The sequence below is a fragment of the Dendrobates tinctorius genome, unplaced genomic scaffold, assembly GCF_039654945.1.
Source record: "Dendrobates tinctorius isolate UK_male_01 unplaced genomic scaffold, ASM3965494v1 ptg000147l, whole genome shotgun sequence".
Taxonomy (NCBI): Eukaryota; Metazoa; Chordata; class Amphibia; order Anura; family Dendrobatidae; genus Dendrobates; species Dendrobates tinctorius.
Window position 1 is genome coordinate 13,422,622 of NW_027361814.1, and position 139,454 is coordinate 13,562,075.

The 139,454-nt window shown below is 43.9% G+C and overlaps 2 protein-coding genes across 9 annotated transcripts; one reads left to right on the top strand and one right to left on the bottom strand.

Annotated features, from left to right (window-relative positions):
- Positions 1–21,792: 21,792 nt before the first annotated feature.
- LOC141049737 (disintegrin and metalloproteinase domain-containing protein 9-like) lies at positions 21,793–112,346 on the bottom strand. Of its 8 annotated transcripts, none has more exons than XM_073546453.1 (22): positions 112,299–112,346; positions 82,352–82,440; positions 69,467–69,534; positions 67,426–67,504; positions 64,789–64,868; positions 61,279–61,453; positions 56,533–56,595; positions 55,865–55,936; positions 47,860–48,029; positions 46,227–46,311; positions 46,032–46,156; positions 44,779–44,950; positions 44,058–44,147; positions 42,413–42,602; positions 41,225–41,330; positions 39,854–40,028; positions 37,850–37,930; positions 35,865–35,970; positions 33,787–33,913; positions 31,965–32,067; positions 28,784–28,833; positions 21,793–22,731 (listed from the first exon to the last, which is right to left on the bottom strand). In XM_073546453.1, exons 2-22 carry the CDS (start codon positions 82,388–82,390, stop codon positions 22,641–22,643), a joined length of 2,247 nt encoding a protein of 748 aa, XP_073402554.1. In that variant the 5' UTR covers positions 82,391–82,440; positions 112,299–112,346; the 3' UTR covers positions 21,793–22,640. The 8 variants fall into 8 exon arrangements, with proteins under 8 accessions (XP_073402554.1, XP_073402552.1, XP_073402553.1 ...); XM_073546451.1 differs by lacking the exon at positions 112,299–112,346 and adding an exon at positions 102,330–102,540; XM_073546452.1 differs by lacking the exon at positions 112,299–112,346 and adding an exon at positions 90,250–90,349.
- Positions 112,347–112,475: 129 nt separating this feature from the next.
- Positions 112,476–117,098, top strand: MARCHF6 (membrane associated ring-CH-type finger 6). Its single transcript, XM_073546450.1, has one exon. It carries the CDS (start codon positions 112,623–112,625, stop codon positions 115,344–115,346), a length of 2,724 nt encoding a protein of 907 aa, XP_073402551.1. The 5' UTR covers positions 112,476–112,622; the 3' UTR covers positions 115,347–117,098.
- Positions 117,099–139,454: the final 22,356 nt, after the last annotated feature.

Genomic DNA, 139,454 nt, shown 5'->3' on the forward strand with positions numbered 1-139,454 from the left:
AGTATCACTGTATTATCTGTGGAGTTACATGGTGCTGCTGGTCAAATCTAATACATTATCATCTCAGTGGGAGGCCACCAAGAGCAGGGTGCTGCTGGCAGATATAGTCATTCCTGGAAGCCCAGAAGGCACAGCAGAAAGGTGAGATTCGGTCACTTTTACCACCTTGTGTTCTTGCTGGGAATGTATATGTTTTTGCAGTGGTGCAACTGGAGTCTGATGGGCCCCAGTGCAAAATTTGGACCTGCCCCCCCACGTTGGTCAGATGTATGGACCCCTGTTGCATTCTAAATTCCATAAAGACTTATGAATTGCCCCCTCCCCCTTCATTATGTAGTAATGTCCCCCATCCTGACATATATGCCCATCATCCTGGTGAATATGTCTGCATCCTGGTATATATGTTCCAATGCTGGCATAGATGGTCCCCATCCTAGTATGTATGGTCCACATGGTCTCCATCCTAGTATATAAGCCCCCTTCCTGGTATACATGTCCCCATCCTGGTTTACATGGTCCCCAATCCTAGTGCATGTGTCCCCGTTCTGCCCTTAATGCATAATTAAAAACAAAAACATTCTACTCACGTTTCCTCAGCTCCCACCTTGCCCTGTGTCTTTTGTAGCCACCGCACAGCCCGGCAGCTAACATCGGAGTGTGCGCCATTGTCATGCGCAGTTCCCTGTGGCTGCACCTCTGACGTCAGCTCACAGCCACTGTGACGGCAGCATGTATTGCAGTGCAGGGACCCGACGGGTCTCTGCAACAGGATGCATGTCATCTGGATCTGTATCTTCAGTGAGGACGCAGATCCAGCAGAAGCAGGCATCTGTACCCCTGTGCCTTGTCGTGGTCTTGATCCCTGTGGCCACAGTCATTACACCTCTGTATTTTTTTCTGCTAGCTAACCAATAGTCTTACCAATGTGTGTTCCCCTCACCGTGTAGTCTGAGTGGTGTTCTACCCACGGGTATCGAGTGCGGGCGTTCAGTGGGATGAGAACTGGTTCTTGTGAGCTCTCGAAAGACAGCCAGGCCAGCAGACAAGAGCACCTACTGACCGGTGTGTCTCCATAGTGATGTCACTGACCAACAGAGGACCCGGAAGTGCCATAGCAGTGCCGCTTTCCCATTGATTTCAGTGGCAGAGAATCGGGCACCTGCACTTATTTCCCTGTCCACTTATGACTACCAAGAGAATAAGAGTGAACAGATCCTACGTAGTTATGTATCATACACATATGCTGCAGGTGTCTGCAGGCATATGTGGCGCCCCTGAGGGTTCAGTCGCCACAGGGGTACTGCACCTCCTCCTGAGGTGTGGTGTCCCACTATCCAGGTAAGGTGGAGACACCTGGCCACACTCCAACACCTGCATACCTCCCAACTTTTGAAGAAGGCAAAGAGGGCCAATGGCTGCAGCAAATTTTAGGCCATGCCCCTAGCCACACCCATTCAGTAGTCACGCCCATATCCACGCCCCAACCGCACCCATTTAGCACTGCTGATCACACTGTTTCATAAACAATAATTATAAACAGAAAAAAAAATTCATTTAAAAGTAATGAATTAAAGTATTAATGCAAACTTGGTAAAAGCGGAGGGGTTTTCTGTGAAGGCTTTAAGGGGCAGGACGCAGAAGGAGGCAGAGGAGCTCACCAAGGAGATGACTGTGCCCTTTTACACCAGCCGCATCAACGACGTATTACTGCACCAGGACGTGGACCTGGTGGTGCTCATCAACCTGCCCCCTCCTCTCACCAAGCAGATCGCAGTGACAGTCAAGACCCTAGGTGAGTGGCCATATACTAGTCTCTCAGTCCTGAGGCATGACAGCCAAGTGAGACACTGTTTACAGCCAGAGAGTGACGCAGACAGGGCTTAGGCGCTGCACTGTGCCAGCCATTTGTTTCCACATCATCCAAAGCACTGAGGATGATATGAAAAGAAATGGCTGGCACAGTGCAGCGCCTAAGCCCTGTCTGCGTCACTCTCTGGCCAGGCTGTAAACAATCCCTCCCCTCCGGCCCGGTTGACAAGTGAGTGCTCCATACAGTACCCGGCACAGGCTCTCTAACATATGAGATCCCATCTTGCCTGTCTCGCTCTCACATGCTGCCGCTCCATGCGCCGCAGCAGCATGTGACAGAGAGACAGGCAGGATCTGGGATGATCATCTCTGTTAGAGTGAGAGCCGGGTACGGAGCGCTGATGCGCCGCCGCCGCTTCTCTGTCCTCCCGCGGAGTCCCGAAAGATTACCTCCTCCTGAGGTGACATGCTATAAGCTGACCGCCGGAAATGAGGCCAGCAGTCATTTCCGGCGGTCAGCTTACAGCACGTCACTTCCGGTGGAACGTGATGTGCGGCTCAGAGTGCTGTATTTTGCGGTCATACACTGCGATCTAGGGATAGAAAGCTTCCCAGCCGGGACGGCGGGATACGGACCCGAAATCGAGACTGTCCCGTGGGAATCGGGACGTTTGGGATCTATGCACACGCAGCTCCGCTCCGTACACACATGGCTCCGCTCCATACACCTTGTACACGCAGCTCCGCTCTATAAGCATCTCTGCTCCGTACACCTCGTACACACGCGGCTCCGCTCCGTACACACGGCTCCGCTCTGTACACCTCGTACATACACGGCTCCGCTCCGTACGCACATTGCTCTGCTCCATACGGCTCTGCTACATCCTTCCTGTAAACCCCCTCCTGACCCCACACATAAACTTCACTCATCCAGCACCATGACAACCAGCACAGCAGAGTCCTGCACACACTGAGGCACCTGATCTTGTCACTCCTGACTCCTCCCCTCCTGTGACCTCATCACAGGTCCTGGGCGCACAGAGAAGAGAACTAACTACACCCTAGCGTTTATTGCAAGCTGTGACTGGCTTCGGTGCGTCTCTGGGAGGGCGGGTATGGGGAGGGGCGTGCGGCTTGTCTCCCTGCAGTGCGGGACAAATAGTATCGCGGACGGGACAGCGGGTGGGAGGGGCAAAAACGGGACTGTCCCGTGGAATCCGGGACACTTGGGAGCTATGCACCTGCATCCCACACAATATAGTAGTGTAGCAAAGCACCTTTGGTGGCTTCCTGCTTGGAACAGAAGAGTGCTGGGAGGTGGGTGGAGCTTAGACTGCACAAGAGAGCAGGAGAATATTAGGAAAAGGTCAGTCTGTGAGAGAAGATCCCCAAAGAGGGATGGAGTGAAGGAGGTGCTGCAGGAGACTCCTGTGACCTGGAGCTGCTGGTACGGGAAAGAGCCATAGAAAGACTGATTCTCCAGAAGGAAGATAGTTTAGTACGGAACTTAAGGAGAAGAGAACTAAGGACTAGGGTCAGAGCAGAGCCCTTCCTGAAGTTTGAAGCGCATGGCCGGGGTCCGGTCCCAGAGGCTGTTTGTGAAACTAATGTTCCAGCAGCAGACACCGGAGGAATAGGAGCTGTGACCACTCTATTCCCACAAAAACCTCGAAGACACGGTGGCAACCTATGTGTGAGCCGGGACATGACTGATGGAGTCCCCGAAGCAGGCTACAGTCACTTGTCATGCGAGTAGAGTTCCAAGGAACATCTGAGAGGAGGAACTAGGGTTTAACACATAACTACAAGTACTTCAGTATAAGTGCTAGAAAGGAGACGTTCAGAACAGGCACACGAAAGGGAGAGCTGGAAAGGTTAATTCCGTCTGCCTGGGAGTTGGCTGAGCCCCTGATCTGGAGACCGCGGCACTGAAGCGGGCACCTGTCTGTGCCAAGAATGTGAGTAAAAGAACTGGAACTGCATTCTTCTCTCATTGCCTTCTTCCTGCGACAACCCACTCAGCACTGCTACATCTCTGTGCCTAACACTGCACCATCTACTTCTCACTATCTCCTCATTTGCCAACCTCATCTACTCTGCCCTAGGACTACAGCCCTACCTGTGGAGGGCTGCAACATCATTGCTGCACCACACCATCTGTCCCAGAGAAGCAACCCTGCAGTGCTGGTCAAACTGACCAGAAACCACAGGTGGCATCACGAATCATCTCAACGACTTTATCCCCATCACTCTACCCCTTTTACATTGACCGCCTGAGGCCACGGACCGGGTCTTTGTCACTATGACATCTCCCATTGTAATCAACGGGCTCGGCACCGAGTACCCCACAGCCTCTGGGGGCGAGTCAATTTTGGCATCACGAACAGGATGACGAAGCCCGGTACCACCGGGTCCTGTGTGCTGAAGATTTATTGAACCTAAAATTGCTGAAAATGTGCAAAACAACCAAAATTATAGACTGTAAAATGGACTCTCAAAATGGCCACCAGCGCGGTGAAGAAGGGTGTGACAACATGGGTGGCCCTAAGAAAAGAGCGCGAACTGTCCTGGGCCTCCCCTGCCTGAACTTCTATGCAACAGCAACATGGCCCACCCCCAGAGGGGTTCGTATACTGGCTTGGTATGCAGGCAGAGGAAGAAGACGCCGCCCCAGGAAGGAGGAGCAAAGCCCTGTGGCGGGAAAGGAGCCCAGAGAGAAGCTAGAACGCCAGGACGCCATGATGGAAGGACGGAGGCCTGAAGAGCGCGAGGAAGAGGAGCTTGCCTTTCCCGGCGCAGTAGTTGAAGGCTCCGGCCCTGCTTCTGCGATGGGCCGCCAGCAGCTGGAGGAAGAAATCGCCATGATGAACCGCAGTCTGCGGCTGAAGCAGGAAGCGCTGCGGACCTTGAACCGGCAGCACACCCAGGAGGGGCCTGCAGAAATGGTACCTCCACCACCGGTACCTGCTGCCGCTGCACCAGTTCTTCCCCAGGCAGCACCTGTGGAACTCGCGGCCGCTGCGATGCCATCGGCAGCGCCTGTCACCACCTCCACGCTGCAACCGCCACTGAGCGCTGCCTGTCAGGAGGAGTTACCCGAGGGCCTGGGCGCTGAAGAGGAGATGGCGACTGTGTTCCTGTCAGGACCTGGCACGGCTGCGCAGGTCCCACCGAAGGCCTCAGCAGACCCTGGACCAGCACCAGCTCCAACAACCACCGCTGCCACCAGCCGCCATCCAGTGCCTGCACCGGAGCCGGAACACCGTCAGGAAGCATCAGGTATGACCACCGCTTCTGTAATCGGATTGACCCCTGAGTTTCCGTCCACCGCGTGCAACAGGCCGGTACTCCGCATAGAGCAAATGGAAGAGCTGTGTTCTCAATTCCAAGACGCTAAGCTGATCGCAATGGAGAACTGGAAGAAGTCCCTGCTCAAAAGAGCAAAGCTGGAGCAGACGCATCCCATCCGGCGTCTTCTGATCTCGGCGGAGGAGACTGAGCAGCTGATGGGTGTTACAATGCATCACGGATTTCCCCTACCAGAGATTCGTTATCCTCGCACTTCATCATGCAAGAGACAAAACCCCTAAGTACATTTCTAACTGAACCGTTACCCAGGAGGGTATGGGTACCGTTGTGCCCTCACTTTCTGTGTTTTCCCAGTTCGCCCAGTTGGCACCCATTTTATTGAACTGAGCGATCATGAACTTGGAGTGATCCAAAAACTTTGTTGTATATAGTTTGTGCCTCTTAAGGTGCTCTCTCTTGGTTTTACATGATCAGTCTTCAACAAGGACTACCTCAGATCCAAGTTCTACTTCAGCTACAGAGACACTGCAAGAAATCCTGGCTGGGAGCGGTGTCCAGCCCTTGCAAAAATTACTGTTGTCTTACTGTGAAGTATTTTATAATGTGCCTTTTGAAAATGTTGGTAGAAATGTTTAGCTGCAGTATTAGGAGTGAATATTTTGCAGAATTTAGCCTCGTAGTAATGCTTAATAAAAAAAAAAGTGAAGTTTTGAATAAAAATTTTGAATCAAGGTGACGAACCAGGAGTCAGCGGTTGTCACCTATGAGTCTAGAAGAAACAGCAGAATGTGAAAATTTGAATGATAACGGAAAATATGTTGCTGCAGGGATAGTAGGCAGTGAACTTCTTAGCAATGGTTACTGCCAATAGCACTTTAAAGTAGGTAAAATGTTAAATTATAGGTATATAATAACTACTTGCGCTAGCTAGGTCAATCAGGGAAAAAGCTACACATAAATTTAAGTGTATATAATGAATGCACCCTCCCCTTCTTCCAAAAAGAATAATAGCATCCAGCAATAATTAAAAAAACCAGCACTAAAATCAATCACAACTCAGACAGAGCAGTACCTTTGTTCAAATGGAGTGTGGGGTGATTGAAAAAATCCTGGCTCCAAAGTGTCCCGATGCAGAGGCAACAATTCCAGCAGCGATAGTTCAAACGGTGAAGCCCACAGTCCAAGTCCCCGAAGCACAGTTCCCCATGTGTAGGCAACAGTTCAGACGGACAAAACCGGATGCAAATTCCGGCTTTCAAGTCCTTAGAGTACAGGTCACAACCGTGAGTATCGGACGCTGTCCCGGCCGGTGACAGACGTCCACCTACCCGCGTGGCAGCCGCTAAAAGCGGCAGAGTGCACAGCGCGTATAGGTTCAGAGCCAGCAAGGTACAGCGATCCCCGCAGGACCTTGCGTGACGTCACGGTCACGTGGAGAACCACGTGACTGGCTAGTGAGCGCGGATTAGACCACAAGACTGTCTTACGCGTTTCGGAATCATCGGATTCCTTCCTCAGAGATGGTCCATAGAAGTTAGATGAGCGCTTATATACCCACGGATTCCTGCCTCTATATTCATGCATTGAAAGCAAACAATTCAATTTCACTATTTAAGCCATTAGGGACCAATGTATTCATTTCAAATATCAATCTGCTTTCTTCCCTCGACATTTGTTGGATAAAGTTACCTTTCCTCCAACTTTTTTTAACCACTCTTATGCCGGTAACTTTGATATTCTTAATGGAGCCTCCATGATAATTAATAAAGTGATGCGAAAGGGGATGACCAGCAAATTTATTCCCAATGTTACGCAGGTGTTCGGCTATCCGAACATGCATCCGGCGTATAGTGCGCCCAATGTACAATTTCCCACAGGGACAGGTAATCCCATATATGACCCCTGTGGTGTCGCATGTAATAAAATCTTTAATTTGTACCTCCGCAAATTTATTGGTAATCACTAGTTGCTTCTTAATAGCCAATTTTTTGCAGGGACCACATTTTTTACATGGAAAAAAACCAACTGGAAATTTTTCTAGATTTGATACAGTATTACTCGGAGGATTAGAGATAGGGGGGGCTATCATATTGCCCAGATTTTGCGCCTTCCTAAAAATAAACCTAGGGTATAGTGGTAGAGATTCCCCTATAACTTTATCATTCCTCAAAATATTCCAATGCTTCTTCACGATTTTTTTTAAGGATTATACTATTAGCATTATATTGTGTGATTATTGGGATCTCTTCCATAATGGAGTTATCACTTCTTCTCTTCCGTTGTCCCAATAATTGGTCCCTTGGTATCTTCTCTACTAGTTCTTTTGTTCTTTGCAAGGCAATTGGATCATACCCTTTGTTTGAAAACATTTTAATCATTGTCTCTGCCTCTTTATTAAAATCCTCCCTTCTGGAGCAGTTACGATGAGCTCTAATAAATTGGCTTTTTGGAACATGCAGCAACCAGCTTGGTAAATGACAGCTATCAAGTGAAATAAAATTATTAGAATCAGTAGGCTTGTGATACAATTGCGTGCCAATGACATGATTTTCTACAAAAAATTTTAAATCTAAAAAATTAATTTCTTTTGAACTAGTGGTCATAGAAAACTTTAAAAAATAGGTTTGGTGGTCCTTTCTTGTTGGAACAATTTTTTAATTCATTAAATAAAAATTCCTATTTTTTAAAGTTTTCTATGACCACTAGTTCAAAAGAAACTAACCGGTGGTTCCAGAACTGGTGTGAGAACGGTACTCCTGATCTTGTCCTTCCTCTTACAGCACAGTGGAATGACAACTCATAAGAACAAAATCTGTCCTCAGGGACTAGGTATGAGTGAAACAAACCTGTAGAACCTGGAGAAGTAAACTGGGCCCACATACCTTTGTTGAAATCCATTCTGCATTTTCTTTGCTGCCTGTGTTGTGCTGTATTGTATTTCAATTGAGCCCATGGAAGTCAATTGGCTTTTCTTGTTGACATTATTTCAAATGGGCCTTCCAGCTCTCCCCCACCCCCATTGTTTCCAATTGGCATCATGTCATTCCTTATTTCTTTTCAATAAAAGTGTATTTTGAGTTCATGTAAAGTATTCTATTTCTTCATGTAGTCCAAACAATGGAGTTTTCAAGAAGCCAGAGGAACAACAAAGTTAGAATTTACTTTGGGTTTGAATATCTTGCATTTCGTACTATCAATGCAGTGGTGACGTGGAGATGCCGACTGCATCGCTCTTCAAAGTGTCATTCAATTCTGAAATCAAAAGATGGCAACGTAGTTCAAGAACCAAGAGAACATTGCCTTGACTCCTGCCCTCAAAAAGCAGAAGCAAACATTGCCAGAAGCAAAATGAGAGAAGACATGAGAGCAGTAAGTTCTACTCCTCGCAATGTGATGGGAAAGGTGTTGTCTGTGTTGAGTAATGATGTATTGGCCCATATGCCAAGACAATCATCTCTTGCGAGAAGCCTGGTCTATCTTAGAACAGATAGTAATTTGCCTAACCCAAAAACAATACATTTTATCATTTCGGAAAAGTATAGTCAACTGATACTTCATGATTCAGGAAAGGATGATAGAAACAGAATTCTAGTTTTAGGAGATAGAGATCTTATGCTTGAACTGAACAAAGATACTATCTATAGAGATGGCACCATTGATAAAGTGCCCAATATGTTTTACCAACTGTACACTTGGCATGCCAAGGTGGGTGACTCATATCCGCCATGTTTGTACATTTTAGAACAAAGAAAGGACATGAGCACGTATAAGAGAATGTTTGAAATAATGAAGCTATTGATTCCAAATCTGGCACCTTAAAAGGTTTTAGTGGATTTTGAGAAGGCTTGTATGACTGCAGTAAGGAATGTCTTTCCACTTGCTGATGTTAAAGGGTGTTATTTTCATCTTTGTCAGAGTTTCATTCGAAAAATAAAAAATGTTGTGCCAATTGAAGATGTGAGATGTGTTTTTGATAAGCTTGCTGCCACATTCCCAGATGAAGAATGCTATAATGAGGTGGTCCCATACTTTTTCTACATATATTGAGGGTGCAGCTGGTAGAGATCCTCAATTTCCTATAAGAATATGGAATCATCATGATGCAGCCCTGGAACAGTCACCAAAAACCATAAACTGTTGTGAGGAATTTCACAATGTACTTAATTCCCTGTTCCACTGCAGTCATCCCAGATCGTGGTTTCTCTTTGATGGATTGCAGAAGGACCTGGCTTGCCACAAATTAACACTGGCTAATGCACAGGCAGGTCACCTTGAAATAAAAAAGAGAAAGTATGAGGCGCTGTATCACATAGTTGCAACTTCTTTACAGGACTATTTGCAAGTGTGCAATGATTGTTTAAAAAAACGAAGTTATTGCTATTAGACCTCCTTAATAAACTATTCTTAATAAACTTGTGGGTTATTCTCTGTGTGAACAATTTTCGTCGATATTCTTCTGTGCTGCAGAGCATCTCACCTATAACTCTCTACTGTTTTCCTGTGGGTATTCATGTCTGTGGGCAATATTCTGTGGGCATTTTTCACATATCATGTGAATATCCTCACCTTGCACCTCAAATATCATAGATCTGAAACTTTGTGATGCTGCAATTGACAATTTTCCGTGTGGGCAACTTTCCGTGTGGGCAATTTTCTGTGTGGGCAATTTTCCGTGTGGGCAATTTTCCTGTGGGCATTTTTCTGGTCACCGGATCCATTATACGTCTATTTTGCAAGCCGGCGAGCGAGAAAGTCATGTCATACGGATGTCATACGGATGCGTACACGCGAGAAAATCATATCTTCGCATTGCACACGGATGACATACGGATCACTGTTCAAGGAACATTTCTGCGATTCTCGTCCGTGTTAAACGGACCGTATATTTATACATTGTATGTGACTCCAGCCTAAAAGGGATTTTCTGGTTTTGGAAAACCCCTGTTCCCGGGCTGTTGCAGATTGTTTTAAAGCAAGCCACGGCTAGGGAACAAACAGGAAAACCCCTTGGCACGGGATTAACATAGACAGGCACGGTTTTCCTCACATAAAGTCTCTGAGGTTTATTTTATACAGCATAAACTACACGGTAGCCCCTGTTGCACGTCGCAGGCCTACCACCGTCCATAATATTTCAACATATGGCTTCACTTACAGTCCCTAAACACGCCAGACCTCTCTGTCCAGTGATCGTGGGTGACCGCACGCCAAACAGTTAATTAACGTTCATAAAACATACCAAGCACCAACAGTCTCTGGAGGTACCTTACAGGAGCTCCTGCTCCAGACGCCAACTCCTTGTCCATTCTCTATCTCTCGGGGAAGCTACCTTGCTGGGATCACCGTTCTTGTGACCAGGGCACTCCTGACAGTCCAGACCCTCAGAAGATCGGTAGCTCCCCCCAACCCAGGGCCGTCACAGGTTCTGCTCACACATGGCCTCATTGGTTGCTATTCAGGACGTCTGTCCCCCCCGGGACTGTCCCAACACACAGGCCTCACTGGGTGCTATTCAGGGATCCGATCCTACGGCCATGACCTCCCAACACACCGGCCTCACCGGTATCAGGTTCCTGGCAGCGCCGGCGTACGGCCCTCGCTGAGCAGGGACTCACCAGTGCTGTAGGGGTCCCGGGAACAGTAACAGCTGGAAAGTACAGATGCACAGGACCGGAACGCTGAAGTATTAGCAAGCAGGCACGGGACCTACGGTCATGTGACCACAAGGGGGCGGGGCTTAGCGTCCTGCTTACTGAAATGGAAGAACACTCAGAGTCGGGCAAACGAGAGATCATACACAATACGGGCGAACAAGGTAAAGGAGGGACAAGCAGATGGGAGGTCAGACAAAGCCAAAGGTCATATACACAAGAGGGCGGTGCGGTACCAAAGGGATGAGCAGAGAGCAGTCGAGTCACAAGCAGAGGGTCATACACGAGAGGACGGTGTGGTGCAAGAGGGTCAGGCAGAACTCGTAACAGGGACAGAACCGGATCACAACCAAACAAGCAACAAGTTATCAGTCACAAGGCACACGTATACAAGAGGTCACTTAACTCAGCCGAGGGCAGGAGTATAACTGACACCGGACCTAGGTCCAGTGAGCATTAAATAGCCACCCTCTGCCAGAGAGAGGCAGAAACAATTAACCCCCTGTCTGACCAGGACGGGCCAAAGCGAAATCCTGACCTGGATCATGACAACCGGGTTCTATTCAGGGATCCGATCCTATGGCCAGGACCTCCCAAAACACCGGCCTCACCAACTGCTATTCAGGGATCCGATCCTACGGCCAGGACCTCACAAAACCGGCCTCCAGGTCCAAGGCCTCACCATGTGCTCTTCAGGAAGTTAAAAACTCCCAACACACAGGCCTTCCAGGACCTTGCCCTCTGACCACTCAGGTTCAAAACACACGACCATGTGACCAGACCTGTCACATTATATATCCCAAACCACCCCCATATGTGGGCTGTGTATGTGTGGCTAGCCAATCCCACCCAGCTCTCTGACTAGCCCTATAAGCCCCCCATATAGGTAAATAAACTCATGGACTACAAGTCCCAGCACAGCAACATCATTTTTGGGCTTACAGCGCAGAGGACATCTGCGACACATACCGGCCATTTACAGTCATGCCGGTAACTGTTTCACCATCACAATCAAGGAAACGCCCACATACATATCATGAGGAGCACATACAGCGCCCCCTAGCTGTAACAGGGGTCACTGCATCACAATATATATATATATTTTTTTTTTTTACGAGGTAGCAACTTATCTACAAATAATAATAATAATATTGGGAAAAAAATCTTACGGTTGTGATGCTATTATTTGGGTTGAGCAGAATATTGCCAGGCCTGTGAGTCCTAGGAGCAGCCACATGGTGGATAGCACAACATCAGTTGTACAAAGCAGATTAATTCATCTCTCTTAGGGTGGTTTCACATTAGCGATTCAGGGTGCAGCGACGGCCTGCGCATGGCCGCCGCTAAGTCCCGCCCCCTGCCGCGCCTCCTCCGGTAGCTCCGCCTACAGGCGCATGATGCTGCATGCATCCTGCGTCCCCTATCTTTATCACTGGGGACACAGGTTGTGCACAGTATGCATTTGGCGGCGCATGCGTCCTTTTGACGGTGCGCCGAGCGCAACCAAATTGCAACAGGTTGCGTTTGGCGCTGGTTGGCGCACAGTCAAAAGGATGCATGAGCCGCCAAACGCATACTGCGCACGGCCTGCGTCCCCAGTGAAAAAGATAGGGGACGCAGGACACATGCAGCGTCATGCGCCTGTAGGCGGAGCTACCGGAGGAGGCGCGGCAGGGGGCGGGGCTTAGCAGCAGCCGTGCACAGGACGTCGCTGCACCCTGAAACGCTAATGTGAAACCACCCTTATAACGATGAAAATGAAAGGCAGAACTGAAAAGTCCTGTATTCATTACCCTTGTGTGGCTGTACGTAGGCTGCACATGGTCAGCGCAGGTCAAGACCTCTTATCTGCTTTAGAACTTGTGTAGACGGACAAAAGCCATTATAAACAGATACTACTAATGTTAAAGTATAACTTGGAAATGTTGGCCCATCTGATTAAAGAAGTATTCCCGTCAAAGTTTTTATTCTCTTAATATATTGCAGTTTTCACACATGTGGATTGTGGACCCTCTGTGCCACGCTCTGGGTTTCCCAGAAGGGGCATGGCTAAGCAGCTGCCTGGTGTTCCCTAGAGCAGTGGTCCCCAACCTTTTTTGCACCAGGGACCGGCTTGAACCAAGACCATTCTTCCATGGCCCGGCAGGGCGGGGATGGAGGTGTGACAGGGGCGGGGCTTTGGTCATAAGGGGGCGGGGCTATGGACGCGGTTGTAGTTTAGCAGTGCATATTTATCATTTAATTATAACATTTTTAATGTGACTCAACTCACCATAGGTTTTGAATGAGTGGGAGCACCTGGCTTGTTTCTCTGTTTCAGTGGGAGCACTGGGCTACTTCTACTGATGACGGTCACTGCTAATGATGATTGGAACCTACAAGGAAATGGAGCATTGAGCACTTAAGAACAATTGTACTGGAGTACTGTACATGCTGATTATTTTCTAATCATCAGAAAATGTATGTGTGGTCCCCCCCATCCAGCTCTGTGTGGCTCCCCCTGTTGTATGCATGGCTCCCCTGTCCCATCCTGTATACATGGCTCTGCGCCCACTCTCCCATCCTGTATACATGGCTCCGCTCCCATCCTCCCATCCTGTATGCATGGCTCTGCTCCCACTCTTCTATCCTGTATACATGGCTCCCCTGTCCCATCCTGTATGCATGGATCCGCTCCCACTCTCCCAGCCTCCCTTGTATATATGGCTCCACTCCCACTCTCCCTCCCTTGTATATATGGCTCTGCTCCCACTCTCCCTCCCTTGTATATATGGCTCCGCTCCCACTCTCTCTCCCTTGTATATATGGCTCGGCTTCCACTCTCCCTCCCTTGTATATATGGCTCCGCTCCCACTCTCCCTCCCTTATATATATGGCTCTGCTCCCACTCTCCCTCCCCTGTGTATATGGCTCCGCTCCCACTCTCCCTCCCTTGTATATATGGCTCCGTTCCCACTCTCCCTCCCCTGTATATATGGCTCCGCTCCCACTCTCCCTCCCTTGTATATATGGCTCCGCTCCCACTCTCCCTCCCTTGTATATATGGCTCCGCTCCCAGTCTCCCGGCCTCCCCTGTATATATGGCTCCGCTCCCATTCTCCCTCCTTTGTATATATGGCTCTGCTTCCACTCTCCCTCCTTTGTATATATGGCTCCGCTCCCACTCTCCCTCCCTTGTATACATGGCTCCGCTCCCACTCTCCCTCCCTTGTATACATGGCTCCGCTCCCACTCTCCCTCCCTTGTATATATGGCTCCGCTCCCACTCTCCCTCCCTTGTATATATGGCTCCCCTCCCACTCTCCCTCCCTTGTATATATGGCTCCGCTCCCACTCTCCCTCCCTTGTATATATGGCTCCGCTCCCACTCTCCCTCCCCTGTATATATGGCTCCGCTCCCACTCTCCCTCCCCTGTATATATGGCTCCGCTCCCACTCTCCCTCCCCTGTATATATGGCTCCGCTCCCATTCTCCCTCCCCTGTATATATGGCTCCGCTCCCACTCTCCCTCCCCTGTATATATGGCTCCGCTCCCACTCTCCCTCCCCTGTATATATGGCTCCGCTCCCATTCTCCCTCCCCTGTATATATGGCTCTGCTCCCACTCTCCCTCCCCTGTATATATGGCTCCGCTCCCATTCTCCCTCCCCTGTGTATATGGCTCCGCTCCCATTCTCCCTCCCTTATGGCTCCGCTCGGCTCCCCCATCCTCCCCATCATACTTACCCTCACGTCGCTGAACTTCCTTCCCGTCGCTGCACGTCCCTGCATCTCGCGGCGCTTCAGCTTCTTCCTGTGCGGAGCGGTCACGTGATACCGCTCATTAAGGTCCATGAATATGGACGCCACGCCTATGGGAGATGAGTGGCGTCCATATTCATGACCTTAAATGAGCGGTAGCACGTGACCGCTCAGCGCTGGATGAAGCCGCCGCTGGATGAAGCCGCCGCGGGATGCAGGGTGAGTATCAGCTGCTGCACCGCCCCCCGGCTCCCCTTGTGTCCGCGGACCGGCAAGGGCACTGCAACGGCCCGGTGCTGGGCCGCGGACCGGCGGTTGGGGACCCCTGCCCTAGAGCACCTGATGGTGGAGTTAGGGTGTGTGCACACGCTGCGGATTCTGCTGCAGTTCCGCAGCGGATTTGGCCGCTGCGGACCCGCAGCAGTTTTTGCTGCGGTGTACAGAACCATGATTCCCTATGGGAATAAAAAACCACAGTGCAGACGGTGCGGATTTTTCCACGCGGTTTTCCTGCGGTTTTGAAACCACAGAAAGAATTGACATGTCAATTCTTTCTGTGGATTCCGCAGTGGTTTCCTATCTCCACCATTGTGGAGATGGTGAAACAGCAGGGCCAAACCGCAGGATAATCCGCAGATAAACCGCAGGTCTTTTGACCTGCGGATTTTACAAAATCCACGCAGCCAAATCCGCACCCCATTCCGCAGCTTTGCACGTAGCCTTAGGCTTGCGTTGCAGGTAACCGCCAGGTACCACTCCTGATCAGTCCCTGGTACAGCAGCAGCTGACGCCAAGGATCAGGATAGCAGTCACGGGCAGGACTCCTAATCACTGGCAGGAAAGTATTCGGATACTGGTTCTGTTTCGAACAGTGCAGATAACACAAGACAGGACGGACACTGGTACTGGTTCAGGTGCCACCGGAGCGGCTTCAGGTTCAGGTACCACCGGAGCGGCATCAGGTTCAGGTACCACCGGAGCGGCTTCAAGTTCAGGTACCACCGGAGTGGCTTCAGGTTCAGGTAGCACGAGAGTGGCTTCAGGTTCAGGTACCACTGGAGCGGCTTCATGTTCAGGTAGCACCAGAGCAGCTTCAGGTTCAGGTACCACCAGAGCAGCTTCAGGTTCAGGTACCACCATTTTTCGTCTGTGCTATTATCTAGCATTTTCAGCAGCTGTGATGCTCTGTGCCATCAGATGGTCTGCTGAAGGTTTATGGACCACAATAAAAGTATACATTTATGTGATTGGCCTAAAGAGCCTCTAAAATAAAGTAAAAAGTTGAATTAACATGCGGAGTCTGAAATATTGTTTTTCTTTATTACAGAAACACACAGTTTTGTACAGGGTTATAATTATATTTATTTTTCACATTGCTGAAATATAGTACCATCATCTTCTTCATCTTTGCACACAGATTGTAAACAGTCACATGACTACTTTCTGCATCCAATAAATCCCATAGATCACTGATTCACAGGACAGATGACAAATTTTTCGTTACTGGGCATCTGGCACCTGAGAACCTCATTGATCCCCAAAACAAGGGGCCCAAAGTCCCCTGGATAAATGAAGAATTACTGAGCATGTGCGACCCCTGCTCCTGTTACTCCAACAGAGCAGTGGTCGCACATGCTCACTAACTCTTCATTCACACAGGGGACTTTGGGCCCCTAGTTCTTGGGATCAGTGGAGTTCTCAGCTGCTGGATCCTCAATAATGATACATTTATCATCTGTTCATGTTATTTACAGGAGAACCTCTTTGGATGCCAGCTTTTGGAGTGTCCTGTTAGATGTCTCTTTCATGTTTATTAAGGTCCCAGACAAGTCATTGAATAGACACATCTCGGAGAGTTTAGGCCAATATACTCTCAGAGTCCTTCACATAACTTTACAAAGTTTTTCTCATTGCCTCAAGGAGCTCAATAGTACATCGGCTGTGTAAGTATTTGGCTGATATTTTATGTTGATGGCCAGCATCAGAGTAGTGACTATGTCCAAAAAATAGGGTCCGACAGAAACAGTTGCCAATATAGTGCCAACAATAGATTACAACCTACTGATGCAAACGTATTAATCCTACTAAATCCTACAACAAAAATCCATACAAGAATCATACTAATGTGCCAGGCACTACGAAACTCTCATAGCGCCAACCCTGAGAATGATTGGTGCCCATCCTGTTGTGATGAGATTGCCAGCCACATAATAGCAATGTCATTTCAAGGAGTCATAAAATGTTAGAGCTGGAGGGGACCTCCAGGGTCATCATGTCCAACACCCTGATCAATGCAGGATTCACTAAACCATCTCAGACAGATGTCCGTCCAGCCTGTGTTTGAAGACTTCTATTGAAGGAGAACTCTCGGGGAAGCCTGTCCCACTCCTTGATCACCCTCTCTCAAAAAGTTTTTTCTAATATCTAATCTGTATCTTCTCCCTTTCAGTTTTATGCCATTGCTTCTCGTGTTTCCATGTGCAAATGAGAATAATGATGATCCCTCTACAATGTGACAGCCTTTCAGATATTTGGGAGTCAGACAAGGCTGCAGCCTAAGCCCAACGCTCTTCAACATTTACATCAACGAGATGGCTACCGCTCTGGAATCTTCGACAGCAAGTGCAAGAAAAAAAAAAAAAAGAGTGTACTTTGTACTTCCATGTTGCTTTCAAGCACAGGCCACAGCTCTGTCAGGCAGTAGACAAAATATGGAAAAGACGGTCCAGCTCAAAAGGGTAAAATCCAAAACAGTATACTGAGTTTAAGAACTTTTCGTTCGAAACGCGTACAGTGTCTCCTCAAACTTCCCTCCGGTTTTCCGGTCGGGTATATGCATTTTTTGCATTTTGTATACCTATTTTATGGTATATCTAAATAAAATCTTCGACAGCACCAGGTCTCACCCTCCACGATGCGCAGGTGAAATTCCTGCTGTATGCAGATGACCTGCTGCTTCTGTCACCAACCGAGAAAGGGCTCCAAGACAACCTGAAAATCTTAGAGAAATTCAGCTCCACCTGGGCACTACCGGTCAACCTAAAGAAAACCAACATCATGGTGTTCCAGAAGAGAAAGAAAATCAGACCAGCACCCTTCATTTGTCCTCAACAACTGCGCCCTTACAGGAACGGACAAATATACCTACCTGGGCCTAGAGATTCACCAGTCAGGGAGCTTCAAACAAGCCATAGAGACCCAGAAAGACAAGACCTGCAAAACCTTCTATGCCATCCAAAGGAAACTCTGCCATCTGAAGCCACCAATGAGGGTCTGGTTAAAAATCTTCGACTCTATCATCGCCCCAATCCTCCTGTATGGCAGGCAAAACTAACAGGTCAAGGAAATTCTTATCCTCTCTTGCTGACAACTTTATCTTCCAAAAGGTAAGGGAGAAAACAAGGGGAACTGCTACCTTGGATCTAATCCTTATAAACAGGGAGGAAATGATTGAGGAGGTAAAAGTGGCTGGGACCCTAGGAGGTAGCGACCATGCTATTTTAGAATTTTGGATAACTAGAGGCGGAAGACCTGTGAAGACTCAGACGTCAAGGTTAGATTTCAGAAAGGCAGATTTTAAGGGATTCAGAAAGAGAATTGGAGGGATCCAATGGCTGGATATCCTTAAAGACAAAAATGTCCAGGAAGGATGGGAAATCTTGAAAAATGAAATTCTCAAAGCACAGTTGTTAACAATTCCGAAAAGAGGGAAGAATAGGAAGCATTTAAGGAAACCAGGATGGATGAACACATAACTTAAGCACATGCTAAAAAGGAAGAAAAAAATGTTTATAAAATGGAAAGAGGGAGGCATATCTAAAGAAGAATATAACGCTGTCTGCAGAACCTGCAGGGCACAAATCAGATTAGCTAAAGCTGAAAATGAACTGAGGCTTGCAAGAGATGTCAAAAGCAATAATAAAGGATTTTGGGGATATGTCAAAAGTAAAAGAAAAGTCAAAGATGCTATAGGACTTTTACAGGATGAAAATGATGAAATGGTAAGACAGGATGTTGAGAAGGCTGAACTTTTAAATTCCTATTTTGCATCTGTTTTCTCTCAGAAAGGAAATGCAACATCAACTGTTATTCACTGTCCTATTAAGGGAATAGAAGAATCCAGGATATCTATAAACAGAAAGATAGTGAGGAAACACTTAGCTAACCTAAATGAATTCAAGTCTCCAGGTCCAGATGAATTACACCCCAGAGTACTGAAGGAGATAGCAGAAGAAATTTTTGAACCCCTCTCCATAATCTTTGAAAATTCTTGGAGAACAGGAGAAGTGCCAGAAGACTGGAGAAGAGCAAATGTTGTTCCTATCTTCAAAAAGGGGAAGAAGGTGGACCCAGGCAACTATAGGCCGGTGAGTCTGACTTCTATACCAGGAAAGATCTTTGAACAAATTATTAAACAACATGTATGTCAATACCTGGATAAGAACGAAGTGATTAAACAGAGTCAGCATGGGTTTGTAACTAATAAGTCATGTCAGACTAACTTAATTTCCTTCTATGATGGTATCACTGATTGGGTGGATCAAGGAAATGCTGTAGATATAGTATATCTTGACTTCAGCAAAGCATTTGACAAAGTCTCTCATACAATCCTTATTGAAAAAATGACTAAGTATGGAATGGACAAGGCAACTGTTAGGTGGATTCATAACTGGCTTAGTGATCGGACCCAAAGAGTGGTCGTAAATGGCTGCACATCCAGTTGGAAGAATGTCTCAAGTGGGGTACCACAGGGCTCTGTCCTGGGCCCTGTATTGTTCAACATCTTTATCAACGATTTAGATGAAGGAATTGAGGGTAAACTGATTAAATTTGCTGATGACACAAAGCTAGGAGGGATAGCTAATACTAGAGAAGAGAGAGAGAGGATTCAAAAAGATTTAAATAAACTGGAGAAGTGGGCAGCAACTAACAGAATGGTTTTTAACAGGGAGAAATGCAAAGTACTACATCTGGGCAATAAAAATGAAAAAAGCATATATAGAATGGGAGGAATAGGGCTAAGTGACAGCACATGTGAAAAAGACTTGGGTATACTAATAGATCACAGACTGAATATGAGTCAACAGTGTGATGCAGCAGCAAAAAAGGCAAATGCAATTCTAGGATGTATTAACAGAAGCATACAGTCTAGATCACGTGAAGTCATTATTTCCCTCTACTCCTCTTTGGTCAGACCTCATCTGGAATATTGTGTCCAGTTTTGGGCACCACATTTTAAAAAAGACATCAACAAACTGGAGCAAGTTCAGAAAAGAGCGATCAGAATGGTGACCGGTCTGCAAACCCTGTCTTATGAGGAAAGGTTGCAGGATTTGGGAATGTTTAGTTTGCAAAAGAGAAGACTGAGAGGAGACTTAATAGCTGTCTACAAATATCTAAAGGGCTGTCACATTGTAGAAGGATCAACTTTATTCTCATTTGCACAAGGAAAGACTAGAAGCAATGGGATGAAACTGAATGGGAGGAGACACAGATTAGATATTAGAAAAAACTTTTTGACAGTTAGAGTGATCAATGAGTGGAACAGGCTGCCACGAGAAGTGGTGAGTTCTCCTTCAATGGAAGTCTTCAAACAGAGGCTGGACAGACATCTGACTGGGATGATTTAGCGAATCCTGCTTTGAGCAGGGGGTTGGACCAGATGGCCCAGGAGGTCCCTTCCAACTCTACGATTCTATGATTCTATGAGTCATCTTAACTATGATTCTATGAAGTCTGGGGTCCTCACACCTACCCAGACTGGTCAAGGTGGGATTCCAGCCCAACAGAAATATTCCACCTAGAATTCTGCAAGCACCTTCTCCAAGTCCATCGGAGCACCTCCAACAGTGCTTGCCGGGCCGAGCTGGGCAGATTCCCTCTACACCTAACGGTTCTAAAGAGGGCACTGTCATTCCGGGCTCACCTACATAGGAGCAATCCAAGCTCCCATCACCATAAAGCCCTGACACATGTAGGTGAAACAGAAAAACCAGGACCCTTGGAACAGTCCACCCAAACCCAACCTGACCAGAACACCAATCACAACAACCTGACAAACGCCAGAATCAGGAAGATGGTAGACAAAGGTCAGGAGAGGTATGTAAGTGACTGGAAGAATGACATCATCAGCTCCCAGAAACTGACGATGTACCGGAGTCTACAGAGAGACTACAGTCTGGCCCTATAGCTGGAAAACTCCCGGACCCCAGAGACCACAAGATCCTGAGCCGGTATAGACTCAGTGCCCACAGTCTGGCCATCGAATCCGGCCGACACAGGCAGAGCTACAAGCCCAGGGAGGAAAGACTGCTTACACTGTGACCAGGAGGCCCTGGAGGATGAGACCCACTTCCTGCTACACTGCCCCAGATACTCAGCAGCGAGGGACACTCACTTCAGGAGACTCTCACATCTCTTCCCGGATTTCATCACCATGAAGGAGGAAGAGAAAACATATATCCTGCTGGGGGAAGAAGAGAGAGCAGTGGCGATAGCAGCGCAATATGTGAGCGAATGTCATAGACTGCGAGAAAGAGAACTATGATATGCCATGGACTTCTATGGCCCCCACCCTGGATCTGCCCCATCCCCCCATCCACCTTCCCTATGCCATGGACTTCTATAGCCCCCCCTGGATCTGCCCCATCCACCTTCCCTATGCCATGGACTTCTATAGCCCCATCCTGGATCTGCCCCTATCCACCTTTCCTACAGCCCCTACCCAACATCCCTACAGTCCCTATCCCTATTCCCTTTTGTACACTTGCTTTGGCAAAACTAATGTGTATTTAGTCCTGCCAATAAAGCTTCTTTGAATTTGATTTATTTGTAGGCAGCTATTATGTCTCCTCTTAGCCTTTCTTTTTGCAAGCTAAACATTCCCAGATCCTTTAATCGTTCCTCATATGAAGACTTTAGCACCACAACAGAGGCAGATACAGTATTAATAATTACCAGCAAACCAAACACAGAAGATGTTACCTCATTGGCTTATCAGAAACAGGTGACATCACAAAGACACAAGCCTATCATGTGCAAGCAACAAATGACATCACAGAGACACAAGCCTATCATGTGCATTCAAGTGACATCACAAAGACACAAGCCTATCATGTGCAAGCAACAAATGACATCACAGAGACACAAGCCTATCATGTTGCAAGCAACCAGTGACATCACAGAGACACAAGCCTATCATGTGCAAGCAACACGTGACATCACAGAGACACAAGCCTATCATGTGCAAGCAATAAATGACATTACAGAGACACAAGCCTATCATGTGCAAGCAACATGTGACATCACACAACCACTATATTTTTAAAGAAGCAGTCACATCACAAATAATGAGCAAAATAATTAACAGGAACCTGTTCCAAAGGCCATGTTGGTAGTCTGTGAGCTCTGCAAACCTCCTCCTTCCTGCCATACTCTACTGATTGGTAGACCTGGTACAATGTCATATGTGCGTCATACCGCAACGGTGACCTCGCGACCGGTCTACTAGTCAGAAGAAATGCCGGCAAATAGGAGGAGGTTTACAGGGCTCTGGTCTGGGGGCCTTGGACTACTAACATGGCCACTAGACCATGATCCTGCAAATCATTTTGCTCACCTCTAATCACAGAATCTTGAGCTAATCAGAAGCTAGAGATATCACAAAGGCTTGTGTTTCAGAAGTATAATACAATAAAAGTCGTATGGCACAGAAATAATGAAGATTTCACATTATATATCGTATAAAATCTATATATACAGGTTTGTAAAACAGATGTTATAAAAGTGCATTTTAAGATTTTCTTATGTAGCAGCTTTCATCATGATTCCTTCATCCCGGTTAGGTCTTCATAATGTGGTTATCAGCTCTTAACGATTACTTTGTGACACTATATGGGTATGTACATTCGATGGGGTGATGCCAAAGGTTTCACCACGTGGCAAAAAACTGCCATTGTTTGCCCCAAAACTGAGGCAATGCAAGACAAGTCAGCCCGCATGGAAGAACTGCTACGTGTGAACATACATCATTATTGTCTCCAGCGGGATCTTTGGCAAAAATCTGGAAATCAGGTTCTGTCCTGAGACTTTTCAGTGATGACGTTGAGGTGCTTCAGTGTGAACTGTTGTCAGACGTTATGTGGCCAGTTATACTGTGGGACTGTGGACGGCGGAGGAGGACGGGAAGGTGGCGGAGGTCTGCTAGGCGCCACTGGTTGTCTGTAATCGACATAAAAAAAGTATCAGAATTAACCTAAATCTAGCATCTAGGCTATGATCACATGATGAACTTTTGGTGAATTTTTGATGTTGCAGTTGTCCTGTACCATTTATGTCCCCATTAATTGGAATAGGTTACTTGCATTTTTTCGAAAATGTAAAAAACTCACCAAAAACTCATGGTGGGAACATAGCCTATTTTTTTTTTTCCTTTCAAACAGATCTGTCACTAGATTTCATGAAAAAACTGCATACATTATTAAATAAATCTCTTAGGCCCCTTTCACACATCAGTTTTTTGCCATCAGTCACAATCCGTTGTTTTTTGAAAAAAAGGGATCCGGAGACAGATGTTTTTTCTCATAGACTTGTATTAGCGACGGATGGCCTCACTTTTCATCCATCGCCGGATCCGTCGAAAATTGTTGGTCCGGTGGCCAGAGACGACGCACAAAGCAATGTTTTTTGTGTCCGTCGAAAAATCTTGAATTAACCCGGCTTAATGTCACCTTTCAATAGCAAGGTGACATTAACCCATTATTATTAACCCATGAACCACTGCCAAAGGCCACGGGAATAGAGAGGTTAAGTGCCAGAAAAAGCACATCTTATAGATGCGCCTTTTCTGGGGTGGCTGGGGGCAGATTTTCTTTTAGCCGGTGGGGGGGGAACAATGGTCCCTCTCTAGGATATTAATATCTGCCCTCACTCACTGGCTTTCCCTCTCTGGCGGAGAAAATTGCACGGGAGCCCACACAATTTTTTTAACGATGATAGCCTTAAATTTAACCCCTAGAGCTCCAAATGTTTCCTAACACAAACTACTATATTGATTAAACACTGACATATATATAAATCATTTTGATATGACATGGTTTACTAAATATAAACCATGTGTCATATCCTGTCGGGTTCGGGAATTATTTTACTGAAGCCGGCAATTGATTTAGCGGCTATTATGCTATGTAGAACTCTATGAACTATAAATATATATATATATATATATATATATATATGTCTCAATGACATGTATATATTATATATATATATATATATATATATATACAGTCATATGTAAAAGTTTGGGCACCCCTATTAATGTTAACCTTTTTTCTTTATAACAATTTTGTTTTTTGCAACAGCTATTTCAGTTTCATATATCTAATAACTGATGGACTCAGTTAGATTTCTGGTTTCAAATGAGATTTATTGTACTAACAGAAAATGTGCACTCTGCACTTAAACAAAATTTGTCCGGTGCAAAAGTATGGGCACCTCAACATAAAAGTGACATTAATATTTTGTAGATCCTCCTTTTGCAAAAATAACAGCCTCTAGTCGCTTCCTGTAGCTATTAATGAGTTCCTGGATCCTGGATGAAGGTATTTGTGACCATTCCTGTTTACAAAACAATTCCAGTTCAGTTAAGTTTGATGGTCGCTGAGCATGGACAGCCCGCTTCAAATCATCCCACAGATGTTCAATGATATTCAGGTCTGGGGACTGGGATGGCCATTCCAGAACATTGTAATTGTTCCTCTGCATGAATGCCTGAGTAGATTTGGAGCCATGTTTTGGATCATTGTCTTGCTGAAATATCCATCCCCTGCGTAACTTCAACTTCGTCACTGATTCTTGCACATTATTGTCAAGAATCTGCTGATACTGAGTTGAATCCATGCGACCCTCAACTTTAACAAGATTCCCGGTGCCGGCATTGGCCACACAGCCCCAAAGCATGATGAAACCACCACCAAATTTTACTGTGGGTAGCAAGTGATTTTCTTGGAATGCTGTGTTTTTTAGCCTCCATGCATAACGCCTTTTTGCATGACCAAACAACTCAATCTTTGTTTCATCAGTCCACAGGACCTTCTTCCAAAATGTAACTGGCTTGTCCAAATGTGCTTTTGCATACCTCAGGCGACTCTGTTTGTCGCGTGCTTGCAGAAACGGCTTCCTTCGCATCACTCTCCCATACAGCTTCTCCTTGTGCAAAGTGGGCTGTATTGTTGACCGATGCACAGTGACACCATCTGCAGCAAGATGATGCTGCAGGTCTTTGGAGGTGGTCTGTGGATTGTCCTTGACTGTTCTCACCATTCTTCTTCTCTGCCTTTCTGATATTTTTCTTGGCCTGCCACTTCTGGGCTTAACAAGAACTGTACCTGTGTTCTTCCATTTCCTTACTATGTTCCTCACAGTGGAAACTGACAGGTTAAATCTCTGAGACAACTTTTTGTATCCTTCCCCTGAAAAGCTATGTTGAATAATCTTGGTTTTCAGATCATTTGAGAGTTGTTTTGAGGAGCCCATGATGCCACTCTTCATAGGAGAATCAAATAGGAGAACTACTTGCAAGTGGCCACCTTAAATACCTTTTCTCATGATTTGATACACCTGGCTATGAAGTTCAAAGCTCAATGAGGTTACAAAACCAATTTAGTGCTTCAGGAAGTCAGTAAAAAGTAGTTAGGAGTGTTCAAATCAAGAAAATGATAAGGGTGCCCATACTTTTGCACCGGTCAAATTTTGTTTAAATGCAGATTGCACATTTTTTGTTAGTACAATAAACCTCATTTGAATCCAGATATATAACGGAGTCCATCAGTTATTAGATATATGAAACGGAAATAGCTGTTGCAAAAACCAAAATTGTTATAAAGAAAAAAGGTTAACATTAATAGGGGTGCCCAAACTTTTACATATGACTGTATATGTATTCTATGTGTATATATCTATTCTTTCTCTTCTAGCAGGTCAGTGTGATTTTACTGTACAGCGCACTGAATTGCCGGCTTTTAAAAAACGGATCCGTCGAAAAACTGAAGAAATGAATGGAAAAAATGATGCGACGGATCTGTTTTTTCGCCAGATCCGCTAGCCAACGGATTGTGACTGATGGCAAAAAACTGAAGTGTGAAAGTAGCCTGATGAGACTGGTGTGTTTATTTTAAGTCAGATAAGCTACTGTATATTATCATCATATTAAACAAAAACTTTCTGATAGCTTTATACAACTATTCTGAAATAGATGTTTTCAGCCTCACCTGGTCTAATTATGCAGCTTTTATAGTGAAATCAATTGATTGATTGATAGATCCCTTATAATAGGATTTAAGATATCATCAGTTGATACATTTAAAGCCTTTTGTACTTAACCCAATACTGCTCATTTATTGACTTGTTTGGCAGAATTAGCCATTAAATTGGGTATCTCATATTTGTGATTATTGAGGGTCTTCAATATATACTACTAGAAAACGCCTTCAAACCTTTTCAATATACAGTACAGACCAAGTTTGGACACACCTTCTCATTCAAAGTGTTTTCTTTATTTTCATGACTATGAAAATTGTAGATTCACTCTGAAGGCATCAAAACTATGAAATAACACATGTGGAATTATATAATTAACAAAAAAGTGTGAACCAACTGAAAATATGTCTTATATTCTAGGTTCTTCAAAGTAGCCACCTTTTGCTTTGATTTCTGCTTTGCACACTCTTGGCATTCTGTTGATGAGCTTCAAGAGGTAGTCACCGGAAATGGTTGTCACCTCACAGGTTTGCCCTGTCAGCTTTAATAAGTGGGATCTCTTGCCTTATAAATGGGGTTGGGACCATCAGTTGTGTTGTGCAGAAGTCTGGTGGATACACAGCTGATAGTCCTACTGAATAGACTGTTAGAATTTGTATTATGGCAAGAAAAAAGCAGCTAAGTAAAGAAAAACGAGTAGCCATCATTACTTTAAGAAATGAAGGTCAGTCAGTCCGAAAAATTGGGAAAACTTTGAAAGTGTCCCCAAGTGCAGTGGTAAAAACCATCAAGCGCTACAAAGTGAACACTGGCTCACATGAGGACCGCCCCAGGAAAGGAAGACCAAGAGTCACCTCTGCTGCGGAGGATAAGTTCATCTGAGTCACCAGCCTCAGAAATCGCAGGTTAACAGCAGCTCAGATTAGAGACCAGGTCAATGTCACACAGAGTTCTAGCAGCAGACACATCTCTACAACAACTGTTAAGAGGAGACTTTGTGCAGCAGGCCTTCATGGTAAAATAGCTGCTAGGAAACCACTGCTAAGGACAGGCAACAAGCAGAAGAGACTTGTTTGGGCTAAAGAACACAAGGAATGGACATTAGACCAGTGGAAATCTGTGCTTTGGTCTGATGAGTCCAAATTTGAGATCTTTGGTTCCAACCACCGTGTCTTTGTGCGACGCAGAAAAGGTGAACGGATGGACTCTACATGCCTTGTTCCCACAGTGAAGCATGGAGGAGGAGGTGTGATGGTGTGGGGGTGCTTTGCTGGTGACACTGTTGGGGATTTATTCAAAATTGGAGGCATACTTAACCAGCATGGCTACCACAGCATCTTGCAGTGGCATGCTTTTCCATCCGGTTTGCGTTTAGTTGGACCATCATTTATTTTTCAACAGGATAATGACCCCAAACACTCCTCCAGGCTGTGTAAAGGCTATTTGACCAAGAAGGAGAGTGATGGGGTGCTACGTCAGATGACCTGACTTCCGCAGTCACCAGACCTGAACCCAATCGAGATGTTTTGGGGTGAGCTGGACCGCAGAGTGAAGGCAAAAGGGCCAACAAGTGCTAAGCATCAATGGGAACTCCTTCAAGACTGTTGGAAGACCATTTCCGGTGACTACCTCTTGAAGCTCATCAAGAGAATGCCAAGAGTTTGCAAAGCAGTAATCAAAGCAAAAGGTGGCTACTTTGAAGAACCTAGAATATAAGACATATTTTCAGTTGTTTCACACTTTTTTGTTAATTATATAATTCCACATGTGTAAATTCATAGTTTTGATGCCTTCAGAGTGAATCTACAATTTTCATAGTCATGAAAATAAAGAAAACTCTTTGAATGAGAAGGTGTGTCCAAACTTTTGGTCTGTACTGTATGTCCAGACACAATGGCTTATCTGTATATGTGCCAAAATGATTGAATGGGGGGATGCAAAGGCTCCTATTCATTAGATTAATGTCGGATGAAGCTGCCAATACAAACAGGTTCAGACAACTGTCTAATGTACATGGGGGCACCGGTCGAATTATGGTCAGGGGAGATGTCCATTGGACATGTCCGATTTCGGAATGCCGATTGCACTGTTCTCCCAGAGATAAGCCACCAGCTGACGTGTCAGTCCACAGTTTTCTCATAGAGAACACAGGAGCGCTTAGCAGAACAAGTCTAGAGTCAGCTGAGATGGCTGTCGGCCAAAAGATCATTTGGCCAACAGCCATCTAATATGTATGGCCAGCCTTAGACCTAAGGGCAGACATATAGTCTTTGCAGGATGTGCAGCTGAAAAAAAGACCATGGGGTAAAGTTAAACTATTTGACGCACAGGATCCTGGTCCAATGGCCATGTTGGTAGTTTGTGGCTATCAGACCTGAGCACTTTGAATCTCCTCCTACTGTGTCAGCATCCCCGTTGCCTCTTTTGATTATTAGGCCCTTAAATGCATCATGCCGCAACAATGATGTCGTACTAATCAGAAGAGGAGCCAACGATGCCGGCAGAAAGCTGGAGGTTTACAGAGGTTCTGGTCTGGAAGTCAACAACTACCACTGTGGCCTCTGAACAAGTCTTGGGAACCATTTTTCTCAACTCTACAATGGAGATTTAGCCTGACCCTCTTTTTCTCTCCTTATTTACATTGTGTATTGTGACAAGAGACTCTAAACCCTCTCACTGCTCACCCCAGCTCTTCATTTTAAGGTCCACAGCTGCCCACACATAACACGTGGACATTATCACTGAAGTACATGTGCAGATACAGGCACAAAAGTTGACATAGGCGGGGAGAACAGCCGGGCTAGTTATCATGTGACTGCCGCCAATTCATTCCTATGGATGCAGAGACCGCCGTCGTATCCTCAACAGTATTTTCATTTTACTAAATATTTTCTACTGTATATTTCACTTTTACTTTTTTTAAGTTTCGATGCAGAGCTGGTAAACTACTCCAAATCTGTTCATTTCCTAGCAAAAATAGTAGTAAAAAGTAATAAACTTAAATGTGACAAACCTTTGAGGAAAGTTATGTGATATAGTAAAAACGTCAGAGAAAGGCTTGTCCTGTAAAAAATAAACGAAAACACTTTACAGTTTATAATGATAAAACCAGAATTCATTTTCAAATACCTTTAATTAGTAAATCGCACTCATTTAGTCTAGTGAGGTAATCACTATAGTATGAAACAATGGCCACTGTCTTTTTAAACTGATAGAAACCTGTACTACTTTGTTAAGAGGAAAATGTGCTCCCAGTGGATATTCTGATCTATTACTGGAGATACCAGAAGTGCTGAGGTAAGAAGAGGCTGCTCACACTGCTGTCCACCATGTCTACCTGATCTAACACTGGAGATACCAGGGACACTGAGGTAAGAAGAGGCTGTTCACACTGCTGTCCACCATGTCTATCTGATCTAACACTGGAGATACCAGGGACACTGAGGTAAGAAGAGGCTGTTCACACTGCTGTCCACCCTGTCTATCTAATCTAACACAGGATATACCAGGGGTGCTGAGGTAAGAAAAAGCTGCTCACACTGCTCTCCTCCATGTCTATCTAATCTAATACAGGAGATACCAGTGGTGCTGAGACAAGAAGAAGGTGCTCACACTGTTGTCCCCCCGTCTATCTAATCTAATACAGGAGATACCAGGAGGACTGAGATAAGAAGAAGCTGCTCACACTACTGTCCACCCTTTCTATCTGATCTAATACTGGAGATGCAAGGGTTGAGGAGGTAAGAAGGGACTGCTCACACTGCTGTCTAGCATGTTTTTCGTATTTAATTGTGGAGACACCAAACGTGCTGATGTAAGAAGAGGCTGCCCACACTGCTGTCTACTTTGTCTATCTGTTCTACTACTGGAGATATCAAATGTGCTGAGGTAATAAGGGGTGCTGAGGTAAAGTTCGAGGTCTAGCTAGACCCCTCAGTGTGAAAGGTGAGTGGCTATAACGATGGAATTTAAGACGTGTTAGCTAGGTTGATGCAGGTGGATTGATGCGTCCTCTCCAACATAGGACTTTGTAGCAGGTGAAAAGCAGAGTCTACAGTATCTATATTATTGTGAGAGGCCTGGCACAAAGCGGGTGGATTGAAGAATCCATGGTGGGTGAAGGTTAAAGTTTACCTGCCTTGTTGTAAAAGGTTTCTGATGAGTAAAGTTACTATTCATGCCAATTGTGTGATCTTCTGGTGGATGGGAGAAATTACTGTTCCTATTTGGTAGTAAGAGTGGGGAGATTGAGAGAGAAATCCGAGTATTTATCCTGGAGAACTGGATATGTGCCACATCCAAACGAAAAGGTTGTTAAAGGGGGCTTGCCTGCCTAGTATCGTTGAAACCAAACTATTCAAATGTTATTCCTCTTCATGAGAACCAATATGGCCATGTTCCTCATACTGAATATTAATAATAAACTTTATGTGACCGATCTGTTGAGGACTGTATCCATCTCCTTACGCTGCTCATTTATTTAAACTCTCCACGTTCAAATCTATGGCTAGTGTTGCTGCACCATCCCTCTGCAGAATGGTTGCCACCAATCTCCTCGCCTACCCATTGTCATGCCAGGTTACACAATGTTGACTGACTCTAATACACATTTACTAACCCTAACAAAATACTGAGATGATGCAATGCTAGGTTTCCTATAACAGTTCAAACAATATGTTAAAAAAAAATGTCATTGGTTTCACAAGTTTCAGTTTGTCAGTAAATATTACCACCGTCGTCTAATATAAAATCCTAGATCATGCTTTTCATTATTTCATACTTTTACTGGAACATATAGCATGCCTGAATCTCACGTATAGCACGTATAGCTAATATATATTTACCTTAAAAAAAAGAAAACCTTAAAAAAACACAGTGAAACTGTCCATATAAATATATTGCATCATTTTATTAATACATAAATAGCAAAACAAGGACACTAACAACAATGGGGTAGACTAAGAAGTGACAGGCACAAAAAACCACATATGTTAAGGCAGGAAAGACAAAGCAGGGATCCTGACTGGTATGTAATGTGACCAGTCAGGATCCCTGCTTTGTCTTTCCTGCCTTAAGTATTAATAAAATCACCAAGTGATGGTGTCTCAATATAGAAACTGCTGGTGGTACCAGCCTCTTGCGCGATACCACCGGCGGAACACCGTCGCACCACACAAACACACACACACACACACACACTGTAAATGCTGTATGCACCACACACACACACTGTATATGCCATACGCACCACACACACCCTGTGTATGCCATACACTACCACACACACTGTATATGCCATACACAGCCTCTTGCGCGGTACCAACAGCAGAACACTCTAGCAAACACACCGCAGCCGGGATCAGCCGAATGATTCACTGACCGCGGCCATTTTTGTACATGAGAAGTGCATGCGCAGTTTTTCATGTGACCACCGCTATCTGTCTGCACAAAGATGGCGGCGATCTGATTTACTGCACCTGTGGGAATTCTGCGCAGGTGCAGTGAATCATTCGGCTGATCCCGGCGGTAGATGCGTGACGTGTCTGCAGGCAGAGGAAGCCGGTCACATTAAAGAGGTTTTCCCATGAACAAAAGTTCATTTTAAAAATTTTCTGTGTCTGACCGTGTATGGAGCATAACACATCTCCTGGGCAGGGCAGGAAGCAAAAGAAAATACTGACACTACAGCAGAGGATCACAGAGGATTCATTTTCTGAGGTAAAATATTTCACTGACTGTTTTTAATCAATATTTTACCTCACAAAATGTATCCTCTGCAATCTCCTGCTGTAATGTCAGTATTGTCTTTTGCTTCCTCCCCCGCCCAGGAGCTGTGGTATGTTCTGTACATGGTCAGACACAGACAATTTTTAAAATGACATGATAGGAGAAGACAGCAGATGGGGGAGAGAGAAAGCACACAGGGGTGAATGAGACATAGCATAGGGGTGAGACAGCTCAAATGGGACAGCACATGAGGGGAGATCACAGCACAGGAAGGAAAGAGACAGCAGACAAGCGGGACAGCACATGGGGTAGACAGGTCAAAGAAGAGAGCAGAGCACAGATGGGAGAAGACAGCACTTGGGGAAAGGGAGAGTGGATAGGTGGGTGAGCACATGGGAGGGAGAGATTCTCAACGCTGCACAGCCTGTCTCCATCTAATATATATATAAGTACCAGTGAGTAGTTACCTGGTTCCTTGGCACGTTGCTGGCAGCGTTACGATTGTCGTAGGCGTTCTGGTTGCGATTGGCATAAGTGTTTTGTGCTTGTCTTGTCTCTTTATTTCCACCTCTGAGTAGAAAAGAAGGTTTCAATAAGAAAAAGTTTGAATTAATGTAACACTGATATATGTTTATAAAAGAGGTACAGAGTAGGTAAAGGGGCACATCCCCTGCAAGGAATGTAGAAAAGGGTTTGACTGACAGTAAGGTATTACTATCCGAATATCAGATCAGAAGGGCCTAACACTTGGCATCTCAACCAATTAGCAAAAAAATGGGGCTGTGGTGATATTTTTTTAAACAACATTCAGATCATTCTTGAGTTATGGCAACTTGATGGATGAACGATCTATATGCAGAAAGATCTCGTGCAAGCCTAGATAGGTCCACCAGGGTCTTCTCTGCTGTTATTTTGATAGTATCAAGCCATCGGGTGGCTGGGCTTCCTCTTTGCCTTGTTCCTTCTTTTCTTCCAACCATGATGTCTTTCTCCAGTGACTGCACTCTTGATATTATGTGTCTAAAGTGGACAAGTCGTAGCTTGGTGATCCTCCGCACGAATTACATGTCTGGCTTGATTTGCTCCAAAATTGATTTGTTTGTTCTTCTTGCCATTCACGGTATTGGGTATTGATAACATCTTTCTCTAGCACAAAATTTCGAAGGTGTTGATTATTCTTCTGTCTTATTTCTTTGTCATCCAGGTTTTGCATCCATATGTTACTACAGAAATGACCAACCTATGTACGAGCCGTGTCTTCTTCACTGGTTATGCAAATTGTCTCTTCAGAGAGGAAGAGAACTAGAACTCTAGTGCCACCTATTGTAAGCAGCAATCCTAAAAGTCAGTGTCGACCCTTTAATGAGCCTTGTTACATGACTTAGGATAAGAACCAAGCCAGAATCTCAATTTGCAGACACTGTGTTTCGGGGTACTGCCCCTCGTCAGTGCAAAGTGTGAGATCTGGTTTGGCTATTCTCCTATTGACTTCTGCTGTCATCACTGCAACTTGAGTGATCATTGATCTGAGTAGGTTCAAGTCTTTTACAACTTCCAGTTCATCGTTATCCATCTCCAATGTGTGCCGGTCATACCTGGCAGTAGTCAATATCTTTCTCTTCTTTGTGTTAGTATTAACAGCCCTATGTTCAAGCTTTCTACAAATTATAGAGCTCAAAAACCACAACTCTATGCACTGTGTAGTGACAATTTTTGGGTACCACAGCTCAGATCCCATTGAATTGAATGTGATCTGGGGTATTTTGTCTCCATACACTACATTTTGAGCGACGTTGGCACCAGATATCAGATGTCTGGTGGAGCTGCTGGGTGTTGGACTCCTTATGATCTGATCTTGATGACTTATCCTATGGCTAGGGTCACACAACAATATTTTCTCTCATCCGAGAAAATCGGTCTGATCATACTAATCACACTCTTATCAGTGCGTGATCAGAGTCTGATCTGATTTTCTCCGCTGTAGAGAAGATTAAAATAAAAAATGTCTGTCTTCTCCATTCTGTCAGTCCATGAAAATCTGACCAAACTCAAATGTCATTCAAGTGTGGTCTAATTTTTTTGACGGACCCATTGACCTAAATGGCCAAGTGCGATCCAATTACTATCAACGATTTATGATAATTTATCATGGCAAACAAGCATCCATCTTCATCCAGTTTGTACATCTGTGAAAGCATCGAAGAAGATAGGCCCATTGTAGGATGTGCTGTGGGGCACTAGGAATGTCAAGTTCACGCCTGGCTATAGCGGTTAGGTTACAACAAGTACCTGTTTCTTCTCTTTCGGCAAAACCTCCTTCTAATTGCATCTCTCTTTATAAACATGACGATTAAGAGGATGAGGATTGGCACAACCAGCAAGAAGAAGATAAGCAGTCCATCGCGTAAGGAGGTGTCTGGGAATACAAAAGAAATGGAATCATCAGGTGACTGCGAGTAAGGTTCTGTTCACATTTAATTTTATCATTTCTTTTGTTCTGTTGTGTCAAAGGAGCTGAAAAATAAAATTAAAGTACCAGATTTATCACATGATAGACACCAACAGTGCCTGATATACTCTTTCAATGTCATCCATAGTAACAGAAAAAAGCACGTTGCGCTATTTCTTTTGATAAATATGATGGAATCTATTCTACAACAAAGATATGAACACAGCCTACAACACAGAGGTGAACACAGTCTATACCACAGATGTGAACACAGCCTACAACACAGAGGTGAACACAGTCTATACCACAGATGTGAACACAGCCTACACAACAAAGGTGAACACAGCTCACTCACAACATAGATGTGAACAAGCCAAAACCACACATGTGAACACAGCCAACACCACACATGTGAACACAGCCTACACCACACATGTGAACACAGCCTACACCACATATGTGAACACAGCTTACACCACATATGTGAACACAGCCTACTCCCCAGATGTAAACACAGCCTACACAACAGACATGAGCACAGGATACTCCGCAGATGTAAACACAGCCTACACCACAGATGTGAACACAGCCTACACCACAGATCTGAACTACACAGATGTGAATGCTGCCTAAGTGGGGAACGCAAAAGGCAGTTTTAATTATGTCTCTTCTGTTGCCAAGATAAATAATAATTCCTCCTATCTTACTATTTTACTATCCCTACAGTAGTCATGGCGCGCCTTGTAAAATTGCAACAATTGTTAACAATAGTGTATACTATAGAAACTGCTGAGACCTGTGATGGCAGATCAGTGAGGTGTTAACATGTTGCCTGCACTTGGTGTGCAGAATTACTATTTACAGGGTTACTGTTATTAAGGCCTCATTCAGATGTCAGTGATTTTTCTTAGAAGCAAAAAACTCAATGAGTTTCATCAGTGTTTTGGACCAGATTTTCATCAGTGTTTGGTCACCATGTCAGTTTTTCCATAAGTCATTCAGCATCTTTTCTCGTGTGCAAAATAAAATCTGATGGAGATTCTCGAGCGTCAGTAAGTGAAAAAGCTAACAGTACTAGGATGACATCTGAGTGCTGTCTGATTCTTTTCATGTACCCAGTTGCATTGGCAAGTTTGATCGATGACTCGGATCAAAATCAGGTATCTCTATATGTTTTTGTGAGGATCAGTCCACAAGAATCCATGGACACGTGAACAGTCCCGTAAACTGTCATAGATAAGAACAGAACTTGTAAGTGAAAAGCTGATGTTTAAGTGAGCCCTCAGTCTGTGGACAATAAGGCCAAGTTCACACAAATGTGTAAATTCTCTGTGGCAGCGTTTACGTACAGCTCCGTAGGCTTGCCTGGATCATGGCTAAGACTAGTGCATGCTGAATGCATGTTGGTTGGTCTACTGTCAGTGTGTGGTCTATTGAGCCAATCCATTGTTTACTAAGAAGGGTATAGCCTATTGTAAAGCACCATGCAGCTAAATTTTGGTATAAATTTCTGGTACAAAGATAGCCAACGAATGGTTGTTGTAAACCTAGGCTAGTCAGTCTTAAAACACGCCAGTTTTATCAAACATCATAAACTTTTTACATTGAGGGAGATCAATGAGTGAAACAGGCTGGTGAGTTCTCCTTCAATGGAAGTCTTCAAACAGAGACTGGACAGACATCTGTCTGAGATGGTTTAGTGACTCCTGCATTGAGCAGGGGGATGGAGATGATGACCCTGGAGGTCCCTTCCAACTCTAACATTCTATGGTCTAACGATTTAAACACTATGATAAATGTGGCGTATTCTAAGATTGTCTAGTCTAAGTTTATACAAATTAGACAATGGTGATAAATCTGCCCCCAATGAATCCACTACATGTCAATTAGCAGGTCCATATGGCACATTCTCACTTACCAATGTGTGTGGGGCCACTGTCAATGCTACCGCCATAACCTGCTCTGTCACAGCTCGGGGGGGCCCAGCCATCGTTGCAGTGACAGTTCCCATTGTTGTTACACACCTGAAATTAAAGAAGAAGGCGATTTGATCAAACCAGTCAGGATGTTCAGAAAACCCGCACCATCGAAAGACAGGTCTGGATGTCTGAGTTCGGCCAGGACTACACATGCCAATGTAGGTACGTATGCCGACTGGGGGGTGGTCCCTTTTTCCGCCGCGAACAGACTTGAAACAGACACTGAAGTGCGTTCAACAGGTCCTGTTTATTGGCCGTCCTCTCGACGACCGCAGCACCACACAGCAGCTGCTTGACAACTTCGACACACAGGCCCGGGTACCCTTCACTTTTCCTTTTCTTCTACAGTGACGTCCCTCGTAGTTCTTTCACTGTGGCTGCCATTAGGCCCACGGCCACAGCACTTCCCCTGTCCGAGTCCGTCCGTCTGGTACCCCGGGCTTTCTCTGTCAGGACCACCCCCTGACCGTCTCCCTCCTCAGTCCCTACTGGGGCTTCTTCTCTGTCCGTCTTTTCCTTCTGTCTTCTCTTCTCCTGAGCTCCTCTCCCTGGACTGGCCTCTTCTGGAACTCTCTGCAACTATTTATTCCCTTCCCCAGAATTCCCCTCTAGAGCTCCTGTAACTCCGCCCCCATGACTCTGCGATTTTGTAGCCTTAAGCTGTTGGTAAGCCCTTTCCTCACTGCTCCCTGCTTCCATCTTGTGGCCAAACTACAGTACTACACCGTCTTCTTTTCCTGCTGTCCTTGGTCTCCACCTAGTGGCCGAACCCAGTATCTTACCATCCTCTACTGTTTCCAGCTGTCTCCCCACACACATATATAGCAGTCCACGTCAAGCACTTTTACGGCACAGTTTACATTTACCTTCCTGCTGATAGGTCCATAGGTCAGTCCACTTCCCTACACCTACATAGTCTTACATCGTTCATGCCAACTCCTCCAAAATGTCTGGGAGCCACCTGGTTAAAGGGGAGATCTCTGACAATCCTGGAAGCTAAAGCAAAATCTTTAGGGTGCCACCAAAACCTCCAGGAAAAACAATTCTTCTGTGAAAGGGGCATGAAAGAGGCAGAAGCTGAAAAAGGGGATGGATGTGGGAAGAAGTTTCCATGCTGCGTCCTCTCGGAATGGCTTGCTTGGACGTTGGAATTGAGTCCTTGTAGCCTTACAGACATGATGCAGCCAAGGTCTAGTTTGGGCTCTGAATTTTCTTTTGTGTTTTGCTCTGGGTTTTGAATTCTGGAAGCTTGGTCTGGGTTATCCAGCACTTGCTGATTACTGCCATATTTTTTACTGCAGAGTATTTTTGCAGATTTGTCATTTTGTGTTTTCTTGTTGTATTTCAAGCTTGGTCTGGGGTATGAAATTATTTTGTGGTCTTGGTCAGTTGTCTGAATGCTTTGAAGGGTTTTGGTCTATTTTTTGGATTTTTTTGGTGGTTTGATCTTTGGTCCTTGATTAATTATGGTTTGAATCTAAAATCTGAATTAATTTTGGGGTGTGATAAAAAGGCCACATGCACAACAAACTTACTCTAAGACGTTAGGTTTGGGGCATGACCTGTACATCCTTGTTTTACAATCTAGGTAAGGGCCGTGATGTGTGGACCGGCAGTCGGACCCCTTACCCAAACTCAACAGGCTCACAGTTGCCTTTGAGGCTGCCAAGCTCAAGTTAGGAGACCTATGGCTGGTCTGTGCATCTTGGTCCGTTCTTGGACCGCAAAACACGGATGTGTAAAACAGACCTCAAAGAGCTTGAAAGGGGTTGGATACGAGAATTCTAGGGAACCTCAGGGTGTCATAAACAGCTTTTCATGGCAATTGGAGGTCTTGCAGTACTATCAATTGGGGTTTAATCAATTTGCAAACCAAATTTCATGGAAATGGTCATCGAATTTCTAAATGAAACAAATAACTCACCCCATGGTCGTTACATTTTCCTTTGACATCGCAGGTGAATCCTAAAGCAGAGGCGTTCTGACATGCATAGTTCACGCAGGCCTGAGAAGAATCACAAGGAGTCACTGTAGAATAATACTGTTGTACAAGTTATGCAGCTTTTTCACTAGTCATGGCTTTACAAGCCTTAAATGTGCAAGCAGTGTTTTTTGTTGTTTTTATTGTGTATTTCAATTATGTTGGAACCCCAAAAGTAGTCCTAAGTTCCTGATGTGCTCCTCTATGGAGCGGTGTCCGAGCATCTTCATTCACACAAGGGACGGACATTCTCAGGATGGTAAAAATCCCCAGCCGCCATACTTTTATCATCCTGGGAACAGTAAAATGAATCTTTAATAAAAAATTCAGATCGTAACATTGAAGGTTGAATACTAAAAGAATTAAAGGGGTTGTCCTGTGAAAAGAAGTTATCACCTATCCACAGCATAGTTGACAACTTGCTGATCAGTCGAGGTCTGATCGCTATGACCTGCACCAATCGTCAGATTAGCAATTTTTTATCCCCATTAAAATGGAGCAGCAGTGTCCATGCTAGACCACTGCTCTATTCATTTCCTATGGGGCTGCCGAGCGCTGCATAAAGAGAATGAATGGAGCACCATTCAGCGTCTCACCTACTGCTGCATTTCGTAAAGGGGATCAAAATTCCCCATTCTGCAGATTGGTGCGAGTCCCAGAAGTCGGACCCTCCAACTATCAATTAGGGTGCTCTCACATTTCACTCAGGCACCCATTCTTTGGTCCTGTTGGGGATTACGTCCGAACCTTTCCGCAAAACGAGACAATAATGGTGCTGGAAGAGCGAACAATCACTCTGAAATGCATCATTTTCGGATAAGTCTATTGCAGCCAGATACTCAGATGTAGTAGACTCCGTATTCGCTGGAAAATAATGCACGTCAGAGTACATGTTCACTCTTCAGCACCATTATAGTCTATGGCCCTGTTGGCGCATACGTCTAAATCCCGTTTTGCGGGAGGGTCGGACATAAGCCCCTATAGAGCCAATGAACAGGTGCCTAAACACAATGAGAAAGCACCCTTAGGTATCACCTGTCTTATAATAGGTGATAATAACTTGTTTTCACCAGACAACCCCTTTTAAAGAACGCCAAAAAGAGAATTCCTCTGAAGCACCAGTCCCTCAGGCCCTACATTAGGGATAACACAGTGTATCAGGTTTTAATAGGAGTATTCCTTTACAAAGAATCTGTCAGTAACATCAAACCCCTACTAAACCATTGACTATTATTTCTTCAATCTGCTGCTGCATTCCAGGGAAATCAGAGTTTTAAGTAAAATGGAAATGAGCTGCTAAGTGATCTGGGTGTGACAGAGCACTTCACAAGCCACTGCCTCCTGAAGTTGTTTCTCTGCCCAGCCCCTGACTCTTTAGTTTGTGTGAGGTCAAGTGACAGGCAAGGAAAACGCTGATTTCTCAGGAATGCAGCAGCAGCTGGAAGATATAAAAGGTGTCTATGACTTCATCTTCCATAGACCTGTATTTCCCATATTTGTGTTTTGGGCTGACTGATCTTACTGACCGATTCTCTTTAAGAACTGTATATACTGTATTAAAAATTAAAGAGGTATAACATATTACATTTTTCACTTATCTACATGATAGGTTACAAGGGTATTCCAGTAGGTAGAAGTTATCAGCTACCCACAGCATACGTGACAAATTCTAGATCGGTGGTCTGGGACCAGCCCCGTCACCATAATGGGGCACTTATCTTTGTTACAATGGAGTATCAATGTCAGTGGGACTGAGGAAGACGGGCATGATCAGCACCAGAACCATTGGCACTGAACTGACGTGCGGCCATTGCTCTTTTCAATCTCTGAACACAATGAGGACTAACGTAGCTTAGGACTCCAATATCAGACATATTTCACCAATCCTATGTCATTCTGGTGGACCCCAATAGCATTATGCATTAATATCGTCTCATTAGGACTGACCTTTCCTTCTGCACATGGTGCTCCCTGGTGAACAAGTCCAGGATCCGGCACATCGGGGCCCAGGTTATAGTCTACACTGATACAATCCTCCCCATTGATGTTGGTAATAATTATACTACTGTTCAGTATTTGCTGAGGCTTCCCTGTGCACTGCAATTTACCGCACAGACTGTTACTGCATGAAAAGAAAAAGGACAAATATAGCATAAATCTTGTATTAAAAAAAAATATAAACAAAGGGTCCATTAGTTTGCATCGGCAGGTTTGATACGCAAAGTAGAACATGTCTACAGTTTATTTTTTTACTTTTGTGGACAATCAGTTCCGGAAAAAAAATAAATGGAGATGTGAAAAGACAATCATTGTAATGGGTCAGTGATTTATAAAAAAAAAAGAATAGAAAAAAAGCCTTCCTGGAAAACTGGTGTGTGAATAATGTGAAATGATTGGACCAGTCCTACAAGGTGCAGATGTGACTGGCTCTGTGTGTAGCTTTGTGTGCGGATGGACGGGTGCAGGAGCCGCCTGCTATTTTCATGCACTACTCAGGTCTGTATTGGGACAGAGAAGATGATGATGTTCTCCATATGGGTAGAATGGATCCTAAGAGGGGAGAGGGAGCAGCAGAGGGGCCACAAAACCTATAAGTTATATGTAGAGATGAGCCAATTTGTTCGGATTTTGGCCTCGAATCTGATTTTGACATATTCCAGCCATATTCGAACACTATTCGTGCCGAATTTATGTCTTAAAATCGGTTCCAAACATATTTGGCAATTTTTACTCCCATTGACTCTAATTATTATTATTATTATTTTTATTTATTTATATAGCACCATTGATTCCATAGTGCTGTACATAAGAAGCGGTTACATACAAATTACAGATATCACTTACAGCAAACAAACTAACAATCACCGACTGATGCAGAGGGGAGAGAGGACCCTGCCCTTGCAGGCTTACATTCTACAGGACTCTAATGACGTTCGGATGTGTTCGACGAATATTGCAAAACCATAATTCGGGTCCAAAAGTATTCGGAACAAAATCCGAACAAATTTGCTCATCTCTAGTTACATGCAGTATTTCTGTCTGTATATCTGAGGTCTAAGGGGCAACATTTCTCCTTGTGGAAAGTGACAAGCCAAGCCTGGCATGTCAGAGTGAGGAGACTTATAGGCCATGCATCCTCCTCTGGGAAATTAAATATGCAAATTGTCTCTTCAGAGAGGAAGAGGACTAGAGTTCTAGAGCCACCTAATTGAAGCGGCAATCTGAAAAGTCAATATCGACTCTTTAACGAGCATTGCCCCTCCAGCTATGAATGGTGGGATTATGACTTTTCGGTAACGATTAGTACAAGTTACTTACGCTGTTGAACATTTTTGGGGTTTTCCTGACACGACTCCACAATTCCCATATTGATCTCCAATAATGTTTTTCGTTTCATAGCAGACATTGGCAGCTTGTTTTACATCTTTGTGAAGTAACAAGAAAACACAGTTATCGCCATGAAGGCACTGCTCTAAAGGCGTTTTACCACCAAAGACTAAACCCCCCAAATTCATTAGATTGATGTTGTTTGAATCCACCAACATCAACAGGATCGACAAACAGTATAATGTGTATGGGGGCCTCTCAACTGTCCCCCTGATAGATGTTGAGGAGATAAGGATTCGGTATGTCCGATTTTAGACTGATCCTTTTGTTCTCTAGAGATAAGCCGCCCCCCGGCAATGGCTCTCTCGTACAGAACACAGGAGCGAGTGGTTCTGTGTATGCGATAGACCTGGGAGGTAGCTACATGGTTAGCTTTCTAAGGTGTGTGTGGGGCATTAGGCTAGCCATACTCTTTAGCTCCTTGTAGGCCAATTCCTGACGTCTCCATACACATGTACTCTCAGGTCGGTTGAGCATTCATATGCTCTGATGAGGCGAGGAGAGTAAGACATGGCCAGACACTTCTTGTGGTGGATTATCCCCCTAAGAATGAAAGTATGAGTTGCGTTTATCCCTTTCATGACATGGTGATTTCTCGCTTTTGAGATTTTGTTTTTTCCTCCCCGTTTTCCAAGAGCCACAACTTTTTGGCTATGACAACCCATTAGCACCCCGTGATGGCATCACGGAGAGCGATGGGAGTCGGTGCACTTGCACACAGGTGGTTGTCATTTACATGTTGCACTTGGTGATTGACAGCGGTATTTATATGGTAAACAGCAGTGATTGGAGCTCGTTTCAGTAGCTGATGTTACAGGAAGATTTGGGTTGTCCTCTATACACATTCGATCATTGTCCAATACCAATGAAATCAATAAGCTTGGCTAACTGTAATATGTTCCGACTTGAAGAATAGGGTACCCTGCTCCTCGCCCATCAGACTACGGGCTGCGTGACTATTTTCTTTCTTTGGGACAGACCACACAAAGGTGGTAACATCTCTACTTGGAAAAGTGATTGAACATACCCTAATAAACATTTGAGGGTTCCAATAATGATTGCTCCTCCAAGAGAAGATAAACCCAATTAACCCAAGCACTATGAGAAATCATTGATTACCTGGACCCAGCAGTGCCCGGCACTGATCATCATAGTTCTGACACACCCCGCTATAGCAGTATGACTTGTTGCAGGGGTAACCATCCATTATATACACGTCAACAGGACACAGGGCATAGGATCCATTGCAGTACTCGGGCAGGTCACATATGTTAGACTGAGCTCGGCAAAGTATTCCCCCAACTTTAAACTGAAGTACAAAGAAAAATCAGTAGATATTTGTTAAAGGGACAAAACACTACAGGAGAGAGGGTTGTATCATGACCAGCATGTCTCTACAGGAAACCAAGTTGTATCAAGACCGGCATGTCATTACAGTAAAGCAGGTTGTATCAAGACTGGCATGAGCCTACAGAAGAGCGGGTTGTATCAAAATCGGAATGTCTCTACAGGAAAGCGGGTTGCATCAAGTTTGGCATTACTCTACAGGAAAGCGGGTTGTATAAAGACCGGCATGAGTCTACAGGAAGGAGGGTTGTATAAAGACCGGCATGACTCTACAGGAAACTGGTTGTATCAAGACCGGCATGGGTCTACAGGAAAGCGGGTTGTATCAAAACAGGCATGAGTCTACAGGAAAGCGGGTTGTAGCAAGACTGGCATGTCTCTATAGGAAAACAGGATGTGTCATGAACGGCATGTCTCTACAGGAAGCGGGTTGTATCAAGATTCAACACCGGCATGTCTATGCTAAAGTGGGTTGGTTCAAGACAAGTATGTCTCTATAGGAAAGCGGGTTGTATCAAGAATGGCATGTAGAGATGATCAAAAAGATCTGCAAGACCCTGATCTAGTAGGCACTTTGGTAGTCCGTGTTTACCAAGCAAGGGCCAGAAGAACCTCCTGCCTGACACCTCTTCTGATAAGTGGGCCTGGTGAAACATCACCGTTACGGCATAATGGCCGCATGACGTTGCATCAGTCCTGCTAATCAGAAGAGGCGTCAAGGATTCCGGAAGGTTATAGGAGGCTCCCAGAGCTTTGGTCCTGTAGCCACAGACCACCAACAGGGCCACTGTCCAATGGTCAGCTAATCTTTTTGATCATCTCTACCGGCCCAGGAGTGGCAGAAACAGTTTGTGTTATGTTTTTTAATTAATTATTAACTTTATAAAATACAGTATGTCTTTTATTCTGGACTTGCAAATTTTGCTGCAGACCTGAGGGTAATCCTCAGCAAAATCTGCACAATTTCACTTTATTGCAGATTTTGGCTCCCTTTTGAACTCAATACAACCACAATATATACAAATACATAATCGGAAAAAATGAGATAATAGCTATCATTTATTATTGCACCGATGACCAAAACTGTGTGCTCTCCGAAGCTTTTACATGAAGCTACTTTCACTCTGCAGCATCGGAGGAGAGCAGACACTGAACCTGGCCTGGATAGGGAGTCAACAGCGAACTCCAGCAAGCCAGCCACCTTCAGATTGAAAAGGGGTCGTAACAACTATGCATGTTCGGCCACTGCTGCTAGACTGCATTGGTGGCCGGTAACATAAGCAACAATTCATATAATCAGTATTAAAAATCCTTTCGTTATTGAGAAGATTTTTAACTACAAGTAATTGTAACATTGCTTGTTCTTTGCAATTTTATCTATTTAAAATTGTAAAAGTTGAAATAAGGATATTTTTACCTTGCAATTCTCACAACATAATCCCTGTGCACATTGTGATCCACTGGTTAGCCTGCAGGTGGCAGCATTGCAACATGGGTTTTTGCATTCCTACAATAAAGCAGAGAAAAGTTGAACTTTTTGTAGAAATTGCACACATCTGCTACAGAGATCCCTGGACCTGAGGGCAGGAAATTAATGCTGTTTTTTTTAGAAGGGTCTTTTCTTGGTACTTACATGTACAATCTTTGACATTGGAACCATATAAAACCTAGTGTAGAACTTGTATTAGGATAGATCCTCTAGGACCCTCACCATCTCTTAGAGTAAAGGGGCTGCAGCACTGACTACCCCCTGCACAGCAATAGTGCCCCCAGCAAGCTGGCTCTGTCAGGAAGAGCAACTAGCCCCATTTGCTTGAATAGAGCTGTGAAAGGAAAGACATTAAAGGTGCTGCAGCACAGTTAGGAGCTGCAGCTCCTTCATTGTCACAATCAGTGGTAGTGGTTCCAGAGGTCTGATACCTGCCAATCATAAAGTGGATGAAATATCCCAGTGATTCTGAGATTAAATGGATAAAATGCAATGAGGTGAAGAGGCAACGATTTTATAAAAAATGAAGCAGATAAACGCAACCCTCCACCACCAATATCAAATGTGACTGGACATTTTTAATGTACAGCCACCCCTATACTATGTAAAAAATAATAAATTAATGTAAGAAAAAATATATATATATTACCGTTGAGGATCCGCAGTCACACTCTTCTCCGCGCTCGACCACATTGTTACCACACACTGGTAAGCTGAGGACCTGGTTTGGATCTGGCGGGTTTTTCAGACAAGTCCCTTGACCCCTCAAGATTAGTGCTTCAAAGTCATCGGCGCTGCAGGTACTAAACGTCTGTGCATTACTGAGAACGATTCAATGTCAGGAGAAAAATCAATAAATCAGATGGATTAAAATCTATCTCCAAGCCAATTTTGCATGATTTACTTCTGAAATGTTTTTTTTTATAAGGATGCGGCCAAAGCAGCATCGCCGATGAGGCCAAAAATTTGCGCTGACGTGCAGGTCAGCATTTGCTAATGACAGCCACTAAAAACCACTTTCGGTGTTCATGGCTGCCAGTTATGCTGTGGAATGACAATTCGAGACTACGTAGTCATTAAGAAAAAGTTCTTTTAGCTGCTGTCATTTGTAAATGGCACTGAATAATCTGAGTCTGCGACATCACACAAAAGCTAAAATCACACCTTCATATTAAAAGTGTTCCATTTTCATCCATGAAAACAAACTATTGATTTTTTATCTGTATCGTCATCAGCATGCAATCCATCTGCTCTCTTTTTTCTTATATATCAGCAGTTAATAAAACTTAAAAGACCAAACACGTTTTCCTATGTTAAGAATTGCAATGTTCCTGTAAAAATCGGATGCAATATGGTTGATCCGTAATGGATCCGAAATTTTTTATTTTTTTGCACCCACAAACTTAAAAAGGTAAATTTCACTACTGTATACTGTGGGCATTTGGTCCATGCAAAAAAATGGTCATCTGAACGGCCCAATTGAATAGCATTGGTCTGAGCGATGTCTGAATGACGGCAGTTTTTCACACGAATATCATTGGGACTGAAGTTAGTGTGAACATAGCCCGACTGGCAGAGTTTATTGGAGCCATTCACACATCCATTTTTATTATGGAGATGTCTGTCTGTTCCGAAAAATATGGTATTTCGGTGTGACCATTCCTCTTGTCAATGGGGAGGATCCTGACACTTGTCCAATCAGTGCCAAATAGTGTATGGACATGACTCACTGACAAAGGCAATGGTAATGCCCTGTTGTCAATTACTGCTAAATATATTTCCAGGAGGAATAATAGAGGAATAGCACAAAACAAAGTTTAAAGAATGGATATATAGGATGGAGTGGCAATCAGTTTCCACAATACTTTACATAGAATCACGTCTACCACCAGGAATACTTACTTGTTTGAACCAAACATTATATAGTTGTTTGAACATCGACCATTATCGTGGCTCATCCCCAGGACGTGGCCAAGCTCGTGAGCGACCACTGTGGCGTGAGACTGTGGGGTGGATCCGGGACTGAACTGCACAGACAAGGCCATGATGAGCGTCTCAAAAAAAGCGACAAAACTAGACAAAAAAACCTGTACTTACCGAACTAATAGAGGTGGCGACACTTGGTGAACACACAGTGCCAACGAATGCCATGCCAATCACACTGCCGTATGCACCGCGCCCTCTGAAAGCAATAAAAAAATAAATGTCATGCAATTATTAATTGGAAAAAAATTATATAATGAGCATTGCTTTTTAGCATCACCGTCACATCCATAGTGGCTGCGATATGCCACCTTATAGCCTAAACGTCACCTAGTGTAAGGCTGCATTCACATGTTGTGGTTTTTGGGGTTTTTTTTGCTGCTAATAGTGATAAAATCACACCTTTTCTTGCCACGATTTTTAAACGGATTTTTGGTTGAGGTTGTTAAAAAAAACAAAAAAAAAAACAATATGTGAACGCAGACTAATTCACATTGGATGTTATCGCTTCTCAACAGAGGTTTCGATGCCCATAGTTTGGAGTCTTTCTATTCCCCGTCTTCAATGGAAACGTCCCAGTTCTTCACGTGCTGAGCTCTGGATAATATTCTGCTCTTACACAGTAGCCAATCTGGACAAGCAAAGCCGCAGTGTAGCATAAGAAGAGGGACAGAGCAACAGCCGAAAAACTGATGAGACAGAAGGTCGATTTCAGACGACCATTGACTCCAGTAGACAATGCAGGAAAGCAGGAGTCATTGATCATAGCTGTGAGAAAGGAAGCACAGCTATAAAAGAAAGTGAGCAGCCATCTCTAAACCTCTGATTTGCATATCATTTTGTCTTGATATCCACTTAATAAGTGATGGGCTGCTTGGTAAATGTGGTCATATGGGAAATCATCACTGCGGGTCCTAAACACAAAGACCAATGGGAACCATTCAATGTCAAGGCATTGATGTGGTTGAGTTTGACCAAGTGAGTATTAATTTTACTAACTTCTGTTTCTTTTTGGGGGGGGATTTCAAATAATCCATTAAAGGCTATGGATAACTTTTGCTATAAAACAAATTAATTTAATTATGTTAGTGGCTATTTTTTTAGTTTATAAAGTTCCAATCTGCAATCTACATCCCTCTTTTCATTTTCAAACCCCCTGAAATGTAGATTGTAGACTGATACAAGTTTCAGATTTTTCTCTCATGGGAGTGTTTATGCCAGTAATACAGGTTGGATGTGAGGTCTATGTGTATCTAGGGTGCTGCTATCTTTCTTAGCTCATATATCAGCACAGCTTCTAGTCTGCACAGATTTTCTTTCCATGTGCTTTCTTAGTAATCTGACACAAGTTTTCTCTGCTCTCCCAGAGACTATAGCATCTTCTCTTCATACTATAGAGATCTATGTGCAAGTCTCACCCGTTCCTTCTTTAACACTGACAGAAAGAAGGTAAGGAGCAGAAAGAGCCATCAGAACCAGGGTCGGGAGCTCTGATGGATTTGTAACACTTTTGCAGAACACTCAGCTAGATAAATGATTTGCACACTTGGCAGCAAAATGATAGAAAACAATGTATGAAGACTATTTAGAACAATGCTTAGCTTTACATTTAGGAAGCAAACGAAAAATAAAAATAAGTTCAAAGTTCAAGTGCAAAGGGAAGAATAGCCCTAAATGATTGAGATATTGGCTTATAAACAAAGTTACTGTCATCCTGAGCAGATAGCGGCATTAAGTTGTGACTCACATGAGGAGATGATAGATGTCGCATCTCTTAAGATCTTTAGTTTCACTCTTCCACTGTGAAAATCTTCCCAGCACATCCCCAGCACTTCCTGTATTTACATCAAAGGGATTGGTGGACGACCATGTAATCAAATTGGTCAGGACTATTCGAATGTTTAGGGGACGAAACATCTGAGAACACAAAGAGATAATTAGATATCATTAGGCTTCAACTAATATTAGAGATCAAGGTTTGGTGTACACAGCGGGAAATTCATCCCCATTGGCTTTTATTAGCCTGACATATGCCACAAGAGATAGTTTTATCTTGACTGGGGGCGGACACAGACCGAAGAGGGATCCTGGGCCAGAACAGTATATGGACTCTTTGCAGCCCAATAACTCATCATAATGCCCCCCCACCACCACCTTGCTTGCTGCTTTGGAGTTGGTAGAGGGACCCCTTACCTCTTGGGTCCCAGTTTGCACCGATGGTATGTAAGCAAACTGTTTCCCTGACTATAATAAGGAAATAAACGGTTAAGCCAAGTCATATTGCAAGGCTGCTTAAAGGGTTGATATTGACTTGTAAGATTGCTACTTCAAATAGTTGGCGCTAGAGTTCTAGTCCTCTTCCTCTCTGACGAGAACATTTGCATACTTAATTTCACAGAGGAGCATGCAAGGCATTTAAGGCTCCTCATACTTGCGCGCCAGACCTGGCAGGTCACTATACACAAGGAGAAAACTAACCCCTTAGATCTCAGTCTTAGCCTCTCACCCAGCCAAATCAGATCTCATACTTTGCACTGATGAGGGACAACACTCCGAAACACCGTGTCTGTAAATTGGGATTCTCATTTGGCTTTTATCCTAAGTCATGTGAAAAGGCTTGTTAAAGGGTCAATATTGCAGGATTACTACTTCCAATAGGTGGCGCTAGAGTTCAAGTCCTCTTCCTCTCTGAAGAGACAATTTGTAGGATTCATCTAGTACTTATTTTACTATGGGCTTAAAAATTATCAGGCAGGTTGTTGCTAACTACCTGCCTGTTCTACCCGGCGCCAGCACTTAGCAGTCACCGATCGATCCTGCTGATGATTCAGCTGCTCAACCTCAACAGAGCAGCTCTTCTTCTTCCAGGCTTCTCTGACGAAGAGGAGCAACGGCAGAGGTCATGCTGATTGACAGCTGGCTACCCGCAGTTAGGCAGTAGGGAGCCGGCTGTCAATCAGCAAGATGTCGGAAGTGACACTGTGGCGCCCCCAGGAGTATGGTCGCCACAGTGGCATTACCTTCCTCCTAGGGAGGGTGATGTCATGCTTGGAAGCAACGAATGGTCTCTCTATCAGTTAAATACAACACACAGCACAGTTCCCACTCCAGGCCAGCAGGGGGAGCTCTGAACCAAACTGGGGGAGGAGCTGCTCTCTGGGGCCAGGAAGGGGAAGTTAGTCAGTTCTGTGAGGAGGGCAAAGTGTGTGGATGTGGAAAAGAGGAGCTGGAGGATTGAGGGGAATTCAGGCCCACTTCTGGCTTCAAGTGCATGGTTCGGAGTCCAGTATCCGAAGTTGTATGGATGCTGATGGTCCTGCAGCAGAAACCGGAGGAACAGAAGGCTGTAAATGCTCTGTTCCCAACTAAGACTCGGAGGCACAGCAGTGCTGGAGCATGCTGGAGGGCGACTGGTCCTCCCAGTGGTGATTGATGGCATCCCCATGAACGCTTTGCTGGACACTGGCTCTCAGGTGACAACTATGCCATATATCCTTTACAAGCGGTATTGGGCTGACTCTGAACTTACTCGCGGCGCAAGTGATGAGCTGACAGTAGTTGCCAGAAATGGTCAGTCTTTGCCGCAAGTAGGATGTAAAGAGATTACCATTAAAGTGGGGCGAGTAGAGTTAAAATCTCAAGGTCTGATAGTTGTAGACATTGATCGGCGAGAATGTAACCCAATGATGACCCTAGGTACTAATGTGATTGAAAATTGTCTTGCCGAGGTTATTGTTTTGTTGCAACAGGTAGCCGAGACTGCTGGTTCTAGTGAACAACGAGTCCTGCAGAAGGAGATCAAGGCCCTGATGCAAAGACAGCAGGTAGAACTGTCTGGCAGAGAAATTGGCAGCGTCAGAATGAGTGATTCTTTCCGCATTGCGATACCCCCCAGATGTGAAATGTTGATTTGGTGTCAGGCAGCCATAGGCCATAGAGGAAAAGATTACCAAGCATTAGTAGAGCCAGTGTACTCTGATAGCAGACCCACTGTCCTGACAGACAGAGGGGTAGTTGATGTTCGCAAAGGGAGAGTACCTGTACGCCTCTTGAATTGTGAGGAGTAAGAGGCCACAATACCTCGGTATGCCACAGTTGCTAAGCTGTTTACTGTCAGTAACAATGCAATAAAGGCAGCGGAGCCCTTGGTCTCATCCGACCAGGCAGGGGACAATGGCTCTGTTAAGCAGGAGTGGTGTCACCAGCTGCATGTGGGAACTGACTCCACCCCTTCATACCAAAAGAATGGGGTTTACCGAGTATGAGCGGGTATTCAGCAAACACCCTCTAGACTTTGGGAAGGCAAAAGGGGTTCAACACCATATCCCCACTGGAGATCATCCACCCATTAAAGAAAGGTAACGGTCTATACCCCCAACACAATATCAATGTGCCAAAAGTATGTTGCGGGAAATGAAGGAAGCAGGGGTGATCAGAGACAGTTGTAGCCCCTGGGCAGCTCCAATAGTCTTTGTGAAAAAGAAAGATGGTACCATGAGAATGTGTGTTGATTACAGAAAAATTAACAGCATTACGCATAAGGATGCCTACCCATTACCCAGAATTGAGGAGTCATTAGCTGCACTTAAAACAGCTAACTATTTTTCCACCTTAGATCTCACTAGTGGGTATTGGCCGGTTCCCGTGGCAGAGGCAGACAATGAGAAAACAGCATTTACCACCCCACTGGGTCTCTGCGAGTTGAACTACATGCTGTTCGGGCTCTGCACCGCCTCAGGGACATTTCAACGGCTAATGGAGTGCTGTCTTGGACACAAGAACTTCGAGACAGTTCTGTTGTACCTTGATGATGTCATTGTTTCTCCAAGACTTATGAAGACCATCTGGAGCACCTGGCTGACGTGTTTGAAGCCTTGTCCAACTTTGGCCTGAAAGTGAAGCCATCCAAATGCCACCTCCTGAAGCCCAAGGTACAGTACCTCGGTCATGAGGTGAGCGCAGAAGGTGTGGCACCAGATCCTGACAAAGTCACAGTCATCCGGGACTGGAAGAAGCCCAGCAACCTCCATGAGGTACGTCAATTCCTCGGGTAGGTAGGCTACTACCGAAGGTTCATCAAAGGCTTCACTGAGATAGCCACACCTATGCAAAATCTTCTGGTGGGCCAGCCCAAGAGAGCCAGGAAGAAGAGTCCTACATTTGAATGGAATGAGGAACTGGAGAGGTCCTTCACTCGACTGAAAATGGCTCTCATAGGAGATGAAGTTCTGGCCTACCCAGATTATGACCAACCATTTGTTCTGTATACTGATGCAAGCGATGTGGGACTGGAAGCAGTACTGTCACAGGTACAGAATGGCAAAGAAAGAGTGATCTCCTACGCCAGCAGGAAGCTTCGTCCCACTGAAAGGAACCCTGACAACTACAGTTCCTTCAAACTGGAGTTCCTCGCCATAGTCTGGGCTGTGACTGAACGATTCAAGCATTACCTAGCTTCAGCCAAGTTTACCATCTTCGCGAACAACCCGCTGACTCACTTGAAAACTGCAAAACTAGGTGCACTGGAGCAGCGATGGATGGCCCGGCTGTCTAACTATGAAGTTACCATCAAGTACTGAGCGGGGCACAAGAATGCCAATGCTGATGCGCTGTCCAGGATGCCCAATCTGCCAGATAGGAGAGAAGACCCTGAGGCACTCGAAGAAATAGAGTTACCTGCCTTCCACCGGCCAATTGCGGCCCAATGTGCCCAAGGAGTGAGAAACAGACGATCTATCGTGAAAGAGGCCACTCTAAATCCATTGCCTCATCATGACTGGGCAGAAACGCAGGATAGCGACCCCGCAGTCCGCCTGGTAAAGGAGCTACTGTCACAAGCTGACTCACGCCCAGGTCCAGATGCTCCTGAAGAAACCCAGCAGTTGTGGAAGGAAAGAGGAAGGCTGTTCATCTATGAGGGAAAGCTGTGCCGGAGGAGTATCAATGCCCGCACTCATGAGTTGGTCTGGCAAGTGGTAGTCCCAGAGAGGGAGGCATCAATGGTCTTGGAAGCATATCACAATGGAGCTGGACACTTCGGATGGAAGAAGTTGGAGGCCTTGCTCTGGGAGAGATTCTACTGGGCTGGTATGAGGAAGACCATTGAAAATTGGTGCCGGGAGTGTGGACAATGCAACCTACGCAGGAAGGACCGTAACAGCCAGTGATCTCCTTTGCAGCCAATAATAACTAAACAGCCACTCGAGTTGGTAGCCCTGGACCATGTGAAGCTGGTCCCAAGCCGTTCAGGCTACGTTTATGCTCTTACCATCGTTGACCACTACTCGAGATTCCTGGTAGTCATGCCTGTCAAGGATCAAACAGCCAGGACAGCAGCCAGAGCATTCCAACAGCACTTTTGTCGACCACAGGGATATTCCGAGCGAGTGCTTACAGATCAAGGTCCAGCCTTTGAGGCAGAAGTGTTCCAGGAATTCTGTAACTTGTACGGTTGCAAGAAGATCAGGACAACACCGTACCATCCACAGACCAATGGCATGTGTGAAAAGATTAATCAGGTGGTGATCGATCTACTGAAGACCTTGCCTTTGGAAGAGAGGAATCTGTGGCCAGAGAAGTTCCCAGATCTGGTAGACCTCTACAATCACATTCCTATGAATTCCACCAACTGCACTCCAGCCTACCTAATGAGAGCGAGGCCTGGCAAGTTGCCTATTGATTTGGATATGGGAGTCCTTACACCTGAGGTGACATCACCAGATGCTGACTGGTATACAGAGCGGCAGCAGCAGTACCAAAGAGTACAAGAGTGTGTTGAAAAGAGTCTAGCACAGGCAAGACAAAAGCAGGAAAAGAACTACAATTAACATGCACCTGCAGTTCCCTTGTCACCAGGAGAACAGGTCCTAAAGAGGAAAAGGAGGATGCATAAATTGGATGACCAATGGGAAGCTGACCCCTTCACCGTCCTACCATCAAACTTTGACAACACCAAAGTGTGCCTTATCAGTAAGGATGGAGGAGAAACCTCATCAGCAGTATCGAGGGATCATCTGAAACTGTGCCGTGACCAACTAAAGGACAGGATGGAAGAGCAAAACAAACTTCAGCCCATAGAGGAAGAAGAAAAAGTCAGCACTGTACTTGGAGAATTCCCTGCAAATTGGACTAGAGCGAATCAGGCCATAGTGGTACCAGTTTTGACCTTTTCCCAACTGGTAGTGCAAGAAGAAGTGACTCAAGACCACCCTGAAAACCAGCAAGTACAGGCAGCGGATGCCACACCCGCAGTGGAGCAAGAGAACCCTCGACCTGCCAGTGGTGAATCTGTCATGCCCACGTTGAGTAGAAATGGTCCTAGGAAATCTAGTATTCCTGTGCTACACAGAACCAACAGTAGTGTAGCCAGTACAACACACACTACACCAGTAGTAGTTAACACAAGGCATCCAGTAAGGTACCCAACAACACCAGTGCTACGTAGGTCTGTCCGCAGTACCCAAGGTATACCACCCCTAAGGTTTCATATATAAATAAGTTATGTGAATGGTAAACTGTAAATATGCAACTTTTCAAGCTTACGTGCCTGCAGAGACTCTGTAAGAATCTTTTCCGCAATCTCAGTTTGTTTTTGATGGACAATTGGGCCACAGGACTATGTGTGGCCAAAACTATCTTGTATATAGTTACCGACTGCTCAGGAAATGGACCATGGACATTGATGCATGGACTAATCGTCAAAATGACTATTTTTGAGCTTTGGTTTTTGTAATTTTTAATTTTTGAAATCTTGTAACAGTTACAATTGTTCATTTGTTAATATGTTTTGCATGTTTTCTTCAGTCCGGGAGTACTGAATTGCACTAGGGGGGAATGTGGCGCCCCCAGGAGTATGGGAGCCACAGTGGCATTACCTTCCTCCTAGGGAGGGTGATGTCATGCTTAGAAGCAACGAAGGGTCTCTCTATCAGTTAAATACAACACACAGCACAGTTCCCACTCCAGGCCAGCAGGCGGAGCTCTGAACCAAACTGGGGGAGGAGCTGCTCTCTGGGGCCAGGAAGGGGAAGTTAGTCAGTTCTGTGAGGAGGGCAAAGTGTGTGGATGTGGAAAAGAGGAGCTGGAGGATTGAGGGGAATTCAGGCCCACTTCTGGCTTTAAGCGCATGGTTTGGAGTCCGGTATCCGAAGTTGTATGGATGCTGATGGTCCTGCAGCAGAAACCGGAGGAACAGAAAGCTGTAAATGCTCTGTTCCCAACTAAGACTCGGAGGCACAGCAGTAACGTGTGTGAGCCAGAAGAGATAGAAGGCTACGGCTGCCTGCCATACGAGGGGCGTTCTAAAGAGAGCAAGCAAGGGGGACATCAGTGTAACTCAGTACCTCAGATAAGCGCTAGAAAGGAGACTACACAACCCATCTGCATAGAGAGATTCCTAAGGCTGGTTTCACATTAGCGCTTTTTAAGCGCACGCACGGCCGGGGGTAGCTCCGCCCCCGAGCCGGCTCTCTGCCCGGCGTGCCCGCCCCCTGCTTGTAGCGCCGCCTCCTAGCGCACAGCGGCGCCTGCGATCGGCGCACCCTATCTTTAGCATAGGGTGCGCAGATCGGCCGTGTGCTAGTTGCGCTTTGACCTGCGCTGCGCACTTTTGACGGTGCGCCGTGCGCGCCAAAATCAAACTTTTCGGATTTTGGCGCGCACGGCGCACCGTCAAAAGTGCGCAGCGCAGGTCAAAGCGCAACTAGCGCACGATCTGCGCACCCTATGCTAAAAATAGGGTGCGCCGATCGCAGGCGCCGCTGTGCGCTAGGAGGCGGCGATACAAGCAAGGGGCGGGCACGCCGGGCAGAGAGCCGGCTCGGGGGCGGAGCTACCCCCGGCCGTGCGTGCGCTTAAAAAGCGCTAATGTGAAACCAGCCTAAGTTGCTTCCAGGCTGATCAACTCCTGTTCCATCTGTGATCTGGATCCTGGACTGCACTTACAAAGCACAGTAAAGGTAAAGGAAACTGCACCCTGTTGTGTCATTGCCTTCTTCCTGCAACCCCTTCAGCACTGCTACATCTCTGTGCCTAACACTGCACCCTCTCCCTCAACACCTATTACTACTGCCCTGGGACTACAGTTCCACCTGTGGGGAGCTCCAACATCATTGCTGCACCACATCATCTGTCCTAGAGAAGCTACCCTGCAGCGCTGGCCAAACTGACAAGAAACCACAGGTGGCATCACGAATCATCTCAATTACTTTATCCCCATCACTCTACCCCTTTTACATTGACTGCCTGAGGCCACGGACCGGGTCACTGCCACTGCGACATCTCCCATTGAAATCAACGGGCCCGGCACCGAGTACCTTACTGCCTCCGGGGCGGGTCAACACCCTATCAACAGAACAGAGCAGAAGAGAAGAAGTTGCACTGTTGAGATGATATCAGCGGAAGCTGCTGAATCCCTGGCAGGAGCGGTCAGTGACCATTCTGTGCCGACAGAGATTGGGCACAAAAGGCAGGTAGTTAGCATTTAATTGCCTGTTAGTTTTAAGGCACATAGTAAAACAAAAGTCTTGGATAAACCCTTTAAAATGTATGCGTGGTTCTGGTTGAAAATGATCAGCAGGACTTTTGATTAATAATAAAAAAAATAAAATGACGAATACTCATTAAAGTTACTATTGATATAAGGGATACACATAAAGGCACTACACACCTCACTCTAATATTGATATATAACACGAACTCTTTGGCGGCATACATTCTAGTTACTATATAAGGCTGGTGTTAGAAGGACTTACCCCATCCACAATATTCACCAATTGTATGGTCTCCTCCTCCACCGCCGTGCTGTTAGACTTATCAGCTTGGTACTGTAAGAAGACAGATACTTTTACGAAAGAACATGAAAAGTGAACAATTTATAGAAACGACACTTGCTTGGAGCGAGCACTGTCCACAGAGAAAACTCAGGCAAGTCAGTGCTGTCAATCACCAGTGTGAGAGGCGGGGAGAAGCAAACCCAGTGGCAGAACAGTGCACAGAGCCTCTTGGCCACACCCAGGGTGCACTGAGCAGCCTAGTTAGCATATTTGAATATATTTCAGTTTCTGAAGAATGGAGGCAACAATTAGACCAGGGGTTATATCCCCTACAAGGTGATGTGCTTAGCTTATACAGTCTCATTGGGATGACGGACTCCCTTTAAGACTAGTTTTCTAGAAAAAGACATTTCGGGCATATCTAGAAGTCGGACCCACAGTGATTGGGAGAATAGAGAACATAGGTTATCCCTGGACCATATTGGGAGATGTTTGTGTCCGGCCTTGCTTAATACACTTGCAATGAGTGAGGCCGAGCATGTCTTGTCGGCACGTGACCGAATGTATGCAAATTACATAGAGTGACTGTAGACTTGCCAAACCCATTGTAGACATGACATTCCCTACATAGATTATTAATTTCTTACCCTAAGATTATCCACCACTACTCCAAGCTCCACATAACTAGTTACAGCGAGAACACTCCGCTTCTGTGTGGAAAAGAAAAACATATGGATAGACATTTATGTGATATGTCATGGACAACAGGCAGACAAACATACAAAAAACATATACCAGTATATCAGAAGATACTAAAGAAGTCAACATGGTATAGAAATCTTATAGATACTTTTATATTTTAGTTCTAAAATTCTATAATAGACTTTACAATTATTATATGGATATACAGTGCCTTGCGAAAGTATTCGGCCCCCTGGAACTTTTCATCCTTTTCCCACATATCATGCTTCAAACAAAAAGATACCAAATGTACATTTTTGGTGAAGAATCAACAAGTGGGACACAATTGTGAAGTTGAACGAAATTTATTGGTTATTTTAAATTTTTGTGGAAAAGCAAAAACTGAAAAGTGGGGCGTGCAATATTATTCGGCCCCTTTACTTTCAGTGCAGCAAACTCACTCCAGAAGTTCATTGTGGATCTTTGAATGATCCAATGTTGTCCTAAATGACTAATGATGATAAATATAATCCACCTGTGTGTATTCAAGTCTCCATATAAATGCACCTGCTCTGTGATAGTCTCAGGGTTCTGTTTGAAGCACAGATAGCATCATGAAGACCAAGGAACACAACAGGCAGGTCCGTGATACTGTTGTGGCAAAGTTTAAAGCCGGATTTGGATACAAAATGATTTCCAAAACTTTAAACATCCCAAGGAGCACTGTGCAAGCGATCATATTGAAATGGAAGAAGTATCATAACACTGCAAATCTACCAAGACCCGGCCGTCCCTCTAAACTTTCATCTCAAATAAGGAGAAGACTGATCAGAGATGCAGCCAAGAGGCCCATGACCACTCTGGATGAACTTCAGAGATCTACAGCTGAGGTGGGACAGTTTGTCCATAGGACAACAATCAGTCGTACACTGCACAAATCTGGCCTTTATGGAAGAGTGGCAAGAAGAAAGAAGTTTCTCAAAGATATCCATAAAAAGTGTTGTTTAAAGTTTGCAACAAGCCACCTGGGAGACACACCAAACATGTTGGAAGAAGGTGCTCTGGTCAGATGAAACCAAAATCGAACTCTTTGGCAACAATGCCAAATGATATGTTTGGTGTAAAGGCAACACAGCTCATCACCCTGAACACACCATCCCCACTGTCAAATATGGTGGTGGCAGCATCATGGTTTGGGCCTACTTTTCTTCAGCAGGGACAGGGAAATGGTTAAAATTGATGGAAAGATGGATGGAGCCAAATACAGGACCATTCTTGAAGAAAACCTGTTGGAGTCTGCAAAAGACCTGAGACTGGGACGGAGATTTGTCTTCCAACAAGACAATGATCCCAAACACAAAGCAAAATCTACAATGGAATGGTTCACAAATAAACGTATCCAGGTGTTAGAATGGCCAAGTCAAAGTCCAGACCTGAATCCAATCGAGAATCTGTGGAAAGAGCTGAAAACTGCTGTTCACAAACGATCTCCATCAAACCTCACTGAGCTTGAGCTCTCGATGTACAAAACTGATAGAGACATACCCCAAGCGACTTGCAGCTGTAATCGCAGCAAAAGGTGGCGCAACAAAGTATTAAGTTAAAGGGGCCAAATAATATTGCACGCCCCACTTCCCACTTTTCAGTTTTTGAATTTCCACAAAAATTTAAAATAACCAATAATTTTTGTTCAACTTCACAATTATGTCCCTCTTGTTGCTGATTCTTCACCAAAAATTTACATTTGGTATCTTTATGTTTGAAGCATGATATGCGGGAAAAGGATGAAAAGTTCCAGGGGGCCGAATACTTTCGCAAGGCACTGTATATACTCATATACATACATACAGTGGGTGAAATAAGTATTGAACGCGTCACCAATTTTCTAAGTAAATATATTTCTAAACTGCTATCAACATGAAATCTCACCAGATGTCGGTAACAACCCATCCAATCCACACAGGCAAAAAAAATCATACCATAGATGTCCATAATGTAATAATGAGAAATTACACAGGGAAAAATATTGAACACATGAAGAAAGAGGTGCAAAAATCCATGGAACATTATGAGACCAGCTGAAATCTATCAGTAATTATTATTATTATTATTTATTTATATAGCATCATTAATTCCTTGGTGCTGTACATGAGAAGGGGGGTTGCACACAAAGTTAAAGACATCGTTAACAGTAAACAAATTTACAATGACAGACTGGTACAGAGGGAAGGGGACCCTGTCCTTGCGGACTTACATTCTACGGGATAGTGGGGAAGAGAAGTAAGATCGGGGGTGCAGCAGCTCTGGTCGTGATGGGGCGGCAGCTCAGGCAGTGGTGAGGCGGCAGAATGGTCATTTCAGGCTGTAAGCTTTCCTGAAAAGATGGGTTTTCAGGTTCCGTTTGAAGGATCTGAGGGTGGTGGATAATCGGACGTGTTGAGGCATGGCATTCCAGAGGATAGGGGATATTCGGGAGAAATCTTGGAGGCGGTTGTAGAAAGTAATCCTGCCACTTAGTGAAAAATAATATAAGATGATTCAACTGATGGCCTATAAAAAAGTGTCTCATTACCAAGGTGTCACACAAGAAACAACTCATAATGGGTAAAACCAGTGAGCATTCTCAAGACCTTTGCAACCTTATTGTTGCAAAACATACCAATGGCATTAGTTACAGAAGAATTTCTAAACTACTGAAGATTCCAGTGAGCACTGTTAGGGCCATAATCTGGAAGAGAAAAGAACATCATTTCATCATAAACCGGCCATGACCAGGTGCTCCACGCAAGATTTCAAACAGAAAAGTAAAAAAAATTATTACTGAGTTGTCCAAGAGCCAAGGATAACCTGTGGAGAGCTACAGAAAGATCTGGAATCAGCAGGTACAATTGTTTGAAAGAAAACTAGAAGTAATGCACTCCACGTTTACTGCCTGTATGCATGCTCACCACAAAAGATTCCACTGCTGAAAAAAATCATGTTCAAGCGCCCTTAAATTTTGCTCAACATCATTTAGACAAGCCTGTTTAAGATAAGATAAGATAAGATAATCCTTTAATCGTCCCACCATGGAGAAATTCAGAGCATTACAGCAGCAAGGCACGAACAAGTACAGATACATAAAGGCATTACATTGACAGTAGGTAGGTACATATACGAAAAAAAAAAAAAAAGATATAACCGGACTATCACAACTTTGGATCTATCAGTTCACTGTTTGGGTCGTTCTCCGTTTTGGACAGTGCTGGTTATACAGCCTAACTGCAGGAGGAAGGAAGGACTTTCGATAGCGCTCCCTCTCACATTTAGGATGAAGTAGCCGGTTACTGACAGTACTGCACATCTTTGTCACGGTCTCATGCATGGGATGGGAATCATTCTGCACCATGTAGCTCACCTTGGCCAGTATCATAGTGTCGCTTACTTCCTGAACTGGATCAAGGGGGCATCCCAGGACAGAGCTGGCCCTTCTAATCAGTTTGTCCAGCCTATTCCTGTCCCTGGTTGATATGCCACTATCCCAGCACACCACACCAAAGAAGATGACTGATGCCACAACAGAGTTGAAGAAGGATGCAAGGAGTGCCCCCCTAACTCCGAAGGCTCTCAGCCTTCTAAGCAGATAAAGTCTACTGTGACCCTTCCTGTACACTGCATCCAAGTGATAGGCTCAGTCAAGCTTGTTGAGGATCACACCAAGGTACTTATAGGTGTCGACTATCTCAATGTCATTTCCCTGAATGTTCACCACTACTGGTGGATTTTTTCCCTTGCGAAAGTCCACCACCAATTCCTTGGTCTTCCCGGAATTAATCCTAAGGTTAACACTGGAAGAATATAGTCTGGTCAGATGAGACCAAAATTGAACTCTGAAGATGCCATAATACACACCATGTTTGGAGAACAAAAGACACTGCATATCATCCCAAAAACACCATACCAACAGTGATGTTTGGAGGTGAAAAAATCATGGTGCGAGCCTGTTTTCAGCATAGGGCACTGGCAAACTTCATATAATTGAAGGAAGGATGAACTGACAAATGAAATAAGACATTCTTGACAAAACTCTGCTGCATCTACCAGGATGGTGAAGATGAAATGAGGGTGGACATTTCAGCAAGACAGTGATCCCAAACACACAGCCAAGGAAACTCTCAAATGGTTTCAGAGAAAGAAAATAAAGCTGCTAGAATGGCCCGGCCAATCACCTGACCTGAATCCAAGAGAAACCTTATGGAAGGAACTAAAGCTCAGAGTTCATATAACAAGTCCAAAGGATCTTCAGGATTTGAAGAGTGTTTGTGTGGAAGATTGGCCAAAATCACACTTGAGCAATGCATGCGACTAGTTTCTCCATACAGGAGGCATTTTGAAGCTGTCATCACCAACAAAGGCTTTTGTATGAAGTATTAATTAAATTTCAGTAAGTGTGCTCAATACTTTTTCCCTGTGTCACTTCTTATTATTACACAGAACTTACGGTAATTTATGGACATCTGTGGTTTGATTTATTTGCCTGTGCAGGTTGGATTGCTTGTTACCAAAACCTAGAGAGAATTTCATGTCAATAGCCCCTTAAGAAATATATTTACTTAGAAAATTGGTGCCGTGTTCAATACTTATTTCACTCGCTGTAAATAAATATATATATATATATATATATATATATAGTATAAACAGTATATATATGTAAGCAGCATTTAGACATTTACCTTCCGGAGATGAGAATATGAGGGCAGTAGAGTATGTGAGGTGTCTATGGTTTCTTCCACTCCGCACATAAATGGTCCTTGAGACTCATCTAGCCGATACAGCCGGTGGGCTCCATCAAAGGGATGCTCAATGGGCTCAATCCCATAATGTATATCACTCAAGTACATAACTCCTCTGTAAAATAGGGAGAAGTAATTACTAAAAAGGAACTAAAACTGTATGCAAATATACAAAACATAGGCATTGATTCATCAAGATTGATGAGTTTCTCGCCGGTCTTGATGATGGGGTACAAAGGAGTCAGATACTCCTGATTCATTAATTGTGCGCCTGGTCACAAATTTTGCAAAAGTGTTTGACTCCAGTGTTTGAATTAGGGCTCATACTCACTTGCGAGAGACTCGCACGATTCCTGTGCGAGTGTCTCGCATGAAAACCTGGCACTGCCGCCGGCACTCGGACCGGAGCGTCCGGCTACATGTATTTCTATGCAGCCGCCCGCTCCGGTCCCAGTGCCGGCGGCAGTGCCAGGTTTTCATGCGAGAGACTTGCACAGGAATCGTGGGAGTCTATCGCAATTGAGTATGAGCCCTAAGATGAGCTGCGGTGCCATGCACCCCTCACACCTCTGTCGTACCCAGCTCCATCCATTTTTGGTGGAGCTGGGAGAAACTGGAGTGAAAATGCCAAAAAGTTGATAATTTTTTGAGTTTGGCAAAAAACTCAAAAAATGAGTGACTTTTCAAAGCAATTTATGTTGGAATCATTGAAAAATTACTTTGATGAATCAGCCCCAAAGTCTTGAGGTTTTTATAACATACTGCAAGTGTAGATGAGACCCTAGATATACTTGTTACATAGGAGGAGGCATGCTTGTTACTCATTGCCCATCTGATATAAGTATGAAGTGGGTGTGAATGGCTGTCACTGTGTTTGGACCAGGATGCTAATTCTCTGTGTCCAAATCCATCCAGTAAATTTGCAAATAATATTATATATATTGTAAGGTAGCGATGTCATTCAAGGTTGGGGACACTCGCTTGGCAGCCAAATAATCACGTCCGGCATGGGTTTTCCATAAAACAATAACAATCCATGCGGTTTATTCAGGCGTCATAAACCCACAGCAGCAACATAAAGTTCATATAATCAGCGTAGTGTTCATGACAGAGCTTCCCTCTGTTAAGCCTGTGGTCACACAGGTTATGCAATGTCCAGTACTCAGGCTCTTCAGCCTCAGAGTTATATCTCACCCCGTCAGGGTATACCTCATGGCTGCTTCTCAGTGCAGACATTCATTCCCTCCAGGGAACTCTCACACATACGTCTCACGTGTACAGGAAGGCAGACCCATCTTCCTTCAGTCGGTCTCACGTCAGCCCAGACGAGACCTTTCATACGGACCAACCGGGTCCCAGTATTCACTCATGTGACCTACTCTGGCCACCTTATATGGTCCGTAGCCACGCCCACTGGGTCACATTGCTTGTAGGACCTGTGATGAGGTCATAGCCTTCACACATTCTTTAGTATGGCGTTCTAGACACACCCCTGTGTGGATTTGTAGGTAGCTGGTCCCACCCGTCTCTCCAGCTACCTGACGACTTCTCCCTGACACACTGGAACAAAAGATCAGCTCTGCTGATCAGCACATAAGCAAGCCTTCATCTCAAGGCCACCCACCTTGAGATACATTACGATCATTCAGCATCCTACTCCTATCAGGACACTGGAAATGCTTATACGCCTGTCCTGGGACACCCACACAGCTCCCCCTAGTGGACACAGTGGTCACTACACCACTATATATATATATATATATATATATATATATATATATATACACACACACACACACACATTCTGGTATATTGCTATGGGAATAGGTGTTAAACCGACGCTTCCTTGACTGACAGTTATTGATTGCATGTGGAAATTACGGTTGTATTCCCGCCATATGGCGGATCACCATTATATTCTGATGAGTGGCGGTCCAATCTCTGGGGCCCACTTTGATCCACAAAATGAAGAGACCTCATGCAAATTCTTTGGACATGGATTTATCTGGTCCTGTCCAAAATCTGTGCCAAACAAAACAAAAATACTCCAAAAAAGTCATTACTAGTTGAAAAATCTGTATCTAAAAACTGTGTGAAAAAAGAAACATAAAAAAAGCTGCAGAAAAAAACTTTGGTTGCAAATCCTTATCTAAAAACTTTGTGTGATAATACCTGAGGGAATGCTCACATTGAGATTTTTTACAATGAATTTGAAGCATATCCGCTTTTGGGTTGTACATTGAGAATACCTCTTAAGGGCCTGTGCACACGTTGCAGATTTGTCCCATCACAAATGAGGCAGAAGCATAACTATTTTATGCCGTGCTTTTCCTGCCAAGAGATACAGAAATTTCTGCACCAAATACAGTACTTAACATGTGCACATACCCCAACGGTGTGTGAACATGATGTCTTTAAATTTATGTTCACATATTGCATTTTTACAGTGGTTTTTTTTGCAGCCTTATGTTCTGCAAATTAAAAGTTGCTTTTTACAGTACCAGCTAAGAGATTTCAAATATCTCCTGCGCACGTTTCTTTTTTTAAACGGGAATACTGTAGAATTTCTAAAACCTTTTAAATCTGCATCATTTCAGTTTTTCAGCTTGTTTTCACCAATAGAAAGCAATGAAAAAGTGAAAAAAAAGCTGAAAAAAATTCAACCATGCATTTTTACAGCGTTTTTGCTCCATTTTGGGGCAATAAACTAACTTCATAAAACATATACTGTAGACAAATGACACATATAATCCACACCCCAACAAAAAAACAGCAAAAACGCATAAAAAAAAATCCAACAAAAACACAGCAAAACCCACTTTTTTGTAGGTCACTTCTTTACAGCAAAGACAGCAGTTTTTGCCTGCAGGAAATAAAATGCGCAACGTGTGAACATAGCCTAAGTGTTTTTCATGAAGCAGCTCTGCCATAAAGATGAGGATTCTACTTCGCTTAACTGCTTCACGTTTTTCCAAGCTCTGGAGTGGTTAAAACAAGTGGCAAAACAATGCAAAGGGATGCCGTTTCTACATTGCTGTGCATCATATTCACTTTTTGCAGCTGGATAGAGGCGCTTTTTCATTACGATTTCAGGCGGAATCCGCCTGAAAAAGACATTGTGTGCACAAACCCCAACACTCCACCTGTACTTGCTGTAGTTTACATCCCCAGTACTTGCTGTACTTTACATCCCCAGTACTTGCTGTACTTTACATCCCCAGTACTTGCTGTACTTTACATCCCCAGTACTTGCTGTACTTTACATCCCCAGTACTTGCTGTACTTTACATCCCCAGTACTTGCTGTACTTTACATCCCCAGTACTTGCTGTACTTTACATCCCCAGTACTTGCTGTACTTTACATCCCCAGTACTTGCTGTACTTTACATCCAGCTCCATCAAGTTGTAACCTCATTTTTTTCCTGTTAAGTAAATACTTGTAATCTAACCTGAGGCCATGGCAGTTGCTGATAGCGAGGACAGAATTCTCCATTCCTTCCACCTGTCCATGATAATAACAGGAGTAAGTCTGCAAAAAAAAAAAAACAATAATGTGTGAAATATCTCTCAAGAGATTAAATATATTGGGAAAGGAGTTGTCTGATTTTCTAAAGAAATTACTTACTGGTTTATTAGAAAATTGAAGGAGTTTTTAAGGGGGAACAGCTGCCAATAAAACCTCTTGTTGTGGAGGAACCCCCATAAACGATGGCCCTTCTGACATTATACGTTTTTACCATTTGAGTTACATCCATAGTACAGAAAGTATTCAGTCCCATTTAAATTGTTCACTCTTTCATTGCAGCCATTTGGTAAATTCAAAAAAGTTCATTTTTTCTCATTAATGTACCCTCTGCACCCCATCTTGACTGAAAAAAAACAAAAATGTAGAAATTTTTGTAAATTTATTAAAAAAGAAAAACTGAAATATCAGATGGCCATAAGTATTCAGACCCTTTGCTCAGACACTCATATTTAAGTCACATGCTGTCCATTTCCTTAGGATCCTCTTTGAGATGGTTCTACTCCTTCATTGGAGTCCAGCAGGTGTTTAATTAAACTGATAGGACTTGATTTGTAAAGGTGCACACCTGTCTATATAAGACCTCACAGCTCACAGTGCATGTCAGACCAAATGAGAATCATGAGGTCAAAGGATCCGGCCAAGGAGCTCAGAGACAGAATTGTGGCAAGGCACAGATCTGGCCAAGGCTACAAAAGAATTTCTGCAGTACTCAAGGTTCCTAAGAACACAGTGGCCTCTATAATCCTTAAATGGAAGAAGTTTGGGACCACCAGAAGTCTTCCTAAACCTGGCCGTCCAGACAAACTGAGCAATCGTGGGAGAAGAGCCTTGGTGAGAGAGGTTAAGAAGAACCACAAGATCACTGTGGCTGAGCTCCAGAGAAGCAGTAGGGAGATTGGAGAAAGTTCCACAAAGTCAACTATCACTGCAGCCCTCCACTTGTCGGGCCTTTATGGGAGAGTGGCCCGACAGAAGCCTCTCCTCAGTGCAAGACATATGAAAGCCCGCATAGAGTTTGCTAAAAAAATCCATGAAGGACTCCCAGACTATGAGAAATAATATTCTCTGATCTGATGAGACAAAGATAGAACTTTGGTGATAATTCTAAGCGGTATGTGTGGAGAAAACCAGGCACTGCTTATCACGAACCCAATACAATCCCAACAGTGAAACATGGTTGTGGCAGCATCATGCTATGGGGGTGTTTTCAGCTACAGGGACAGGACAACTGGTTGCAATTAAAGGAGACATGAATGCGGCCAACTACAGAGACATCCTGCATGAAAACCTCTTCCAGAGTGCTCTGGACCTCAGACTTGGCCAAAGGTTCACCTTCCAACAAGACAATGACCCTAAGCACACAGCTAAAAATAACAAAGGAGTGGCTTCAGAACAACTCTGTGACCATTCTTGACTGGCCCAGCCAGATCCCTGACCTTAACCCAATTGAGCATCTCTGGAGAGACCTGAAAATGGCTGTCCACTGTGAGGCAGTGACCAGCGTCATATGTGAGGGTCGCTATGTGTCCCCCAGGATGTGCTCAGAAGCATATTAGATCCGCTGGAGTGCTCACAGCAAGTTGCTTGCAAGTCACAAGGCAGAATAAAAGTGAGTGTGAACTTGGTCAAGTTATTTGACCAAGGAATTGCTCAGGAAAACCAGGTTTGGGCTTTTATTTTTGAAACGGACTGCAGAAAGGTAGTGGGGCCAGTCTGTTTCCTCCAGCCCAGATCATATAAGTGGCCCATGGCCACAGAGTCTGGAGGAAAAGAAAAACCCTGCAAGGATGTTTTTGGTGTTTCAGTTTTGGTCTTGCAAGTAGACAGCTCAGAGCACTCCCTGTGTGAGATAACACAGACCAACGGAGCCAAAAAGTCTGGCACCACCCTGCGTACATGGAGGTGCGGTCGCTCACGGCAACCAGTCCTGGACTATCTTTGATTTCCCGGCTGCGATCCAGAGGATACAGCGTTCTGTGCACTATGTGAGGTTTTTCTTTGGACATTAAACACGTTTTTGTTTTGAAATTGCTTGGGTCACTGTCTCATTCCTGCACAGCGTGGACACCGCTGCATCACACCACCAACGTTCACCATCCAACCTGACGGAACTGGAGAGGATCTGCAAGGAAGAATGGCAGAGGATCCCCAAATCCAGGAGTGGAAAACTTGTAGCATCATTCCCAAGAAGACTCATGGCTGTACTAGCTCAAAAGGTGCTTCTACTCAATACTGAGCAAAGGGTCTGAATACTTATGACCATGTGATTTTTCTTTTTTAATAAATTAGCAAAAATTTCTACATTTCTGCTTTTTTTTTAGTCAAGTTGGGTTATAGAGTGTACATTAATGAGAAAAAAGTGAAAATTTAAAGGGGTCTGAATACTTTCCGTACCCACTGTATATGTAATAAATGCCTGATTGACGCTGGTTCCACTATTGGTACCTAATATGATAACGGAGTCTTAAGATCGATTTACAATCACCATTTTTTTTTTTACCTACTCCCTCCTCCACCTTGAGATATCGCAGCACGTGGCCCTGATTGTGATGACACTTACCGGTACAGGGCGCTTTAGGGCTTCTAATCCTTCATCTTTGCTGTAGATAAAGTGCTCAAAGTCTTTGCTGACAAAATCTCTATGGATGATGAAAAATATACAGGACACAGAATTGGTCTACATCATAAATTGTGCTCAGAAATCCAAACCAATTCTATACATTCCTTTTCCTTCATCCTGAACCCATTCCACCCATCTCAGTCATTCTATCTTCTCTACCCCTACAACAATCCCACCAACAGCCTCCGCTCTCCAGAAACTGAAGTTTAATCAAACGATCAGTCAGGGCTGGCCCGAGAAATTACGGTGCCCTAGGCGAAACTATTTTGTTACGCCCCTACTATTCTTGGCAGTAGATGAAAACTTGGGATATAAATTTAGGAGCAAAATAAACCACAACAACAATGATTAATTAACTCTCTCCTAACTCTTTATTCTTCTGAGAAGTTGTATAGGACAAATATATACAAATTAATCAATAACACAAAACAAAAACGACCATAGGTAATTAAAATTTTTGTTTCCTTGCCTTTTTTTTTTTAAAAGGATGACACTAAGTCACCGAGATTAATTTGTTTAGCAACTTCAGATTCTATCAAAATTGTTGCCAACCCAACCAACCTCTCTTGCGTCATATTTGCCCTTAAATATGTACACTTTTCTTTCCATCCCTAAAACTTTTTGCCTTTTGAAAAGATTTTTTATAATTTTTTCTATTTTTTCTCTGGCGCCCCCTTTGGGTCGGCGCCCTAGGCGGCCGTCTAGTTCGCCTATACGTTCCGGCCGGCCCTGCGATTAGTATTTTACATCAGTATCTGTAGGCCAAAACCAGGAGTGGAACAATCAGAGGAAAAGTATAATAGAGACACGTCACCACTTCTGGATTTATCACCCACTCCTGGTTTTGGCTTACAGATACTGAAGTGACAAACTGACCAAATACTGCTCTCCATGTATCTGTTGTGACAATGACACAGCCACGACACATGTAGCTGCGGCGGCAATCAGCTGTTCAGCTGGCGCGATCCAGGAAGCCAGGTTCCTGCTGTAACTTATTCGGCAAGCGCTATAGCTTGCCGAATAAGCGGGGAACCGAAGATATTCGTTCAACTCTACTCTTGACAATACTCCATAGATTCTCTATGGGGTTATGGTATGGCGAGTTTGCTGCCAATCAAGCACAGTGATACTGCTGTTTTTAAATTTACTTTCATCTGGAAACAACACCTTGGACCACTGAGCAACAGTCCAGCTCTTTATCTCCTTGGCCCAGGTAAGACGCTTCTGGGGTTGTCTATTGGTCATGAGTGGCTGACACAAGGAATGCGACACTTGTAGCCCATGTCCTGGATACGTCTGTGTGTGGTGGCTCTTGTAGCAATGACTCCAGCAGCAGTCCACTCCTTGTGAATCTCCCCCATATTGAATGGCCTTTTCTTAACAACCCTTTCAAGGCTGTGGTTATCCTGGTTGCTTGTGCACCTTTTTCTACCACACTTTTTCCTTCCACTCAACTTTCCATTAATACGCTTGGATACAGCACTCTGTGAACATCCAGCATCTTTAGCGATGACCTTTTGTGGCTTACCCTCCTTGTGGAGTGTGTCAATGACTGCTTTCTGGACATCTGTCAAGTCAGTAGTCTTCCCCATGATTGTGGAGGTACTGAAACAGACTAAGGGACCTTTTTAAATGATTAGGAAGCCTTTGCAGGTGTTTTTTGTTATTCTAATTTACTGAAATAATAACTTTTGGGTTTTCATTGGCTGTAAACCATAATCATCAACATTAACAGAAATAAACACGTGAAATAGATCACTCTGTTTGTAATAATTCCTATATAATATGAGTTTCACTTTTTCTATCGAAGAACTAAAATAAATTAACTTTTTGATGATATTCTAATTTTGTGAGAAGCGCCTGTAATTGCCTCCTAGACTTTCGCCTACAAGACTCTCATGCTTCCCCTCTTTTCTGAAATTCCCTCCCTCATTCCATCTTACAAGTTCCCGATATTCTAGGTGATGTTCTCATACATTACCTATTTCTCTGCAGATTCAGGATGAGCGTACCATTAGAAGTCTCAATGGTATAGGATACATTCTCGTCCTGAAGATAAAAAGTTACGTTGCTCAGTTTCATGTAATTTTGCATCATTGATGGAACAATATATGTGCAAATTTTTTTTCCATGCATCAGTCCTCCTTTTATTTTTTACTTAGATACAATTGGGTTGCATTAAAAATTTTACACAGTTTTACTTTCACAGCCTTTGTTTTTCTGTCACATTCACCTTTCATGTCACCTGTGGTCATAAATCATCTAACAGGTGCCCAGAAAAAGACAGAAAAAAGAGTAACAAACTGTCCTTGAAACTGTCAGAACAGCTCACTGACAAATTCTCAGTTAACTCATTCTGCAGCCAGCAAATAAAGGGGACAAAAACTGAACTTGGAAATTATAGGCCAGTGAGTTTAACCTCAACTGTGGGTAAAATCCTGGAGGGTTTTCTAAGAGATACTATACTGGAGTATCTGGAGAAGAATAAACTTATGACCCAATATCAACATGGGTTTCCAAGGAACCGTTCCTGCCAGACTAATCTGATAAGCTTTTATGAAGAGGTAAGTTCCGGACTGGACCAAGGGAATGCAGTGGACGTGGTGTACATGGACTTTTCAAAAGCTTTTGATACGGTGCCACACAAAAGGTTGATACATAAAATGAGAACAATGGGGATAGGGGAAAATATGTGTAGGTGGGTTAAGAGCTGGCTCAGGGATAGGAAACAAAGGGTGGTTATTAATGGATCACACTCGGACTGGGTCACGGTTAGCAGTGGGGTACCACAGGGGTCAGTTTTGGGCCCGCTTCTTTTTAACATATTTATTAATGACCTTGTAAGGGGCATAGAGAGTAGAATTTCAATATTTGCAGATGACACTAAACTCTGCAGGGTAATCAATACAGAGGAGGACAATTTTATATTACAGGAGGATTTATGTAAACTAGAAGCTTGGGCTGATAAATGGCAAATGAGCTTTAATGGAGATAAATGTAAGGTCATGCACTTGGGTAGAACGAACAAGATGTATAATTATGTGCTTAATTGTAAAACACTGGGCAAAACTGTCACTGAAAAAGACCTGGGTGTATGGGTGGACGACAAACTCACATTTAGTGGCCAGAGTCAAGCAGCTGCTGCAAAGGCAAATAAAATAATGGGATGCATTAAAAGAGGCATAGATGCTCATGAGGAGAACATAATTTTACATTTATGTAAGTCACTAGTGCGACCACGCTTAGAATACTGTGTACAGTTCTGGTCTCCGGTGTATAAGAAAGACATAGCTGAACTGGAGCGGGTGCAGAGAAGAGCGACCAAGGTTATTAGGGAACTGGGGGGTCTGCAATACCAAGACAGGTTATTACACTTGGGGTTATTTAGTTTGGAGAATCGAAGGCTTAGGGGTGATCTTATTACAATGTATAAATATATGCGGGGACAATACCAAGACCTTTCTAATGATCTTTTTACTCTAAAGGTACTGTCACACTTAGCGATGTACCAGCGATCCCGACCAGCGATATGACGCGGTTAGGATCGCTGGTACATCGCTAGGTGGTCGCTAGTGAGCTGCCACATAGGCAGATCTCACCAGCGACATTGCTGGGGACGGGAGTCGCTACTTACCTGTCACACCAGGCGATCCTGCGTCCTCCCGCCCGGCTCCACGCGTCGCTCGTCGTCACAGCAGGAAGCGCCGCATCAAGCTGACGACGAGAAACGATCCTGGACGTTCTCGCACGATCAGCGATAAGCAGCGGGGGAGCGGGTTGTAGGTAAGTATCAGACACAGCGATATCGCTAGCAATATTGCTATAACGTCACAAGTTATAGCGATATTGCTAGCGATATCGCTTAGTGTGACATGCCCTTTAGACCTGTGACGGGGACAAGGGGGCATCCCCTACGTCTGGAGGAAAGAAGGTTTAAGCATACTAACAGACGCGGATTCTTTACTGTAAGAGCAGTGAGACTATGGAACTCTCTGCCATTTTCAAATATTTTTATTAAATTTTTCAATATAACAGTAATATTACAATATCATATTACATGTGGAGTTAAAACATACAGAGGAAATAAGGACGGAAGGAAAAGGGGAGGGAAACTAGGAAAGAATAGGTAGAATTAACAGTAATACTTTACTTTGTGTTACTATAGAGACATACAATAATAATCATACTTAACAGTATTAAATAGAATTATTTTTGCAGTTAGGGAGTTAGTCGCTAAACAATATAGGAGTATATATAAACATATCAAAACCTTATTTAGGAGAGAGAATATGAAGTTGACATATCGGAGATGAAGTTAGACCATGGTTTCCATCTTTTAACATATGCAGGATAATAATTATTAGCTATGGCGTGGCTTTTTTCATATGATTCATGTAGTGCCATTCTATCAAGAATGCCTCTAATCTCAGGAATTGTTTCTTCTTTCCAAAATTTGGCTATTGAATTTTTGGTTATGAGAAGTAGGTGAATAATTAACTCTCTGCCATATGATGTTGTAATGAGTGATTCCCTACTAAAATTTAAGAAGGGACTGGATGCCTTTCTTGAAAAGTATAATATTACAGGGTATATACACTAGTTTCCTTAGTGTTGCGTTGATCCAGGGAGCTAGTCTGATTGCCGTATGTGGAGTCGGGAAGGAATTTTTTTCCCTATGTGAAGCGTACTGTTTGCCACATGGGTTTTTTTGCCTTCCCCTGGATCAACATGTTAGGGCAAGTTAGGATAGGATATGGGTTGAACTAGATGGACTTAAAGTCTCCCTTCAACCTTAATAACTATGTTACTATGTCATAGAAAATACAGCACAGAGATTACAGAAGGCAAACAGTGGAAAATTTTTAATACAACCCAGTTGCAAAAATAATTTCTTAGCCTCAAATAAATGCACTTAAGTAAAAAAAACAAAAAAATCCCCAACTCTTTTAAGACTTTTATGTAAAATATCGTTGAATAATCATTTTAGGTCATTTTAAAAGAAATGCCGGTAAGGCTGATGCCAAAACACTTTGTGAGACATCACAGAAAAACCACAGCGCATTACAGCTGGGGTGCAAAATAAGCAAAATGTAATTTCTTAAAGATTTTCTGCCTAAAAAAAAAAAAGCTTCAAACTTGGCTGATAAATTTACCAAAGAAGAAAAAAAAACATCCCAGGCCAAAATACTGTACCCCTTTTTAAACCATATTTGCAATTAAGTAAATAAAAAAAACATAACCCCATTAATATATGACCTGAAGAAACCCCTCAATCAGTTGAGGTCCATTGTTCTCATATTGGTGTAATCCGTGATTTGCATGGCTAGCACTCATACCTATGGCAGCCTATGGGGCCATTCACATGTCCAGGATTTTTCTGTGGGAAATCATGGATACACATCCGACTGCAAGTCTGTGGGTCTGAATCTCACGGATTGTTACATAGGAAAAGAATAGAGAATTTTTTTTTCATGTGCAAGAAAAACTGACGACACTTGGACCAAACACGGATGAAACTCTGACCAAAAATCACTGATGAAACTCGGTCAGTTTTTTTCATACATGACTTGTGAATGAGGCCTTAGGTCTTCCATGAGATACACTGGAAGATCTCTTTCCATTCTCCAGTATGCGGATGTCTCACACCTAGGCTCGTTTTCTGGGTGTGCCTACGTATATTCATGTGATTGCTGATCTCACTGGCAATAAGGAAATATATGTTACAGACCGTCTTGTGACTCCTCTGTGCAATCGAAGGCTCAGGGAACCAGAATTACTGCATGTAAGAAACTTGTGGAGGCTTCTAAAAACCAAAGACAATCAGCCTGGAAACATTTTTGTAGCATTTGTTCAGCACCATTAAATAATATGTTTTGGCCTTGGGTAACCATAAGACGATTAGGCTGCTGTACATGGTGTGCCTATGCACCTTGTCATGGGGGCACTCCGGCAGGTTTTTTTGGGTGGTCTTGCCTATAACTTCCACGCTGCTTTTGAGAGGTTTTACTTGGACCTTTGCCTAAATGGAACATAGCAGAAGATCTCCTAAACCTATGTCTTTATATGTAGAGATTTACCATGAAATCCTTTTGGGTCTGAGCATTAAACCCTGGCATCCAAGGCCAGAAAAAAAAGGATAAAATCAAGGACAACCAATAGGATTTTTCCCGGACTCAAGGATCTAAGTTGAAGATTATTATTTATTATACATTGCTTACATAGCGCAACCTAATAATAATAATTTTTATTTTTATAGCACTAACATATTCCACAGCGCTTTACTTATATAGGGGACATGTACAGAAAATAAAGATATTACAGAATAAACAACTCGGATACTAATAGGAGTGAGGGTCCTGCTGCTCTCAAGCTTATAATCTATGACGAAATAGGGGGACATGAAAGGTGAAGGGTAAAAAGTGCTTATATTGTATGGTCCAGCCACCAATATAATAAATCAGTGGGGCACCACTAGGGCATTTAGACCAAGAGGGCACATGGGATCACAGCCCCATTAACCTGTGTTTTATTGGACATCTCTGTTATTAAGTTTATAGTGTCTTTAGTCATATTATTCTCTTTTCTTCCAATTCTGTCCTATTCATAATGGCTACTGGTTTATTATTAACCCCTTTCTGACATATGACGTACTATCCCGTCCAGGTGACCCAGGCCCATATGACCTTGGACGGTATAGTACGTCATACCGATCAACCGCGCTCACGGGGGGAGCACGGCTGATCGCGGCCGGGTGTCAGCTGATTATCACAGCTAACACCTGACACTATGTGCCAGGAGCGGTCATGGCACTTTAACCCCCGGCACACTGCGATCAAACATGATCGCAGCATTCCGATGGCATAGGGAAGCATCGCATAGGGAGGGGGCTCCCTGCATCTCTCAGAACAATGCTATGTGATCGCGTTATTCTGGGGGCCTCCTCCCTGCAGACCCAGGATCCAAGATGGCCGCAGGGTCCTTCTGGGTTCTGCAGGGAGGTGGCTTGTCAGTGCCTGCTGAGAGCAGGCCTCCTGCACTGTCTGTCAGATTGCTGATCTGACACAGTGCTCTGCAAAGTGTCAGATCAGCGATCTGACACTATTGATGTCCCACCCTGGGCAAAGTAAAAAAGTAAAAAAAAAAATTAACATGTGTAAAAATATTTTTAAAAAATTCCTAAATAAAGAAAAAAAAACATTGTTCCAATAAATACATTTCTTTATGTAAATAAAAGAAACAATAAAAGTACACATATTTAGTATCACCGCGTCCGTAAGGACCCACCCTATAAAACTGTCCCACTAGTTAACCCCTTTAGTGAACCCCTTAAAAAAAACAAGACAAAAAAACAATGCTTTATAATCATACCGTCGATCAAAAAGTGGAGTAACACGCGATCAAAAAAACGGATATAAATGAACATGGTATCGCTGAAAATGTCATCTTGTCCTGCAAAAAATGAGCCATCATACAGCATCTTCAGCAAAAAAATAAAAAAGTTATAGCTCGCAGAATAAAGCGATGCAAAAATAATTATTTTTTTATATAAAATTGTTTTTATTGTATAAATATATATAAATTTTAACACACGCTGAACGGTATAAACTCCCCCCCAAAAGAAATTCATGAATTGTTGGTTTTTGTTCACTTTGCCTCCCAAAAATCGTAATAAAAAGCAATAAAAAATGTCATGTGCCTGAAAATGGTACCTGTAGGCCAAAATATGGAAAAATTATAGCTCTCAAAATGTGGTGATGCAAAAACTATTTTTTGCAATAAAAAGTGTCTTTTAGCGTGTGACAGCTGCCAAACATAAAAACTTGCTATAAATAGTAAATCATACCCCCCTTTATCACTCCCTTAGTTAGGGAAAAATAATAAAATAATAGGGGAAAATAATAAAATAAAAAAAATGTATTTATTTCCATTTTCCCATTAGGGTTGGGGCTAAAGTTAGGGTTGGGGATAAAGTTAGGGTTAAAGTTAGGATTAGGGATAGGGTTGGGATTAGGGTTAGAGGTGTGTTAGGGTTAGGTTTGTGATTAGGGTTATGGGTGTGTTGGGGTTAGGGATGGAGTTAGAATTGGGGGGTTTCCACTGTTTAGGCACATCAGTGGCTCTCCCAACACGACATGTTGTCTGATCTCAATTCCAGCCAATTCTGCATAGAAAAAGTGAAACGGTGCTTCTTCCCTTCCAAGCTCTGCCATGCGACAAAAAAGTGGTTTACCCCCACATATGGGGTATCAGCATACTCAGAACAAATTGCACAATAACTCTTGGGGTCCAATTTCTTCTGCTACCGTTTGAAAAATAAAAAAATTGGGGGCGAAAATATCATTTTTGTGGAAAAAATATGATTTTTTATTTTTATGGCTGTACGTTATAAACGTCTGTGAAGCACTTGGGGGTTTAAACTTCTCACCACACATCTAGATAAGTTCCTTGGGGGGGTCTAGTTTCCAAAATGGGGTCACTTGTGGGGGTTTCCACTTTTTAGGTACATCAGGGGCTCTCCAAACACGACATGGCGTTCGATCTCAATTCCAGCCAATTTTGCGTTGAAAAAGTCGAACATCGCTCCTTCCCTTCCAAGCTCTGCCATGCACCCAAACAGTGGTCCCCCCCACATATCAGGTATCAGCGTACTCAGGACAAATTGCACAATAACTTTTGCAGTCCGATTTCTCCTGTTACCCTTGATAAAATAAAAAAAATTGGACCTGAAGTAATTTTTTTGTGAAAAAAAGGTAAATGTTGATTTTTTTGTAAACATTCAAAAATTCCTGTGAAGCACCTGAAGGGTTAATAAACTTCTTGAATGTGGTTTTGAGCACCTTGAGGGGTGCAGTTTTTAGAATGGTGTCACTTTTGGGTATTTTCTATCATATAGACCCCTCAAAGTGGCTTCAAATGTGATGTGGTCCCTAAATAAAAAATTTTGTTGTAAAAATGAGAAATCGCTGGTCAACGTTTAACCCTTATAACTTCCTAACAAAAAAAATTGTTAGTTCCAAAATTGTGCTGATGTAAACATGTGGGAAATGTTACTTATTAAATATTCTATGTGCCGTATCTCTGTGATTTAAGGGCATGAAAATTCAATGCTGGAAAATTGCGAAATCTTCAAAATTTTTGCCAAATTTTCATTTTTTTCACAAATAAAAGCAAGTCATATCAAAGAAATCACTACAATATGTCACGAGAAAACAATGTCAGAATCACCGGGATCCATGGAAGCGTTCCAGAGTTATTACCTCATAAAGGGACAGAGGTCAGAATTGTAAAAATTTGCCCGGTCATTAACGTGCAAACCACCCTTGGGGGTAAAGGGGTTAATATGAGGTGTTTTTCGTTACTTGGTTGCACTGGTAACCAGGCAGATTTCAGAATCTCATTTCATTGGTGGTTCAGAGGGGTCAGCTGTGATAGGCTCCAGCACGTACTAATTTTAGCCCTTGGTTGCAGGGCAGATGTTTATTCTTACAGATGTTACTGATTGGACAGTGGAAATCGGCGGGAAGTGTTCCTGATAAATACCTGGACCTGAAGGTCTTTTCTGTCAGTCTGAAGAAAGAAGAGGAAGATCGGTAACCGCCCTCCCTTCCCCTAATTTTTTATTTTTTGTCACAATGTTTGTTGAAGCGGGGTTTATGTCTCCCAGCTACACTGGGGGGACTTGGTGATTGTTTCACAATTTGGTTATTTTAACTATTTATTGATTAAAGTTTGATTGATATTTATTCATCTCAGTTACAGTATTTATTGGGCAACCTCATCAATAAACATCGTTGCCTATTCAATCCAAAATTTCGGCGTATCTTTCATCTTATTTTGAAGGGTCTATGGGTATTTGGGATTGGGGCTTGTAATGCCAAGGGTATTCACATAGCGCTGCACGAAACGGTCACCAATCAGTATGTGTACAGTACAGACACAGAGGGATATTCAGTGCATGGAGGCTGAGTGAACAGATGCTATGTGGGATCAGCTTTGGAAGAAAAATTTTGAAAGAAAAAACTGGAATAGTTACACAAGTGAGGTGAGGCGATAGGCAGTGTAAAGATATGCAGTTTTAAGACACGCCTAAAACTGTGGGTATTGGGAATTAATCACATTGTCCAGGATAATGCATTCCAGAGAATTGGTGCAGCACGCGAGAAGTCTTGGAGACAGGAGTGAGAGGTTCAGATTATTAAGGGTATTAGTCTTAGGTCATTAGTGGAATGGAGGGCACTGGTAGGGTGACAGACAGAGATGAGGGAGGAGATGTAGGGTGGTGCTGAATCGTGGAGAGCTTTGTGGGTGAGAGTGATAAGTTTATACAGGACACAGTAGCGGATGGGCAACCAGTGCAATGACTGGTTCAGGGCAGAAGCATAGGTGTGACTGTTGGAAAACAATATGATATGAATATTCAGGACGATTTGGAGAGGGGAGAGCTTATTAAGAGGGAGACCAATCAGTAGAGAGTTTTAATAGTCCAGACGAGAATGAATAAGAGATTTTTGCAAAGTGAAAGGTAAGAAAAGGTCGAATTCTAGAAATGTTGTGACATGAGCACAATATATCATTGGTGCAAACAAACAGGGGCCCAAGAGGTAAGGAGGTCCATTTCTATCTCCAAAGCAGGTGGAATTGTGCATTATATTGAACTCTTGGGCTGCAAAGGGCCCATATATTGTTCTCGTACAGGGGCCATTTTTCTGTCTGTGTCCACCAGTAGCGCTATCATATTCCACAGTACTTTACATACATTATTATCGCTGTCTCCATTGGGGCTCACAATCTAGATTCCCTATCTGTATGTCTTTGAAGTGTGGGAGAAAACCTGAAGAAAGCGGGAGGAAACCCACGCAAACATGGGGAGAACATACAAACCCCTTGCATTTGAATTCAGGACCCCAGCACTGCAAAGCAACAGTGCTACCCACTGAGCCAGTGTAACAAGGGGGCACGGGGTGGTAGTCATGGCCGAGTCCATGAAACAACAGTCAGTGCGCACCCAGGCCCCTTGCACACGTAACGACAAGTGACATCCCAATCCTGCGGTAAAGTCAGTTACCTTTATCACATGCTCACTTCAGCCACTGGGGATGAGTATTCAGGAAAACACCACAGGCACAGTTCTGTTACAACTTTACTGTACATAACACAATCCTTCCTGCTCTGTCCCTGCAACTTCATGAGGCTGCACAGCATCAATGGCTCCCATCCAGGTTTGGGAACCACAGCAGTCCTTCCGGAGAGAATCCCACACTACCAGGGCCCGTCCACACTGCCCGACAATCCGTGTCAGCTTGTGTCCCCCCCCCCCACCAGGGCACCCTCTGTTCCTGGACGTGGAGTGTCTTTCCCTGGGCAAGCCTGCCTGGGCTCTGCTGCAAAAACAGGAAATCCCCTCCCTGTAAGTATGTAGGACTGGCCCCCTTCTTAACTACTTCTGTCCCTGAACTAACTATGTACAAAAGCATGTACATAGCATATACAATACATTACACATTACTACATGACAGGACAATATGCAACATTAATACACAGCATAACAATGTAAAAATTGAGGGAACCACTGGGGTGCCGCATGGGCTCGGTGTGGAGGACGTTTACATCTGTTTTTTTGGGCCAAAACTGATGCTCCCAGATGTGACTTTGACGTCTGAAGTGCAATATGAAACACATTACATACAGTGTGTTTTGATGTGTAATATATTTGTAGCATTTTCAATGTCTTAGGTATTTTTTCCCCATATACAGCATGCTTGCTGAATGGCATTTCCATTTCTGGTATTTTCGATATAGTATTGAAAACTCAAGAAAAAAGTTAATGTACAAGATGTTCTAAAATAAAAAGTGCCCCCCCAAAAAATCACAACATAAAATGCATTGAATCGGTAAAAAAAACATTGAAAAAAGTGTATGAAAGAGGACTAAAGATGGCTATATACCTCTCTTCTGTCATGGGAAATCTTCCTTGATTGATAAATAAATATGCTACTTGGATCAACCAAGTACAACTTTTTACTGCCACTGAGACAAATAATAAATGCTTTTAATTTTGCAGAGTTATGCATCTTTAATATATACTCCACTACCTTATTTTGTCTCCCTCTCTCTCAAAGATCATAATAAAAAGGGGTGTTTTAACTGCCTAATTTGTGCTCTTTTATAAACTGCTTTGAGTTGCTGCTCTAGCAAGAATACATATTCAAGCACTATTTATAAACGCTCTCTCCATGTGAAACTCTCTGCTCTCCTTCCACATTTTCAGACAGTGATAGTGTTTGTAAATAGTGTGTGAATATGAATTCTTGCTAGATCAGCAGTTCAAAGCAGCTTCTGAAAGAACATGAACTAGGCAGTTAAAACAGCATGTTCAGCATTGTGTTTGAGAAAGAAGGAAGCAATATAAGGTTATGGAGTATTTCACAAAGATTTATAACTTTGCAAAGGCTGATCAATTATTATTATTATTTTTTTTTAAATGTACCTACTCTATAGTTTAGCTTTAAATAAAGTATGTTGAAAAATCATTCATAAAATCAAGATTAGTACAAGATGTACAAAACAAAGTGTTATAGTGCCCACCTACAGTATAGCAAAGTTGGCTGAACTTTAATAATATTTTCAGGGCCGGCTGACTATCTACACTGCGTTCCAAATTATTATGCAAATTGGATTTAAGTGTCATAAAGATGTAATTTTTTGTTTTTCAAATAAACTCATAGATGGTGTTGTGTATCAGGGCTCTTTGGATCACTGAAATCAATCTCAAATTCCTGTGATAATTAGTTTACCAGGTGAGCCCAATTAAAGGAAAACTACTTAAGAATGATGTTCCACATTATTAAGCAGGGCACAGGTTTCAAGGAATTTAGGAAAGAAAAAGGACCTCTCTGCTGCTGAAAAGCATCAAATAGTGCAATGCCTTGGTCAAGAGATGAAAATATTAGATATTTCCCAAAAATTTAAACGTGATCATCGTATTGTTAAGGCTGGTTTCACATTAGCGCTTCTTAAGCGCACGCACGGCCGGGGGTAGCTCCGCCCCCGAGCCGGCTCTCTGCCCGGCGTGCCCGCCCCTTGCTTGTAGCGCCGCCTCCTAGCGCACAGCGGCGCCTGCGATCGGCGCACCCTATCTTTAGCATAGGGTGCGCAGATCGTGCGCAGGCCGTGCGCTAGTTGCGCTTTGACCTGCGCTGCGCACTTTTGACGGTGCGCCGTGCGCGCCAAAATCCGAAAAGTTTGATTTTGGCGCGCACGGCGCACCGTCAAAAGTGCGCAGCGCAGGTCAAAGCGAAACTAGCGCACGGCCTGCGCACGATCTGCGTACCCTATGCTAAAGATAGGGTGCGCCGATCGCAGGCGCCGCTGTGCGCTAGGAGGCGGCGCTACAAGCAAGGGGCGGGCACGCCGGGCAGAGAGCCGGCTCGGGGGCGGAGCTACCCCCGGCCGTGCGTGCGCTTAAAAAGCGCTAATGTGAAACCAGCCTAAGAGATTTGTGGTTGATTCTGAGCACAGACATGTTTGTGCTGATAAAGGCAGAATGAGGAAGGTTTCTGCCAGGCAAGTTCATCGGATTAAGAGAGCAGCTGCTAAAAAGCCATTACAAACCAGCAAACAGATATTTAAAGCTGCTGGTGCCTCTGGAGTCCCTCGAACCTCATGGTGTAGGATCCTTCAAAGGCTTGCTGTGGTGCATAAACCTACTATTCAGCCACCCCTAAAAGGTGTTCACAAGCAGAAATTGTAGCAGTGGGTCCAGACATACATGAAGACAATTTTTCATACAGTCTTGTTTACTGATGAGTGTCGAGCAACCCTGGATGGTCCAGATGGATGGTTGGTGGATGGCCACTATGTCCCAACAAGGCTGCGACTTCAGCATGGAGGAGGAGGAGTCATGTTTTGGGCCGGAATCATGGGGAAACAGCTGGTAGGGCTCTTTAAGGGTCCTGAAGGTGTGAAAATGACCTCTGCAAAGTACTGTATATAGAGTTTCTGACTGACAGCTGTCTTCCATGGTATAAAAAGCAGAAATGTGCCTTCAGGAGCAAAATCCTCTTCATGCATGACAATGCACCATCTCATGCTGCAAAGAATACCTCTGAGTCATTGGCTGCTATAGGCATAAAAGGAGATAAACTCATGGTGTGGCCACCATCTTCCCCTGACCTCAACCCTGTAGAGAACCTTTGGAGTATCATCAAGCAAAAGATCAATGAGGGAGGCAGTTCACATCAAAACAGCAACTCTGGGAGGCTATTCCGACTTCATGCAAAGAAATCCAAGCAGAAACTCTCCAAAAACTCACAAGTTCAATGGATGCAAGAATTGTGAAGGTGATGTCACAGAAGGGTTCCTATGATAGCATGTAACTTGGCCTGTTAGGATGTTTTGGAGTTAAATAGCTTTTTTGTTCAGTGAATGTGACCTCCTAATGCTGCAAATTCCACAAATGAACATTTTCAGTTCTTTAAAACAGATCAAATGTTTAGAAATTTTACTGTGCCTAATAATTTGGAACAGTGCAATTTGAGTTTTTATTCATTTTGGAGATTATAGTTATCATTGGGAGGTTTCTTCAATAAAATTTGATGTATACTCTAACGGGTGATGACTTTTATTAGACTGACTGTCATTTCTACCGACTATTTAGGAAAATCATAGAAAAATATCATTTGCATAATAATTTGGAACACAGTGTAATGTGCGTGGGAGCCTTGCATTTCCCTATTAAAAACATTGAGCAGGTGTATCGGAGGTCTGAAGGAATAACTATCAGTAGAACTATCTATGTCTTTCATTATATACAGGATTAATGGCCTGCTTAGAGCAGAATAATAAGGATATGAACATAAAGGCTTACTGTGCTTTGATCCACATTCCTCCTCACTCTGTTCACCATTTGTTCCGGAAAAACAATTTCTTGGTCCTCCAGTCCAGAAACCAAATATCCTAAGGATACAGAATCATTATCTTTATGCAAAACTTTGCTACAGATCTTTCATTTACAGACTGCAGGAGATGCCACAATAATGGAGACATCCGTGATTCTTTTTTAGTAATCATCAATGCAATATCTAAGTCTTACAGCTTTTTAATTAGATAACTATGTGTACGCTACCGGAGATGTAATAGGAAGCTCCCAGGCCCTGATCCAAAACCTGATCTCATTGTTTGAGGTATAACGGTCATTGGACTCAGTCACCAGGTCTGATTACAGCTCCATTGTTATACCCCTCTGGAATCTCAAGGATTAGTCTTCTTGTCACATCCATGTCTGAGCATGCCATGCCACCTCCACCCTGGTTGCTATACGGCGCTCCACTGAGTCTTGGACTGGCCAACAGGAGATTCCTCCGGTGGGCCCCTGTGTAAGGGCCCCGTCACACATAGCGACTCACCAGCGATCCCGACAACGATATGACCTTGTCAGGATTGCTGGTGCCTCGCTACATGATCGCTGGTGAGCTGCCAAACCGGCAGATCTCAGCAGCGATCAGGACAGCGACACGCGGGTAACAAGCGTCGCTTAGAAACCGGATGTGTACGTTAGATACCAGCTCTCGCTGGTGCAAGTAGCTGGTAACCAAGGTAAACATCAGGTTTCTAAGCACCGCGCGGCGCTTAGAAACCCGATGTTTACCTTGGTTACCAGCTCCCTGCACCAGCGAGAGCTGATATCTAACGTACATATCGGGTTTCTAAGTGCCGAGCGGCGCTTAGAAACTTGGTGTTTACCCTGGTTACCAGCTCTAGCTCGCTGATCGCTGCTCTCCTACCTGCCACACGCAGCGATGCGTGCTGGCCAGCGGGAGACCAGCAATCAAAAAAATGGCCAGGCCATTCGAGCACGATCAGCGATACCGGCAGGGGGGCCGGTCGCTGATAAGTGTCAGTGTCAAAACTTGTGACTCAGCAGCGATCTCGCTAGCGAGATCGCTGTGTGTGATGGGGGCTTAAGAGTAGGTCACCACCTTCTTATATAAACAGTACTTGGCACAATATACTTGAATCACTATGTACAGACAATATCTTATTCATTTAACAGTCTGCCCAGTTCATTATTACATACATTTGTCATTGAGGATAGCGTCACATTTGCATGTAGCTGAAAAGTGGGGTCCTGGAGCTGGTTACTGGTGGGCCCTTGGCACCCCAGACCGACACTGGCTGCTCTAATACTGCGGCGACTGCTGGCTTTTCAGCTATAAGATTGCTGAGACTAGTTGTCAATTTCCTGTCCACCTATGTTTTGCTGCAGTGAGCTGGTAATGTAATTAGCTCTCTGCTGGGAGCCATGGGCGAAGCTCCCATCTATATAAACCCCAGCAGACAGTTACTGGCTGCCAATTACCAAGTTCAGCTTGACCTGGTCACACTGATCCATTTCTCCTGTGTTGTTATTTATTCAATTTTCTGACCCATAAAATAATCTGATATCATTAAATGAGGTTTCCACTTTGTCTGCCAATCCTCCATTTCTTCTGTTCTGTCCCTATACTGCCCAGTCCTCGCTCTTCTCTACTTTGTGCTGCATTGATAAATTGATAACAATCTGACACAAGGACATATAACAAGCTGCAGCCAATCACTGGCTGAGGCCAGGCAACGCTGCAGCCAGTGATTGACTGAGCGGTCATTTTCTGTATCCTATGAGGAATTAGGACTAGACATCAGTAGAGGAAATGAGAAACATCTGGACATCTGTGCTCTGCTCTGATTATGTCACAGTGTACTTTATTAAAAGCTGATAACTATGTCAGAATGGTCTCTCTTCAATTCTAGGCTGTCTCCTATGTTATTGATGTTAGAATGGTCTCTCTTTTTATTGCTAAGCTAGCTCCTTTTTTCTTGAAGTCAGAATGGTTTGTTTATATGCAGGTTGTGTTCTATTTTCTTGATGTCAGAATGGTCTGTTTCTTTAGTTTAGGCTGTGTTCAATTTTCAAGATGTCAGAATGGTCTGTTTCTTCATTTCTTAGGCTGTGTTCTATTTTCATGATATCAGAATGGTCTGTTTCTTTAGTTTAGGCTATGTTCTATTTTCAAGATGTCAGAATGGTCAGTTTCTTTATTTCTAGCCTGTGTTCTATTTTCTGGATATCAGAATGGCCTGTCTTTATATCTAGTCAGTGTTCTATTTTCTTGATGTGACTGTGATTTTTTTTTTTACATTTCTAGGATTTGTTCTATATTCAAGATGTCAGAGTGGTCTGTGTCTTTATATTTGGGCTGTGTTCTATTGTAATATTTTTTCTCCATTTTAATGCTGGATATGTAATTTGCAAAAAATATTGTAATATGGTTAATAATTACCCTATTTTGCTACCTTCTTGCAAAAAAAAAACCACAGATGCTGAACAACGGCTTTGATCCGTGTACTATATCTGGTGTACGGATTTACCAAGTTTGAGTAGGGGGGACCGCCCTCTGTGGCTATTGTATCACTATGATCGCAGTATGAGTTTTTTGCAGGCTCTGCTCCTGCTGTCTCAGTTTGTAGGATCAGATTGACTCACCAGAATACCAAATGATTCTCACCTAGGCCACCTCAGTGGTCACCACATTTGCAGGAGACTTTGGAGCTATTTGCTGCTCCTAGAGTCTATTTCTCATGGGATGATTCACAAACAATCTATTAGATCTCTTTGATAATATGCTCTGTGTATGTAATGATAATAGCAAGGTTCCTGGGAACCCTAGTCGGGAACAAACTTGAGTCCCAGGGTCGTCCATTGACCTTGGTTGCTTATACAGTCCTACCACTCAACCTTCGAATCTTACAATGGCCGTTACACAGCCATTGTTTTGTGCATCTAATTAATCGATACCGATGTAGGATCGATTATCATGACTCACAACTCGTCATCTTGATAACTTGTCACAGAAGGTTATCTCAAGATCAAGATAATTTAACTTTGAAGAAGCCACTGACCAATGTCAAGTTAGGTGTCAAAATTACCGTTTTTTTTGTGTGCCGTGAGATCCGTATGCTGTGTTAATTGAGTCAAGGTCACCATTGCTACAGTTGTAACTTATCCTTTGGCTTCTATCGCAGATATACAGTTGGGGAAGTGAAATTAATACTTTACGCTGGGGATCTCCAAGGGCTTGGCATAACCAGTTAACAGCTATTAATAATTTGCATTGCAATTAAATACATTCTATTTTTTTATGGGGAATTCCAACTGGAGAAACTCCACAGAGGTGTAGGATGAAGGTCTACTAACTTCAGATGTTAAATATATTGTATAAAGAAATTATTTTAAGTGGAATCTGTCACCAGGTTTTTACTACGCAATCTGAGAGCAGCATGATATCGGGGCAAAGACCCTGATTGCAGTGATACGACACTTACTGGGCTGTTTTTATACAATCCCTGTTTTTCAGATCTACCAGTTCTCTTATTGGCAGCTTTCTGTGTACACTGTACATAAGCAGATAGTTGCTAATCAGTGGTAGGGGCGGGGTTACACAGAGCAGAAGGACTACATGGCACGGGAAAACTAGTCCTATAATAATTATCTCCTGCTGATAAAACACTGATTTCATGGAAACAACAACAAACAGCTCAGTAAGTGACACATCACTGGAATCAGGCTCTCTGCTCCTATATCATGCCACTCTCCAATTACATATCAATAACTTGCTGACAGATTCACTTTAAAAGAATTCCCTTATACAACTTGTAAAAATAAATTAAAAGAATCTAAATGTTTTTAAAAAAATATTTAAAAAAAACGGGAAAAAAAATATTTTTCCAATTCAAAAATAAGGAAATGTAAAAAAATATTGATGTATGACAAAATGAAATTATTTAACCAGTATGGTAAATGTCATAATGTAAAATCAAAATGCCAGAATTGCCATTTTTTCGGACACTGCACTTCCCTCAAAAAACACAATAACAAACAATCATAATGTTGTAGGTACTGCTTAATAGTCAGTCTCCAGAGATCTTGATGCTCTTTGTCCACTGTGTACAATGTAATCAAGAAGTTTACAACCCATAGCACTGTAGCTAATCTATCTGGATGTAGAGAGCAGAGAAAAATTGATGACAGATTGCAACACAGGATAGTCGCGATGGTGAATAAGAAGCCCCAATCAAGTTCCAAAGAAATTCAAGCTGTCCTTCAGGCTCAGGGTGCATCAGTGTCAGTGCAAACTATCCATCAATATTTGAATGAAATGAAACGCTATGGCAGGGAAAAATACTTCATTTTCTGGAACAATTTCAAGGATGCCAACACTTTCAACCATCACTGTATGACCTTTTCTGCTTCATCTTGCAGCTCCAGACACATGGCCGCTGTGATGTAGTAACAGGGGAATACACGATCCCTCGAACTAGGGGCACCCTAGGCTATTGCTGTCCCCTGATTTACCCTAGATGGTGGAGACACCGGGGTCTCAGACCATGCTATGCTTCTACCTTAACCCTTATCTGTTCCCTCCCCCACACAGGGAGGTGTGAGGCTAACATGTATAGGAATACACTAACCAGACAGGGATAAAAGAAAACTACAATAATGCAAATACACTTACAAAATAACAGAGTGGGAAACAAGGGAGGAATAGGAAGGAAGAAACCAAATGGGGGAGGATAAGGATTAACATGCAAACCAATTCCATGCAGCAATCTCCTGAAAATCTCTCCAAACACTGAACTCTTCAACTCCAAACCAGGTAGTGGTAACTATCACTGGCAAGGTCAGAAGCAAGGAAGATGGTTCTTATACCTGCTGGGTGTAAAGAACTCAGAACAGCTGAATTCCAGGAGTCCAACTGAGCAGTTTAACCCTTGTAGCACCAGAGCAAAGAAAGCCAGAACTGCTAATAGGACTGTGAAACCAATCTATCTACCATAGGTGTATGCGTCACTGTCCGCTGTGATCGTCTGACCCCACTCTGTCGCGGTATCCCCGTGACAGCCGCTGAATGGTGCTCTTCTCTGTGCAATGTAGAAGGAGAGAGGGTGAGAGTCATGTACTAACTGTGGCAGGGAAGTAAGTAGCTATCATTTTTAGTAAAGGTCAATAATTTTCTTATACTTAACAATGCCTTTAAAATAATTAGAGCAAAGATCCTGGTGTGTCCTTAAACACAGAACGTACAGTGACAGCTGAACTCGAAATACCAGAATTGTATGAATTTTATCCTCTGGCAAAATTATTACATGTGCATGGAGATACCGCTGTCAACCAGAGCCTGGCAGAACTGACAGGTGACGTATGTTCATTGTTTGTGGATCTTGGTCGAGGACATAATTACGTTATGTATGGATATGTCTTTCGACTTTTACGGCATAATGAAAAGCTTTGCAACATTCTAATACAGTTTTTTTTTATATATTTTTAAATTCTTGCTTGCTGTCAGTGAATAGGGATATACCTGTCTGCATCCAACACCTGAAAGTTCCTAGTTCTTCATTCCCAACTGACATAGGTTCCTGGCTCAGTAAAGTGGCTTCATATGAAGGTCTTACGTAGATTTTTCATGTATGTTCACTCAGAGCTTTTGTTTTACACAGTCGAAAACCATGAGTGTTTCAAGCAGAAACAACTTTAGGAAACGCTCCTGTTTTTAGGAGATATTGGGCGTGTTCACACTATGTTTGTTTAGGGCGCGTTTTTTCAGTGAGTCCACTCCTAAAAATGCTGGAAAAAATGGTCAAAAGAATTATCTTATTCATTTTCATGGAAAAACAACTTACTCTTCATATGTTTAAGTTTTTGAATGATCTTTTAAAAACATAAAACTTTTTTTTTTAAAAAGTAACATACTGTACATTATTCAGGCATTTTCTGCTAGGAAGAAGCTCCATGTTTTATAAAAGAAGTCAAAATAAAGGCTAAAAACAAAAACGCTGGAAGATACTTAGGTGTTTTTTTTCGAATGTCTTGTTAGAGTTTCTCTGAACAAACTCTAGAATTTTATTCATTGTTTAATGGATGAGAAAGAGCGTGGTATAAAACAGAAAAAGAAAACAGTAACACAAACATTAACAAAACATTAATTAAAACACTTCAGAATAAAAGAAACAGAGAAAACAGTTGAGATTGAGTTCTGTCTTTTGAGCTTCTGTTAATCACTTCAGGGTTTCAAAGTGATTAAAAGATATGACCTGACCACTTTTCAGGTGGCTTCCCCTTGAAGACACTCTGTAATACAATTTAAATAAAAAAACAGCCAAAATATGTCAGAAAAGATGAATGAATACAATCCAGAAAAACGCTTCATGACAAATAAGATGCCGGTATGTGCTGGAAAGTCTTCCACCTGAAAAACTTGAAGACATCACATGCACATACCCTAAAAGTGCTCATATCCTTTAGCTGGTAGTAAAGGCACTTATACATATTAAACTGAACTTGGCCAAACCCAGAGATATTGACAGGTTTGGCCAACAGTCTAATACGTATGGGCACCCATAACTAATGATGTTGGAGGAGATAAGGATCTGTCATGCCCAATTTCAGACTGACATATATCGCCTCATTCAGATGGCTGTATTTTTAGTCCAGCACACTGACCCTAAAAATGATCTATTATCAAGTCTAATAAATAAAAGATTGCCACATCTACACTGAGAATCACTAGTACCACTGTCAGTACATGACTACATCACAAGAACAGCATCATTACACAGCTACATCACCAAAACCACAATCAGCACACAACTACATCACCAGATCCACTGACAGTACAAGACTATATACCCCATTACTATTGACTTTATGGATACAACCCCAGAACCACTCACAGTACTTACCCACAGTCTGGGTTCAATAAGGTGATGTAGGTATGTGCACAACAACTTTTTCAGGCAGATTCTGCCTTCAATCTGCCATAAAGAGCACTGCAAAATATGAACATACTGCACAGCAATTTAAAAACGACCTCGCTGTGCAGATATTCCATCTAATGCCACTTTTTTAACCTCTTCACTGTTCAGAAACCTTGACGTGTTTAAAAGAAACAACACTGTCATTCTCGCTAGCTATAGTGTAAATCATTGAAAAAAGACGCTGGTGGCATTTCCATCGGCATTTTCCGGAAGTTTCGACTGGGGAAACGCAACAGCTACGCTAGCATCAAAATGACGCTGTATGCACATAGCCTTAATGAGGTTTTGAAGAGTTTTTTTTTCCCCTGAATTGTTCTTTAAAGCCTTCTGATTGGACAGTGCCTACTTTGAAGAGGTTTCCATCACGAGCCTCTTTTTTCCGTCAGGCAGTTTTCAAAACCTCTTCAAGAAAAAAATAAAAGAAGCTACAAAAACCCCACCCCTTCTCAAATGAATAACAGATTTCCCATAGAAATGAATTGGAAGAGTTTTAAGGAGGATTTGGGAGAGAATCCACTCCAAAAACCTCCTCAAAAACTCAAGGTATTTACGCTCGATGTCTTTTTCAGGAGGATTCCATCTGAAAAAGCACTGCAAAACCAGCCAGAAAAATGAATCAAATGCACAGCAATATTAGAAGTACTGTCATCGACGTCACTTCTAGTAACCGGTTCAGGGTTTGGAAACTCTGGAGCGTTTAAAAGAAATAGTATGTTCATTCTTTCAAACGAAGCCGCCCGGCTTTCTACTATGGAAGGTACAGGAAAAAAAAATGCTGGTGCCGTTCAAATGACCAAAAATCAACCGGTGGAGCTGGTTCAGGAAGAAAGTTGCTGGCTTTTTACAGAAGCACCTTTGTGAGATAAGACTTTGACGGCTTTGCTGTTGCATTAAGATGTCGTGTGCACGTACCCTCAATGTGCACACAGGTCACAAACACATTCCAGGCATGTTTCATTAATGGAACTTATAGGAAATCTTTTCTGTGAATCAGAGAGAAAATATGCAGCACACAATAAAGGGTTTGACCACCATTGATCATCCCCCTATAAAAATATTTATCTCCTAGACTGACACTTTGTCTCCTGACGGTCATATGAGATTGTTGAAATTGTTGTGAATGTAATGTGACCGCTGCAGCCAATCAGTGGTCCCTGATAAGCAATAGCCTTTCAGTATTCCATCAGGGCGGACCTCCAGAATAGTGAAGGCTGCAGTCGATTACCTACAGTGATCACATAACGTAATGTGACGTGACTGCCGGCAAAGACATCCCCGACATTGGAGGTCATTTTATGCTTGTTTGTTTTCTTTAGTTTATTATCAATGCTTTTCAGAAGGGGTCATCCACTAGTGTAAAAACCCTTTAAGCAGCTTTTCAGTTTATGCTGAAGATATTTTCTGCTTACTTCTCCCAATGGAATATAAAAACTAAAAACAAGATCTACTCAATTTAGTGCAGAAATGTCAGCAGGTATGGGGAAATTACACTGCAGATATGTCTCTTCAGGGAGAATATGGTGCCCAAAGTGCCTCTCGGTCCTTAGTCTGTGTCTGTACTAATGAACAAGGGACTGATTTTACATGGTATATAACAGCAAGCAATGTATCATTTTCCCGAATTTTGCAGGAGCTGGGTAATTTTCACATTGGGATGAAAAGGGTTAAAAAAAACTCTCATTCAAACTAAAACATCTAAAAGCTCATTCACATGCATTGTTTGCGGCATTTTTACTTTTAAATGTATTGTTACATTGTTATCTACATTTGCTACATTCACATGCATTGTTTGCTGCATTTGTTGCATTCACATTCATTGTTTGCTGCATTTGTTACATTCACATGCATTGTTGCTGCATTTGTTGCATTCACATTCATTGTTTGCTGCATTTGTTACATTCACATGCATTGTTGCTGCATTTGTTGCATTCACATTCATTGTTTGCTGCATTTGTTACATTCACGTGCATTGTTTGCTGCATTTGTTACATTCACATGCATTGTTGCTGCATTTGTTACATTCACATGCATTGTTTGCTGCATTTGTTACATTCACATGCATTATTTGCTGCATTTGTTACATTGACATGCATTACTTGCTGCATTTGTTACATTGACATGCATTACTTGCTGCATTTGTTAAATTCACGTGCATTGTTTGCTGCATTTGTTACATTCACATTCATTGTTTGCTGCATTTGTTACATTCACATGCATTGCTGGCTGCATTTGTTGCATTCACATTTATTGTTTGCTGCATTTGTTACATTCACACTCATTGTTTGCTGCATTTGTTACAGTCACGTGCGTTGATGGCTGCATTTGTTACATTCACATGCATTGCTGGCTGCATTTGTTACATTCACACTCATTACTTGCTGCATTTCTTACATTCATATGCATTGTTTGCTGCATTTGTTGCATTCACATTCATTGTTTGCTGCATTTGTTATATTCACATGCATTACTTGCTGCATTTGTTAAATTCACGTGCATTGTTTGCTGCATTGGTTACATTCACATTCATTGTTTGCTGCATTTGTTACATTCACATGCATTGCTGGCTGCATTTGTTGCATTCACATTTATTGTTTGCTGCATTTGTTACATTCACATTCATTGTTTGCTGCATTTGTTACATTCACATGCATTGCTGGCTGCATTTGTTACATTCACATTCATTGTTTGCTGCATTTGTTACATTCACATGCATTGCTGGCTGCATTTGTTACATTCACATGCATTGTTTGCTGCATTTGTTGCATTCACATACATTGTTTGCTGCATTTCTTACATTCACATTCATTGTTTGCTGCATTTGTTACATTCACATGCATTGCTGGCTGCATTTGTTACATTCACATGCATTGCTGGCTGCATTTGTTACATTCACATGCATTGTTTGCTGCATTTGTTACATTCACATGCATTGCTGGCTGCATTTGTTACATTCACATGCATTGCTGGCTGCATTTGTTACATTCACATTCATTGTTTGCTGCATTTGTTACATTCACATGCATTGTTTGCTGCATTTGTTACATTCACATTCATTGCTGGCTGCATTTGCTACATTCACATGCATTGCTGGCTGCATTTGTTACATTCACATGCATTGCTGGCTGCATTTGTTACATTCACATGCATTGCTGGCTGCATTTGTTACATTCACATTCATTGTTTGCTGCATTTGTTACATTCACATTCATTGCTGGCTGCATTTGTTACATTCACATGCATTGCTGGCTGCATTTGTTACATTCACATGCATTGCTGGCTGCATTTGTTACATTCACATGCATTGTTTGCTGCATTTGTTATATTCACATGCATTACTTGCTGCATTTGTTAAATTCACGTGCATTGTTTGCTGCATTGGTTACATTCACATTCATTGTTTGCTGCATTTGTTACATTCACATGCATTGCTGGCTGCATTTGTTGCATTCACATTTATTGTTTGCTGCATTTGTTACATTCACATTCATTGTTTGCTGCATTTGTTACATTCACATGCATTGCTGGCTGCATTTGTTACATTCACATTCATTGTTTGCTGCATTTGTTACATTCACATGCATTGCTGGCTGCATTTGTTACATTCACATGCATTGTTTGCTGCATTTGTTGCATTCACATGCATTGTTTGCTGCATTTCTTACATTCACATTCATTGTTTGCTGCATTTGTTACATTCACATGCATTGCTGGCTGCATTTGTTACATTCACATGCATTGCTGGCTGCATTTGTTACATTCACATGCATTGTTTGCTGCATTTGTTACATTCACATGCATTGCTGGCTGCATTTGTTACATTCACATGCATTGCTGGCTGCATTTGTTACATTCACATTCATTGTTTGCTGCATTTGTTACATTCACATGCATTGTTTGCTGCATTTGTTACATTCACATTCATTGATGGCTGCATTTGCTACATTCACATGCATTGCTGGCTGCATTTGTTACATTCACATGCATTGCTGGCTGCATTTGTTACATTCACATGCATTGCTGGCTGCATTTGTTACATTCACATTCATTGTTTGCTGCATTTGTTACATTCACATTCATTGCTGGCTGCATTTGTTACATTCACATGCATTGCTGGCTGCATTTGTTACATTCACATGCATTGCTGGCTGCATTTGTTACATTCACATGCATTGTTTGCTGCATTTGTTACATTCACATGCATTGCTGGCTGCATTTGTTACATTCACATTCATTGTTTGCTGCATTTGTTACATTCACATTCATTGTTTGCTGCATTTGTTACATTCACATTCATTGCTGGCTGCATTTGTTACATTCACATGCATTGCTGGCTGCATTTGTTACATTCACATGCATTGCTGGCTGCATTTGTTACATTCACATGCATTGTTTGCTGCATTTGTTACATTCACATGCATTGCTGGCTGCATTTGTTATAGAATCATAGAATCATAGAATCATAGAATGGTAGAGTTGGAAGGGACCTCCTGGGCCATCTGGTCCAACCCCCTGCTCAAAGCAGGATTCGCTAAATCATCCCAGTTAGATGTCTGTCCAGCCTCTGTTTGAAGACTTCCATTGAAGGAGAACTCACCACTTCTCGTGGCAGCCTGTTCCACTCATTGATCACTCTAACTGTCAAAAAGTTTTTTCTAATATCTAATCTGTGTCTCCTCCCATTCAGCTTCATCCCATTGCTTCTAGTCTTTCCTTGTGCAAATGAGAATAAAGTTGATCCTTCTACAATGTGACAGCCCTTTAGATATTTGTAGACAGCTATTAAGTCTCCTCTCAGTCTTCTCTTTTGCAAACTAAACATTCCCAAATCCTGCAACCTTTCCTCATAAGACAGGGTTTGCAGACCGGTCACCATTCTGGTCGCTCTTTTCTGAACTTGCTCCAGTTTGTTGATGTCTTTTTTAAAATGTGGTGCCCAAAATTGGACACAATATTCCAGATGAGGTCTGACCAAAGAGGAGTAGAGGGAAATAATTACTTCACGTGATCTAGACTGTATGCTTCTGTTAATACATCCTAGAATTGCATTTGCCTTTTTTGCTGCTGCATCACACTGTTGACTCATATTCAGTCTGTGATCTATTAGTATACCCAAGTCTTTTTCACATGTGCTGTCACTTAGCCCTATTCCTCCCATTCTATATATGCTTTTTTCATTTTTATTGCCCAGATGTAGTACCTTGCATTTCTCCCTGTTAAAAACCATTCTGTTAGTTGCTGCCCACTTCTCCAGTTTATTTAAATCTTTATGAATCCTCTCTCTCTCTTCTCTAGTATTAGCTATCCCTCCTAGCTTTGTGTCATCAGCAAATTTAATCAGTTTACCCTCAATTCCTTCATCTAAATCGTTGATAAAGATGTTGAACAATACAGGGCCCAGGACAGAGCCCTGTGGTACCCCACTTGAGACATTCTTCCAACTGGATGTGCAGCCATTTACGACCACTCTTTGGGTCCGATCACTAAGCCAGTTATGAATCCACCTAACAGTTGCCTTGTCCATTCCATACTTAGTCATTTTTTCAATAAGGATTGTATGAGAGACTTTGTCAAATGCTTTGCTGAAGTCAAGATATACTATATCTACAGCATTTCCTTGATCCACCCAATCAGTAATACCGTCATAGAAGGAAATTAAATTAGTCTGACATGACTTATTAGTTACAAACCCATGCTGACTCTGTTTAATCACTTCATTCTTATCCAGGTATTGACATACATGTTGTTTAATAATTTGTTCAAAGATCTTTCCTGGTATAGAAGTCAGACTCACCGGCCTATAGTTGCCTGGGTCCACCTTCTTCCCCTTTTTGAAGATAGGAACAACATTTGCTCTTCTCCAGTCTTCTGGCACTTCTCCTGTTCTCCAAGAATTTTCAAAGATTATGGAGAGGGGTTCAAAAATTTCTTCTGCTATCTCCTTCAGTACTCTGGGGTGTAATTCATCTGGACCTGGAGACTTGAATTCATTTAGGTTAGCTAAGTGTTTCCTCACTATCTTTCTGTTTATAGATATCCTGGATTCTTCTATTCCCTTAATAGGACAGTGAATAACAGTTGATGTTACATTTCCTTTCTGAGAGAAAACAGATGCAAAATAGGAATTTAAAAGTTCAGCCTTCTCAACATCCTGTCTTACCATTTCATCATTTTCATCCTGTAAAAATCCTATAGCATCTTTGACTTTTCTTTTACTTTTGACATATCCCCAAAATCCTTTATTATTGCTTTTGACATCTCTTGCAAGCCTCAATTCATTTTCAGCTTTAGCTAATCTGATTTGTGCCCTGCAGGTTCTGCAGACAGCATTATATTCTTCTTTAGATATGCCTCCCTCTTTCCATTTTATAAACATTTTTTTCTTCCTTTTTAGCATGTGCTTAAGTTCTGTGTTCATCCATCCTGGTTTCCTTAAATGCTTCCTATTCTTCCCTCTTTTCGGAATTGTTAACAACTGTGCTTTGAGAATTTCATTTTTCAAGATTTCCCATCCTTCCTGGACATTTTTGTCTTTAAGGATATCCAGCCATTGGATCCCTCCAATTCTCTTTCTGAATCCCTTAAAATCTGCCTTTCTGAAATCTAACCTTGACGTCTGAGTCTTCACAGGTCTTCCGCCTCTAGTTATCCAAAATTCTAAAATAGCATGGTCGCTACCTCCTAGGGTCCCAGCCACTTTTACCTCCTCAACCATTTCCTCCCTGTTTATAAGGATTAGATCCAAGGTAGCAGTTCCCCTTGTTTTCTCCTTTACCTTTTGGAAGATAAAGTTGTCAGCAAGAGAGGATAAGAATTTCCTTGACCTGTTAGTTTTGCCTGAGAGAGATTCCCAACAAATGTCTGGATAGTTGAAATCTCCCATGACAACTATGTCATATTTTTTGGAGAACTTGGCCATTTGATGCATAAAGAGTTCATCCATATCTTCAGCTTGCACAGGCGGCCTGTAGTAAATTGTAAATTCACATTCATTGTTTGCTGCATTTGTTACATTCACATTCATTGTTTGCTGCATTTGTTAAATTCACGTGCGCTGCTGGCTGCATTTGTTACATTCACATGCATTGCTGGCTGCATTTGTTACATTCACATGCATTGTTTGCTGCATTTGTTACATTCACATGCATTGCTGGCTGCATTTGTTACATTCACATTCATTGTTTGCTGCATTTGTTACATTCACATTCATTGTTTGCTGCATTTGTTAAATTCACGTGCGCTGCTGGCTGCATTTGTTACATTCACATGCATTGCTGGCTGCATTTGTTACATTCACATTCATTGTTTGCTGCATTTGTTACATTCACATGCATTGTTTGCTGCATTTGTTACATTCACATTCATTGCTGGCTGCATTTGCTACATTCACATGCATTGCTGGCTGCATTTGTTACATTCACATGCATTGCTGGCTGCATTTGTTACATTCACATGCATTGCTGGCTGCATTTGTTACATTCACATGCATTGCTGGCTGCATTTGTTACATTCACATTCATTGTTTGCTGCATTTGTTACATTCACATTCATTGCTGGCTGCATTTGTTACATTCACATGCATTGCTGGCTGCATTTGTTACATTCACATGCATTGCTGGCTGCATTTGTTACATTCACATGCATTGTTTGCTGCATTTGTTACATTCACATGCATTGCTTGCTGCATTTGTTACATTCACATTCATTGTTTGCTGCATTTGTTACATTCACATTCATTGTTTGCTGCATTTGTTACATTCACATGCATTGCTGGCTGCATTTGTTACATTCACATTCATTGCTTGCTGCATTTGTTACATTCACATGCATTGTTTGCTGCATTTGTTACATTCACATGCATTGCTGGCTGCATTTGTTACATTCACATGCATTTCTGGCTGCATTTGTTACATTCACATGCGTTGCTGGCTGCATTTGTTACATTCACATGCATTGCTGGCTGCATTTGTTACATTCACATGCATTGCTGGCTGCATTTGTTACATTCATTGTTTGCTGCATTTGTTACATTCACATTCATTGATTGCTGCATTTGTTATATTCGCGTGCATTTTTTGGCTGCATTTGTTACATTCACATGCGTTGCTTGCTGCATTTGTTACATTCACATTCATTGCTGGCTGCATTTGTTACATTCACATGCATTGCTGGCTGCATTTGTTACATTCACATGCATTGCTGGCTGCATTTGTTACATTCACATGCATTGTTTGCTGCATTTGTTACATTCACATGCATTGCTGGCTGCATTTGTTACATTCACATTCATTGTTTGCTGCATTTGTTACATTCACATTCATTGTTTGCTGCATTTGTTAAATTCACGTGCGCTGCTGGCTGCATTTGTTACATTCACATGCATTGCTGGCTGCATTTGTTACATTCACATGCATTGTTTGCTGCATTTGTTACATTCACATGCATTGCTGGCTGCATTTGTTACATTCACATGCATTGCTGGCTGCATTTGTTACATTCACATGCATTTCTGGCTGCATTTGTTACATTCACATGCGTTGCTGGCTGCATTTGTTACATTCACATGCATTGCTGGCTGCATTTGTTACATTCATTGTTTGCTGCATTTGTTACATTCACATTCATTGATTGCTGCATTTGTTATATTCGCGTGCATTTTTTGGCTGCATTTGTTACATTCACATGCGTTGCTTGCTGCATTTGTTACATTCACATGCATTGCTGGCTGCATTTGTTACATTCACATGCGTTGCTGGCTGCATTTGTTACATTCACATGCATTGCTGGCTGCATTTGTTACATTCACATGCATTGCTGGCTGCATTTGTTACATTCACGTGCATTGCTGGCTGCATTTGTTACATTCACATGCATTGCTGGCTGCATTTGTTACATTCACATTCATTGCTGGCTGCATTTGTTACATTCACATGCATTGCTGGCTGCATTTGCTACATTCACATGCATTGCTGGCTGCATTTGTTACATTCACATTCATTGTTTGCTGCATTTGTTACATTCACATGCATTGCTGGCTGCATTTGTTACATTCACATGCATTGCTGGCTGCATTTGTTACATTCACATGCATTGCTGGCTGCATTTCTTACATTCACATGTATTGCTTTATACATCTGTTATGCATATTTGTTGCAAAATGTGTGAACAGACGCTGACTGCTCCTTCCACACATACTGACTATTCTCAGCTCTCTGTTTAGTACACAGATAAAAGGTTACAGGTGTGTAAATTTTGATTATCATCACATTGTGACTCGTCACTGACACAAGTCAGTCCTCTTTTCAATTCCTTCCTATTTATGGGATTTAGAGATTATCCAGAAGTGTAGTGTATAATTTGTAAATCCTTATAAAGTTCTGTGTTATTCTGTGAATACTCCCCCATTGTGTTCTGTGGGGTGCCATTTCCATGTAATGAATAGTGATGTACTAATTATTTATAGGACTTGATATTTGCGGTATATGACATTTCCTGTTGTCTGTAACGCTGCCCTGTGCAAACAATTCACTTACCAGTCACTGACATAACTGGGGCATACAATCTAATATTCCTATTACAGCCTCCATGCTGTTGGGTGGAAGTGTGCCCCTTTATATAAATGCAGGATACAGTGGCCCCCATGGTCATTCAGTGGCCCCCATTTAGGGATGTGGTAAAGATTGCCGACGGGCACAGGACATAGACAGTTCACCAACAGCATTGCTCATGAAGAGGCAATCAGCTTAATGGTTATAGGGTCTCTCAAGAGGTAATGTGCTTGGTGGTCAGAAACAAACTCACAAGGGGCAAAGGCATATTGGGCTGGTACTTGCTACACTTTGCAGTTCCCCTCCTCTTTGTCCGTCACCTCTCCAGACAGCAATGTTCTGTGTCAGTCTTACACACTCCTGTGGCCTACCCACTCAGCTGTCGTATAAGTCACATTCAGGCATCAAAAACACATAAAAATCACAGTTCTGTATATAAAAAATGACGTTATACAAACATAACAACTATGCAAAGTTTTAGGAGCTCCCCCCTTTTTCCATGCCTAGAAGAGGGGAAAAAGCCACCAAAACCTCAAGAGGATTCTCAGGAATAAGCCTCCTTGCGCTCTCCCTGTAATGCTGGTACTCTAGTGCAAGTGGACTTGTCTCCTTCACCTGAGACAAACTATACAAAAAGCAGTAAAGATTGGAGCTTCCTTCTTTGCTTTTCTGTAGGTCTCTCTATACCTCTATGGTGTCATACCATTTTAGGCGAGTGCTACTCACCCCCACTACAAGCTATCTATGATGCAGACACTTCAGCTCTCCTACTACTACTCAGGCTGTCCATCTGACATCTGCTCAACCCTTTGGTTCTTTTGTTCTTTTTGCCACATGAGCTTAGGTAACCTGCTGATATCTCCACATCAACAGGAACATAACATTGCAGTTCTTAAATTTTGTAAGTGGGTGGTGGTTCTATTTTGAACCCTCAAATTTAACCAGCATGTATAGAAATCCAATCAATGTTTTCTGGAGTGTGGATGGAAATCAGAGTACCTGAGAAACCCACAAAAACGTAGATGGGAAAGTGGCAGACATTTATACAGTGCTTTACTCTGGTTTCATACTTCAAAATATGGCATTAATTTACGTTCTGTATTGCGGACACAACACTGACCTCAACAATTCAACTGAACCAAAGTTAGAAGTTGAACCTAACTCTGGCTGAAGTCTGGATTAGAATGTTTCTGACTTTTCTTTGCATTACCCCCATACATCCATAGGGAACAAATGAAGCACCTATTTGAGAGGGTTCTGCATGTCCAGCTGGATACCTGGGGGGAAGGTAGTCAATGCCAAGAAGTCACTAAGCCTTAACCAGGACAATAAGATACAGGGCTATGATTACAAACGGAAACTTTGCCCAGACTACATTTTTCTTAATAATGAAAACAATGTATGAGCTCTTAAAATACCTTAAACTTGAAGATATGCTGCTAACCATGGTTAAACCCACAGTACAACACATATTATATTTTTAAACGAGCCCTGAAATGTTTTTTTCTCCCCCAGATCTCACCGTGGCTGCTATTATTTGGATTATATGAAGTCAACGCGAATGAATAAAAGGGAAATTTTAACCCAAATTTAGTGTAACCACCCTTTAAAAGCATTCTTACTGTATGTATAATAATGTGCAAAAGTTCTAGGCAGGTGTGGAAAAAATGCTGCAAAGTCAAATTTGAAATATGTATTTTGTATCTTAAACGTCTAACAAAAAGACATTTAAAAAATCACAATTTTGAAGGTTACCCCCATAATACAGTATGTATGTTAGTGGTGGTGTTAGTTCTTGCCATGTGGGCGATACCTTTCAAAGTGTTGCTTTTTTAAATGATTTTGTTGGAAGTTTATTGAATACATGATAAATATTTCATAATGTAGTTTTTGAGTGTGCCTTCTTTTCTGGTTTTGCTTTTGGTCCAAAAATGCAGCTTCCAACATCCTTCTTGGTTGCACATGGTGCACTTTGAAACCCCCTAATGATGGTCCAGAACTATAAGGATATGTTTTCACTTAGCGCATTCCTTGCGCTTTGGACGGAGCGGAAAGCCCGCTCCGCCCAAAGCTCTGCCCCCTTCTGTCACGCAGTGATTCCGGATGTGCTCATTGAACACATCCAGAATCGCCGCATCATATACATAGAGTAGGCTATTTACCTTCTGGAGACCAAGCGTGTCCACAAGGTAAACAGACACGCTGCGTTCTAAAAAGACGCGCCGCATGTCTGGTTTCGTGGGTGTGTCACCCGCGTATTAGGACACATAGTGGAGACGGGATTTCATGAAATCCCCTCCACTATGCTGTAACATCTGGACGCTGCGGATTAAACGCTGCGGCTGTACACAGCGTTCAATCCGCAGCAAATCCGGATGTAATGCGCCACGAGGAAACTCACCCTTACTATGATCGTTGTGTATCCCATATCCCGTCACCTGTAAATACTCGTACTAGTGCACGCAATTGATTATATTGGATGAGTTCTATCTGTGGTTTTCACGGATGACCTTGTGCCTACGATATGGGGATGTGCACGTGTCCAAAAATGGAGACATGTCCGATTTTGATCCAAGTCTATGGGTATGTGGAAAACATCGAACCACACTTGGATGACATCTGAGTGTGCTCCGATTTTCAATGACATAAAGGAGAAGGAGGAGAGACTTTTTTTCCTTAACACCTTCGAGGAAAAATGATGCCACTTTGATCAAAATCTGATCCAAATAATCAGACCTTTTTTCTTGGATGGACTAAAAACGGTTTTGTTCATCTACAAGGAAGAATATATTTCTAATGGAGAATACCTGTATAATAAAATGTACAAAGGGCAAAGGGGCATACCACAGCTATAAAATCAGAGACACAAAATAGTAGGAACCTAGAGCAGGTAATGGGGTCATTATTACAGTATATATATCTATACGACATGGATAACAGCCAAACCCATAATGTAATAGCCACCTCTGTATGTATAGTTATGGACAGGATGAGTCAAATTCCCCGAGCTCAGGCTATAATAAAATAGTAATAATAATATTATTGCTGCTAATACCAATAAACATTTTAATAAGGTTTGCCGTGTATGTAAATAGTAACCTTTCAGAATAGGCAGATTCCATAACAATGCCTGGGTAGAAGGCATGGCAGCTATGGAGGGAAAGAAGTGATTAAGGTTGCCCATTTCCAATCCTGCGGAGCAATTGGCCATAAATGTTGATGATAGCACACGAGAATGGGAAAAGTATTGCAGGTCACTAAGAAAGCAAGAAAAGGACAAAAAGACACAAAGGACAAAGTAATCCTGAACTTTAAATCCTGACGGATCAGATCAACATTCTTTGTCATGTTATCATACACCCTGCCGAGTGTATTCCTAGGACTTCCTAGGTCCCCACTCCCCACATGTGCACTGTTCTGTCATATTTGAAACCCTAAATTACTCACCGTTCAGCAAAAGATAAAGGAAACCCAGGAGCAGCCACTTCTCCCCCATATCTGAATATGGTGGTTTGAGCGTTTTTGGGTTCCTCATTGGGAAGACAGTCACTGGTCCTGTGACACAATCATTTCACAGAACTGGAAGAGCCAGGTCTCAACCCTTTCCTGGCAGGTTGGAGAAAGAGAGTTTGCTGATAACTTGCACTGGAGTGCTCCCCAGCTCTCAGGTATGTGTAGGAACCAGTCTCACAAGTTATTCGACCCTTGAACACTCGAAGGGAGAAGAATTAGCTTAGGAGGATGACTCAGTGTGCAGAGCATGTAAGGCAGAGAAGGCTTATTTACATACAGGATAATGCCGCCGTGCATACAGCTGCTTAACACCGGGAAGAACAGAATATGCAATAACTACACACAATACAGGGCCAAACCTAACACAAGAGCATGACTTCAGATATGTGAGACGTTCCGTAATTAATTGCCTGTGACAGCCAAGAAGAGTGTCATGCCGTAAGGAATTTGCAAGCAAGGACGTATTTATAGAAAATTCAGAGGTTGGGCCCAAAAGGTCCCTTTGACCAATATCAGAAGACCAATTCTATTAGAGGCCTGTGATGGTTGGGGGTCATGTTGTAGATTTTGAATTGGGGCTCACGAGCTTGATTACAATGCCTATTACCCCCTCTCCCAACATGAAGCTAGGGAGGAGGTCTTGGAAAATATACTTGACTAACTAAACCTTCAAGAATGTGATGCCCCAGGTAGTAGCCTCTCTAGTGAGCAAGAAAATCATGAAGGCCATCTTGACTAGGTTGGAACGAAATAATAAAGCTCAAAGAGGCTAATGAATTCTCAACAGGTTTTAGGATCTTTGTCAAGCCATGGAAATGCTGATGACACCGTGGGACCAACATGGAAGGCTCATGTGGAGGAGTTACAATGGAGGTCTGAAGGACCATCGAAGTTGTTAGAGTAAGAATCGGGGGTTGCATGGTGTGCTGATGACTGGAGATTTCCTAAAAAGCATCTACAAATTTTTGTTGATAAAGGCCCTGTTGGCTCACGTGTTTTCAAAGCTTGTGTCGTCAGACATGGGAGTAGACCGCGCAACGCTCTTAGGATCCACAGCATGCTGATACTGTAATATCGCATTACATGTGGGGATCCCTTAAGCCAAAATTGGTTATAGAAACTTTTTCATTCATTACCCTTAATGGGCATTTGTAAGGAGGACCACGTGAATCCAAAATTTCTCTCAAGAATGGAGCCCCATTGCGCGCTACTTTCGGAGGAGTCATGTACCAGAATAAGGACTACCCCTAGAATGGCAGGCCAGCTTCTTGAGATAAATCCAGGCCATATTAATGGGACACACATCTGCCATACATGCATATTACAGCCATATAAAGACAAGAAGGTAGGTTAGGTGAAAGAAATGGCATTAGCGGTCTCCTGTGGCTCTCGGGACACAGGTTGCGCACCTCTGAATTCTAGTAACAGAAAAACAAAACTGCAAAAAGTGATGGACAAAACATCCCCAGAAGGACGCCATTAACTAATATTGTGGTTCATTTGGTTTCTTTTCATTTTAATGTAAAAAAAGTGCGGCATGTTCAGCAGTTTTATTAATGAAAAAAAACAAAACAGAATTTGTGACTGAGCCTCCTGATGGTAACTTCGATGTACAGTAGGTGTGAACATGGCCTTAGACACACTTCCATTCTTCCTATGTAGTCAGCGAGACAGGGTGCGTGCGCTTTATGTTCAGCTAAAATGTATGAAAGGTAATAGAAATGTCAACAGACTATTTCAGACTTCAGGGCTGACGGAGTACAGACAACCTCTCCCCCCAGAGGACAAAGAGTGGTAGGAGAGCTGCATATAGAGGCTTTATGTGTTGGCATACTTCTACTATCCTGACCTATCTCAGTGCAAGAGCTGTCATCTCAGGAGCAGAGACAATGTCTCTACTCTACAGTTAGTGTCCGGTGCGAAAACGCTGAAGTTCGGAGTTCCAGGGGAAGTCTGTTGGAGAGTTTTTTCCAACTGCAAAATTTGGGTCCCCATACATTTCAATGGGTATCGGGTTCTGGTTCAAGTTTGGGTACCCTAACTGTGGACTAAAGTCCAGGTCGGGTACCAAACCCGAACTTCCACGGGTCCGCTAATCTCTCCTCAGGAGAACTGCAGTGGCCAAGAAATGTCAGTATATTGTTCGCACCCTGTGGTTAGGAGGACAACTGCAATATTTCCAAATTTTTTTTATTTGTATAGTCTCCAAAAAATAAACAAAAGGAGTATATAATTAAATGCCTTAGAGGAAGGACGGCTTCAGGTCCGAAACGCGTCAGGCATTGGGAGCTTCCCCCTCATGTATTGTTTTTTAACCATGAAGATTTTTTGAATAAAGATGTTTTTTATGGAAAAATCTCCAGTGCCGGAAAAATCCTTTGTCTTCAGTCTATAATTGAAGCCTATACTTTAAAGGGATTGTCCAGTGAAGATAAATTATCACCTACCCACAGAATAGCTGATAACTTCTAGATTGGTGTGTCTCTGACCGCTGATATCTGCACCAATCGGCAGAATAGGGCAGTTCATCCCCATTAGCATGGAAAGTCAGTGCTCATGCTCGACTGCAACCAAGTGCTTTTCCATGGGGCTGCTGAGCACTGCAATCCACTTTTTCAGTCAGTTGCTACATGTCCTGCTGCGTAGCCGAGATACCCCTGTCTAATGTCACTGTCCTCCCTTAACAGCCCCTTCTTACCTCTCAGCTGTCAGGCATTCAGAGGAAAAATGCCGACATCCCCCTATAATCAAAGCACCACTGTCTCCTCTATGTATGTGCAGCTTCATTGCCCTCCTCTCCCCCTTTCTATTCTTTGCATAGAATAGTCGAGTTATAAGCTCCCATAAAAATGTTTCCCGTTCATCTGCTATGGAGGCCTGGAACATTTCCCACTGCAAAGGCAAATAGTGGAATACCACCCAAAGGATCATGTTGTCAAAAACAAAACACACCATGAGGTTATTGTTGTAGTTACATAGGTTTTATAGGAATTTTGCTCCATATTACAAAACCAACATTTCATAAAATCTCCTTCACGAGCCGATGACAAAAATCCTCAGCAGAAATTGCACGGTGCTATTATTCACTGTCAATGACAGGATTTATTTTTTTGCCACAGCTGTTTTACTGTAAAAAAATGGGGATCGGCACTGGTTTTTGTTTGTCATGTTGTTTCTATAGGTGAAGATAGGGACCCAAGAAATGGGTAACGCGCCCGGCCAACAGGCCGCTACGATGTGATGGCAGCTATGATGTGCCAGGCAGTTTTGATGTGATGGCAGCTACAGGTGTGCTCAAAAGTTTACATCCCCGGCAGAATTTTTGCTTTCTTTGATAAAATCAAAGAGTATGAATGATAGCACCAAAACTTTTTCTCCACTCAAGGTTAGTGGTTGGGTAAAGCCATTTATTGTCAAACTACTGTGTTTTCTTTTTAAATCATAATGACAACCCAAAACATTCAAATGACCCTGATCAAAAGTTCACATACCCCATTTCTTAATACCGTGTATTGCCCCCTCTAACATCAATGACAGCTTGAAGTCTTTTGTGGTAGTTGTGGATGAGGTTCTTTATTTTCTCAGATGGTAAAGCTGCCCACTCTTCTTGGCAAAAAGCCTCCAGTTCCTGTCTAGCATGAACTGTGTGCTTGACTTCTCCCCAGAGTGGCTCAATGATATTGAAGTCAGGAGACTGAGATGGTCACTCCAGAACCTTCACTATGTTCTGCTGTAGCCAATGACAAGCTGACTTGGCCTTGTGTTTTGGATCTTTGTCATATTGGAACGTCCAAGTACGTCCCATGCGTAGCTTCCGGGCTGATGAGTGCAAATTTGCCTCCAGTATTTTCTGATAACATGCTGCATTCATCTTTCCTTCAACTTTGACCAAGGTTCATGTGTCTTTGTAGCTCACACATCCCCAAAACATCAGAGATCCACCTCTGTGCTTTACAGTAGGAATGGTGTTCCTTTCACCATAGGCCTTGTTGACCTCTCTCCAAATGTAACATTTAAGGTTGTTGCCAAAAAGTTCAATTTTGGGGTCATCACTCCAAATTACCTTGTTCCAGAAGTTTTGAGGCTTGTCTCTGTGCTGTTTTGCCTATTGTAGGTGAGATACTTTGTGTCATGTGTGCAGTAATGGCTTTCTTCTGGCGACTTGACCATGCAGCCCATTTTTCTTCAAGTGCCTCCTTATTGTGCATCTTGGAACAAGCACACCGCTAATTTTCAGAGAGTCCAGTATTTCAGCTGATGTTAGGTGCAGCTGATGTTTCGTACAGTTGTGGATGAAATTTTTGTTGGTCAACCTGACCATGGTTTTGTTTTTACAGAGCCCCTTATTTTCCATTTGTTAAACATAGTTTGAACGCTTCTGACTGGCATTGTCAATTCCTTGGATATCTTTTTGTATCCCTTTCCTGTTTTATACAGTTCAACAACCTTTTCCAGTAAATCCGTTGGCAATTCTTTTGTTTTCTCCACGACTTGCAATCCAGAAACATCAGTGGCTGGATGAAAGATGCAAGAGTCTCTCTGGATCCCAGAAACTCACTCAGCTTTTATGCACAAACACTGATTAAAAGCAAAGAAGTCACAGATGAGGATGTTACCTTTAGTAGCCAGTCAAACCCATTTGTGTCAACTTATGTGGATGTTATCAGGCCAAAATCACCAGGGTATGTAAACTTTTGATCAGGGTCATTTCAATGTTTTGGGTTGCAAATATGATTTAAAAAGAGAAAACACAATAGTTTTACAATAAATGGCTTCACCCAACCACTAATCACGAGTGGAGAAGTTTTGGTGTTATCATTCATATTCTCTGAAAAAAGGCCAAGAAAGCAAAAATTCTGCTGGGGTATGTAAACTTTTGACCACAACTGTATGATGTGACGAGCAGCTATGATGTGATTGCAGCTATGATGCGACGGGCAGCTGTGATGTGATGGCAGCTATGATGTGACGAGCAGCTATGAAGTGACGAGCAGCTGTGATGCGACGGGCAGCTATGATAAGATGGGCAGATGTGACGGGCAGCTATGATGTGACGGGCAGCTATAATGTGAAGGGCAGTTGTGATGTGACGGGCAGCTATCATGTGATGGCAGCTATGACATGACAGGCAGCTATGATGTGACGGGCAGCTATCATGTGATGGCAGCTATGATGTGACGGGCAGCATAGCTCACCGATTGGCTGAATAGCTGCTGATGTAGCAACAACACTGCAGACAATAACAGTCACTAGGAGCAGCAGTGGAGTCAATGCTGGACCCAGGAAGGGGGAGTAAGGCCCAATTTGCTTTTTAAACAAACAGCAGGAGAGGAACAGGGTTTTTAGAAACTTCATTTAATCTTTAAGGCGTTATTTGGGACTATTTAATTACTTTTACTATGGGCCTAAGAGCTGACAGTTATTTGCCACCTAACTGCCTGTTATGCTTCGCGACAATCTCTTCCGGCAGATTGGTCACAGCCGGTTATTTTGTCTTTTCCGCTTAAATCATTTTGACAGAGCTGCAGCTTCTCTTCTGCTCTGCTTTGTTGACAGAATGACTGCCGATGTCATGCTGACTGACATCTGGCTCCCCACTGCCTAACAGCAGGGAGCCGACAGTCAGAATGACACTCACAATCACTCTGTCAACAGTGGAGCCTGGAAGAGGAAGAGCTGCTCTGATGATGTGCAGCAGCTGAGTCCAAAGGCAGTAGCGGTCGGTGACCCGCCTGCTAATTTTAAGCCCATATTTAAAAAAAAATAATAGTCTTGGACAGTCCCTCTAAAAAAATGGATCCATGTAGCTTCCCTTATTTAACCTCTTTATGACCTCCGCCGTACTAGTACGGTAGACGTCGCTTCCCTCTGTTTGATGTGGGCTCCGGCGGTGAGCTGACATGTGCCCGGATTAGCCGCGGGTGGAATCGCGATCCACCCGCAGCTATTAACTTGATAAATGCAGCTGTCAAACTCTGACAACAGAATTTAACATGCACATCCAGCCATCGGGTCGGAAATCCTCCCACCGGTGACCACCACCACATGATTGCGGGTCACTGTTGGGTTGGCATGACAACCAGAGGTCTCCTGGAGACCTCTATGGTTGTCAGTGCTGGATTGCTATGAGCGCCGCCCGGTGGTTGGCGCTCATAGCAAGTCAGCAATTCTACTACATACAAGTGATTTGATCATCGCCTGAGTACAGCAGAGCCGATCGGGTTATGGCAGCTTCTAGTCTCCCATGGAGACTATTCAAGCATTCAACAAGTTAAAAAAAAAAAAGTCTTTAAAAATATATTTTTTAAAATAAATGTTTAAATCACCCCCCTTTTGCCCCATTCAAAATAAAACAATAAAAAAATGAAACATACACATATTTGGTATTGCTGCTTTCAGAATCGCCTGATCTATCAACAAAGGATTAACCCGATCGCTTATGGCGTAGCGAGAAAAAAAGTCAAAAAGACAGAATTAGGTTTTTTGGTCGCTATGGCATTGCATTAAAATGCAATAACAAGCGATCAAAAGATCATATCTGCACCAAAATGGTATAATTAAAAACGTCAGCTCGGCGAGCAAAAAATAAGCCCTCACCCAACCCGAGATCACGAAAAATGGAGACGCTACGGATACCGAAAAATGGCACAATTTTTTTTTTTTTAACAAACTTTGGATTTTTTTTCACTACCTGTCACTTTTTTGGCCTACTAGGTAAAAATATCATTTGAGTGTCAGCTATGCGTTCCACAACTAGTTCTGAAAGCCTCTGACTCCCCATGTATCGCCCATAAAAACCTTTTTTATTTGTCCCATGCAGCCTCATCTAATGGAATATGTTCCACTGTCACATCATTCTCCCCTGATGAACCTGCAAAGGGGGAAACGTGTCGAGAGTGAAAGTGTTTGTACCTCAGAAAGATTACATGACCATGGGTTTCAGCTGTCCCCATATGCACAATAATTATTGTATGCAGTAAAGCATGAATAAGTGCCGGTTTTGAAAATCTGCTGTGGTTTTTGGCACACAGGTGTGTGGTATACCACTAAGATTGTTGCATGAATGACTACAGAATTTATCTATGTTTCTGCTTGTTTTTTGATGGTGTCTTGATTATGTGGAGATTATTCACTGTTACCATACTGGCTTTCTGTCTATATGTTTATTCTATTTGAAGGACCATATATGATCATGGGTTTCAGTTGCTTCTAGGTGGCATCATACACTTGGATGATTATTATATTTATTAAACATGACCAACTGCTTGGGTGTTGGCTATCTCATCCAATTGGTTCACAGGTGTGCAATCTTATGAGGAACTGCAGGTTCTATTGACTATTTCTGTGGTTCAGTTGGCATGTACTGTATATGATGTGTGCACTGTCACCCAATTGGTTTATCGTTGGGTCATATTAGGTCATCTTGTATCAATAAGATCTGTGGACATTTTTTACACCGAGTGTGACCCTACTCAGAAAAAGAATTCTTTTCTCATTATATTCTGAGTAGGGTTTTGATATGGTGCTACAATAATATGTGAATGGCTGGTTGTATAATTAGGGGTGTGTGATCTACCTCTCCCTGCTTCTTCTACATATTTTTTGTTTTGTTAAAATTTGTACACACTATCATGAAGATCCATCTGATGAAAATACAGGCCATCTGACTCTCTTTTTCTCACTTTACGTCTTATAGGGAGGTGTAGGAGAGTAGGGACAGCCGTTAGACGAGCGGGGGCGCCAGTCTCGAATTTCTTAGGGTGCCAACCTCCGCATCTAGGTAGGCCATCAGACAGGATATATTCTAGGGTCAGTTGACTTTTTCTGCACATCGTCTGAGTGGGACTGGCATTTAGTGTAGCACCTTTATAGGTGTTTTTTTTTGCTATTGATGAGGCTTTTTTTAGCATTAGCACCTCTGTAGTATACATCCACAACCTGAGTCCTCCATACATCTGTGACCTCGTCTCCCGGTACTTACCTGCACAAAACCTTCGATCCTCACAAGATCTCCTCCTGTACTCCCCTCTTATCTCCTCTTCCCACAATCGCATAGAAGACTTCTCCCGCGCATCCCCCCTACTCTGGAACTCTCTACCACAACATATGAGACTCTCGCCTACCATGGAAACCTTCAAAAAGAACCCGAAGACCTACCTCTTCCGACAAGCCTTCAACCTGCAGCAACTACCGATCCACGACCAGCTCTATCCTCACCTACTGTATTCTCACCCATCCCTTGTAGATTGTGAGCCCCCGCGGGCAGGGTCCTCTCTCCTCCTGTACAAGTTGTGACTTGTATTGTTTAAGAATACTGTTCTTATTTTTATTATGTATACCCCTCCTCACATGTAAAGCGCCATGGAATAAATGGCACTATAATAATAAATAATAATAATACATCTTTAGTGGAAGTGTTTTCTCCGACCAGCTATTTATCTTGGTAAATTACGACTGGTTGGAGATTGTTTTTTCAAAATATCTTTTCAATTTTTTCTATTTTGCTAGTATTATTAGCTCACTAAAGTGAGGTATGGGCCTATACAGAAGAGAGAATTGCATTATTGTTATGTGCATCAAAGAAAGTTTTTAAGCTAGTACTTAATAAAGTGATTTTTTATGGTTTTTTTCTAGTAAGTCGGTTTAGTTAACCTTATTCTATTCAATTTGTGTAAGATTTGTCCCGCACTGTATGGTAAACTGTTCGGTCCGGTCAGATGGGCGATGCCTCTGTTCCCTCACTCCACCCCTCCTCAGCTTGCTATACGCATTCTTCGCTGTGAAGATCGCGTACATATTTCGCGTGTGCGCAGTATGCTTTGCCCAACTGAGGGCAAAGCTGGAAATCAGTAGTGCGCATGCGCCGGCATACACACTTATTTCTTACGTCCCGAAAGTATTTCGAGGCCATGCGCACTACTGATTTTCGGCTTTGCCCTTAGTTGGGCAAAGCATACTGCGCACGCGCGAGGTCACATTTCAATGCGCACGCGCAAAATATGTACGCATTCTGCGATCTTCACAGCGAAAAATGCGTACAGAAAGCCAAGTAGGGGTGGAGTGACCAAATAGAGGCAACGCCCATCGGACCGGACAGAACAGATTAACATACAGCGGGGAACAAATAAAGGTTTTTATGGGCGATACATGGGGAGTCAGGGGGTTTCAGAACTAGTTGTGGAACGCACAGCTGACACTCAAATGATATTTTTACCTAGTAGGCCAAAAAAGAAGTGACAGGTTGCCTTTAAATAAAAAAAGAACCTAGACATGTTTAGTACCTATGTACTTGTAATGACCTGGAGAATCATAATGGCAGGGCAGTTTTAGCATTTAGTGAACACGGTGAAAAAAAGTGGGATTGCACTTTTTTTGCAATTTCACCGCACTTGGAATTTTTTTCCCGTTTTTGAGTACACGACACAGTAAAACCAGTGGTGTCGTTCAAAAGTACAACTCGTCCCGCAAAAAACAAGCCCTCCCTCGGCCATATTGGCCGAAAAATAAAAAAGTTACGTCTCTGGGAAGAAGGGGAGCGAAAAACGAAAACACAAAAATAACAAAGGGCAAGGTCTGAAAGGGGTTAAAGGCTAATCCAGATACATCCACTGGCTGATGGGCTGCAGCGGTCACGTGACACATCACGAGCAGCAGCGGTTGAGGGTGGGTGTCAGCTGCTAATCCCTATGGGGGTCCTGAAGTGAATACGCAGGGGTGGTCTTGGTAGTGGACAACCCCTTGAAGGAAACGGATACAAAAAACGGAAACCGGCACAAATGTGTCAAGACCCAGCCATTGTCTATGCAGGCAGCTAGGTGTCCATGTGAACAAGGCCCTTTCAGGCCGCCAACACTTCGCATAATGGAGTCTAATTAGCCTTAGTGAGTAATCTGCACTCCTCACCGTGCACTCTGGCATTATGGCCGTCACCGCAGTAGCCGGTACAACCGGTACAACAGCCGGGCGGCGGTTAATGACGTCACACACCTAGACTGCGCGTGCGCGGCGCTAATCATCACGTGACGGCACCAGGAAATACTCCGCGTCCTTCTTTTCCTGCGTCACTTCCGCCTTCTAAACATCGCGAGACAATCTGGGAAGGAGATCGTTGTTTTGGTTGCGGGCCGAGGACCGTCGGTCGCTTCAGTCATTCTTGCTGCTTGCTGGACGTACGGAAGCCTGCAGGGGCCGCGCTGTTAAACGTCGCAAGTGGCTGCGTCCCCCAGAATGGAGGCGACAGAAGAGGAAGACATCTGCAGGGTCTGTCGCTCGGAGGGCACCGCGGAGAAGCCCCTGTACCACCCGTGTGTGTGCACCGGCAGTATTAAGTTCATCCATCAGGAGTGCCTGCTGCAATGGCTGAAGCACAGCAGGAAGGAGTACTGCGAGCTGTGCAAGCACAGATTTGCCTTCACCCCCATCTACTCCCCGGACATGCCCTCCCGGCTGCCCATCCAGGACATCTGCACCGGACTGGTCACCAGCATTGGCACCGCCATCCGCTACTGGTTCCACTACACACTGGTGGCGTTTGCGTGGCTGGGCGTTGTGCCGCTGACGGCGTGCCGGATCTACAAGTGCTTGTTCACCGGCTCGGTCAGCTCCCTCCTCACCCTCCCCCTGGACATGCTCTCCACCGAGAACCTGCTGGCGGACTGTCTACAGGGGGTCTTCGTGGTTACCTGCACGCTCTGCGCGTTCATAAGCCTGGTGTGGCTGAGAGAACAGATCGTCCACGGCGGTGCGCCTCTGTGGCTGGAGCAAAACGTCCCCCAGCCGCAGAACGGCGCGGGCCAGCAAAACGAAGCGCAAGGCGCGGGCAACGTCGTGGTGGAAAACGTGGCTATGGACCAGCCCGCCATCCCTCCGGTGGAGAACGTGGTGGTGGGTGAAAATCCCGATCAGGCGGAAGATGAGGAAGAAGACAATGAAGACGACGCCGTTCTCGAAGATGCCGCCGACGTCAACAACGGCGCGCAGGATGATATGAACTGGAACGCTCTAGAGTGGGACCGCGCTGCTGAGGAGCTGACTTGGGAGCGGATGCTGGGCCTGGATGGGTCGCTGGTGTTCCTGGAGCACGTCTTCTGGGTTGTTTCGCTGAATACTCTCTTCATCCTGGTGTTCGCCTTCTGTCCTTACCACATCGGACACTTCTCCGTAGTCGGGCTGGGATTTGACGGCTATGTGAAGGCTTCCCACTTTGAAGGGCTTCTTACGACCATAGTTGGCTACGTCTTGTTGGCCGTCACGCTGATCCTCTGCCACAGCTTAGCCGCAGTTGTCAAGTTTCAGCGATCGAGACGAATATTGGGCATCTGCTACATCGTGGTGAAGGTATCTCTTCTGGTCGTGGTGGAGATTGGCGTTTTCCCCCTTATTTGTGGCTGGTGGTTGGACATTTGCTCGTTGGAAATGTTTGATGCCTCTCTGAAAGATCGAGAACTAAGCTTTCAGTCCGCCCCCGGAACGACCATGTTTCTTCACTGGCTAGTCGGCATGGTTTACGTCTTTTACTTTGCATCTTTCATCCTGCTTCTACGTGAGGTGCTAAGACCGGGGGTCCTGTGGTTTCTCCGAAATTTGAACGATCCAGATTTTAACCCAGTCCAGGAAATGATCCACTTGCCGATCTATAGACACGTCAGGAGGTTTCTGCTATCGGTGATTGTCTTTGGATCTATCGTAATACTGATGCTTTGGCTTCCCATTCGTATTATGAAGCATGTGCTGCCGACCTTCTTACCGTACAACGTGATGTTATACAGTGATGCCCCCGTGAGCGAGTTATCCCTGGAACTGCTGCTTCTCCAGGTTGTTCTCCCAGCATTATTAGAGCAAGGACATACTCGACAATGGCTGAAAGGACTGGTCAGGGCTTGGACTGTAACAGTTGGCTATCTGCTAGACTTGCACTCTTATCTTCTCGGAGACCAGGAGGAAACTGACAACCAAGCAAATCAACAGGCTGCCAATAATCCGCTTATCCGAAATAATGCCATCCCCGTGGTTGGCGAAGGCCTGCATGCTGCTCATCAAGCCATTTTACAGCAAGGAGGCCCTGTAGGATTCCAGCCGTACCATAAACCAGTCAGATTTCCTCTCCGGATATTTTTATTAATAATTTTCATGTGCGTCACCTTACTGATTGCTAGTTTAGTTTGCCTGACGCTCCCAGTTTTTGTAGGGCGTTGGTTGATGTCATTTTGGACTGGGACTGCAAAAATCCATGAGTTATACACGGCCGCTTGTGGTCTCTATGTTTGCTGGCTGTCTATTAGAGCGCTAACTGTTCTGTTCGCTTGGATGCCACAAGGACGTCATGTGATCCTCCTAAAAGTTAAAGAATGGTCACTGACAATTATAAAGACCCTTATTGTCGCTTTCCTTCTAGCTGGAGTTGTCCCTCTCCTCCTTGGTCTTTTATTTGAACTGATTATTGTTGCACCGCTCCGTGTTCCTCTGGATCAGACGCCACTTTTTTATCCGTGGCAGGACTGGGCCCTCGGTGTTTTGCATGCAAAGATAATTGCGGCCATAACTCTAATGGGTCCTCAGTGGTGGTTGAAAACTGTGATAGAGCAGGTCTACGCCAACGGAATACGCAACATCGATCTGCAGTTCATACTTGGTAAACTGGCCGCTCCGGTCATCGCTGTTCTTTTGCTGTCGCTATGTATACCCTACATTATTTCTGCCGCCATTGTACTGTTGGTCGGTGTCACCTACGAAATGCAGAATCTAGTTCAGCGACGCATCTATCCTTTCTTGCTGATGGTGGTGATATTAATGGGTGTCCTGTCTTTCCAAATCCGACAGTTCAAGCGGCTTTATGAACACATTAAGAATGACAAGTACCTTGTAGGTCAACGCCTTGTGAACTATGAGCGCAAATCTGGAAAATCTAAAACTTCGCCTTTAACGTTTCCTTCTCATTTGGCACGGGAGTGAAGGGGACAAAAAAGACTTTTTAATGCTGGAATTAAATGTGCAGTTTTTGACACCAGATTTATTTTTTTTTTTACCGAAGTTGAAGCAGAGAGGATGTGTATGAATATGTGCACATTGGTCTTATATGCAGCAGATCTTTTGGATGAAAAATCTGTTTATTACAGTGGCAGTATTGAGGTTGAATTTTTTTCTGAAAGTTCATTCACATTCTGCAGAGAAAATCTGTAATGTAAATCAGCCGGCGGTGTGGGTTTGAATTGTGCAGCTTTTAGGCCGGATTCATACATCCGTTATTATCGGTCCGATAACAGACGAGTTCAGTTCAGGAGACCTGTAGCCAAACAGCTTCCCGGGATTGAGGCTGTCGAGCTCTGGTCAGGGGACCTGCAGCCAATCTGTACTCGAACCATGAACGTTGGATGTGTGAATCCTGCCTTATCTGCAAACTTCACTCTTTCCATTGAAATATTCAGCATTTCTACGACAAAATTTGCAGGAGAGTAGTCCAGTGTGCACAAACCTGAAGGGTGGTTTCATATGTGGAAGATTTAGTTGCCGAAGTTTCTGCAGCAGAGAATTATTTCCATTCATTTGAATGGGATTGTTTTGGTGGCAAGTGCATGGATTTCTGCAAGTTCCATTTACATGAGTGGAACATGTGCAGAAATTCCTGAAAAATATCTACCATGTGTAAATCCACCCTTAGGGTATGTGCACGCAGGTTTTTTTTTTCGGAGGTTTTGGAGTAGAAACTGAGCGGAGACTCCCCAAATCCTAATAAAAAAACTTGGAAATACTACTCTGAAAACTCTGCAAAAAGATTTGTGTGCACATACTCTTAGGCTGGTTTCACACAGGGCTGTGGAGTCTGAGTCAGTACAAAATTGACCGACTCAGACTCCTAAAATATATAATTGGGTAAAATAGTACAATGCAGGATGTGTTGTAAATGTTTTCATAAGGATTTGGGAAAGTTTTGAAATGTCCTATAAATGTCTGTTTTGTTCCTGATCTAAAGATCTTGGCTTTTAGTTGAGATGAATCTATGCTGCACTTTATGCACATGCTCAGTAGTGAACAGTGTTGTGGGGTCGGAGGTTTGGCTTACCGTCACCACAGCTCTGAATCATTAGTATGGTGTGAGCACGGACTGACCAGATATCTGCTGACTCGAACTCACTAGTTTCATAGACGTGTATAAGGCTGTTGAGTTCAGGCCAAGAGACAAGCAGCCAGTCCGTACTCGGACCGTCATTCACAGGTGAATGAAATCAGCCTTGAGGCTGCTTCAGACGACCATGCAAATCGGTCTTACCATGGACCACTGCACGGACTGGCTGCAGGTTTCCTGATCCAAGTGTGACGGCTTTATATATTATAATGTATGGCTGTGATGCTTTGGTTGGGTCTGTGCTTGGACCGATTTGCGTGTACGTCGGAAGTCTATTCTGACTTCATCTCAAAAAACTGTGTGTGTGATTCCACCCTTATGGAATACCTCCAGGAACTCCGGCTGATAACCTTTTTTTTTTTTTTTAGAGGAATGTATTAGCATTGGTGATCTACAGCACAGTACTCTCATAATCTTAGAAGTTTGAAACTGCTCCGATGCATTGCCATTTTCATCATTGAAATTGTGTGGACATTGTACACCCGAGTGGATAAATGTCAGATATCTAATGAAGTGTTTTTGTCAGTATCTTTTATTGTAAATTTTAAAAATGATATAAATTTATTAAAAACTGCAAAGCAGTGTGATATGAGATCATAGAAGCAAAAGATATGGGTATCGCTAGATAATAGAAAATGTGACAGAGGAACAATCGTCTCCTCTTTACGGGTGCACGGCAAAATACTCCAGTAATAGCAACAGTCCAAATGATAGCCAGCACTCACACCTTCTTAAAAAAATTGATTTATTGATCTAGTAGCTTAAAAGGCACAAAAATGTTTGAACACAACTGCACAAAAATTAAAAAGGCAGAAAAGAAATATCTGCTGCTCTCCCAGGAAACATGTTCCAGACCTGCATCATGGTCCTTTGTCAATTCAGGCATGAGAAAGAACCATGCAGGTCTGAAACATGTTGCCTGGGATAGCAGCAGATATTTCTTTTCTGCCTTTTAAATTTTTGTGCAGTTGTGTTCAACCATTTTTTGCCTTTTAAGCTACTAGATCAATAAATCAATTCTTTTAAGAAGATATGAGTGCCAGCTATTGTTTGGACCGTTGCTATATACGGGTATCGCTGCCACCAACAAGTGCGAATCAGTATATAATGAAAACCAATGGCTCCACCACTTTCTGGCAATGTCCTGGCATTTTAAGGGACACAGCTCCGTGTATTGCTCCTGTGGTCACTGTTTAGTCTCACAGCAATGGAAAATGTAATTATATACAGTTTTTGCAAACTGGCTGCAGTCACATATTTTCTCGGACAGTACACAGACCCAAAGCTTAATTGATGCATACACTCATGGGTTTTAGTAATGGATCCGTGGGAATAAGAGCGTGTTCTATCCTCATCTGTAAACACGGATCAGAATAGGATCTGCTATGAGTTTTATGGATTTTACACTATGACCTGCAAATTTCACGGATGCGTGAATAGATCCGGTGAATTCTATGCTTCAGTGTGCTGTCTGACAAAAAGTAGGACAGGACACTGACATCTCACACAGATGTGTGAGTGAAGCCTTAGTCTATGAGCATATTCAAGCAAGTCTTATAAAGGTTTTTTTTTTCTGCCCATATTAAAGGCACAACACTTTCCCGATTATCAGATCCAGAGAGAGCACCACAGAATGCTATAATGCTCCTACTGTTTTTAACGTACCTTTACATGTCTGGGTGGTGTTGCCATAATACAGCCAAAAAAGTACCCATATTACGCTAGTTTGAAAGTAGCCTAATATGTAAAAATGAGCTATCCTACTGATTAGGCCGGGGTCACACTTGTGAGTGTGATGCGAGAAACTCGCATCAATACACGATACTGTCGCCGGCACTCTGGATCGGAGTGTGTGGCTGCATGTATTTCTATGCAGCCGCACACTCCGGTTGCAAGTGTGACCCCGGCCTTAGGGCAGAGAGTGACCGCCTAATGAATCTAATGTGTCCATGTTTTAGAAAGACAGACCATTGTTTTAAATGAAAATAGCAAAAAAAAAAAGGTTTGTGTCAACTTTTACAGTTATCCCCTATCCATGGAATGGGAGGATAACTTCTTGATTGATTGGTGTCCAGTCGTTTGGACCTCCACTCATCCCAGCAAGTGACCTATAAACAGCCTCATCTAAATGGAGCAGAAGTCGAGCATGCGTACCTCTGCGCCATGCATTCTTTGAGACTGTTGGAGATGGCTAAGCCGCCATACTCTGCTTTTCCCAGCAGTCCCATAGAGAATGAATGAAGTGGAGGGGCACATGCTCCACTTCTGCTCCATTTAGTTGGGGTTTTCTAGAGCACTGTTTTTAGGATTGTCGGGGTCCCATCGTTTGGACCTCCCAGTGATCGTGATGTTATTTCCTGATCAAACTCTAGCACAAACAATTACAATTTTTTTTCCTAGGGAATATAAATTATAGTTGAAAGACCTCAGAACAATGAAATAATATTCACTCTGATCCCCTTATTGACACAAGGGAAAATGCAGCTCAGCCAACCATGGGCTAAGCTGGGTCACTGCTGCCTTTCCATGGAAGGGATTAGGAAGCACAGACTAGTGAGCCATACTGATGAATACCTAATCAGAGCACCACATGAAGACCCCGGAGCACGAGCATATCATTAACTGAAAATAAAGATTAAAAAACAACCACAAGACGGATTTCATCACCAGGTATCTTTGTAATCAGTATAGCGGCGCCAACAGGTTACTGTGCACAATCCTGCTGACAGGTTCCCTTTAAAGGGAACCTGTCACCAGTTTTTGAGCCCATGAACAAATGGCACCACCTTTAACTGCTCCTGTGCTGCATCTCACAAATGTGTCCAGACTCCCCCTGTGCACCCCCAAAAAATAACATTTGATATGCTTCTGCGCTGTATGTAAATATGGGTGGTCTGGTCGGAGGGGCATCCTCACTGCGGCGTCTGTCCCTTTTCTCTGCTAATTGTGTCCTCCTACTTTGATTGACTTGGATGCATCATCCACATTGCAAACCAAGATATCGCGCCTGCGCAGCAGCCGCACAGGACTGCGCAGGAGCACTCTGCTCTGCCCTACTATGAGCAGAGCATAAAACAGCATATTTTTCAGGGGTGTACAGGGGGGAGTTGGGAGCTGATAGACATGTTTGTGCGCTGAAGCACTGGAGCTATTAAAGGTGGGGCCATTTGTTCATATAATCAAAAACTGGTGACAGGTTCCCATTAATTGATAAGGTTTTATCAAAACCAAATACCAGAAAGTATCAAAAACAAAGTGGAAAGTAAGTAACTAAATGGTGCAGAAAATCTGCAGCATCAGAAGTGCATCAAGCACCCATTGTGGGAACTGAGCCTTAAGGTATTGTCACACTTAGCGATGTACCAGCGATATGATGCTGTCAGGATCGCTGGTACATCGCTAAGTGGTCCCTAGTGAGCTGCCACACAGGCAGATCTCACCAGCGACATAGCAGGGGTCAGGGGTCGCTACTTACCTGTCAGACGAGGCGATCCTGACATCCGCCCGCGTCCACAGAAACGGCCCAGGACGTTCTCGCGCTATCAGCGATAACCAGCGAGGGAGCCGGTCGGAGGTAAGTATCACACATAGCGATATCACTAGCAATATCGCTATAACGTCACAAAAACCAGGGACGTTATAGCGATATTGCTAGCAATATCGCTTAGTGTGACAGGCCCTTTACAGAAAGTGTTTTTCCTCTTGCATATTACAATGGCCATTGTCCTTTACCTACACTCAGTGTCGGACTGGGACTCAAATTCAGCCCTGGCATATGAGAGCACACAGGCCCACTTGAATGTGAGATTTACTGGTTGATTTTTGATTTATGGATTTCTTGAGATACAATGATGTGAAAAAGTGTTTGCCCTCTTCCTGATTTCTAATTCCTTTGCATGTTTGCCACACTTAAATATTTCAGATCACCAAACAAACTTAAATATTAGACAAAGATCACACAAGTAAACACAAAATGCAGTTTTTAAATGAACGTCTTTATTATTAAGGGAAAAAGAAATCCAAACCTACAGGGCCCTATAGCTAGGTAGTGAAAGTGCATATAATCTGCAGCCCTCACTTGAGCAGAACTGTCACCATGCTGTCACTATGCTGCTGAAGCGGAGGTCAGGTCATCACTGGAGTTAATTTCTGCCCAGAGCAGGAATCTAAGTAGAACAAATAGGACGTCTCTGGAGTGAAGGAGAGGCCCACAGTTGGCGCAGGCCCATCTGGCATTTGCCAGAATTGTCAGATGGCCAGTCCGGCCCTGCTGCTACACTAATAATGTCAGGTCAGCGTGCACTAATATCTAGTGCAGGAGATACTTCCCAGATGAGACATTTTATACCTATGCCTCCTGACTTTTGACTGCCACGTTGATTATCCTCCTGTAATAAAACATTATCTGTGTTAATGAAATAATTAACCAGCCGTTTATATACTCTTATGGATAAAGTTCCATGATGGTTTAATGTTTAATCAACAGGTCGCTGTGACACTGGGACGTCCTGAACACTGGTGTATAATCCCATTACTATCATGACTACGGGTCTATGTACACGGCAGGATTATCGCGATCCAGTGTTCCTAGGATTGCTAGTTTCCTGATAGGCGGCCTGTTCACACAGCACAATTATCAACCGGTGCTGCTCAAAAGCCCATCATTTTCATCAGCGCCTTGTCCTGTATAAGCAAGACTCGAGCTGCCGATAACAATGGCAGCTTATGTGCAATGATCTATTACATGTCGTAGAGTTTGCATTGGTAACAGCTTTCTGGCTGTGTAAACAGGCCATTACAGGGGAACTGATAGCGGATACATGCCCCCAATCCACAGGCAATGTGTATCAGACGCTGGCTGCACAGGTTTCTGAAGTTCTGTAAAGTTTCAGAGAAAATCATAGTTTAATAGCTGCCATGGACTGCACTGTGCTGCAGACTAGTAATACAAATGGGGTCAATGGAGGCTTCTCCCTACCCTCTGCCCTGCAAGTCCAGGTCTCTCCCTACATGCATGTGGAGAGATCTGTCACTCCAGCGCAGCGGGTAGGGAGAAGCCTCTTGGAATCTGCCTGACCGACTAATCTCCATGATGGCTATGGGGCCACGTTCAGTATTGGGTCAGTATCTTGCATCAGTATTTATAAGCCAAAATTGGGAGAGGAACAATCAGTATAAAAGTATAATAGAAACATGTCACCACTTCTGTATATTTCACCCACTCCTGATTTTGACTTATAAATACTGATGTCAAATACTGACCCAATACCGAACACGTGACTTTAAGCCGTTTTCTTTTTCTCTCCAAATCGCTGCAAACATACATGGCTACAGATGTGCAGCCACTGTCTTGATATATGCTGCCAGTTGATCAGGAAGCATGCATCAGCTGTCGGGTTCCCTTTAAACTGCCACCATGTGTTTATTCATACGTTAATACCCTGCCTGACGAGACCTTTGTACAGTATAAGTTTTTGCAGTAAATGGCAAAAAATAATTTTAAAAATCTATTTCCAATATATGTAGTGTCAGACTAGTCGAGGGGGCTTTGGTTTCACCAGACTAGTCGTTCCTCTCACCATGTTATCACAACCCTGTGCGCGTGATCCCATACTTTGCAAGAGCCGTCATTCCCGCTAGCGCTCTGCAAGTTTCCCCCATGCGTGCCACGTTCCTCATTTCATGTCAGTGCAGAACGAAGCCAGGTGTACGTTCCCTGCCTTCATAGACACACTGCGCATGTGCGGGGGAGCACATCATGATGAAGTTCCTGCTGGCCACAGAGGAGCCGAAAACTAGTAGCTGGAAGGAGAACACTGATTACTGTGACGACTAGTCTGGGGAAATCAACACCACCTCAACTAGTCTAACACTAACTAGCATGTTGCAAGCAATTTTTTTAAATTATTTTTTGCCATTCACTGCAATTACATATATTATGCAAAGGGCTTGTTAGACAGTGTTAACAAGAATATATTCTGGTGAGTTTGGGGGGATATGGGGGAACTGTCTGGTTCCCTTTAAGGTTCGTTTACAAAAACTAATCGGCGGCACCAAATGGCTGCCGGCCAGTAATTTGTTCACTGGCTGGAGGTCATTTCGTGCCACAGGTCAGTTTGTGTAAATGAACCTTTAATTACTAGTTTTATATCATTAGCTTGAAAAAGATAATGGCTTACTGGTAATTGGATTTTCCAAAACCATGACCGTACCATACCGAGAGAGAGTAATGGGAAACCTCCTGAAATAAAATGGTGGTAGCTTTCATACTCCTCAGTGTGTTCAGAGAATAAGAGGTGGCCACTCATCTAGGCACAAATGTGTCTTTGCCTTTTTTTTAATAATTATTATACACAGTGAAAAAAGAGGGAAAACATTTCACCACCAGAAAGGGAGGGAAATAGCATGGTGCTGTCATGGTTTAGGAAAATCCAAATACCGGTAAGGCTAGTTTCACATTAGCGTTTACGGCCGCAGCGTCGGGCTGCGCACGGCCGCCGCTTAACCCTGCCCCCTGCCGCGCCTCCGCCGGTAGCTCCGCCTACGGACGCATGACGCTGAGCAACCAGGTTGCGTTTGGCGCTGGTCGGCGCACCGTCAAAAGGACGCATGCGCCGCCAAATGCATACTGCGCACGGCCTGCGTCCCCAGTGATAAAGATAGGGGACGCTGGACGCATGCAGCGTCATGCGTCTGTAGGCGGAGCTACCGGCGGAGGCGCGGCAGGGGGCGGGGCTAAGCGGCGGCCGTGCGCAGCCCGACGCGGCCGTAGACGCTAATTGGAAACTAGCCTAAGCAATAATTTTTTCCCTTCACCATGACAGCACCGTACCAAGAAACTAAAATAGAAGAAACACCCAGGGAGGGACCACTGCTGAGAGAACCTTTCATCCACAGGAGAAGTCCTGCAGTTTTGATCCATGGAATCATTAGCCCTTTCCGCCCATGAGGTAGACACAGCCCTAGTAGGTTATGGCCATCTTAACCCATGTAGCAATGGCAGATCTAGTGGCTCTCCTACCCTTATTTGGGCCTTGGAACAGAATAAACATGGCTGAAGACCTCTGCCAGGAACTTATTACCTCCAGATTAGTGATGAGAGAGTGTGCTCATTACTCGAGTTTTAAGAGCATGCACGGTGTTGTCCAAGCATCTTGGGCATGCTCGTACCTTATGTATGAGTCCCCGCAGCTGCATGATTTCCGGCTGCTAGACATCCTGTATACATGCAGGGATTGCCTGTTTGTTAGGGAATCCTCACACATATTCAGGTAGTTTAGCAGCCTCAAATCATGTAGCTGCGGGGACTCGGACATAATTTAAAAGCACGCCCAAGATACTCTGAGAACATGCGAGCATGCTCACAAAACTCGAGTAACAAGTACACTTGCTCATCTCTACCCCAGATACAGTTGTGGCCAAAAGTATTGATACCCCTGCAATTTTGTCAGATAATACTCAGTTTCTTCCTGAAAATGATTGCAAACACAAATTCTTTGGTATTATTATCTTCATTTAATTTGTCTTAAATGAAAAAACACAAAAGAGAATGAAGCAAAACATTGATCATTTCACACAAAACTCCAAAAATGGGCCAGACAAAAGTATTGGCACCCTCAGCCTAATACTTGGTTGCACAACCTTTAGCCAAAATAACCGACCAACCGCTTCCGGTAACCATCAATGAGTTTCTTACAATGCTCTACTGGAATTTTAGACCATTCTTCTTTGGCAAACTGCTCCAGATCCCTGAAATTTGAAGGGTGCCTTCTCCAAACTGCCATTTTTAGATCTCTCCACAGGTGTTCTATGGGATTCAGGTCTGGACTCATTGCTGGCTACCTTAGAAGTCTCCAGTGCTTTCCCTCAAACCATTTTCTAGTGCTTTTTGAAGTGTGTTTTGGGTCATTGTCCTGCTGAAAGACCCATGACCTCTGAGGGAGACCCAGCTTTCTCACACTGGGCCCTACATTATGCTGCAAATTTGTTGGTAGTCTTCAGACTTCATAATGCCATGCACACGGTCAAGCAGTCCAGTGCCAGAGGCAGCAGAGCAACCCCAAAACATTAGGGAACCTCCTCCATGTTTGACTGTAGGGACCGTGTTCTTTTCTTTGAATGCCTCTTTTTTTTTCCTGTAAACTCTATGTTGATGCCTTTGCCCAAAAAGCTCTACTTTTGTCTCATCTGATCAGAGAACATTCTTCCAAAACGTTTTAGGCTTTTTCAGGTAAGTTTTGGCAAACTCCTGCCTGGCTTTTTTATGTCTCGGGGTTAGAAGTGGGGTCTTCCTGGGTCTCCTACCATACAGTCCCTTTTCATTCAGACGCCGACAGATAGTATGGGTTGACACTGTTGTACCCTCGGACTGCAGGGCAGCTTGAACTTGTTTGGATGTTAGTCGAGGTTCTTTATCCAACATCCGCACAATCTTGCGTTGAAATCTCTTGTCAATTTTTCTTTTCCGTCCACATCTAGGGAGGTTCGCCACAGTGCCATGGGCTTTAAACTTCTTGATGACACTGCACACGGTAGACACAGGAACATTCAGGTCTTTAGAGATGGACTTGTAGCCTTGAGATTGCTCATGCATCCTCACAATTTGGTTTCTCAAGTCCTCAGACAGTTCTTTGGTCTTCTTTCTTTTCTCCATGCTCAATGTGGTACACACAAGGACACAGGACAGAGGTTGAGTCAACTTTAATCCATGTCAACTGGCTGCAAGTGTGATTTAGTTATTGCCAACACCTGTTAGGTGCCACAGGTAAGTTACAGGTGCTGTTAATTACACAAATTAGAGAAGCATCACATGATTTTTCGAACAGTGCCAATACTTTTGTCCACCCTCTTTTTTATGTTTGGTGTGGAATTATATCCAATTTGGCTTTAGGACAATTCTTTTTGGGTTTTTTCATTTAAGACAAATTAAATGAAGATAATAATAACAAAGAATTTGTGTTTGCAATCATTTTCAGGAAGAAACTATTATTATTATTTATTGTTATAGCGCCATTTATTCCATGGCGCTTTACATGTAAGGAGGGGTATACATAATAAAAACAAGTACAATAATGTTAAACAATACAAGTCATAACTGAGTATTATCTGACAAAATTGCAGGGGTGTCAAAACTTTTGGCCACAACTGTATTTAAGGAGACATCTTCTGACATCTAGTGAATGAAAGATTAGTTGAACCTGGGATTTTGGGTTGTCACAAAAGGAAGGGAGGTTTACTTCCTGAACTCTGAAATCTGGAGACCACTTTTGAAAGAAAAGCAGAGTCAGGTCTTAAAATTTCTCCTATCCTCTAGAATAGTTGAGAAGGGTGGATTATTTGAAAAAGCCTGCTACTCACTTGCCTGCATAACTGAGGTTAGGGCTACTAAAAGTGCAATTTTAAGAGTGATGATCCTAATAGAAGCAGATGAAATCGGTACAAATGGAGTTTTGGTAATGGCTTTTAATACCAAATTTAGATCCCAGGGAGCCACTTTGGTAGCACTTCCTGGTCTAGAAGAAAAAGAAGCTTTGATGGATCACATGGGTGATGAACGATTTTTTTTTTGATCCAATAACTCACCCAGGGCAAAGACCTGTCCTTTTAAAGTACTAATGGAGAGGCCTCTTTCAAGACCTTTTTGAAGGAGTTTGAACATTTCCATAAGGGGAACTTGTTGTTGGGTACAGATTATGTCTGGAAAATTCTAAAAACTTGTTCCAGACCTTAAAATATTTAAGGGGGTAAACTTTTTTTCTACTCAAAAGGAGAATTGAGACTAAGTTCTGTGAGGACCCTCTGGCCGATAATAGTCCCCTTTCAAGTTCCAGGCAGTCAGGTGTAGGCTGTGAACCTGAGGATGGACAACTGGACCCTGGGACAGGAGGTTGAGACTGTTGGGCAGTATCCAGGGGTCCAAGATAGACATGATTCTCACCCATGCCCTTCTGGGCCAAAAGGGGGAAATTAATATGACTGGCTCCTTCCATGCAAATGTTTCTAAACACTATTGGTATCAGATATTGGTATCAGAGGAAAGAGTGGAAAAGCGTAAGCCAGGTGAAAGTTCCACAATTGTAGGAGGTAGTCCACTGTACTCAGGAGTTACCCTGTAATTAAGAAAAAATATTTATCCACCTGGCAATTTCCACTGGTTGCGAGTAAGTCTATTTCTCAAAGACCCATAATGTACAGATTTGATTGAAAACTTTCTGTAAGGTACTCCTGGGGTGGACCCGCTAGACTGTGGCAACGAACCTCCCGGGGGCGAGCTGACCAGGTGGACCACCCCCTATACAGGGAGTGTTTGGGGCAAGCCCGCGGGTAACTATTACCACGGCAGCTGGTACCCAGGGGATGTATAGAGAGGCCGGCCACAGGCCGGGGATGCTGGCGGGAACCTCCTCTGGATCCGGAAGACGGATGGCGGTCAGGTCAGGGACACAGGCGAGATGGGAACAGCAGGCACGATCAGAATGACACTGGTACGGGAACAGAACTGGACGGGACACGACCACGGACCTCCCGATCCTAGGAGAGAGGACAGTGGAAAAGGCAGGTGAGCTACAGGCGAACAGGACGCAGGGGCGTACATGGAGAACGGGCCAGAATCACTAACGAAGCGCAGTGATAATCAGGCACCGCCAGCAGGAAGAGGCGGCCTGATATAGGAGAAGTAGCAGAGGCCTTCCGGGTTGTGACCTCTCAGTGCAGGAGAGGAAGGCACGCGTCCTCAGGAGGAACAAGAGGTGCGTGTGTGCCCGGGCATAGTGTGTGCGCGCGCCCGCCGAGGAGGAGGGGCGGGAGCGCGCACCCGGCGCGGTCCAGAAGACCGGACGGACGCGATCGCCGGGCGGAGGAGATGAGCCGGGAGGGACCGCGGAGAAGCCCGAGGCAACCGACGCCGCGGCGAGGAGGCCACCGGTGAGCGGGTAAGCTGTGGTCGGGGAGGAGTGCGCGGCAGCCGCCGCGTGACAGTACCCCCCCTTACGCTCCCCCCTCCGCAGACCGGAAAAAAATTTAGCCAAGATTCGAGGAGCCTGGATGTTCTCCTGGGGCTCCCAGGACCTCTCCTCGGGACCAAAGCCCTTCCAATCAACCCAAAAAAAAGTTCTTCCCTTTTGCCTCCTCATTGCCAAAATATCTTTAACCTCAAACTCATCGTCTGCGGAGACAGGCGGATTCGAGTGAGGAGCCGTGGAACGGAAACGATTGAAGATGACTGGTTTTAGAAGAGACACATGAAAAGCATTAGGGATGCGGAGAGAGGCGGGAAGCCGTAGTTTGTAGGAGACGTCGTTAATGCGGGACAAGACCTCAAAAGGTCCAATATAGCGGGGACCCAGTTTATGGGAAGGGATCTTGAGGCGAATAAACTTGGAGGCCAGCCAAACTTTATCACCTGGGTGATATGACGGGGCATCCAGGCGCCTCTTGTCTGCGTGTCTCTTTACCCTGTTACGAACCAACTCGAGAGCGGCCTTGGTCTCCTGCCAGATCCTGGAGAATTCACCGGTCAGAAGATCAGCCGCTGGTACACCCGAGGCAGGAGGAACCGGTAGAGGTACACCTGGATGTTGCCCGTAGACGACAAAGAAAGGGGATTTGCCAGAAGACTCACTGACGTGGTTATTATAGGCAAACTCAGCCCACGGGAGTAATTCAGACCAGTCGTCCTGGTGGACATTAGAAAAGTGCTGTAGGTAGTTCACCAAACTCTGATTCGTCCGTTCCGCCTGACCGTTGGACTGTGGATGGTAAGATGAGGAGAAGTCAAGAGTGACATCCATCGATCTGCATAGGGCTCTCCAGAAACGAGAGGTGAATTGGACTTCTCTGTCAGAAACAATATGTTGGGGCAGTCCATGAAGGCGGAAGACATGCTGAACGAAAATCTTCGCCAAGGCTGGTGCCGATGGCAAACCGGGAAGAGGGATGAAATGTGCCATCTTAGAGAACCTATCTACCACCACTAGGACGACAGTACAGTTGGCAGACTGGGGTAGATCAGTAATAAAGTCCATGGCAATGTGTTGCCAAGGGGACGAGGGTATTGTAAGCGGGTGTAGAAGACCAGAAGGCAGCTGCCTAGGCACCTTGATCTTGGCACAGGAGAGGCAGGAAGCGACGAAATCCCGGACATGCCGGGGAAGAGTCGGCCACCAGTAGTAGCGGGACACCAGGACAAGTGTCTTTTTAAGCCCGACATGGCCAGCCAGCTTGGAAGCATGTCCCCAGTGTAGGATTTGTCTTCGGTCCTTTTCCGGCACAAAAGTCTTGCCAGGTGGAGGTGAAAGGAGAGAAAGCGGTGCCACCGTGATGAGCCTGGATGGATCCAAGATATGCGTGGGTTCCTCTTCGACATCTGCGGAAAGAGAGGACCTGGACAAAGCGTCAGCTTTGAGGTTTTTATTGCCTGGACGAAAATGCAGATCAAAATCGAATCGACTGAAGAACAGAGACCACCTGGCCTGTCGTGGGTTGAGTCTCTGTGCAGACCGAATGTAAGCCAGATTTTTATGGTCTGTGAAGATTGTGAAGGGATGTACGGCGCCCTCCAATAAGTACCTCCACTCCTCCAGAGCTAACTTGATGGCAAGCAGTTCTCGGTCTCCGATGGAATAATTCCGCTCTGGAGTGGAGAAGGACTTGGAAAAGAAACCGCACGTAACAAGCCTACCAGAGGGAGACTTTTGAGATAAAACCGCTCCAGCTCCAGTTGCAGACGCATCCACTTCGAGGACGAAAGGCTTGTTGACCTCAGGACGATGGAGTACGGGTGCCGTGGCAAATGCTTGTTTCAGAGACAGGAAGGCGTCCTCTGCTTCAGGGGTCCAGACATGCGGGTTGGCTCCTTTACGGATCAAAGACGAGATAGAGCCAGCCAACGAGGAAAAATGAGGGATGAACTGCCGGTAGTAATTTGCGAAGCCGAGAAATCGCTGAATGGCTTTCACCCCTTGGGGACGTGGCCAGTTAAGCACGGCAAACACCTTCTCCGGATCCATACGCAAGCCAGAGTCGGAGATTATATAGCCTAGAAATGGAAGGGAAGACTGTTCAAAGGTGCATTTCTCCAATTTGGCGTACAGGCGATTCTCCCTCAATCGGAACAGTACTCGGCGGACATCTCTTCTGTGGGTGGACAGATCGGGAGAGAAGACGAGGATATCATCAAGATATACGAGCACACAGGAGTACAGAAGGTCTCGGAAAATGTCATTTACAAATTCCTGAAAGACTGCGGGAGCATTGCACAACCCGAAGGGCATGACGAGATACTCGTAGTGTCCATCCCTGGTGTTGAAGGCGGTCTTCCATTCATCTCCGGAGCGAATACGGATGAGATTGTAGGCTCCACGGAGATCCAATTTAGAAAAGATTCGCGCCCCTCGTAGCCGGTCGAACAACTCGGGGATGAGAGGTAGAGGATATCTGTTCTTGATAGTAATCTCGTTAAGGCCCCGATAGTCAATACAGGGGCGGAGAGACCCGTCCTTCTTCTTGACAAAAAAGAAACCAGCTCCGGCGGGAGAAGATGACTTCCGGATGAAGCCTCTGCCCAAATTCTCCTGTACGTACTCAGTCATGGCCTGAGACTCGAGTGGACTCAACGGATAGATTCGCCCCCGGGGCGGGGTCGACCCGGGAACAAGCTCGATCGGGCAATCATATTGCCGGTGCGGTGGAAGAGTCTCTGCCTCCTTCTTATCAAAGACGTCCGCAAAGGCCCAGTAGGCCGAGGGCAGATCCGCAGGGCCTGAGACAGGAGATGAGCTCTTGAGGGGTTGTACTGGACGGAGACATCTAGTCTGGCAGAAGCGGCCCCAGCGAAGAATATCTCCGGACCGCCAATCCAGGACAGGTTCGTGCATCCTCAACCACGGAAGACCCAGGAGCAAGGTGTGGGACAGAGACGGCAGCACGAAGAAGGCTATTCTCTCACGGTGCAGGACCCCGATCTGTAACTCCAGCTCTTCAGTGACCAGTGTAACGGTCTCGCGCAAGGGAACGCCGTCGACTGAGGCTAACTGCCGGGGAACCTCCAAGGACCTGACAGGTATCCGCAATCTCTTCACCCCCTCGAGTTGGATAAAATTCCCAGCAGCCCCAGAGTCAATATAGGCTACCTCAGAAAAACGTTTGGAACCCTGGATAAACAAAACAGGAAGGGTCAAGGGTAGAGAGGTATCAATGACACCTAGGGAGGGCTCTCTTACCTGTCCTAGGCGGAGGAGTTTCCCGGCCTCACAGGGCAGGAACGTAGAAGATGGGAGGCGCTGCCACAATAGAGACAAAGACCATGAGTGAATCTCTCCTGGCGGCGTAGCTCCGCGGGTCTGAGTCGGTCCACTTGCATGGGCTCAGGGGCTGACGCCGAGGTGGAGGGCCGCGAGCGGGGAGGACTGCGTGTCGGAGGAGAAAAACGAGTGGGCCTTCTCTCCCAGGCGGCCTCGCGGGAACGCTCCCGGAAACGCAGATCAATTCGCGTTGCCAGCGAGATGAGATCCTCCAAAGACGTAGGTGTATCCCTGCCTACCAACTCGTCTTTGATTCGAGCCGACAAGCCGCGCCAAAAAGCCCCCACTAGGGCCTCGTTGTTCCATCCAAGCTCAGAGGACAACATACGGAACTGGATGGCGTACTGTCCCACAGAGAGGGTACCCTGGCGAAGGCAAAATAAGGACTCGGTGGCGGAGACCAGACGGCCGGGCTCATCAAAGACCTTACGAAAGGTCTCCAAGAAGGTCGCAAGCTGGGAGACTATCGGGTCATCACGCTCCCACAAGGGATTTACCCAAGCCAGTGCCTCACCCTCTAAATGGGATATCATAAAGGCCACCTTGGCCCGGTCGGTAGGATACTGCAGGGGCGCCAACTCGAAATGCAACTGGCACTGGTTAATGAACCCCCGACAGAGTTTGGGATCACCGCTATAGCGTGGGGGTTTAGCCAACCGGGGGGGGAGGGATGAGGAGCTGCCACCAGTACAGGGGCAGCGGCCGCAGTCTGAAGAGCTAGTAAGCGGTTATCTACTGAGGCTATATAGTTCAAAATGTGGGCCTGGGTGTCGCGCTGCTGGGCAAGTTCCTGCTGCAAGCCGGAGATCTGGGAGGCAATCCCAGGATCGGAGGTTTGCAAAGAAGAAAGTCGGGACTCCATTGATTTGAGGAACGACATGATCCTCGCCTGATTCTCACGAAGGAACAAAAGTTCCTTTTGGGTCGGGGTCGAGGGTACCATCTGGATCCATGGCCTGATTATTCTGTAAGGTACTCCTGGGGTGGACCCGCTAGACCGTGGCAACGAACCTCCCGGGGGCGAGCTGACCAGGTGGACCACCCCCTATACAGGGAGTGTTTGGGGCAAGCCCGCGGGTAACTATTACCACGGCAGCTGGTACCCAGGGGATGTATAGAGAGGCCGGCCACAGGCCGGGGATGCTGGCGGGAACCTCCTCTGGATCCGGAAGACGGATGGCGGTCAGGTCAGGAACACAGGCGAGACGGGAACAGCAGACACGATCAGAAGGACACTGGTACGGGAACAGAACTGGACGGGACACGACCACGGACCTCCTGATCCTAGGAGAGAGGACAGTGGAAAAGGCAGGTGAGCCACAGGCGAACAGGACGCAGGGGCGTACATGGAGAACGGGCCAGAATCACTAACGAAGCGCAGTGATAATCAGGCACCGCCAGCAGGAAGAGGCAGCCTGATATAGGAGAAGTAACCGGGTCGTGACCTCTCAGTGCAGGAGTGGAAGGCACGCGTCCTCAGGAGGAACAGGAGGCGCATGTGTGCCCGGGCATAGTGTGTGCGCGCGCCCGCCGAGGAGGAGGGGCGGGAGCGCGCACCCGGCGCGGTCCAAAAGACCGGACGGACGTGATCGCCGGGCGGAGGAGAGGAGCCGGGAGGGACCGCGGAGAAGCCCGAGGCAACCGACGCCGCGGCGAGGAGGCCACCGGTGAGCGGGTAAGCTGTGGTCGGGGAGGAGCAATGGGAGGAGTGCACAGCAGCCGCCGCGTGACACTTTCTAATTTAAAGCCCATTCTCCTTGACTGACTGACGACTGATGACTTGAGTAAGTCAGCTATAATGTTTTCTCATCCTTCCTGACATGGATAAAAGTTTTTCTTCTACCAACTGAAATATTTTTCCAACTTCGGTCATTACTTTACCCAACCTGTTCCACCCTTGATGATTTACCATATATAGGCCACTGTTGTCGGACAGTATTACTATATTTTCCCCAGTAAGCCATCTTGAAGCCACTTACAGTCATATGTAAAAGTTTGGGCACCCCTATTAATGTTAACCTTTCTTCTTTATAACAGTTTTGGTTTTTGCAACAGCTATTTCAGTTTCATATATCTAATAACTGATGGACTCAGTTATATTTCTGGATTCAAATGAGGTTTATTGTACTAACAGAAAATGTGCAATCTGCATTTAAACAAAATTTGACCGGTGCAAAAGTATGGGCACCCTTATCATTTTCTTGATTTGAACACTCCTAACTACTTTTTACTGACTTCCTGAAGCACTAAATTGGTTTTGTAACCTCATTGAGCTTTGAACTTCATAGCCAGGTGTATCAAATCATGAGAAAAGGTATTTAAGGTGGCCACTTGCAAGTAGTTCTCCTATTTGATTCTCCTATGAAGAGTGGCATCATGGGCTCCTCAAAACAACTCTCAAATGATCTGAAAACAAAGATTATTCAGCATTAGTGTTGAGCATTCCGATACCGCAAGTATCGGGTATCGGCCGATACTTGCTGTATCGGAATTCCGATACCGACTTCCGATATTTTTTCAATATCGGAATTCGGCATCGGAATCGGAAGTTCAGTTGATTGACGGCCTGACGTCATCATGATGCGCGGTGTGTGCGCATCATGATGCGCCGTCATTTCGGGCCTTCCGGGGGTCTCTGCCGGCCTGCCGGGGGGCTGTGCCGGCCTGCCGGGGGGCTGTGTGGACTGCCCGGGGTCTGTACCGGCCTGCCGGGGGGCTGTGCCGGCCTGCCGGTGGTCTGTGCACCCTGTGGGGGTCTGTACCGGCCTGCCGGGGGGCTGTGCCGGCCTGCCGGGGGGCTGTGCTGATGTCCGGGGGTCTGTGCAAGCATCGTCCGATGGGACTACAAGTCCCATCGGGCGATGCCTGCTACCATGACAGTGATTGACACATTAGCCAATGATGGGACAGTAGTAGTCCCATCATCCGGCTAATGTGTTAAATGTTAAAAAAAAAAAAAAAAATACTACATACATACTACATGCATGCTACATACATACTACATGCTACATACATACTACATATATACTACATACATACTACATACATGCTACATACATACTACATGCATGCTACATACATACTACATATATACTACATACATACTACATACATACTGCATGCTACATACATACTACATACATACTACATACATACTACATATATACTACATGCATGCTACATACATACTACATGCTACATACATACCACATACATACTACATATATACTACATGCATGCTACATACATACCACATACATACTACATACATGCTACATACATACTACATGCTACATACATACTACATGCTACATACATACTACATACATACTACATGCTACATACATACCACATATATACTACATACATACAATACATTCATACAATACATACATAGACATACAGTACATATAACATAGAGTAACATACTTACCAATACTTGTCACATTGTTCCCCGAAGCCATTGTCGTCTACGGAATAAATATTAACATAACAAACCACAAAAATACTCACCCACGATCCGAAGCAGTCCACGAGTGTGTCCCACGACGATCTTGGGTAGAGAACTGCAGCATCAGATGATGCTGCCGTTCTCTACGGGCTGCAGGAATCCAATGACGGAAGGTAGGTATCCTTCCGCACTGTATTCCTCCGCCACTTAAAAAAAAAAAAGTCCCTAGTCTCACTTTATGCCATTGCTGTGTGGGAAATTCCCACACAGCAATGGCATAAAGTGAGACTAGGGACTTTTTTTTTTTAAGTGGCGGAGGAATACAGTGCGGAAGGATACCTACCTTCCGTCATTGGATTCCTGCAGCCCGTAGAGAACGGCAGCATCATCTGATGCTGCAGTTCTCTACCCAAGATCGTCGTGGGACACACTCGTGGACTGCTTCGGATCGTGGGTGAGTATTTTTGTGGTTTGTTATGTTAATATTTATTCCGTAGACGACAATGGCTTCGGGGAACAATGTGACAAGTATTGGTAAGTATGTTACTCTATGTTATATGTACTGTATGTCTATGTATGTATTGTATGAATGTATTGTATGTATGTAGTATATATGTGGTATGTATGTAGCATGTAGTATGTATGTAGTATGTATGTAGCATGCATGTAGCATGTAGTATGTATGTAGCATGCATGTAGTATATATGTAGTATGTATGTAGCATGTAGTATGTAGTATGTATGTAGTATGTATGTAGTATGTATGTGGTATGTATGTAGCATGTAGTATGTATGTAGTATGTATGTAGCATGCATGTAGCATGTAGTATGTATGTAGCATGCATGTAGTATATATGTAGTATGTATGTAGTATATATGTGGTATGTATGTAGCATGTAGTATGTATGTAGTATGTATGTAGCATGTAGTATGTATGTAGTATGTATGTAGTATATATGTGGTATGTATGTAGCATGTAGTATGTATGTAGTATGTATGTAGCATGCATGTAGCATGTAGTATGTATGTAGCATGCATGTAGTATATATGTAGTATGTATGTAGTATGTATGTAGCATGTAGTATGTATGTAGTATGTATGTAGTATGTATGTGGTATGTATGTAGCATGTAGTATGTATGTAGCATGCATGTAGTATATATGTAGTATGAATGTAGCATGTATGTAGTATGAATGTAGCATGTATGTAGCATGTATGTAGTATGTATGTAGCATGTATGTAGCATGTAATTTTTTTTTTTTTTTTTTTACATTCAACACATTAGCCGGATGATGGGACTACTACTGTCCCATCATTGGCTAATGTGTCAATCACTGTCATGGTAGCAGGCATCGCCCGATGGGACTTGTAGTCCCATCGGACGATGCCTGCACAGACCCCCGGAGCCTGCACAGCCCCCCGGCAGGCCGGCACAGCCCCCCGGCAGGCCGGCACAGCCCCCCGGAGCCGGCACAGCCCCCCGGCAGGCCGGCACAGCCCCCCGGCAGGCCGGCACAGCCCCCCGGAGCCTGCACAGACCACCGGCAGGCCGGCACAGACCACCGGAGCCTGCACAGACCCCCTGGCAGGCCGGCACAGCCCCCCGAAAGGCCCGTACAGACCCCAGAGAGGCTGTACAAGGGCAGGAAAGGGTTTTTCTTATTCCGATACCGGAAGTCCCATAGACTTGAATGGGACTTCCGGTATCGGAATCGGCGATACCGATACTTTTTTTAAAGATCGGCCGATACCATCCGATACGATACTTTGAAGTATCGGACGGTATCGCTCAACTCTATTCAGCATAGCTTTTCAGGGGAAGGATACAAAAAGTTGTCTCAGAGATTTAACCTGTCAGTTTCCACTGTGAGGAACATAGTAAGGAAATGGAAGAACACAGGTACAGTTCTTGTTAAGCTCAGAAGTGGCAGGCCAAGAAAACTATCAGAAAGGCAGAGAAGAAGAATGGTGAGAACAGTCAAGGACAATCCACAGACCACCTCCAAAGACCTGCAGCATCATCTTGCTGCAGATGGTGTCACTGTGCATCGGTCAACAATACAGCGCATGCAGAACGCCTTTTTGTATGACCAAACAACTCAATCTTTGTTTCATCAGTCCACAGGACCTTCTTCCAAAATGTAACTGGCTTGTCCAAATGTGCTTTTGCAGACCTCAGGCGACTCTGTTTGTGGCGTGCTTGCAGAAACGGCTTCTTTCGCATCACTCTCCCACACAGCTTCTCCTTGTGCAAAGTGCGCTGTATTGTTGACCGATGCACAGTGACACCATCTGCAGCAAGATGATGCTGCAGGTCTTTGGAGGTGGTCTGTGGATTGTCCTTGACTGTTCTCAGCATTCTTCTTCTCTGCCTTTCTGATAGTTTTCTTGGCCTGCCATTTCTGGGCTTAACAAGAACTGTACCTGTGTTCTTCCATTTCCTTACTATGTTCCTCACAGTGGAAACTGACAGGTTAAATCTCTGAGACAACTTTTTGTATCCTTCCCCTGAAAAGCTATGTTGAATAATCTTTGTTTTCAGATCATTTGAGAGTTGTTTTGAGGAGCCCATGATGCCACTCTTCATAGGAGAATCAAATAGGAGAACTACTTGCAAGTGGCCACCTTAAATACCTTTTCTCATGATTTGATACACCTGGCTATGAAGTTCAAAGCTCAATGAGGTTACAAAACCAATTTAGTGCTTCAGGAAGTCAGTAAAAAGTAGTTAGGAGTGTTCAAATCAAGAAAATGATAAGGGTGCCCATACTTTTGCACCGGTCAAATTTTGTTTAAATGCAGATTGCACATTTTCTGTTAGTACAATAAACCTCATTTGAATCCAGAAATATAACTGAGTCCATCAGTTATTAGATATATGAAACTGAAATACCTGTTGCAAAAACCAAAATTGTTATAAAGAAAAAAGGTTAACATTAATAGGGGTGCCCAAACTTTTACATATGACTGTATATGGCTTTTCTCACTGCCGTCAGCGCCTTTAAGTTTGATAAACCATGTTTTATTATGGAATCACACAATGAAAAAAGTGATCATCCAGGTGAGCTTCCAAACGATCTGGACTCACATACATGGTAACCACCACCGATTTTTGAACTGTCCATGGCACTACTCAAGAGGTTTTCTCTGTCCATCCACCACATTAGTGAGTTTAAAACTTCTGTTGGTAGACAAATTTTTTGGTTCTAATGGACCGTTCCCATGGACAGTACTGTCAGTATCTCCCACTGAAGTCATCTTGTATGGAATGACGCCCACTAGACTTCCGGAATTGTAGCCGTCAGGGAGCCTAATATAGACATTGCTTCAATTACTGAAATATCCTACTGTTTTTTAGCTTTTATGATCTTTTGTCTGATTTTTCGGACTTTCTCTGGTGGAAGAAAACAATGTGGGCGAACAGAATCCATACAGATCCCAAGAAAAATCTGAAGTTGAAGGGGTTCTATTGTCAATTGCCCTTGTGTGCTATCCATCCTAGATCTGTTAAGACAGATAGGACTTGTCTGACTGCCCTTGTACCGTCTCCTTCTGATTTTCCTTTCACTAGAAAATTGCCTTTATAGGGTACTATTAATATGTCCTTTTTCCTTATATAAGACGTCATTTCTGCCACTATTTTGGTAAAAACTCTGGGCGCTAAAGAAACCCAGACGGGAAGACATTGGTACTGTAGATGCAGATGGTTCCCTTTGATCTTACCACCACTATGAGACATTGTTGATAATCCAGGTGAATCGAGATGTACTAATATGCATGCTTTAAGTCTACTACTGCCATGAAGTAAAGCAGATTTAGGAGTTGTATTGTAGAACTCAAAGTTTCCATTTTTAATTTTTTGGTTCTTAGCTAACAGTTCAGAGCTTTTATATTGATAATAGTTGCATGCGACCCATCTATTTTTCTTTTTACTAAAAATAAGTAGCTATAAAAACCTTCAATTTCTAATTCTGGTACCCTGATCAATACCTGTTTTTCAATAGGTCTAGAACCTCCCGTTCCAAAGGCCCCTGGTGTTTATCCCTACCTGAGTCTCTAATTATTGCTATGACTTGCAACCACGAATGGCTGGTGAAACATGAACCATGTTCGCTTCGGAATACCCTGTCGAACCATCTGGTCTCCTGACTACGTTGCACTACATTGAAATTGCAGTGACACATTGCAACATTGGATGTAGTTATTTGCCGCATTATGTCCTGAGACACAGAATCGCCTGTTTCCAAATGTGTTTGGTTTTCTGTCGCTGGTTGCAGTGACTCCCTTACTATAGTCTTCAATGCAAGTCGCATGCAACATGTGACTTGGCTGCTTTATTAATATTTATTTATAGCAATCCAGAACTCTACAAATAATCGCATGCCTCAAGTCGCAGACAAGTTGCAGAAATGTTTTTGCCGCAGAAGTTTTCAGAGAATTACTGTTGTTTAACAAATGTTAAAGCTAAATACTAGATTTTCCCTGTAATGGCCCAAACTTTAAAACAATTGTCACTAAGGCCATGTTCACACCTTTTGTACTTTGCCTGGATTTAGCCATGAATTCTGCACCTAAACCCTGACAATTTGCTAACGTCCATGGGTTGCCCTCCCAGGGCTGTGGGGTACTCGGTACTGGGCCGGTGTCAGGGGAATGTGTCACAGCAGCGGTGACCCGGTCCGTGGCCCTGGGCGCCCAAGTCAATGGCGGATGATGTTTGTAATGTAGTTTATATGGATAGTTTGTGACGCCACCTGTGATGTTTGGCAAGTAAGATGTTAAGCCAACGCTGCGTGCAGATCCACTGGGACTGATGGGGTGATGCAGCAAAGATGGTGTAGCTCCCCACAGGTGGAGCTGTAGTCCCAGGGCAGTGTAGGTGCAATGGCTGAGGAGAGGCACAGAATGGTGCGGATGCTGATACCCAGATGTAGCGGCGCTGATGCGAGAATGAATGGAGGACCCCAGAGCTTGCAGTTTCAAAGCTTTACTCACAGTTCGTAGTGCACACAGGTGCCTGCTTCAGCACCGTGTCCTCCGGGACAGAGGCCCAGCCAACCTCCAGGCGAGATAGGACTCTCCCTACCAACACTCCGCCGACATGTGCCTTTCTGAACGACTCCGCCAATATGCCTTTAATGGTGAAGCACTCCAGTACTTAGTTACCCTGGAATACCTCCTTATAGA

Coding starts and splice junctions, on each gene's coding strand:
- LOC141049737 (XM_073546451.1), bottom strand. CDS start 102,417: ATGAGGAACCCAAAAACGCTCAAACCACCATATTCAGATATGGGGGAG. Junction 56,596..61,278: donor CATATTCTCATCTCCGGAAG/GTAAATGTCTAA, acceptor TTTTCCACACAG/AAGCGGAGTGTTCTCGCTGT. Junction 42,603..44,057: donor TATGTTGTGAGAATTGCAAG/GTAAAAATATCC, acceptor TTTGTACTTCAG/TTTAAAGTTGGGGGAATACT.
- MARCHF6 (XM_073546450.1), top strand. CDS start 112,623: ATGGAGGCGACAGAAGAGGAAGACATCTGCAGGGTCTGTCGCTCGGAG.